This window comes from Taudactylus pleione, unplaced genomic scaffold, assembly GCF_031769625.1.
Source record: "Taudactylus pleione unplaced genomic scaffold, aTauple2 ptg001127l, whole genome shotgun sequence".
NCBI lineage: Eukaryota > Metazoa > Chordata > Amphibia > Anura > Myobatrachidae > Taudactylus > Taudactylus pleione.
Genome location: NW_028285528.1, coordinates 1,350,612 through 1,494,790, shown reverse-complemented (window position 1 = coordinate 1,494,790; position 144,179 = coordinate 1,350,612). Strand labels below are relative to the sequence as shown.

The following is a 144,179-nucleotide window of genomic DNA, read 5'->3' as shown; positions in this document are numbered from 1 at the left end:
AGCATGCCTATGTTCTATTAGCCAGTACCGGTGTATCTGCAAGAAAATCACTCAGTTAAAGTGTTATAGTCGCAATTAGTGTAAAGTCACTTTTCGCATGCAGATATACCCGAGCTGGCTCACAGATTATAGGCATGCTGCAAATCATTTCAATCAGCAAAAGCAGCTTGTTCTATCAATTTGATTCACTGTATGATTCAGATACATTTGAAGGTATAAATTTGCATAAAAGACGCTCGCTCTACCGAGTCACGCCATTCCATAAACGAATTCACACACACCACCAAGTGATTTATTTTTAATATATTAATGTAGATTCAAAAGAAGAAGAAAAAAAACCTCCCCTTCCTTGATTCGGACCACAGACCTCAAGGTGTAAGGTACAGACATTACCCACTAGCCTACACAATCTATCCATGTTGAGTGCTGCACCTGTTGTGTATGTGATGTGAAGTGTTCAAATTAAAGCTGGCAATGTGTACAATGTCAATAGCGGGCTCAGCATGCACCAGCATTGAATAGAAGCGAATGATGGTGGGCTAGTGGTGAGCCATACAATGAGTTCAATGGAAATGAATAGTAATTGTGTGATGGTGGGGGGAGGTTGTGAAAGAACTTGGGTGGCCATACACAGAGAGGAAGGGAAAAGGGAAGTGCAAAGTAGTGTATTTCAAAAGTATTGAACCTAAAATGATCTCAATCTATAAAAAACTTACCCCCTGTTATGTGTACAATACAATGTTTACTGTTTAGCAGAAATGCCAAGTGATGGGATGTCGAGAGAAATGTTTTGAGTCTAAGGTCACAGGAGTGCTTTGTTACTTGGTAGCGCCGAACGTTTTTAATGCATCATTTTACCCTGAAATGCATCTTATTAGCACAAGCAGCTTCTGCTGATTAAAAAAATATATGCAGCATGTCTATGTTCTATGAGCCAGTACCGGTGTATTTGCAAGAAAATCACTAAGTTAAAGTGTTATAGTCGCTATTAGTGTAAAGTAACTTTTCGTATGCAGATACACCCAAGCTGGCTCACAAATTATAGGCATACTGCAAATCATTTCAATCAGCAAAAGCTGCTTTTGCTATCAATTTGAATCACTGTATGATTCAGATGCATTTGAAGGTAAAAAGTTGTATAAAATACGCTCGCACTACCGAGTCACGCCATGCCATAAACGATTCAGACACACCACCAAGTGAATTATTTTTAATATATTAATGAAGATTCAAATGAAGAAGAAAATATGAAAAAGAAAAACTCCCCGTACTTGATTCGAACCACAGACCTCGAGGTGCAAGGTACAGACCTTACCCACTAGCCTACACAGTCTACCCATGTTGAGTACTGCACCTGTTGTATATGTGATGTGAAGTGTGCAAATTAAAGCAGGCAATGTGTTCAATGTTAATAGCGGGCTCAGCATGCGGCAGCATTGAATAGAAGCGAATGATGGTGGGCTGGTGGTGAGCCATACAATGAGCTCAATGGAAATGAATAGTAATTGTGTGAAGTGGGGGGAGGTGGTGAAAGAACATGGGTGGCCATACACAGAGAGGAAAGGAAAAGGGAAGTGCAAAGTAGTGTATTTTAAAAGTATTGAACCTAAAATGATCTCAATCTATAAAAAACTTGCCCCCTGTTATGTATACAATAATATGTTTACAGTATAGCAGAAATGCCAAGTGATGGGATGTCGAGAGAAATGTTTTGAGTCTAAGGTCACAGGAGTGCTTTGTTACTTGGTAGCACCAAACATTTTTAACGCATCATTTAACCCTAAAATGCATCTTATTAGCACAAGAAGCTTCTTATGATTAAAATGATATGCAGCATACCTATATTCTATGAGCCAGTACCGGTGTATCTGCAGAAAATCACTAAGTTAAAGTGTTATAGTCTCTATTAGTGTAAAGTAACGTTTCACATGCAGATACACCCGAGCTGGCTCACAGATTATAGGCATGCTGCAAATCACTTTAATTAGCAAAAGCTGCTTGTGCTATCAATTTGATTCACTGTATGATTCAGATGCATTTGAATGTAAAAAGTTGCATAAAAGATGCTCGCTCTACCGAGTCACGCCATGCCATAAACGAATTCACACACCACCAAGTGATTTATTTTTAATATATTAATGAAGATTCAAAAGAAGAAAAAAAAAAAACTCCCCTTCCTTGATTCGAACCACAGACCTCATGGTGCAAAGTACAGACCTTACCCACTAGCCTACACAGTCTATCCATGTTGGGTGCTGCACCTGTTGTGTTTGTGATGTGAAGTGTGCAATTTAAAGCAGGCAATGTGTTCAATGTCAATAGAGGGGCTCAGCATGCGGCAGCATTGAATAGAAGCGAATGATGGTGGACTAGTGGTGAGCCATACAATGAGCTCAATGGAAATTAATATTAATTGTGTGATGGTGTGGGGAGGTTGTGAAAGAACTTGGGTGGCCATACACAGAGAGGAAGGGAAAAGGGAAGTGCAAAGTAGTGTATTTTAAAAGTATTGAACCTAAAATGATCTCAATCTATAAAAAACTTGCCCCCTGTTAAATGTACAATACAATGTTTACTGTTTAGCAGAAATGCCAAGTGATGGGATGTCGAGAGAAATGTTTTGAGTCTAAGGTTACAGGAGTGCTTTGTTACTTGGTAGCGCCAAACGTCTTTAATGCATCTTTTTACCCTAAAATGCATCTTATTAGCACAAGCAGCTTTTGCTGATTAAAATGATATGCAGCATGCCTATGTTCTATGAGCCAGTACCGGTGTATTTGCAAGAAAATCACTCAGTTAAAGTGTTATAGTCGCTATTAGTGTAAAGTAACTTTTTGCATGCAGATATACCCGAGCTGGCTCACAGATTATAGGCATGCTGCAAATCACTTTAATTAGCAAAAGCTGCTTGTGCTATCAATTTGATTCACTGTATGATTCAGATGCATTTGAATGTAAAAAGTTGCATAAAAGATGCTCGCTCTACCGAGTCACGCCATGCCATAAACGAATTCACACACCACCAAGTGATTTATTTTTAATATATTAATGAAGATTCAAAAGAAGAAAAAAAAAACTCCCCTTCCTTGATTCGAACCACAGACCTCATGGTGCAAGGTACAGACCTTACCCACTAGCCTACACAGTCTATCCATGTTGGGTACTGCACCTGTTGTGTTTGTGATGTGAAGTGTGCAATTTAAAGCAGGCAATGTGTTCAATGTCAATAGCGGGCTCAGCATGCGGCAGCATTGAATAGAAGCGAATGATGGTGGACTAGTGGTGAGCCATACAATGAGCTCAATGGAAATTAATATTAATTGTGTGATGGTGTGGGGAGGTTGTGAAAGAACTTGGGTGGCCATACACAGAGAGGAAGGGAAAAGGGAAGTGCAAAGTAGTGTATTTTAAAAGTATTGAACCTAAAATGATCTCAATCTATAAAAAACTTGCCCCCTGTTATGTGTACAATACAATGTTTACTGTTTAGCAGAAATGCCAAGTGATGGGATGTCGAGAGAAATGTTTTGAGTCTAAGGTCACAGGAGTGCTTTGTTACTTGGTAGTGCCAAACGTCTTTAATGCATCTTTTTATCCTAAAATGCATCTTATTAGCACAATCAGCTTTTGCTGATTAAAATGATATGCAGCATGCCTATGTTCTATGAGCCAGTACCGGTGTATTTGCAAGAAAATCACTCAGTTAAAGTGTTATAGTCGCTATTAGTGTAAAGTAACTTTTTGCATGCAGATATACCCGAGCTGGCTCACAGATTATAGGCATGCTGCAAATCACTTTAATTAGCAAAAGCTGCTTGTGCTATCAATTTGATTCACTGTATGATTCAGATGCATTTGAATGTAAAAAGTTGCATAAAAGATGCTCGCTCTACCGAGTCACGCCATGCCATAAACGAATTCACACACCACCAAGTGATTTATTTTTAATATATTAATGAAGATTCAAAAGAAGAAAAAAAAAAAACTCCCCTTCCTTGATTCAAACCACAGACCTCATGGTGCAAGGTACAGACCTTACCCACTAGTCTACACAGTCTATCCATGTTGGGTGCTGCACCTGTTGTGTTTGTGATGTGAAGTGTGCAATTTAAAGCAGGCAATGTGTTCAATGTCAATAGCGGGCTCAGCATGCGGCAGCATTGAATAGAAGCGAATGATGGTGGACTAGTGGTGAGCCATACAATGAGCTCAATGGAAATTAATATTAATTGTGTGATGGTGTGGGGAGGTTGTGAAAGAACTTGGGTGGCCATACACAGAGAGGAAGGGAAAAGGGAAGTGCAAAGTAGTGTATTTTAAAGTATTGAACCTAAAATGATCTCAATCTATAAAAAACTTGCCCCCTGTTATGTGTACAATACAATGTTTACTGTTTAGCAGAAATGCCAAGTGATGGGATGTCGAGAGAAATGTTTTGAGTCTAAGGTTACAGGAGTGCTTTGTTACTTGGTAGCGCCAAACGTCTTTAATGCATCTTTTTACCCTAAAATGCATCTTATTAGCACAAGCAGCTTTTTCTGATTAAAATGATATGCAGCATGCCTATGTTCTATGAGCCAGTACCGGTGTATTTGCAAGAAAATCACTCAGTTAAAGTGTTATAGTCGCTATTAGTGTAAAGTAACTATTTGCATGCAGATATACCCGAGCTGGCTCACAGATTATAGGCATGCTGCAAATCACTTTAATTAGCAAAAGCTGCTTGTGCTATCAATTTGATTCACTGTATGATTCAGATGCATTTGAATGTAAAAAGTTGCATAAAAGATGCTCGCTCTACCGAGTCACGCCATGCCATAAACGAATTCACACACCACCAAGTGATTTATTTTTAATATATTAATGAAGATTCAAAAGAAGAAAAAAAAAAAAACTCCCCTTCCTTGATTCGAACCACAGACCTCATGGTGCAAGGTACAGACCTTACCCACTAGCCTACACAGTCTATCCATGTTGGGTGCTGCACCTGTTGTGTTTGTGATGTGAAGTGTGCAATTTAAAGCAGGCAATGTGTTCAATGTCAATAGAGGGGCTCAGCATGCGGCAGCATTGAATAGAAGCGAATGATGGTGGACTAGTGGTGAGCCATACAATGAGCTCAATGGAAATTAATATTAATTGTGTGATGGTGTGGGGAGGTTGTGAAAGAACTTGGGTGGCCATACACAGAGAGGAAGGGAAAAGGGAAGTGCAAAGTAGTGTATTTTAAAAGTATTGAACCTAAAATGATCTCAATCTATAAAAAACTTGCCCCCTGTTATGTGTACAATACAATGTTTACTGTTTAGCAGAAATGCCAAGTGATGGGATGTCGAGAGAAATGTTTTGAGTCTAAGGTTACAGGAGTGCTTTGTTACTTGGTAGCGCCAAACGTCTTTAATGCATCTTTTTACCCTAAAATGCATCTTATTAGCACAAGCAGCTTTTGCTGATTAAAATGATATGCAGCATGCCTATGTTCTATGAGCCAGTACCGGTGTATTTGCAAGAAAATCACTCAGTTAAAGTGTTATAGTCGCTATTAGTGTAAAGTAACTTTTCGCATGCAGATACACTCGAGCTGGCTCACAGATTATAGGCATGCTGCAAATCACTTTAATTAGCAAAAGCTGCTTGTGCTATCAATTTGATTCACTGTATGATTCAGATGCATTTGAATGTAAAAAGTTGCATAAAAGATGCTCGCTCTACCGAGTCACGCCATGCCATAAACGAATTCACACACCACCAAGTGATTTATTTTTAATATATTAATGAAGATTCAAAAGAAGAAGAAAAAAAAAAAATCCCCTTCCTTGATTTGAACCACAGACCTCATGGTGCAAGGTACAGACCTTACCCACTAGCCTACACAGTCTATCTACACTTACCCACTAGCCTACACAGTCTATCAGACCTTACCCACTAGCCTACACAGTCTATCAGACCTTACCCACTAGCCTACACAGTCTATCAGACCTTACCCACTAGCCTACACAGTCTATCAGACCTTACCCACTAGCCTACACAGTCTATCAGACCTTACCCACTAGCCTACACAGTCTATCAGACCTTACCCACTAGCCTACACAGTCTATCAGACCTTACCCACTAGCCTACACAGACGTTTGGCGCTACTTGGTAGTGCCAAACGTCTTTAATGCATCTTTTTACCCTAAAATGCATCTTATTAGCACAAACAGCTTCTGCTGATTAAAATGATATTTAGCATGCCTATGTTCTATTAGCCAGTACCGGTGTATCTGCAAGAAAATCACTCAGTTAAAGTGTTATAGTCGCAATTAGTGTAAAGTCACTTTTCGCATGCAGATATACCCGAGCTGGCTCACAGATTATAGGCATGCTGCAAATCATTTCAATCAGCAAAAGCAGCTTGTTCTATCAATTTGATTCACTGTATGATTCAGATACATTTGAAGGTATAAATTTGCATAAAAGACGCTCGCTCTACCGAGTCACGCCATTCCATAAACGAATTCACACACACCACCAAGTGATTTATTTTTAATATATTAATGTAGATTCAAAAGAAGAAGAAAAAAAACCTCCCCTTCCTTGATTCGGACCACAGACCTCAAGGTGTAAGGTACAGACATTACCCACTAGCCTACACAATCTATCCATGTTGAGTGCTGCACCTGTTGTGTATGTGATGTGAAGTGTTCAAATTAAAGCTGGCAATGTGTACAATGTCAATAGCGGGCTCAGCATGCACCAGCATTGAATAGAAGCGAATGATGGTGGGCTAGTGGTGAGCCATACAATGAGTTCAATGGAAATGAATAGTAATTGTGTGATGGTGGGGGGAGGTTGTGAAAGAACTTGGGTGGCCATACACAGAGAGGAAGGGAAAAGGGAAGTGCAAAGTAGTGTATTTCAAAAGTATTGAACCTAAAATGATCTCAATCTATAAAAAACTTACCCCCTGTTATGTGTACAATACAATGTTTACTGTTTAGCAGAAATGCCAAGTGATGGGATGTCGAGAGAAATGTTTTGAGTCTAAGGTCACAGGAGTGCTTTGTTACTTGGTAGCGCCGAACGTTTTTAATGCATCATTTTACCCTGAAATGCATCTTATTAGCACAAGCAGCTTCTGCTGATTAAAAAAATATATGCAGCATGTCTATGTTCTATGAGCCAGTACCGGTGTATTTGCAAGAAAATCACTAAGTTAAAGTGTTATAGTCGCTATTAGTGTAAAGTAACTTTTCGTATGCAGATACACCCAAGCTGGCTCACAAATTATAGGCATACTGCAAATCATTTCAATCAGCAAAAGCTGCTTTTGCTATCAATTTGAATCACTGTATGATTCAGATGCATTTGAAGGTAAAAAGTTGTATAAAATACGCTCGCACTACCGAGTCACGCCATGCCATAAACGATTCAGACACACCACCAAGTGAATTATTTTTAATATATTAATGAAGATTCAAATGAAGAAGAAAATATGAAAAAGAAAAACTCCCCGTACTTGATTCGAACCACAGACCTCGAGGTGCAAGGTACAGACCTTACCCACTAGCCTACACAGTCTACCCATGTTGAGTACTGCACCTGTTGTATATGTGATGTGAAGTGTGCAAATTAAAGCAGGCAATGTGTTCAATGTTAATAGCGGGCTCAGCATGCGGCAGCATTGAATAGAAGCGAATGATGGTGGGCTGGTGGTGAGCCATACAATGAGCTCAATGGAAATGAATAGTAATTGTGTGAAGTGGGGGGAGGTGGTGAAAGAACATGGGTGGCCATACACAGAGAGGAAAGGAAAAGGGAAGTGCAAAGTAGTGTATTTTAAAAGTATTGAACCTAAAATGATCTCAATCTATAAAAAACTTGCCCCCTGTTATGTATACAATAATATGTTTACAGTATAGCAGAAATGCCAAGTGATGGGATGTCGAGAGAAATGTTTTGAGTCTAAGGTCACAGGAGTGCTTTGTTACTTGGTAGCACCAAACATTTTTAACGCATCATTTAACCCTAAAATGCATCTTATTAGCACAAGAAGCTTCTTATGATTAAAATGATATGCAGCATACCTATATTCTATGAGCCAGTACCGGTGTATCTGCAGAAAATCACTAAGTTAAAGTGTTATAGTCTCTATTAGTGTAAAGTAACGTTTCACATGCAGATACACCCGAGCTGGCTCACAGATTATAGGCATGCTGCAAATCACTTTAATTAGCAAAAGCTGCTTGTGCTATCAATTTGATTCACTGTATGATTCAGATGCATTTGAATGTAAAAAGTTGCATAAAAGATGCTCGCTCTACCGAGTCACGCCATGCCATAAACGAATTCACACACCACCAAGTGATTTATTTTTAATATATTAATGAAGATTCAAAAGAAGAAAAAAAAAAAACTCCCCTTCCTTGATTCGAACCACAGACCTCATGGTGCAAAGTACAGACCTTACCCACTAGCCTACACAGTCTATCCATGTTGGGTGCTGCACCTGTTGTGTTTGTGATGTGAAGTGTGCAATTTAAAGCAGGCAATGTGTTCAATGTCAATAGAGGGGCTCAGCATGCGGCAGCATTGAATAGAAGCGAATGATGGTGGACTAGTGGTGAGCCATACAATGAGCTCAATGGAAATTAATATTAATTGTGTGATGGTGTGGGGAGGTTGTGAAAGAACTTGGGTGGCCATACACAGAGAGGAAGGGAAAAGGGAAGTGCAAAGTAGTGTATTTTAAAAGTATTGAACCTAAAATGATCTCAATCTATAAAAAACTTGCCCCCTGTTAAATGTACAATACAATGTTTACTGTTTAGCAGAAATGCCAAGTGATGGGATGTCGAGAGAAATGTTTTGAGTCTAAGGTTACAGGAGTGCTTTGTTACTTGGTAGCGCCAAACGTCTTTAATGCATCTTTTTACCCTAAAATGCATCTTATTAGCACAAGCAGCTTTTGCTGATTAAAATGATATGCAGCATGCCTATGTTCTATGAGCCAGTACCGGTGTATTTGCAAGAAAATCACTCAGTTAAAGTGTTATAGTCGCTATTAGTGTAAAGTAACTTTTTGCATGCAGATATACCCGAGCTGGCTCACAGATTATAGGCATGCTGCAAATCACTTTAATTAGCAAAAGCTGCTTGTGCTATCAATTTGATTCACTGTATGATTCAGATGCATTTGAATGTAAAAAGTTGCATAAAAGATGCTCGCTCTACCGAGTCACGCCATGCCATAAACGAATTCACACACCACCAAGTGATTTATTTTTAATATATTAATGAAGATTCAAAAGAAGAAAAAAAAAAACTCCCCTTCCTTGATTCGAACCACAGACCTCATGGTGCAAGGTACAGACCTTACCCACTAGCCTACACAGTCTATCCATGTTGGGTACTGCACCTGTTGTGTTTGTGATGTGAAGTGTGCAATTTAAAGCAGGCAATGTGTTCAATGTCAATAGCGGGCTCAGCATGCGGCAGCATTGAATAGAAGCGAATGATGGTGGACTAGTGGTGAGCCATACAATGAGCTCAATGGAAATTAATATTAATTGTGTGATGGTGTGGGGAGGTTGTGAAAGAACTTGGGTGGCCATACACAGAGAGGAAGGGAAAAGGGAAGTGCAAAGTAGTGTATTTTAAAAGTATTGAACCTAAAATGATCTCAATCTATAAAAAACTTGCCCCCTGTTATGTGTACAATACAATGTTTACTGTTTAGCAGAAATGCCAAGTGATGGGATGTCGAGAGAAATGTTTTGAGTCTAAGGTCACAGGAGTGCTTTGTTACTTGGTAGTGCCAAACGTCTTTAATGCATCTTTTTATCCTAAAATGCATCTTATTAGCACAATCAGCTTTTGCTGATTAAAATGATATGCAGCATGCCTATGTTCTATGAGCCAGTACCGGTGTATTTGCAAGAAAATCACTCAGTTAAAGTGTTATAGTCGCTATTAGTGTAAAGTAACTTTTTGCATGCAGATATACCCGAGCTGGCTCACAGATTATAGGCATGCTGCAAATCACTTTAATTAGCAAAAGCTGCTTGTGCTATCAATTTGATTCACTGAATGATTCAGATGCATTTGAATGTAAAAAGTTGCATAAAAGATGCTCGCTCTACCGAGTCACGCCATGCCATAAACGAATTCACACACCACCAAGTGATTTATTTTTAATATACTAATGAAGATTCAAAAGAAGAAAAAAAAAAAACTCCCCTTCCTTGATTCAAACCACAGACCTCATGGTGCAAGGTACAGACCTTACCCACTAGTCTACACAGTCTATCCATGTTGGGTGCTGCACCTGTTGTGTTTGTGATGTGAAGTGTGCAATTTAAAGCAGGCAATGTGTTCAATGTCAATAGCGGGCTCAGCATGCGGCAGCATTGAATAGAAGCGAATGATGGTGGACTAGTGGTGAGCCATACAATGAGCTCAATGGAAATTAATATTAATTGTGTGATGGTGTGGGGAGGTTGTGAAAGAACTTGGGTGGCCATACACAGAGAGGAAGGGAAAAGGGAAGTGCAAAGTAGTGTATTTTAAAAGAATTGAACCTAAAATGATCTCAATCTATAAAAAACTTGCCCCCTGTTATGTGTACAATACAATGTTTACTGTTTAGCAGAAATGCCAAGTGATGGGATGTCGAGAGAAATGTTTTGAGTCTAAGGTTACAGGAGTGCTTTGTTACTTGGTAGCGCCAAACGTCTTTAATGCATCTTTTTACCCTAAAATGCATCTTATTAGCACAAGCAGCTTTTGCTGATTAAAATGATATGCAGCATGCCTATGTTCTATGAGCCAGTACCGGTGTATTTGCAAGAAAATCACTCAGTTAAAGTGTTATAGTCGCTATTAGTGTAAAGTAACTATTTGCATGCAGATATACCCGAGCTGGCTCACAGATTATAGGCATGCTGCAAATCACTTTAATTAGCAAAAGCTGCTTGTGCTATCAATTTGATTCACTGTATGATTCAGATGCATTTGAATGTAAAAAGTTGCATAAAAGATGCTCGCTCTACCGAGTCACGCCATGCCATAAACGAATTCACACACCACCAAGTGATTTATTTTTAATATATTAATGAAGATTCAAAAGAAGAAAAAAAAAAACCTCCCCTTCCTTGATTCGAACCACAGACCTCATGGTGCAAGGTACAGACCTTACCCACTAGCCTACACAGTCTATCCATGTTGGGTGCTGCACCTGTTGTGTTTGTGATGTGAAGTGTGCAATTTAAAGCAGGCAATGTGTTCAATGTCAATAGAGGGGCTCAGCATGCGGCAGCATTGAATAGAAGCGAATGATGGTGGACTAGTGGTGAGCCATACAATGAGCTCAATGGAAATTAATATTAATTGTGTGATGGTGTGGGGAGGTTGTGAAAGAACTTGGGTGGCCATACACAGAGAGGAAGGGAAAAGGGAAGTGCAAAGTAGTGTATTTTAAAAGTATTGAACCTAAAATGATCTCAATCTATAAAAAACTTGCCCCCTGTTATGTGTACAATACAATGTTTACTGTTTAGCAGAAATGCCAAGTGATGGGATGTCGAGAGAAATGTTTTGAGTCTAAGGTTACAGGAGTGCTTTGTTACTTGGTAGCGCCAAACGTCTTTAATGCATCTTTTTACCCTAAAATGCATCTTATTAGCACAAGCAGCTTTTGCTGATTAAAATGATATGCAGCATGCCTATGTTCTATGAGACAGTACCGGTGTATTTGCAAGAAAATCACTCAGTTAAAGTGTTATAGTCGCTATTAGTGTAAAGTAACTTTTCGCATGCAGATATACTCGAGCTGGCTCACAGATTATAGGCATGCTGCAAATCACTTTAATTAGCAAAAGCTGCTTGTGCTATCAATTTGATTCACTGTATGATTCAGATGCATTTGAATGTAAAAAGTTGCATAAAAGATGCTCGCTCTACCGAGTCACGCCATGCCATAAACGAATTCACACACCACCAAGTGATTTATTTTTAATATATTAATGAAGATTCAAAAGAAGAAAAAAAAAAAAAAATCCACTTCCTTGATTTGAACCACAGACCTCATGGTGCAAGGTACAGACCTTACCCACTTGCCTACACAGTCTATCTACACTTACCCACTAGCCTACACAGTCTATCAGACCTTACCCACTAGCCTACACAGTCTATCAGACCTTACCCACTAGCCTACACAGTCTATCAGACCTTACCCACTAGCCTACACAGTCTATCAGACCTTACCCACTAGCCTACACAGTCTATCAGACCTTACCCACTAGCCTACACAGTCTATCAGACCTTACCCACTAGCCTACACAGACGTTTGGCGCTACTTGGTAGTGCCAAACGTCTTTAATGCATCTTTTTACCCTAAAATGCATCTTATTAGCACAAACAGCTTCTGCTGATTAAAATGATATTTAGCATGCCTATGTTCTATTAGCCAGTACCGGTGTATCTGCAAGAAAATCACTAAGTTAAAGTGTTATAGTCGCAATTAGTGTAAAGTCACTTTTCGCATGCAGATATACCCGAGCTGGCTCACAGATTATAGGCATGCTGCAAATCATTTCAATCAGCAAAAGCAGCTTGTGCTATCAATTTGATTCACTGTATGATTCAGATACATTTGAAGGTATAAATTTGCATAAAAGACGCTCGCTCTACCGAGTCACGCCATTCCATAAACGAATTCACACACACCACCAAGTGATTTATTTTTAATATATTAATGTAGATTCAAAAGAAGAAGAAAAAAAACCTCCCCTTCCTTGATTCGGACCACAGACCTCAAGGTGTAAGGTACAGACATTACCCACTAGCCTACACAATCTATCCATGTTGAGTGCTGCACCTGTTGTGTATGTGATGTGAAGTGTTCAAATTAAAGCTGGCAATGTGTACAATGTCAATAGCGGGCTCAGCATGCACCAGCATTGAATAGAAGCGAATGATGGTGGGCTAGTGGTGAGCCATACAATGAGTTCAATGGAAATGAATAGTAATTGTGTGATGGTGGGGGGAGGTTGTGAAAGAACTTGGGTGGCCATACACAGAGAGGAAGGGAAAAGGGAAGTGCAAAGTAGTGTATTTCAAAAGTATTGAACCTAAAATGATCTCAATCTATAAAAAACTTACCCCCTGTTATGTGTACAATACAATGTTTACTGTTTAGCAGAAATGCCAAGTGATGGGATGTCGAGAGAAATGTTTTGAGTCTAAGGTCACAGGAGTGCTTTGTTACTTGGTAGCGCCGAACGTTTTTAATGCATCATTTTACCCTGAAATGCATCTTATTAGCACAAGCAGCTTCTGCTGATTAAAAAAATATATGCAGCATGTCTATGTTCTATGAGCCAGTACCGGTGTATCTGCAAGAAAATCACTAAGTTAAAGTGTTATAGTCGCTATTAGTGTAAAGTAACTTTTCGTATGCAGATACACCCAAGCTGGCTCACAAATTATAGGCATACTGCAAATCATTTCAATCAGCAAAAGCTGCTTCTGCTATCAATTTGATTCACTGTATGATTCAGATGCATTTGAAGGTAAAAAGTTGTATAAAATACGCTCGCACTACCGAGTCACGCCATGCCATAAACGATTCAGACACACCACCAAGTGAATTATTTTTAATACATTAATGAAGATTCAAACGAAGAAGAAAATATGAAAAAGAAAAACTCCCCGTACTTGATTCGAACCACAGACCTCGAGGTGCAAGGTACAGACCTTACCCACTAGCCTACACAGTCTACCCATGTTGAGTACTGCACCTGTTGTATATGTGATGTGAAGTGTGCAAATTAAAGCAGGCAATGTGTTCAATGTTAATAGCGGGCTCAGCATGCGGCAGCATTGAATAGAAGCGAATGATGGTGGGCTGGTGGTGAGCCATACAATGAGCTCAATGGAAATGAATAGTAATTGTGTGAAGTGGGGGGAGGTGGTGAAAGAACATGGGTGGCCATACACAGAGAGGAAAGGAAAAGGGAAGTGCAAAGAAGTGTATTTTAAAAGTATTGAACCTAAAATGATCTCAATCTCTAAAAAACTTGCCCCCTGTTATGTATACAATAATATGTTTACAGTATAGCAGAAATGCCAAGTGATGGGATGTCGAGAGAAATGTTTTGAGTCTAAGGTCACAGGAGTGCTTTGTTACTTGGTAGCACCAAACATTTTTAACGCATCATTTAACCCTAAAATGCATCTTATTAGCACAAGAAGCTTCTTATGATTAAAATGATATGCAGCATACCTATATTCTATGAGCCAGTACCGGTGTATCTGCAGAAAATCACTAAGTTAAAGTGTTATAGTCTCTATTAGTGTAAAGTAACGTTTCACATGCAGATACACCCGAGCTGGCTCACAGATTATAGGCATGCTGCAAATCACTTTAATTAGCAAAAGCTGCTTGTGCTATCAATTTGATTCACTGTATGATTCAGATGCATTTGAATGTAAAAAGTTGCATAAAAGATGCTCGCTCTACCGAGTCACGCCATGCCATAAACGAATTCACACACCACCAAGTGATTTATTTTTAATATATTAATGAAGATTCAAAAGAAGAAAAAAAAAAAACTCCCCTTCCTTGATTCGAACCACAGACCTCATGGTGCAAGGTACAGACCTTACCCACTAGCCTACACAGTCTATCCATGTTGGGTGCTGCACCTGTTGTGTTTGTGATGTGAAGTGTGCAATTTAAAGCAGGCAATGTGTTCAATGTCAATAGAGGGGCTCAGCATGCGGCAGCATTGAATAGAAGCGAATGATGGTGGACTAGTGGTGAGCCATACAATGAGCTCAATGGAAATTAATATTAATTGTGTGATGGTGTGGGGAGGTTGTGAAAGAACTTGGGTGGCCATACACAGAGAGGAAGGGAAAAGGGAAGTGCAAAGTAGTGTATTTTAAAAGTATTGAACCTAAAATGATCTCAATCTATAAAAAACTTGCCCCCTGTTATGTGTACAATACAATGTTTACTGTTTAGCAGAAATGCCAAGTGATGGGATGTCGAGAGAAATGTTTTGAGTCTAAGGTCACAGGAGTGCTTTGTTACTTGGTAGTGCCAAACGTCTTTAATGCATCTTTTTATCCTAAAATGCATCTTATTAGCACAAACAGCTTCTGCTGATTAAAATGATATTTAGCATGCCTATGTTCTATTAGCCAGTACCGGTGTATCTGCAAGAAAATCACTAAGTTAAAGTGTTATAGTCGCAATTAGTGTAAAGTCACTTTTCGCATGCAGATATACCCGAGCTGGCTCACAGATTATAGGCATGCTGCAAATCATTTCAATCAGCAAAAGCAGCTTGTGCTATCAATTTGATTCACTGTATGATTCAGATACATTTGAAGGTATAAATTTGCATAAAAGACGCTCGCTCTACCGAGTCACGCCATTCCATAAACGAATTCACACACACCACCAAGTGATTTATTTTTAATATATTAATGTAGATTCAAAAGAAGAAGAAAAAAAACCTCCCCTTCCTTGATTCGGACCACAGACCTCAAGGTGTAAGGTACAGACATTACCCACTAGCCTACACAATCTATCCATGTTGAGTGCTGCACCTGTTGTGTATGTGATGTGAAGTGTTCAAATTAAAGCTGGCAATGTGTACAATGTCAATAGCGGGCTCAGCATGCACCAGCATTGAATAGAAGCGAATGATGGTGGGCTAGTGGTGAGCCATACAATGAGTTCAATGGAAATGAATAGTAATTGTGTGATGGTGGGGGGAGGTTGTGAAAGAACTTGGGTGGCCATACACAGAGAGGAAGGGAAAAGGGAAGTGCAAAGTAGTGTATTTCAAAAGTATTGAACCTAAAATGATCTCAATCTATAAAAAACTTACCCCCTGTTATGTGTACAATACAATGTTTACTGTTTAGCAGAAATGCCAAGTGATGGGATGTCGAGAGAAATGTTTTGAGTCTAAGGTCACAGGAGTGCTTTGTTACTTGGTAGCGCCGAACGTTTTTAATGCATCATTTTACCCTGAAATGCATCTTATTAGCACAAGCAGCTTCTGCTGATTAAAAAAATATATGCAGCATGTCTATGTTCTATGAGCCAGTACCGGTGTATCTGCAAGAAAATCACTAAGTTAAAGTGTTATAGTCGCTATTAGTGTAAAGTAACTTTTCGTATGCAGATACACCCAAGCTGGCTCACAAATTATAGGCATACTGCAAATCATTTCAATCAGCAAAAGCTGCTTCTGCTATCAATTTGATTCACTGTATGATTCAGATGCATTTGAAGGTAAAAAGTTGTATAAAATACGCTCGCACTACCGAGTCACGCCATGCCATAAACGATTCAGACACACCACCAAGTGAATTATTTTTAATATATTAATGAAGATTCAAACGAAGAAGAAAATATGAAAAAGAAAAACTCCCCGTACTTGATTCGAACCACAGACCTCGAGGTGCAAGGTACAGACCTTACCCACTAGCCTACCAGTCTACCCATGTTGAGTACTGCACCTGTTGTATATGTGATGTGAAGTGTGCAAATTAAAGCAGGCAATGTGTTCAATGTTAATAGCGGGCTCAGCATGCGGCAGCATTGAATAGAAGCGAATGATGGTGGGCTGGTGGTGAGCCATACAATGAGCTCAATGGAAATGAATAGTAATTGTGTGAAGTGGGGGGAGGTGGTGAAAGAACATGGGTGGCCATACACAGAGAGGAAAGGAAAAGGGAAGTGCAAAGAAGTGTATTTTAAAAGTATTGAACCTAAAATGATCTCAATCTCTAAAAAACTTGCCCCCTGTTATGTATACAATAATATGTTTACAGTATAGCAGAAATGCCAAGTGATGGGATGTCGAGAGAAATGTTTTGAGTCTAAGGTCACAGGAGTGCTTTGTTACTTGGTAGCACCAAACATTTTTAACGCATCATTTAACCCTAAAATGCATCTTATTAGCACAAGAAGCTTCTTATGATTAAAATGATATGCAGCATACCTATATTCTATGAGCCAGTACCGGTGTATCTGCAGAAAATCACTAAGTTAAAGTGTTATAGTCTCTATTAGTGTAAAGTAACGTTTCACATGCAGATACACCCGAGCTGGCTCACAGATTATAGGCATGCTGCAAATCACTTTAATTAGCAAAAGCTGCTTGTGCTATCAATTTGATTCACTGTATGATTCAGATGCATTTGAATGTAAAAAGTTGCATAAAAGATGCTCGCTCTACCGAGTCACGCCATGCCATAAACGAATTCACACACCACCAAGTGATTTATTTTTAATATATTAATGAAGATTCAAAAGAAGAAAAAAAAAAAACTCCCCTTCCTTGATTCGAACCACAGACCTCATGGTGCAAGGTACAGACCTTACCCACTAGCCTACACAGTCTATCCATGTTGGGTGCTGCACCTGTTGTGTTTGTGATGTGAAGTGTGCAATTTAAAGCAGGCAATGTGTTCAATGTCAATAGAGGGGCTCAGCATGCGGCAGCATTGAATAGAAGCGAATGATGGTGGACTAGTGGTGAGCCATACAATGAGCTCAATGGAAATTAATATTAATTGTGTGATGGTGTGGGGAGGTTGTGAAAGAACTTGGGTGGCCATACACAGAGAGGAAGGGAAAAGGGAAGTGCAAAGTAGTGTATTTTAAAAGTATTGAACCTAAAATGATCTCAATCTATAAAAAACTTGCCCCCTGTTAAATGTACAATACAATGTTTACTGTTTAGCAGAAATGCCAAGTGATGGGATGTCAAGAGAAATGTTTTGAGTCTAAGGTTACAGGAGTGCTTTGTTACTTGGTAGCGCCAAACGTCTTTAATGCATCTTTTTACCCTAAAATGCATCTTATTAGCACAAGCAGCTTTTGCTGATTAAAATGATATGCAGCATGCCTATGTTCTATGAGCCAGTACCGGTGTACTTGCAAGAAAATCACTCAGTTAAAGTGTTATAGTCGCTATTAGTGTAAAGTAACTTTTTGCATGCACATATACCCGAGCTGGCTCACAGATTATAGGCATGCTGCAAATCACTTTAATTAGCAAAAGCTGCTTGTGCTATCAATTTGATTCACTGTATGATTCAGATGCATTTGAATGTAAAAAGTTGCATAAAAGATGCTCGCTCTACCGAGTCACGCCATGCCATAAACGAATTCACACACCACCAAGTGATTTATTTTTAATATATTAATGAAGATTCAAAAGAAGAAAAAAAAAAACTCCCCTTCCTTGATTCGAACCACAGACCTCATGGTGCAAGGTACAGACCTTACCCACTAGCCTACACAGTCTATCCATGTTGGGTGCTGCACCTGTTGTGGTTGTGATGTGAAGTGTGCAATTTAAAGCAGGCAATGTGTTCAATGTCAATAGCGGGCTCAGCATGCGGCAGCATTGAATAGAAGCGAATGATGGTGGACTAGTGGTGAGCCATACAATGAGCTCAATGGAAATTAATATTAATTGTGTGATGGTGTGGGGAGGTTGTGAAAGAACTTGGGTGGCCATACACAGAGAGGAAGGGAAAAGGGAAGTGCAAAGTAGTGTATTTTAAAAGTATTGAACCTAAAATGATCTCAATCTATAAAAAACTTGCCCCCTGTTATGTGTACAATACAATGTTTACTGTTTAGCAGAAATGCCAAGTGATGGGATGTCGAGAGAAATGTTTTGAGTCTAAGGTCACAGGAGTGCTTTGTTACTTGGTAGCGCCGAACGTTTTTAATGCATCATTTTACCCTGAAATGCATCTTATTAGCACAAGCAGCTTCTGCTGATTAAAAAAATATATGCAGCATGTCTATGTTCTATGAGCCAGTACCGGTGTATCTGCAAGAAAATCACTAAGTTAAAGTGTTATAGTCGCTATTAGTGTAAAGTAACTTTTCGTATGCAGATACACCCAAGCTGGCTCACAAATTATAGGCATACTGCAAATCATTTCAATCAGCAAAAGCTGCTTCTGCTATCAATTTGATTCACTGTATGATTCAGATGCATTTGAAGGTAAAAAGTTGTATAAAATACGCTCGCACTACCGAGTCACGCCATGCCATAAACGATTCAGACACACCACCAAGTGAATTATTTTTAATATATTAATGAAGATTCAAACGAAGAAGAAAATATGAAAAAGAAAAACTCCCCGTACTTGATTCGAACCACAGACCTCGAGGTGCAAGGTACAGACCTTACCCACTAGCCTACACAGTCTACCCATGTTGAGTACTGCACCTGTTGTATATGTGATGTGAAGTGTGCAAATTAAAGCAGGCAATGTGTTCAATGTTAATAGCGGGCTCAGCATGCGGCAGCATTGAATAGAAGCGAATGATGGTGGGCTGGTGGTGAGCCATACAATGAGCTCAATGGAAATGAATAGTAATTGTGTGAAGTGGGGGGAGGTGGTGAAAGAACATGGGTGGCCATACACAGAGAGGAAAGGAAAAGGGAAGTGCAAAGAAGTGTATTTTAAAAGTATTGAACCTAAAATGATCTCAATCTCTAAAAAACTTGCCCCCTGTTATGTATACAATAATATGTTTACAGTATAGCAGAAATGCCAAGTGATGGGATGTCGAGAGAAATGTTTTGAGTCTAAGGTCACAGGAGTGCTTTGTTACTTGGTAGCACCAAACATTTTTAACGCATCATTTAACCCTAAAATGCATCTTATTAGCACAAGAAGCTTCTTATGATTAAAATGATATGCAGCATACCTATATTCTATGAGCCAGTACCGGTGTATCTGCAGAAAATCACTAAGTTAAAGTGTTATAGTCTCTATTAGTGTAAAGTAACGTTTCACATGCAGATACACCCGAGCTGGCTCACAGATTATAGGCATGCTGCAAATCACTTTAATTAGCAAAAGCTGCTTGTGCTATCAATTTGATTCACTGTATGATTCAGATGCATTTGAATGTAAAAAGTTGCATAAAAGATGCTCGCTCTACCGAGTCACGCCATGCCATAAACGAATTCACACACCACCAAGTGATTTATTTTTAATATATTAATGAAGATTCAAAAGAAGAAAAAAAAAAAACTCCCCTTCCTTGATTCGAACCACAGACCTCATGGTGCAAGGTACAGACCTTACCCACTAGCCTACACAGTCTATCCATGTTGGGTGCTGCACCTGTTGTGTTTGTGATGTGAAGTGTGCAATTTAAAGCAGGCAATGTGTTCAATGTCAATAGAGGGGCTCAGCATGCGGCAGCATTGAATAGAAGCGAATGATGGTGGACTAGTGGTGAGCCATACAATGAGCTCAATGGAAATTAATATTAATTGTGTGATGGTGTGGGGAGGTTGTGAAAGAACTTGGGTGGCCATACACAGAGAGGAAGGGAAAAGGGAAGTGCAAAGTAGTGTATTTTAAAAGTATTGAACCTAAAATGATCTCAATCTATAAAAAACTTGCCCCCTGTTAAATGTACAATACAATGTTTACTGTTTAGCAGAAATGCCAAGTGATGGGATGTCAAGAGAAATGTTTTGAGTCTAAGGTTACAGGAGTGCTTTGTTACTTGGTAGCGCCAAACGTCTTTAATGCATCTTTTTACCCTAAAATGCATCTTATTAGCACAAGCAGCTTTTGCTGATTAAAATGATATGCAGCATGCCTATGTTCTATGAGCCAGTACCGGTGTATTTGCAAGAAAATCACTCAGTTAAAGTGTTATAGTCGCTATTAGTGTAAAGTAACTTTTTGCATGCACATATACCTGAGCTGGCTCACAGATTATAGGCATGCTGCAAATCACTTTAATTAGCAAAAGCTGCTTGTGCTATCAATTTGATTCACTGTATGATTCAGATGCATTTGAATGTAAAAAGTTGCATAAAAGATGCTCGCTCTACCGAGTCACGCCATTCCATAAACGAATTCACACACCACCAAGTGATTTATTTTTAATATATTAATGAAGATTCAAAAGAAGAAAAAAAAAAACTCCCCTTCCTTGATTCGAACCACAGACCTCATGGTGCAAGGTACAGACCTTACCCACTAGCCTACACAGTCTATCCATGTTGGGTGCTGCACCTGTTGTGGTTGTGATGTGAAGTGTGCAATTTAAAGCAGGCAATGTGTTCAATGTCAATAGCGGGCTCAGCATGCGGCAGCATTGAATAGAAGCGAATGATGGTGGACTAGTGGTGAGCCATACAATGAGCTCAATGGAAATTAATATTAATTGTGTGATGGTGTGGGGAGGTTGTGAAAGAACTTGGGTGGCCATACACAGAGAGGAAGGGAAAAGGGAAGTGCAAAGTAGTGTATTTTAAAAGTATTGAACCTAAAATGATCTCAATCTATAAAAAACTTGCCCCCTGTTATGTGTACAATACAATGTTTACTGTTTAGCAGAAATGCCAAGTGATGGGATGTCGAGAGAAATGTTTTGAGTCTAAGGTCACAGGAGTGCTTTGTTACTTGGTAGCGCCAAACGTCTTTAATGCATCTTTTTATCCTAAAATGCATCTTATTAGCACAATCAGCTTTTGCTGATTAAAATGATATGCAGCATGCCTATGTTCTATGAGCCAGTACCGGTGTATTTGCAAGAAAATCACTCAGTTAAAGTGTTATAGTCGCTATTAGTGTAAAGTAACTTTTTGCATGCAGATATACCCGAGCTGGCTCACAGATTATAGGCATGCTGCAAATCACTTTAATTAGCAAAAGCTGCTTGTGCTATCAATTTGATTCACTGTATGATTCAGATGCATTTGAATGTAAAAAGTTGCATAAAAGATGCTCGCTCTACCGAGTCACGCCATGCCATAAACGAATTCACACACCACCAAGTGATTTATTTTTAATATATTAATGAAGATTCAAAAGAAGAAAAAAAAAAAACTCCCCTTCCTTGATTCGAACCACAGACCTCATGGTGCAAGGTACAGACTTTACCCACTAGCCTACACAGTCTATCCATGTTGGGTGCTGCACCTGTTGTGTTTGTGATGTGAAGTGTGCAATTTAAAGCAGGCAATGTGTTCAATGTCAATAGCGGGCTCAGCATGCGGCAGCATTGAATAGAAGCGAATGATGGTGGACTAGTGGTGAGCCATACAATGAGCTCAATGGAAATTAATATTAATTGTGTGATGGTGTGGGGAGGTTGTGAAAGAACTTGGGTGGCCATACACAGAGAGGAAGGGAAAAGGGAAGTGCAAAGTAGTGTATTTTAAAAGTATTGAACCTAAAATGATCTCAATCTATAAAAAACTTGCCCCCTGTTAAATGTACAATACAATGTTTACTGTTTAGCAGAAATGCCAAGTGATGGGATGTCGAGAGAAATGTTTTGAGTCTAAGGTTACAGGAGTGCTTTGTTACTTGGTAGCGCCAAACGTCTTTAATGCATCTTTTTACCCTAAAATGCATCTTATTAGCACAAGCAGCTTTTGCTGATTAAAATGATATGCAGCATGCCTATGTTCTATGAGCCAGTACCGGTGTATTTGCAAGAAAATCACTCAGTTAAAGTGTTATAGTCGCTATTAGTGTAAAGTAACTTTTTGCATGCAGATATACCCGAGCTGGCTCACAGATTATAGGCATGCTGCAAATCACTTTAATTAGCAAAAGCTGCTTGTGCTATCAATTTGATTCACTGTATGATTCAGATGCATTTGAATGTAAAAAGTTGCATAAAAGATGCTCGCTCTACCGAGTCACGCCATGCCATAAACGAATTCACACACCACCAAGTGATTTATTTTTAATATATTAATGAAGATTCAAAAGAAGAAAAAAAAAAAACTCCCCTTCCTTGATTCAAACCACAGACCTCATGGTGCAAGGTACAGACCTTACCCACTAGTCTACACAGTCTATCCATGTTGGGTGCTGCACCTGTTGTGTTTGTGATGTGAAGTGTGCAATTTAAAGCAGGCAATGTGTTCAATGTCAATAGCGGGCTCAGCATGCGGCAGCATTGAATAGAAGCGAATGATGGTGGACTAGTGGTGAGCCATACAATGAGCTCAATGGAAATTAATATTAATTGTGTGATGGTGTGGGGAGGTTGTGAAAGAACTTGGGTGGCCATACACAGAGAGGAAGGGAAAAGGGAAGTGCAAAGTAGTGTATTTTAAAAGTATTGAACCTAAAATGATCTCAATCTATAAAAAACTTGCCCCCTGTTATGTGTACAATACAATGTTTACTGTTTAGCAGAAATGCCAAGTGATGGGATGTCGAGAGAAATGTTTTGAGTCTAAGGTTACAGGAGTGCTTTGTTACTTGGTAGCGCCAAACGTCTTTAATGCATCTTTTTACCCTAAAATGCATCTTATTAGCACAAGCAGCTTTTGCTGATTAAAATGATATGCAGCATGCCTATGTTCTATGAGCCAGTACCGGTGTATTTGCAAGAAAATCACTCAGTTAAAGTGTTATAGTCGCTATTAGTGTAAAGTAACTATTTGCATGCAGATATACCCGAGCTGGCTCACAGATTATAGGCATGCTGCAAATCACTTTAATTAGCAAAAGCTGCTTGTGCTATCAATTTGATTCACTGTATGATTCAGATGCATTTGAATGTAAAAAGTTGCATAAAAGATGCTCGCTCTACCGAGTCACGCCATGCCATAAACGAATTCACACACCACCAAGTGATTTATTTTTAATATATTAATGAAGATTCAAAAGAAGAAAAAAAAAAAACTCCCCTTCCTTGATTCGAACCACAGACCTCATGGTGCAAGGTACAGACCTTACCCACTAGCCTACACAGTCTATCCATGTTGGGTGCTGCACCTGTTGTGTTTGTGATGTGAAGTGTGCAATTTAAAGCAGGCAATGTGTTCAATGTCAATAGAGGGGCTCAGCATGCGGCAGCATTGAATAGAAGCGAATGATGGTGGACTAGTGGTGAGCCATACAATGAGCTCAATGGAAATTAATATTAATTGTGTGATGGTGTGGGGAGGTTGTGAAAGAACTTGGGTGGCCATACACAGAGAGGAAGGGAAAAGGGAAGTGCAAAGTAGTGTATTTTAAAAGTATTGAACCTAAAATGATCTCAATCTATAAAAAACTTCCCCCCTGTTATGTGTACAATACAATGTTTACTGTTTAGCAGAAATGCCAAGTGATGGGATGTCGAGAGAAATGTTTTGAGTCTAAGGTTACAGGAGTGCTTTGTTACTTGGTAGCGCCAAACGTCTTTAATGCATCTTTTTACCCTAAAATGCATCTTATTAGCACAAGCAGCTTTTGCTGATTAAAATGATATGCAGCATGCCTATGTTCTATGAGCCAGTACCGGTGTATTTGCAAGAAAATCACTCAGTTAAAGTGTTATAGTCGCTATTAGTGTAAAGTAACTTTTCGCATGCAGATATACTCGAGCTGGCTCACAGATTATAGGCATGCTGCAAATCACTTTAATTAGCAAAAGCTGCTTGTGCTATCAATTTGATTCACTGTATGATTCAGATGCATTTGAATGTAAAAAGTTGCATAAAAGATGCTCGCTCTACCGAGTCACGCCATGCCATAAACGAATTCACACACCACCAAGTGATTTATTTTTAATATATTAATGAAGATTCAAAAGAAGAAGAAAAAAAAAAAACTCCCCTTCCTTGATTTGAACCACAGACCTCATGGTGCAAGGTACAGACCTTACCCACTAGCCTACACATTCTATCTACACTTACCCATTAGCCTACACAGTCTATCAGACCTTACCCACTAGCCTACACAGTCTATCAGACCTTACCCACTAGCCTACACAGTCTATCAGACCTTACCCACTAGCCTACACAGTCTATCAGACCTTACCCACTAGCCTACACAGTCTATCAGACCTTACCCACTAGCCTACACAGACGTTTGGCGCTACTTGGTAGTGCCAAACGTCTTTAATGCATCTTTTTACCCTAAAATGCATCTTATTAGCACAAACAGCTTCTGCTGATTAAAATGATATTTAGCATGCCTATGTTCTATTAGCCAGTACCGGTGTATCTGCAAGAAAATCACTAAGTTAAAGTGTTATAGTCGCAATTAGTGTAAAGTCACTTTTCGCATGCAGATATACCCGAGCTAGCTCACAGATTATAGGCATGCTGCAAATCATTTCAATCAGCAAAAGCAGCTTGTGCTATCAATTTGATTCACTGTATGATTCAGATACATTTGAAGGTATAAATTTGCATAAAAGACGCTCGCTCTACCGAGTCACGCCATTCCATAAACGAATTCACACACACCACCAAGTGATTTATTTTTAATATATTAATGTAGATTCAAAAGAAGAAGAAAAAAAACCTCCCCTTCCTTGATTCGGACCACAGACCTCAAGGTGTAAGGTACAGACATTACCCACTAGCCTACACAATCTATCCATGTTGAGTGCTGCACCTGTTGTGTATGTGATGTGAAGTGTTCAAATTAAAGCTGGCAATGTGTACAATGTCAATAGCGGGCTCAGCATGCACCAGCATTGAATAGAAGCGAATGATGGTGGGCTAGTGGTGAGCCATACAATGAGTTCAATGGAAATGAATAGTAATTGTGTGATGGTGGGGGGAGGTTGTGAAAGAACTTGGGTGGCCATACACAGAGAGGAAGGGAAAAGGGAAGTGCAAAGTAGTGTATTTCAAAAGTATTGAACCTAAAATGATCTCAATCTATAAAAAACTTACCCCCTGTTATGTGTACAATACAATGTTTACTGTTTAGCAGAAATGCCAAGTGATGGGATGTCGAGAGAAATGTTTTGAGTCTAAGGTCACAGGAGTGCTTTGTTACTTGGTAGCGCCGAACGTTTTTAATGCATCATTTTACCCTGAAATGCATCTTATTAGCACAAGCAGCTTCTGCTGATTAAAAAAATATATGCAGCATGTCTATGTTCTATGAGCCAGTACCGGTGTATCTGCAAGAAAATCACTAAGTTAAAGTGTTATAGTCGCTATTAGTGTAAAGTAACTTTTCGTATGCAGATACACCCAAGCTGGCTCACAAATTATAGGCATACTGCAAATCATTTCAATCAGCAAAAGCTGCTTCTGCTATCAATTTGATTCACTGTATGATTCAGATGCATTTGAAGGTAAAAAGTTGTATAAAATACGCTCGCACTACCGAGTCACGCCATGCCATAAACGATTCAGACACACCACCAAGTGAATTATTTTTAATATATTAATGAAGATTCAAACGAAGAAGAAAATATGAAAAATAAAAACTCCCCGTACTTGATTCGAACCACAGACCTCAAGGTGAAAGGTACAGACCTTACCCACTAGCCTACACAGTCTACCCATGTTGAGTACTGCACCTGTTGTAGATGTGATGTGAAGTGTGCAAATTAAAGCAGGCAATGTGTTCAATGTTAATAGCGGGCTCAGCATGCGGCAGCATTGAATAGAAGCGAATGATGGTGGGCTGGTGGTGAGCCATACAATGAGCTCAATGGAAATGAATAGTAATTGTGTGAAGTGGGGGGAGGTGGTGAAAGAACATGGGTGGCCATACACAGAGAGGAAAGGAAAAGGGAAGTGCAAAGTAGTGTATTTTAAAAGTATTGAACCTAAAATGATCTCAATCTATAAAAAACTTGCCCCCTGTTATGTATACAATAATATGTTTACAGTATAGCAGAAATGCCAAGTGATGGGATGTCGAGAGAAATGTTTTGAGTCTAAGGTCACAGGAGTGCTTTGTTACTTGGTAGCACCAAACATTTTTAACGCATCATTTAACCCTAAAATGCATCTTATTAGCACAAGAAGCTTCTTATGATTAAAATGATATGCAGCATACCTATATTCTATGAGCCAGTACCGGTGTATCTGCAGAAAATCACTAAGTTAAAGTGTTATAGTCTCTATTACTGTAAAGTAACGTTTCACATGCAGATACACCCGAGCTGGCTCACAGATTATAGGCATGCTGCAAATCATTTTAATCAGCAAAAGCTGCATGTGCTATCAATTTGATTCGCTGTATGATTCAGATGCATTTGAAGGTAAAAAGTTGCATAAAAGACGCTTGCTCTACCAAGTCACGCCATGCCATAAACAAATTCACACAAACCACCAAGTGAATTATTTTTAATATATTAATGAAGATTCAAAAGAAGAAAAAAAAAAACTCCCCATCCTTGATTCGAACCACAAACCTCAAGGTGCAAATTACAGACCTTACACACTAGCCTACACAGTCTATCTATGTTGAGTGCTGCACCTGTTGTGTATGTGATGTGAAGTGTGCAAATTAAAGCAGGCAATGTGTACAAAGTCAATAGCGGGCTCAGCATGCAGCAGCATTGAATAGAAGCGAATGATGGTGGGCTGGTGGTGAGCCATACAATGAGCTCAATGGAAATGAATAGTAATTGTGTGATGTGGGGGGAGGTGGTGAAAGAACATGGGTGGCCATACACAGAGAGGAAGGGAAAAGGGAAGTGCAAAGTAGTGTATTTTAAAAGTATTGAACCTAAAGTGATCTCAATCTATAAAAAACTTGCCCCTTGTTATGTGTACAATACAATGTTTACTGTTTAGCAGAAATGCCAAGTGATGGGATGTCGAGAGAAATGTTTTGAGTCTAAGGTCAGAGGAGTGCTTTGTTACTTGGAAGGGCCGAAAGTTTTTAATGCATCATTTTAGCCTGAAATGCATCTTCTTAGCACAAGCAGCTTCTGCTGATTAAAAAGATATGCAGCATGTCTATGTTCTATGAGACAGTACCGGTGTATCTGCAAGAAAATCACTAAGTTAAAGTGTGATAGTCGCTATTAGTGTAAAGTAACATTTCGCATTCAGATACACCCAAGCTGGCTCACAGATTATAGGCATTCTGCATATCATTTTAATCAGCAAAAGATGCTTGTGCTATCAATTTGATTCGCTATATGATACAGATGCATTTGAAGGTAAAAAGTTGCATAAAATACGTTCGCTTTACCGTGTCACGCCATGCCATAAACAAATTCACACACACCATCAATTGATTTATTTATTAATATATTAATGAAGATTCAAACGAAGAAGAAAATAAGAAAAAAAATAACACCCCATCCTTGACTCAAACCACAGACCTCAAGGTGCAAGGTACAGACCTTACCCACTAGCCTACACAGTCTATCAATGATGAGTGCTGCACCTGTTGTGTATGTGATGTGAAGTGTGCTAATTAAAGCAGGCAATGTGTACAATGTCAATAGCGGGCTCAGCATGTGGCAGCATTGAATAGAAGCCAATGATGGTGGGCTAGTGGTGAGCCATACAATGAGCTCAATGGAAATGAATAGTAATTGTGTGATGGTGGGGGGAGGTTGTGAAAGAACTTGGGTGGCCATACACAGAGAGGAAGGGAAAAGGGAAGTGCAAAGTAGTGTATTTCAAAAGTATTGAACCTAAAATTATCTCAATCTATAAAAAACTTGCCCCCTGTTATGTGTACAATACAATGTTTACTGTTTAGCAGAAATGCCAAGTGATGGGATGTTGAGAGATATGTTTTGAGTCTAAGGTCACAGGAGTGCTTTGTTACTTGGTAGCGCCGAGCGTTTTTAATGCATCATTTTACCCTGAAATGCATCTTATTAGCACAAGCAGCTTCTGCTGATTAAAAAGATATGCAGCATGTCTATGTTCTATGAGCCAGTACCGGTGTATCTGCAAGAAAATCACTAAGTTAAAGTGTTATAGTCGCTATTAGTGTAAAGTAACTTTTCGCATGCAGATACACCCAAGCTGGCTCACAAATTATAGGCATATTGCATATCATTTTAATCAGCAAAAGCTACTTCTGCTATCAATTTGATTCACTGTATGATTCAGATGCATTTGAAGGTAAAAAGTTGTATAAAAGACACTCGCTCTACCGAGTCACGCCATGCCATTAACGAATTCACACACACCACCAAGTGATTTATTTTTAATATATTAATGAAGATTCAAACAAAGAAGAAAATAAGAAAAAAAAACTCCCCGTCCTTGATTCGAACCACAGACCTCAAGGTGCAAGGTACAGACCTTACCCACTAGCCTACACAGTCTACCCATGTTGAATGTTGCACCTGTTGTGTATGTGATGTGAAGTGTGCAAATTAAAGCAGGCAATGTGTTCAATGTCAATAGCGGGCTCAGCATGCGGCAGCATTGAATAGAAGCGAATGATGGTGGGCTGGTGGTGAGCCATACAATGAGCTCAATGAAAATGAATAGTAATTGTGTGATGGTGGGGGGAGTTTGTGAAAGAACTTGGGTGGCCATACACAGAGAGGAAGGGAAAAGGGAAGTGCAAAGTAGTGTATTTTAAAAGTATTGAACCTAAAATGATCTCAATCTATAAAAAACTTGCCCCCTGTTATGTGTACAATACAATGTTTACTGTTTAGCAGAAATGCCAAGTGATGGGATGTCGAGAGAAATGTTTTGAGTCTAAGGTCAGAGGAGTGCTTTGTTACTTGGTAGCGCCGAACGTTTTTAATGCATCATTTTACCCTGAAATGCATCTTATTAGCACAAGCAGCTTCTGCTGATTAAAAAGATATGTAGCATGTCTATGTTCTATGAGCCAGTACCGGTTTAACTGCAATAAAATCACTAATCATTTTTACTACTTACTATTGTGACTTGTATTTGCGAACTAATTAGCGCATTTTTACTACTGACTATTGTGACTTGTATTTGCAAACTAATTAGCGCATTTTTACTACTTACTATTGTGACTTGTATTTGCGAACTAACTAGTGCATTTTTACTACTTACTATTGTGACTTGTATTTGCGAACTAATTAGCGCATTTTTACTACTTACTATTGTGACTTGTATTTGCAAACTAATTAGCGCTTTGTGAAATGTTTATTCATCCCTTAAAATTGTTTGTGTTTTCTCGGTAGCATTTGTTGCTTACATTTGGCCTCAATTTGACGTAAATTTTTGAAAACGACATGGCCAGCATAAAATGATTATTGTGATTATTTCCAGTTTCAACATATCATGACAATACCCCGGCATGTAAGCATCAATGGATGGTATCTTCAAGCTAAGTAAAAATGTTTATTTTTGGGTGGGGTAAAAAGCCTGACATTCCAATCTTGCCATTTCAGGTTGATATGGGTCCGATTGTTCCGGCCCTGCTCCCGGAAGCCGACCAACCTCAATCTAGTCCCAGGCGTAGGCATCGTAGGCGTGCAAGGCCCCAGATATTTCGAACACGTGTCACCCTTTTTGGAATGCCCCATGATGAGGTTTTAAGATGCTACCGTCTTCCTCCCAAAATCATCATAGACACTCTCTCATTAATAGAGAGTGATCTTGAGCGGCAAATTGACAGTCCTACAGCAATACCACCACTTACACAATTTATGGCGGTGTTACATTTCTGTGCCTCAGGATTGTTCCAAACAACGGTGGGAATAGTGGCGGGCATCTCACAATCCTCCTTTTCCCGGATCCTGAGGGCAGTGATGGAGTCACTTTTCAAGCACCTCCATCATTTTATTCAAATGCCTTTGGATATGGGTGCCCTTAGTGTGGCCAAGGCCAATTTTTACCAAATAGCTGGCTTCCCACACATCATAGGGGTTGTGGATGGTACTCACATACCACTTCAGCCTCCAGCACGGCTGGAGGCAATATTTAGAAACCGGAAACACTATCACTCCCTCAATGTAATGATGGTATGTGATGCCTCCCTCCAGATCCTGTCCCTGATTGCAAAATTACAAGGAAGTGCACATGACTCCTTCGTCATCCGGCAATCAGGGATATGGCACAAATTAACCAACCTACAAGCTGGTGATGCGTTGCTTCTGGGTAAGTGGAGACCTTTAGTACATAACAATGTTAAGCTTCATACAGAGTGAGCCTGATGTTGACTATTCTTTTTCACAGGAGACAGTGGCTACCCTTGCACGCCCTGGCTGCTCACTCCTTATTTGGCTCCCACACCAGGGCCACAAAGTGAGTATAATTCCGCACTTAGAACCACCAGGCAAGTGGTGGAGCACTGTATCGGCCTTTTAAAAGGCCGATTCAGATGCCTCCACCGCTCTGGTGGCGAGCTCATGTATTTGCCGGATATGGTTTCAAAAATTGTGGTCCTGTGTGGGATATTTCACAACATCACCATAAGGAGTGGTGTCCCAATGCAGCCAGAGGATGCCTTACCTGAGGATGGCCCCCCCGAGGTTGGTCGGAAGTCAGTATGTGGGGGGGCCATACGCGATGATGTGGTGGCCAGATTTTTTAGGTAATTATTGACAAAACAACAGTGTTTATACCTAATGTGGTCGGGTTTGTTTGAGAACATCTAATTATTTTTTTTTATTTTCTCCATCTTCTGTTTTTTCACATAATCTTTGGCACTCCAACGATGACTACTTCCTGCAACCTGTATGTGGACATTTTGGGGATATATTCTGGAACCCATATTGCAACGCCATATTTGTGGAATCATGTTGGCATGGTCCTTCGTCAACCAGTTCTTGATTTGTTGTTTTTTTATTTGGTTTTGTTGGTATGTGTTGTATTTGTGATTATCACTGTGTGTTTTGTTTGTGAGTGACCACTTTGATTTTTCAGTTATGTTGTGAATAAATGTTTTGAGAGTGAAATGTTGTACATTTTTTGGAACGTTACAAGCAAGTGTAACCAGGTTCACACACGTTACATTTGACTAAGGGGTAATCCAGTACTGACGCCAGTTGAGCTAAAATGTAATCTGTTTTCAGGGTCCAAACCAACACCCAAAGGAAGCCTGTACAATCATTTGGCTTCGTAAGATTGGCCTAAGCAGCTTGCACACCAACTAGGAACCTGTAAAATGTAGAAATATCTAATTGTGACTACACCAAAAAAGGGAAATGAGATTGTTACTGTTAGGTGTTTCTTGTGGCTGTTTTACATAAAAATACAACACACAATCTTAGTGTCCAAAAAATCCTTGCAGGAACAGTCTACTTATGTCAGGGTAAACAATCTGTAATTTTGAAAAAACAAATGAGCCAGAACGTTACTTCGAAAATAACACTTTAATTTGATAATGGGCCAAAAAAAAAAAAACTAATCCCTAAGGAGGACCGACATACGGTCAAGGACCACCAGCACCCCGATTATATTGTGGCGCATCCGGGCCACACAGGCGGATAATTCTGCCCGACGCCTCTGTTCCTCTGTGGGTGAGAAAAGTGTGGGGATTAATACAACAATAGTGAAACTACATTAAAAAACAAGCCAAAACCAAACCCCCAAAAAAAAAAAAAAACCATAAATACAGCATTAAAACACATCAAACTAAAATGGTGTAGGCCAAAAATACAAGGCCAATGTACAAATTCCGACAGGTGTGATATGTGTATGTTGAAATCAGCAGTAACAGGTAAAGGCAATCGCCCAAATCCCCAAAAGTGTAGCCAAAATCCCCCAAAAAAGGAACCACACATGATTACATACAAACAGTTTGTGTCGATAAAAACCGCAAAGAAAAACATACCAGAAGATCCAACGCCAGCTCCGGAAGGCCCTCCATCGCCCTCCTCGGAGGTGCCTCCATTCCCCAAAGATCGGGGCGGGGTAATGACCGACTCCGGGGAGGGGGTAATTCTAAGAGGTGTGGTTGGAGGAGAGGGGGAATTGGGACGGAGGGGAAGGAGGCCCGAAATTTCAGTCTGAGGGCCTAGGAAGGCTGGGGAGGAGAGGGGAATAGGGGAATTACTGGTGTTGGAGTGTTGGCTGGCGGTTGGGGAGAGTGGCCGTGAGCGCCGTCTGGCCGGACGATGACGGCGTAGTCTTCGCTGGGCCCCTAAAAGATGTGAAACAAATTGTGGTTAGTTTCAACACAAATCCGCGCAAAAAACCATTTTCGAATCCCCCCAAAAAAAACGAAACATGCAGATATGAGGACAATGAATAAATATGAAATACATGGAAAACATGGCCATGCAGATATGAGGATAATGAATAAATATGAAATACATGGAAAACATGGCCATGCAGATATGAGGATAATGAATAAATATGAAATACAGGGAAAACATGGCCATGCAGATATGAGGATAATGAATAAATATGAAATACAGGGAAAACATGGCCATGCAGATATGAGGATAATGAATTAATATGAAATATAGGGAAAACATGGCCATGCAGATATGAGGATAATGAATAAATATGAAATACAGGGAAAACATGCACACGCAGTTAGGGCCACAAAGACAAACATGAAAACCACAATCCATAAAACTAACTTTCTGCAATCTGCATGCGAAAGCATGCCAGAAAGCGGGGCGTCCGCCGTTGCAGGTCCGACCACCTGCGCTCCAGCTGCCCGATCTGGCGGCGTGAGCCGAAGGAGCGCAGGCGGGCCCGTACCTCCGCATATGCGGAACGCTTCTCGCGGTTGGTGATGGGAGGAGGCTGGCTGGTGATCCGCCTATCCATCTCCTCCGTAAGCACCAGCAGCTCGCGCCTGGTGAATGCGGAGGCTCTCATGATGGCAATGGTGTTTTTCTTAAAAATAATTTTTTATAAAGTGCACCAAAATTTTATGATTGGCTAATGTATTTGGGTAATTAACAGGACCAATTCTATTGGTTAGTGTATGAGTCATGTGTTCGACAGGGCCAGAAATCTCTTGAGACTTATGATAGGCTTGATGCAGTGACATGCGTAAGCAAATTTAAATAAAGAAATGAACTCCGGGAAATATGCGGGCTGAAAAACAAATAGAACAATTATTTAATTGAGGCTAACATGTATTTTGACAATTAAAAGCGAATGTTTAAGCCGTACGTATTCTGCGGGTAAACACAAACACAGACATGAATAAAGTTTATTGCATTGTGTTAAAAAAAGAAAAAAAACCAATTTAGCGAATTGATATATTGATTGGCATGATACGATTGAGGGAGGTAGGCAGAATAAACGAGCAGTTAATCGAAATCTGACAGTCCAACTTCCGGGTAGTACTAGTGCGTGCGTTTCCTTCAAGCCACTTCGGGGATGTACGCTCGCTATTTGGCACGCTCGTTAGTTAGAGGAGGGGTCGCTTGAGTTTGGGGAGGATGTTTGTCTGCGTGCGAAAATACGAGCGTGTGCTTGAATTTAAATATTTTTTTACGTACGCCGAACGTACGAATGGTCACTTGCGTCCGGGTCTGAATGAGGGCCTTAATTTGGTATTGGCTTTTCTCCAGTCTGAAACCTTCGAGCTGCTACAGAGGGTGGAGATAAAGTGCTTAACTTGGAAGGTGGTTCTCCTTTTGGCACTCGCCTCAGCGAGGCGTGTGTCTGAACTGGGTGCTTTATCATGCCGCCCTCCTTATCTCATTTTCCACAAAGATAGGGCTGAATTACGTACACAAAAATTTTTCCTTCCAAAGGTAGTATCTGCCTTTCATATAAATCAACCAATTGTGGTCCCTGTGTTTAAGGAGGACTCTCCAGCTGCTAAATCCTTAGATGTAGTCAGAGCCCTCTGGATTTGTCGACAGGATTGCTTCGCTACGTAAATCGGATGTTTTGTTTGTTCGTTTTGATGTGGCCCGTCCAGGTTGGCCGGCTTCCAAACAAACTATTTCCAGATGGATACGCCTATCAGACAGGCTTATGTGGTGGCTTCCAGACAACCACCGGCTTCCATTACAGCGCATTCTACGCGCTTGGTAGGATCTTCATGGGCGGCTGCTCGTGGGGTTTCTTTAAACCAGCTTTGTCGATCAGCCACTTGGTCCGGCAAGCACACGTTTCTAAGATTCTACCGTTGCGGCCCCTGCTTCAGTTTGGCCGTGCAGTTTTGCAGGGTTCTCAGCACTCTCCCACCCGGGATGTGAGCTCTGGGATGTCCCCATTGTACTGAGGCTCCAGTGTCCCCTAGTGGATGAAGGAGAAATTAGGATTTTGGTACTTACCGATAAATCCCTTTCTCAAAATTCCACAGGGGACACTGGACACCCACCCTGCACTGCTCTACCTGCATGTTATGATTTCCAAATGCAGACTGTTGTTTATGTTCCTGTTGTCTGATTGGAATGTTGGTATGTTTTGATTAACCTTTCTTTATATATGAAGGCTGTGGCTTCTGTCTCCTTCTCCTTACTTTCCAGCTCCCCTCGGGCACAGTTCTTTAGACTGACCTGGGGGGGTGTATAGAGGGGGAGGAGCTAGCCACCATTCAAGTTTTTTTATTAAAGGTGCCAGCTTCCGGTTAACCCACTTCTATACCCCATTGTACTGAGGCTCCAGTGTCCCCTGTGGAATCGGAGAAAGGGTTTTATCGGTAAGTACCAAAATCCTAATATTTATTATATAAAAGAATAACTGTTTCAATAATTTAGGACTGTGTGCTATTGTTTTAAATAACATAGTGGAGTATAGTTAGATTTTAATCATTTTTTTTCACAGCTAACAAAAGAATTTTAACTAGTGATAATGGTTTTAAAAAATACAAGTCAATAAATAAAAAACATTTATACAAATACAATAACAAAATTATACAAAGAAAAACATGTAATGTATTGTTTAATTTGTCTTAAGAAAAGTATTTCTTTTTTATGTGCATCAATAAGAAATAATGTATATTTCATATTTTTTAGCTTGTAAATGTTAAAATGTTATAGTCTATGATGATTTGCTTTGTGAATAAAATATGACTTGCATTATTTTTTTTACTTTAATTAAAAAATAATAAACATAAGTCTTTATTGTATTTTTATCAAGATATGTAATATCGACTTGCCATTTAAAATTAAACATGCGTCTGTTTGTGTATACACAAATGCAAGTCCGTTTATAGGGGCAGGCAACACGTGCAATTACACAGGGTGCTCCACCCCTACCCCTGCAGACAGGAACACTGGCCTCTGAAGCCACTGGAGGCTAAAGAAGCATCCACTTCAGAGAACAGCGGTGTTCCCAGTAGTGCACTGTGAGGGTGAAATCATTACGTTGTGCACCTACTGGATCAAGTTACATCAAGTCAGAGGTACAAGGCAGCAGCAGTAGCGGCACTCAGATGCTGGGGAAGACAAAGTGGTCAGGTAAGTAATACTAAGTAGGCTGGGGGCGCAGCATATGGTGCACTACTATATGTGAAAAAGCCAACAGGGGACGCATTGTGGCACTGCAAAAGGGTCAAGTCTACAGGAAGCACCGCATAAGGGCCACAAATACAGGAGGCACTGCATAAGGGCCACAAATACAGGAGGTACTGCATAAGGGCCACAAATATAGGAGGCACTGCATAAGGGACACAAATATAGGAGGCACTGCATAAGGGCCACAAATACAGGAGGCACTGCATAAGGGGCATAAATACAGTAGGCACTGCATAAGGGGCATAAATACAGGAGGCACTGCATAAGGGCCACAAATACAGGGGGCACTATTGCCTGAGAGCCAGTGGGGGGGCAGCCTGTGAGCTGAAGGGCTGGAATGGCAAGGGAGGGGACTGGAGTGACACATGTAGGAGCTGAAGTGTGTAGTAAGTGAACCTTGCTCTTTCAATGTATTTTATGTGGTTCTGGATTTCAAAATGTTTAATTTACCTGCTGTTACATTTTGTTTGGCTGAGTGACGGCTTCCACAATTGCTATATTGGACTCCACCAGAGATATTTAAGGGAGGCACTGGGACTTGCTATCGATGGTTAATGGATAACTGTGTATATATATATATATATATATGTATTAAAAATGCCCACAGCAGAAAAGCAGGCCTACTACATATTTGCTTCTAAAGCTAGAGGCAGGACTAAAGACAGACGTCTATATTCAAAGGCCCATCTAGATCTAGATGCCAGAACCCCGACGGATGGCTTCCAGAATGAAGGTAAGCAAAACCATAGTAGCTGTTAGCTATGGGGGGAGGGTTAGTTTTAGGCCCCCCATGAGGTTTAAGATTAGGCTAGGGGAAGGGGGGGATTTGGTTTAGACATCCCTCTTGAAGGGTTAGGATGCATATCCCGTATATACAGTATGTGATTACAGAAAGCATGTTTAAAAACTTTGATTAAAAAAACAAACAAAAAATGGTATAGTTAGGTATGAAAACGGGATTTTGTTAATATACTGAGAAACCAAATAGAGAATGCTATCCATCTAACTTGCCCTCTAATAAGGGACAGGTATGGCCATTGTAGACGGGATGGCCGCTAGGCGTTGACGGCAGGACATTATCATACGTTTGGGCATCTAACTTGCCATCTAATAAGGGACAGCTATTTTAATTTTTAGACGGTGTATGAAGGCAGAACTCGCGCATTAGCCTGGGGTTAGCCGTCTACATTACCATCTGTTACATGGTGGATCTGGACAATTCTGGGACCTAGCGACTCCTCTGATGTGACTTCTTGGTTAGCTTTTGTCGGTATTGTGACAGTGAAGGGAGGTTGTTTACTTGTCAGTATTGTGATGATCGGTATTGTCATAGTTATGGATGTGTCAAGATTATGTTTGTCGGTGTTTTAGTAAACGTTATTGTCACAGTTATGGGTGTGTTGGGATGTTTGTCGGTATTTTAGTAAACGGTATTGTAAAAGTTATGGGTGTGTTGGGATGTTTGTCGGTATTTTAGTAAACGGCATTGTCACAGTTATGGGTGTGTTGGGATGTTTGTTGGTGTTTTAACAAATGGTATTGTCACAGTTATGGATGTGTTGGGATGTTTGTCAGTGTTTTAGTAAACGGTTTTGTCACAGTTATGGATGTGTTGGGATGTTTGTCGGTGTTTTAGTAAACAGTATTGTCACAGTTATGGGTGTGTTGGGATGTTTGTCGGTGTTTTAGCAAACAGTATTGTCACAGTGATGGGTGTGTTGGGATGTTTGTCGGTGTTTTAGTAAACAGTATTGTCACAGTTATGGGTGTGTTGGGATGTTTGTCGGTGTTTTAGCAAACAGTATTGTCACAGTGATGGGTGTGTTGGGATGTTTGTAGGTATTTTAGTAAACGGTATTGTCACAGTTATGGGTGTGTTGGGATGTTTGTCGGTATTTTAGTAAACGGTATTGTCACAGTTATGGGTGTGTTGGGATGTTTGTCGGTATTTTAGTAAACGGTATTGTCACAGTGATGGGTGTGTTGGGATGTTTGTAGGTATTTTAGTAAACGGTATTGTCACAGTTATGGGTGTGTTGGGATGTTTGTCGGTATTTTAGTAAACAGTATTATCACAGTTATGGATCTGTCGTGATTATGTTTGTCGATATTTTGGTTTGTGAAATAATGTCGGATTAGTATGTTGGTATTGTGTTCATCTGGGAATTTATTTGTCGGCAAATATCTTGTCAGTTTTCTGTCATGGAATGTTATTGTCTATATTATATATGTAGGTATTTTAACATAATTGCATTGTAGTTTTCGGTCTTTTGGGCTGTCAGGTTTATTGTAATTTTGGTATTTAAACTTTGTGAGCATAATGAATTGTCGTTATTTCATTCATTTTGAGTTTATAACCGATCTCAATCTCGACATTCGGGATAATATATTGGTATAATGATAGTCTGGATTTTACATTTCGGTATAATGATTGTAGGTCTATGTTGAGTGTCTTGGTTACAGTGTTTGGTATATTAACACAATCGGTATTCCGCTGTCAGCTGGTTTAATGATAGTATTATCGTTGTCAGCAAATAGTATCACACCCGTGCTGTGTCCTAGTCCTGTATGTCACCCAGCAGTGGTAGAATGAGCTGTAACACTATAAACACACACTAGTGCTGCAACTACTGAGACCTAGGTCTGTATGTCACCCAGCAGTGGTAGAATGATGAGCAGTAACACTATAACCACACACTAGTGCTGAGACCTAGGTCTGTATGTCACCCAGCAGTGGTAGAATCAGCAGTAACACTATAACCACACACTAGTGCTGAGACCGATATCTGTATGTCACCCAGTAGTGGTAGCATGATGAGCTGTAACACTATAACCACACTAGTGCTGTGTCCTAGGTCTGTATGTCACCCAGCAGTGAAAGAATGATGCGCAGTAACACTATAACCACACACTAGTGCAGAGACCTAGGTCTGTATGTCACCCAGCAGTGGTAGAATCAGCAGTAACACTATAACCACACACTAGTGCAGAGACCTAGGTCTGTATGTTGCCCAGTAGTGGTAGAATGAGCTGTAACACTATAACCACACACTAGTGCAGAGACCTAGGTCTGTATGTTGCCCAGTAGTGGTAGAATGATGAGCTGTAACACACTATGAGCCTGATTCAGCATAGGACACAGATGCGAATTTGCACGCACCCAGTTGTTTTGCAATGCACATGTGTATGAGTGGCAGTGCACCCACACAAACCGGCCAATACAATTGGATACCAATCACAGTGAGCATGCAGTATCATTGCACATTGATTGACAGAAAGTGACCGTTCGGCCATTACAGGCACATTAATAATTAAGCCCCTGAGATGGAAGATGCAGCCTGAGCTCTTACTGCATGCAGAAAGTTTAGCAATTCTGCGGGAGGGTCAGGTCAACCACTATTGTGTGCATGGGTCCGATGTAGAGACAAACTTCTAAACGGAAATCTCAGTTATAAAATTGAGAATATAAAAATCATGATACAAAAATCAGTAAATGATGAGATAATAAGTGAAGAGATAAGGAAAATGTCCGCACAGACCACTCTATAGAAGATTATCCTTCCCTATTCCATATTAATATTCATATAGATATCATAAATTCAATACGTAACTATTTTTGGATGGAGGTGCTCCCAGGAATATAATATAACCATGAAATGAACAAAAGAAGCAAAGTATTCCTATGTCGGGGCACTCACGGATTAATCATGATGAACTCAAGTGACCATACAATTAATAAAACATAACTTTTATTACGTCCTTAAATTAAAAAAACAATGGCGAAATATAATACTAAATATATAAAATAAGTGTTCTCTAGTAATAAGTATTGTGTGGTAATCTTATAAATATACTATGTAACCACTATGGGCATATTCATTCCACACAATATAGTTCAATGCTGAATGTCTCACCAGTAAACGTCTCGTATCATGATTAAACCCTATATGAGATAGATATTGGTGGTTTATTGAAGAGACTGGTGCCAGACAGCACTCAATCAATTCACTAAAATCCAAATACCTCAATATAATCTATTGGACTATAGTACAAATGGGTGGACACTGACACCTACAATATTACAGTTCGATTGGGGGTGATTCAAAACCACCCAACTGGTAAATGGGTAAATGCTCTCAAGATCTAATGTTGGTCTTAATAAAACATGATAACCTAATGTTGGATATTCACACTAAAGAGATTGAACAATTAACTCACAATTTAAAGGCTATTGAACAAGATGTTACATTTCAGAAGACTTTTGAGAAATACAAAAAAGAACTAGCAGATTATGAGTCCATAATTACTGATATGAAGAGACATAAATTTGTCCGAGATAAAAGGGACTATGCTCTTAACCAAGTCTTTAGGTGGAGGTACAATAAGAGAAATAAAGAAACTAATGATTTGGTAAGAAAACCATCACAGGGTTACATTTCCACAGATCAAGAATCGTCAGGGACGGAGGAATCGGATCATTCATTCCGATTAAGAGAGAACTTACTTTCCCATTTAACTAAGGATTTTTTAGATCTACCTCAAAATTCCCCTCTGGATCAGAGGCCCCCAAGAGGAAGATCAGGAGGGGGAAGAAACATCAGAAACCGAGATCGATGGGAAGCAGTGGAAACTCCCAGGTATCAGAGGCATACACAAAGGAGGAAATAAAATCTTTGATGAACATGGATGATGATAAATTACGAATTTTCAAATTGACGGACAGGAATCTAAGTGATACACACATTAATGTACTGAGTAGGGGAATTACCTTTTCCCCGGAAGTACATTTTGACAGGTGTAAATGGGAGAGAGATCTCCAACTGTTTGGAAGGAACTTCTACTTACTAAATTTTATTCCTCCACCTCAGTGAGTAATGACAATCAATCTCAATGTAACACTAAGAATATAACATTGACCAATGATGATATGGAAGCATTATCTATTTTACAGAATCTTGATGAGGATTCAGTGAGTTCTGAGCCTACATCAAGACCAATATGTAGAAAGAAAGGATCCTTTTTCCCACAGACAAATATATGCCCTGTTGTTGGTACATTTATAGATTTGGTATCCAGACATCTCGATGAGATGTGGAAAAATAAGAATCGATACCATAAACAAATCACTAACCTCAATACAGAAGAACAAAGAGCTCTCAGAGAAATTCAGAAATGGGAAGATGTGGTGGTTAAGCCCCCTGACAAGGGGGGTAACGTAGTGTTGTGGAGTAAAGAACAATACATATCAGAAGCAATGAGACAATTAAATGACAGCAATTGCTATAAACATCTGATATTTAACCCATTAGAGAATTTCAAAAAACAATATGATAACATGATTGAGGAAGCCTATCAACAAGGTATATTAACTAAAACAGAATTCTCATTTTTGAAAGTTGAAGAACCAGTCATTGCAACGTTTTATATGTTGCCCAAAATTCACAAAAATGATATTCTACCACTGGGTCGCCCGATAGTGTCTGGCATTAAAAATCTGACTGAACAAGCCAGTAAATTTCTGGATACACATTTAAGGAAATATGTGACATCCCTCCCTTCGTATACACAAGATACGATGGACGTATTACGTAAGTTGGATGAAGTCCATATAGATGAAGGTGTACTTCTGGCAATATGTGACGTTGAGTCACTGTATACCAGTATTTTACATGAAAGAGGTATTCAGTCAGTAAGATACTATTTGGAGCAAGAAAGAACTACGGATTTTGGGGACTTCCTCATTCAATTGTTAACTTTTGTATTAACAAAAAAAATTTTTGTATTCAATGATCGGTTTTATATACAGGTTAGGGGCACAGCCATGGGAGCCGCCTGTGCCCCCACCTACGCCAATATTTACTTAGGATGGTGGGAAGAAATGGCTGTTTTCAATGACACACATGAGGAATACACCCGCCATATATTGATCTGGATGAGATATATTGACGATCTATTAATAGTGTGGGATGGACCTCAAGAAAAGTTTGTTACATTCATCAATCTTCTTAATGATAATGATTTGAATCTTAAACTTACATATGAAGTAAATAATGAAGAGGTCACCTTCTTTAGATTTAAAAATACGTAGAATGGAAGATGGGAAATTATCAACTGATCGGTACAGAAAACATACCGCAACAAATAGTGTACTTCATAGGTCTAGTGCACACTTTCCACCAGTACTGAAAGGGATACCTAAGGGGGAATTCCTACGTCTCAGGAGAAACTGCTCCAATCCCCATACTTTTTCCATTAGATCTGAAGAGCTACAAAATCGATTATTGAAGAGAGGCTACAGTAAAAGGGCTATTAAAAAAGCACGGTATGAGGCCAACCAGAAAAATAGAAATTCCCTTTTATATCCTAATCAAATTAAGAACAAGGAACCAGAAGTGATTAGGTTCGTGGGGGACCTCTGTATGGAATGGCAGCAGATACAACAAGTGATACAGAAACACTGGCCTGTGCTGACTTTAGATGAAGATCTATCCAAAGCCTTGGGATCAAGGGCTAATATTAGTTGGCGTCGGTCTGCCAACTTAAGAGATAAATTGGTTTGTAGTCACTTCAGGAATAAGAGAGAAAGAAAGGTTGTAGTAAAAGGCTCATATAAATGCGGTAGCTGTAAAGCATGCAATTATATGATCAAGACAACAGAATTTAAAGATAAGTATAAGACCAAACGAGTTATCCAAGATTATATTAATTGCAATACCGCTGGAGTTATATACTGTATTATGTGTCCAGGTGATAAACGCTATATTGGTATGACATCCAGACCCCTTAAGCAAAGGATACTCGTACATGCAGGGAATATCAGGAACTCCGGGTCAGACTTGATGAAGTTTAAACAATTAACCTCAGTCTCGAGACACTTTTATGATCACCATCAGAGTGAGCCAAAAAATATGAGGGTTTTTGGAGTGGATAGAATACATTTGGGAATTAGGGGTGGTAGTATCACCCAGAAACTTTTGGAAAGAGAGAGTCATTGGATATTCCTATTGGGTGGATTACAACCATTAGGGCTGAATGATAACATCAATTACGGAGTATTTTTGAAATAGATGGTTCTCATAATATTACATCAATATATTTAACCTTGATGGATGTATATATATGTGTATATATATATATTTTTTATAAGTGATTATTGATATAAAATAAATCAAATCAAAAAATGTAATATAACTACTTTATACTTATTATATATTACCTAACACATCATATTTTTTATGATTATTTTTCACTTTGTAGTGGTATCACATCACCAGTTTTTATATATTTGTTTATAATATAATATTATTAAGTAGGATATATGTTATTAGAACATTACATCACATTAGTATATTTTATATACAAGGTATAGCATCACTTAATTTTCCACACTATTATAATGATTTAACATATTTAATAATTCACTAGTTATATGTATAGTGGTTATTAGTGAATATTCCACAATGTATAACAATTTGTTATATTGAGGTTAGATTTAGTTTAATATAACTTTATCCGAATACACCACACCAATTAAGGCTAATATTTATTAAAACATAATATTTGTATATTGTTTATTGAAGAACACTCTATAATATAATATATAATAATTTATCATATTTTTATTATATCAAGGTTGGATTTAGTTCAATACATATATGTATTTAGATACATTCTGATATACCACACTAATTAGGATTTATGTTTATCAGAATATAATACCCCTTAATTTAATTCTCATTTGATATGGTTTCCCCATGTAATTTTGCCATATTGTTATAATGGACTTGGCAATAGTGAATGAATACAATGACAGGCACATTCTATTGGCTCATAACAGTGTCAATCATAAGTTTGAATGGATTATTTGAGAACAGCGTTCTATTGGTCTAAATGCATGTCAATCATGGACTCCCATAATGATTGGAGGAAGTGCAGGATATAGTGAGCAGTAACCGAGTGGTCGGGTTGCTCCTTTGAAAAAGCAGATCATGCGAAACGCGCGTCAGATCACACGGGCACGCGATGCATAGCGTGACCTGGGTTTTTTAATTATGTGTTTCTTACTGTAATATGTTGTTTATGTTGAATACCGAGTAACATGATCTAATTAAAGAGTTATCACAAGCCGCCAGACAGAGCGGTGGGTTAGGAGACGGCTCGTGTACAAACAAATCACGGAAGTGTAAAGCTCCCTAATGAGAGCAGTAAATATTCATATAATAGCCAGAACGTAATATGTTACTATGTTGCCAGTAAAGAACTGCTAGATTAAGCAGCAGATCAGGACACTGTTCATGTTCTAATAGACTACGGAGGTGCAGAGCTCAGTAATGAGAGCAGTGAATATTCATGAGATAATCATAAGCCGCTAGACAGAGCGGCGGGTTAGGAGACTGCTCGAGTACAAACAGATCACAGAAGTTTAAAAGCTCCCTAATGAGAGCAGTGAATATTCATAAAGTAGCCAGAACGTAATATGCTACTATGTTGCCAGTAAAGAACTGCTAGATAGAGCAGCAGATCAGGACACTGTTCATGTTCTAATAGACTACGGAGGTGCAGAGCTCAGTAATGAGAGCAGTGAATAATCATGAGAGAATCTAAATGGACAATATTACTGTGTTGTGAGTTGAGCTATAAAATCAAATAATAAAAACTCTTGTGTATCACAGCTGAAATTATTCTAACACCCTTTAGGTGCCATAATACAGCACTGTGGTGTATCAGGAGACTGTGGGTATACCAGAAGACTGTGAGAGTGTAGAGCTCTAAAAATAGAACATTAAATATCCAATGATGCAGTTGGAAGAAACCATGTTACATTGTTACTAACTGGGCCAACATACTTTGCTGGATCACTTATATATAAATCAGCAGTTAGACATCATCATACATTAGGAGACAACTCTGCAAGAACAGACTCTCAGCTCAGTAAATAGAGAGCAGTGATTATTTAATGTCATAGTCGGCAGGATAGTGACATACTGTCATCAGCTTAGCTACCACACATGGTCTGAATACCCATTTACCAGTTGGGTGGTTTTGAATCACCCCCAATCGAACTGTAATATTGTAGGTGTCAGTGTCCACCCATTTGTACTATAGTCCAATAGATTATATTGAGGTATTTGGATTTTAGTGAATTGATTGAGTGCTGTCTGGCACCAGTCTCTTCAATAAACCACCAATATCTATCTCATATAGGGTTTAATCATGATACAAGACGTTTACTGGTGAGACATTCAGCATTGAACTATATTGTGTGGAATGAATATGCCCATATTGGTTACATAGTATATTTATAAGATTACCACACAATACTTATTACTAGAGAACACTGATTTTATATATTTAGTATTATATTTCGCCATTGTTTTTTTAATTTAAGGACGTAATAAAAGTTATGTTTTATTAATTGTATGGTCACTTGAGTTCATCATGATTAATCCGTGAGTGCCCCGACATAGGAATACTTTGCTTCTTTTGTTCATTTCAGAGATAATAAGTGAACAAGAATCCAAATATATAATTAAGGAAAATCCAGTTCTCCCAGTAATTTATATCTTACCAAAGATACATAAAGATCAACAAAATCCACCGGGACGCCCCATTATTGCGGGGACTGACTCGGTTTCATCTAACCTATCACACTTCGTCGATTCATTTTTACAACCAGAAGTCATAAAAATGAAATCCTATGTAAAGGATATAATGGATGTAATTAGAAAATACAGGGAATTAACCTTAGGGAAGAATTTTTGGTTACAGCAGATGTAAGTGCATTGTACACCATTATTGACCATGAGGCAGGAGTTAAGGGTGTAGAATATGCATTGAGAAAGAATACTCTTTTTAATGATAAAAAGATACATTTTATTAAAGAAGCCATTTTATTAATTTTACAAAACTTCTATTACTGGTTTGATGCACAGTTCTATTTACAACTTAGGGGGACTGCTATGGGCACCCATTTTGCACCATATTATGCCAATTTATTTATGGGATTGTGGAAGGAGTCAACAATATGAGAAAATAATGATTTTATTCACAATATAGTTTTATGGGTTAGATATATCGATATATTTTTTTATCTGGAACAGGACAGAGGACAACCTTTTATTTTGTGACATTTTAAACAAAAACTCTCTTAATATTAATTTAGTTTTTAACAAGAATAAATATGAGATGAATTTTTTAGACTTAATAATTTATAAAGGAGATAAATTAAACACCAAAAATTACAGTTAACAAACTGACAGTAATGCCTACATATACACCACCAGTAATCATCACCCGTGGCGGCTAAAAAATGTTACAAAGGGCTAGATTCAGAGAATTAGAAGAGATTGTACCAGCAAAAATGTATTCCAACAACAAGCAGAAGAACTCAAAAAGAAGTTAATTGTGAAAGGATATGATACAAAATCAATTGAAGAAAATATTGAAGAGAGGAAGAAAATTCCCCAGAGAAATTTGCTGGAATACAGAAAACCACAGTCGCAGAATAATAATCCAAGACTCCCTTTCGTGTCCACTTTCAACAACCAGTATCGTTCACTAGAACAGATTTTTAAAAGACATTGGCATATTTTAACTAGTGACCCCTTTTAAAAAATGTTCGTCCCGTACCTGCTTTCACATATAGAAAAGCGCAAAATATAAAAAATAAAATTGTGAAAAGCGCAATCCCTGAAAAAAGGAGCAATAGAATAAAAAACACTGGATTCCATCTATGTGGAATATGCAACCCATGTAGGACCCATCAACATCAAAAAAGTAAGATAGAGACCTATTCATCAAAAACCACAGGACAGGTTTTTAAAATATGGGATTTCATTACCTGTGAAAGCACTAATTGTATATACATTATAGAATGCACTTGTAATCGCCAATATATTGGAAAAACAAAAAGGAAATGAAAAGATGCATGGGGGAACATCTGAGGAATATTAAAAGGTACAAAAATCACACACTATCTAAACATTTTGAATTAAAACATGCATGTTCTATGTCAGGCATCAAACATATTATAGGTATTAAAAAAGTTGAGGGAAACTGGAGAATAAAAAAAAACAGATATCTGTTTAGCCAAAATGGAAATAAAACCATATAAGAGCTGAGGACCCTGGAACCTTTAGGGTTAAACAGCGATTTTGAGCTGAAATTATTTTTATAAATTCATGAATTGTTTATCTTATCGGCTTCTTCATTTTTTACTCATATTTATAAGTATTTATGTAATCTTATGTAATTCTAGATGATTCTCTATAGTAGATATGGAATTCACTATACAAACTTTCTTCTCCTTTTATATATCGTTTAAATGTTTATTTTTAAATTGGTGGTTATTTAGTGTTTTTAAACTGTTAAACCGTGGTGATATGTCATTTTAACTTGGGAGGTTTTTATTATCCCACTTCTTATAGAAAAGTGTAGTCTCCTAAGTACATTACACATCCTGTCTAAATAGATGGAAGGTCTTCCGCCCATACTGCCCAAGTGACTTGATGGCCATGAAGCCACACACATGCATGATACATTCCAGGCGTGTGGACATCACGAGCAGAATGGTCCACATGATCACAACGCGCTCAATGCCAATGACGCACTTCAGATTATGTATTTCCAGTGCGCCACCTTGTGGTGGATGTGTTCCAAGTGTTGGAATGCACTCGGCGGTAAGGATTTGATTGAGAATCACAGCCACTATTAGTCTCTCCACCATTTGTAGGAATGGAGAACGGGAGCTTTAGCAATTATCCCTTTCATACCAAATTGGTTAATACTTGATTAGAATAAGGAGTTAGCTCCTCAATTCAAGAAATTTGGAGACCCGCACATGGGAGTACCCATTAGGGGAGGGTTAATATACCTGTTCTATATAAAGGTTTGATGGGGAACCACCCCCTCACATCTTGATAAAGACCATACCAGTCAAAACACATTGGTAGAGGGGATTCACTCACTTACCCATTGGACCACTTGGAGAAAACCACTATAGGGAGGAGAGGAGAGTACCCGGGCTCACCATCTTTTATCTCAAAGTGTGCCTTTCCCAAAAGGCCCAATCTGGTATGGGGGAACCGCATTTGGTTTCTTTTCATTTTATTTGTATTGTACCATTGTTTCACTTTTATTAAAAATCATTGGATTTTACACTATGTGGAGCTCTTTCCCATTTTTTTGAGGTACCACAATGTTGAAGGAGGTATCCAATTGAAGTGATATATGAACAGGATAATAATCCAGATCGCTACATCTCACACATACGGACGATGAACAATCACTTGCTCTATTTCTGATGTCGGACTGACACAAATATTTTCTCTATTTTGATTGTTGGACTAACATTGTTATTAATATTGTATTTGCTATCCTAACAAGTGGGAGCGCAGATCACTCACTGTTGTATTGTTGCCTAGCTATTTAAGCCAGGGGTTGGGAAACTTTTTTCTGCCGAGGACCATTTTGATATATATCATTATTTGCGAGCCTGTTGCAGGCCACACCCTATTTGTGTGATGTCACACTGGGACGGGGTTGCAATTGCTGGTGATTACAGCAATGCCCGGAGCATCCTGAGGATGCTATGGCGAGCTGTAAGGGCAGCAGTGTGACCATCTGAAGCATCCTAAGGATGCTCCAGGTGGCACTGCTGCATAGATTCTGGCTGCAGGGTGCCATTCTAGGCACCCTGCTAGCCAGATTAGGCTAGCAGTAAAAAGCTGAGGGCCAGACCAAATGACTCCGAGGGCCTTATACAGCTCCTGGGCCTGAGGTTCCCCATCCCTGATTTAAGTGGTCAATGTTTCTCCACTCAGTTATCTGCTGCACCCCATTGTTAAGAGCACAACCTTTACACACATACCACTTTTGAGGTATTACGGATGTTAGTAAAGTGAAGTGGGCAGCTATATGTAGTTATAGGCGTCTGGTTATTGTACTGCGGTTACATTGCGTATGGGTTCATATTTCTGCAGTGGCTGGGTGCATGCGTGAGCAAGCTTGCGTTGCTTGCTGAACCTGGCCCTATAATCACACTAATTACTAGGTTAACAATTCCCACACTCAAGAGCATGTAACTGGTTTATCACCACTATAAGTCCTCCGATGTGTAACAAGTGGTGGTTTCTGTATAAAAAATACTTCCTAAACTAGGGATGATATCAGAAACCAATTGTTACCAACCATCAATGTTCCTGATCCGACTGAAGTACTCTTTCTATCGAAGAGAGGGGTTTGCGGTGGTTGCCAGCTATCTGTTACTGCCTCTGATGCACATTTGATGGGTGTATGAATTAAGCGGTGGAGTCTGCAGCTCAGCATCGGAGCCAATTGCAGTGCTGTTTTTTTTCTACGCACCGTTTAACCACCAATGGTTATACCATTGCATGGTAATGATGTTATAACTAGTAGCTATCATATCACATGATTTGATGTCAGAACCATGGAAATCATTCGACAGCAAGCTCCTGATGTGCATCCCTATTCAGAACATGGAAATGGTTTCTCACCTCTGTGACTTCTCACATGTGTGACAAGAGCTGGTTTCTCTGTAAAACATTTGCCACACTCAGCACATGGGAATGGTTTCTCACATGTGTGACTTCTCTGATGTGTAACAAGACTTGATTTCCGTGTAAACCATTTCCCACACTCAGAGCATGAAAATGGTTTCTCACCTGTGTGACTTCTCTCATGTGAAATAAGATTTGATTTCTGTGTAAAACATTTGCCACACTCAGAACATGGAAATGGTTTCTCATCTGTGTGACTTCTCTGATGTGAAATAAGCTCTGATTTGCTTTTAAAACATTTCCCACACTCAGAACATGGGAATGGTTCCTCATCTGTGTGACTTCTCTGATGTGTAACAAGATTTGATTTCTGTGTAAAACATTTGCCACACTCAGAACATGGAAATTGTTTTTCACCTGTGTGACTTCTCACATGTGTGACAAGAGCCGATTTGTCTGTAAAACATTTCCCACATTCAGAACATGAAAATGGTTTCTCACCTGTGTGACTTCTCTGATGTGTAACCAGCTTTGATTTCTGTGTAAAACATTTCCCACACTCAGAGCATGAAAATGGCTTCTCACCTGTGTGACTTCTCTCATGTCTAACAAGATGTGATTTCCGTGTAAAACATTTCCCACACTCAGAACATGGAAATAGTTTCTCACCTGTGTGACTTATGTGATGTCTAACAAGAGCGGATTTGGGCATAAAACATTTTCCACAATCAGAAGTGACTGTATCACTGCTATGATCTGTACTATGTGCAACAATATGTGAGTAACCAAAAGTACATTCCTCAAGACTAGAGGGATCAGATAGTGCAGATATACTAAGAAGTGGTGGATGTAAATTTAGGGTTATGTCATTTTCTTCCGGAGATCCGTGTGTGGGGTTATCTTCTAATTTAAGATCTGGAGACAAAACAAGATGTCCCTCCGAGGTCTTCCTTGTATTCTCTCCACCTGGTAGAAATAAAATAGTTATCCAAGTATCCCACAGCAAAGGCATCATTAATTTTGGCCTCACCCCTATTCCCATAGGTTTGTGCTTAGTACATCATACGGAACACTTTGGGCATTTACCATTCACACTCATACACATAATATAGGAGAAGAGAAGAAACAAACCTTACTAAATGGAGCAGACCCCTAGGACTCTAGGCTCTTTTTACTATCGAAGGAGCCGGCCAGCCCTAGATAATGTCCAAAGGGGAACTTTCACCTGGTTCCCAAGTTCTAGGCAATGGGTGTTAGGTCTATCCCCCACTGAGGCTGTCATTTCTTTTGATACAAAAGAAAAGGCAGAAAAATTCCTTAGTGCTAATAAAAAACATGTACAAAATACTAATAGATTAAGGATGTAATATATCCTATATTTAAATGTAATAGAAAATTGTATATTAGTGTATGGGGAAAAAATAACGGCTAGTTCCAATGAGTAGTGCTAGTCCTAAAAAAAAGTGAAAACAAAAGAAGAAAATTGTGCTAATAAAGATAAAAATACGAACCCTGCGAGGCCGGCACTCTGTGTGGTTTCAATCATATATCTTGCTCTGGTGCCCTCCTAGAGTGTCTGCCCACTCAATATACAGATTTGGAGGTATAGGCGGCACTCATCCAGACTTGTAATAAGTGTAAAATACGTCCTTTATTTCCAACGTTTCAGAGGAAGTACCTCCATCTTCAAGACGGAGATACTCCTTCCGAAACGTTGGAAATAAAGGACGTATTCTATACTTATTACAAGTCTGGATGAGTGCCGCCTATACCTCTGAATCTGTGTATATATATATTATACACATTTATCTAACTTTATCTGTCTAGCTATATATAGCTACCTATTGCAATAAGATTGGGGTAGGAGGTCCCACTCCTGTGGTAGATGCAACCTCCAAACACACAGCAGTTAGGAAACAGCACACAAGTCCAGGGTTTTCCTGCAAGCTAAACACAGCTAGTTTTTATTGTGCAGTATAAAATGGAAAATATAAAAATAAATCCTAGAACTAAACAGATTTCCTCTCTCAAAGTGGTAGGGCCTACTTCCCTCACCACAAGCATAGGCACAGTATTTAAAAGTAGTACAAGAGCCAAACCCTGTGACAGCTTATATGAGCCTTTCACAGCTGCAAGCACTAATTAGCCTGTAATTAGCCAGAAAAGCCCAAAACTCTCATCAAGTATAAACAGACATTTCCTGAGGGTTTAAAATACATAGGTCAGAAACCATGGAGAAATATATTTGCCATTTAGCACTTTACTAGTGCTTCTGTCACACTATATATACACAGTATATCTATTTTACAAGTCATCCTGAGTGCTGCCATAGATACTATATATTTAGTCCTTTCCTGACTGGGAAAGGTAATTGGAGGGCACCGGGCACAGTACCGGAGGCAAGCGTGGGTGTGCTGGCATAACCGAGTATTATACATATGGTAGGGCAGTGAGAAATCAGGACGCACCCATGTTGTTTGCAAATGAATAATATCAATTTAATAAGAATATACAAAGACAGAACATACAGTGCCTTACAAAAGTATTCACCCCCTTGGCTTTTTTACTTTTTTGTTACATTACAACCTGCACTTCATTTATTTTTTTAATCTGAATTTTACGTGATGGATCTGCACAAAACAATTTAATTTGGTGACGTGAAATGAGAAAAATATATATAAAAAAGAATCTGTATAAATAAAATTCTGAAAATTGGCATGTGCATATGTAATCATCCCCTTTTGCTATGAAGCCACTCAAAAGTTCTGGTGCAACCAATTACCTTCAGAAGTCACATAATTAGTGAAATGAAGTCCACCTGTGTGAAATCTAAGTGTCACATGATCTGTCAGTATAAACACACCTTTTCTGAAAGGCACCAGAAGCTGCAACACCATTAAGCAAGAGGCATCAAACCATGAAGACCAAGGAGCTCTTCAAACAAGTCAGGGACAAAGTTGTTGAGAAGTACAATTCTGGGTTGGGTTATAAAAAAATATCCAAATCTTTAATGATCCCCGGAGCACCATCAAATCCATCATCATCAAATGGAAAGAACATGGTACAACAAACCTTCCAAGAGAAGGCCATCCACCAAAACTCATAGACAGGGCAAGGAGGGCATTAATCAGAGAGGCAGCAGAGACCAACAGTATCCCTGAAGGAGCTGCAGAGTTTCACAGCAGAGACTCTGCTTATCTGTGCATGTGACCACAATAAGCCGTACACTCCATAGAGCTGGGCTTTATGGAAGAGTGGCCAGAAAAAAGCCATTACTTAGTGATAAAAATAAGAAGACATGATTTGAGTTTGCCAAAAGGCAGTGGGCGACTCCCCAAATGTATGGAAGAAGGTGCTCTGGTCAGATGAGACTAAAATTTAACTTTTCGGCTACCAACGCTATGTCTGGCGTAAACCCAACACATCCCATCACCCCAAAAACACCAACCCCACAGTGAAACATGGTGGTGGCAGCATCATGCTGTGGGGATGTTTTTCAGCAGCAGGGACTGGGAAACTGATTGAAGTCAAAGGAAAGATGGATGGTGCTAAATACAGTGATATTCCTCAGCAAAACCTGTTTCAGTCTGCCTGTGATTTGAGACTGGGATGGGGGTTCACCTTCCAAAAGGACAAAGAACCGAAGCATACTGCTAAAGCAACACTCGAGTGATTTAAGGGGAAACATTTAAATGCGTTGGACTGGCCTGGTCAAAGCCCAGATCTCAATCCAATTAAGAATCTGTGGTCAGACTTGAATACTGCTCATGAGCGGAAACCATCCAACATGAAGCAGCTGGAGCAGTTTTACCTTGAGGAATGGGCAAAAATCCCATGGGCAAGATGTGACAAGCTCATCGATACTTATCCAAAGCGACTTGCAGCTGTAATTGCCGCTAAATGTGGCTCGACAAACTACTGACTTTAGGGGGGTGAATAGTTTTCTGTTATCCTAAATGTTGTTTGATTCACAATATAAAAAAAAAACTTAACAGTTTAGGCATGTTCTGTGAATGAAATGATGCACACCTTCAAACAATCCATTTTTATTCCAGGTTGTGAGGCAACAAAACATGAAAAATCCAAAGGGGGTGAGTACTTTTGCAAGGCACTATATAAAAAAAATTATTCAAGACTATAAGAACTTCTAGCTTATATAAGCCCCATGAAATACAATGAAAAGCATAGATGCTGGTATCATTGCATCATCTACATAGATAAAATTGTGAATAGGTACAGTATATAGACAATCTGTTTTTCGTCTGGAAATAGTCCTGTGACCGGATGGCCGCAGCCTCCACTCCCGATCACAGATTACTGGACCTTGGGGTATCAGGGATCCTGCTTACCATTAGTGACCGCTTGTCACTGACTCCAACCACTGCGCAGTTGGTGGGTATATAGCTGCCACCACCGAACTCCCACCATTGTCATTTGGAACCGCTTTTCATTATGTACACTCAGGCACCTACCTCCAGCACCTGGAACCGATTCTGCTGCGTATGCGTTGGCAAGCTGCGGCCACACCCCCTGATTGGTGTCAGCTGATCCTCCTGATCTCTCGCAAAGGACCAGGCTCTGCACGGTAGCTGGCAAAGGGCTTGAGCTTTTGGAGACGCTTGGCTCAATCCAGAACAGCTGAAGAATAGCGCTTTTTGCAATTCTGTTGGTCGCAAGATTCAGATGCAGTTGTACGGCAAAGATGTTTATTGCTCACAGACTTGAAAAAGATCTTCCCTTTAGCTTTAGGGGGGTATAGTATACATAGATGATACAGAAGTCTTGATATTACAAAGATATACAAGGTTTCACATTTTTATCAGGTATGCAGCCTTCTTTTATGCCACTCCAATACACATTACCACAGGGGTTAAGTCCGCCCTGTGGTTTCTAACCAATCACCATAAGTACATGTCCTGTGCATGTGCTGGCCGCATGCATGTTTAACATTGTCCCTATGGACAAGGGGGAGTGACCACTCACCTGTGCCCGAGCCTATCTGGTGTTTTAGTCGCCACCCAGGAGTTGGCTCGTCTAGGGGCGGGGGAGGTTTCCCCCCAAAACCGACTTCCAGGAATCTGCTAAGGGACCAAGCCTGCCACCCCTGCCTGAATCTGAGCTCCAGGGGTGGGGAAGCAGGGTCCCCAGGCATGGTTTCCTGGCCACGGAGGGGAAGCTCTTTTGGAGCTCGCTGAGAACAATTATCTGGCTGCATTAGCCAGCTTCCTATGCACATCCTCATACCACTTCCAGGCCTTAGGCTGCATAGGTGGCACATTTATTGCTCTGGAAGGGGCTGGAGGATCCAGCAGCCCACTGAGAACTCTGGAATCCCTGGCCAACCAGGGAAATCAAAGGTAAGTGCAATTTTCCTTAAATAATACATTTAAAATCATACATTAAGTATATACAGTTAAAATAAATGTTTATATTGTACACATATGCACTCTGTGCCTGTGCCCCCCATCAGGCTCTAATCACTGCAGCCCTGCAGCTTGGGTTCTGTGAGCTCGGCTCAGTGCTGCACATACACTTTAAAGACATTTTTATTTAAACCCATTTGTTTTTGTATACTCTGGGCTAAGCGCTGGGCTTTCCTAGCCCGGCACTCTTGCAGACTGAGCTCAGGGCTGGGGCTCTCTCAGCACCGGGGGTTACCAGAAGCTTGCTTGCCTGGTCCCGCAGAGCTTCCACGCCCAAGACAAAACTGTACAGGTGACCACATCTTCATTGAACATTGCAGAGAATGAAGAAAAACAATTATCCAAAAGGGCTACAAAGAAACAGAATTACAAGAACAAATAGACAATATCTCAAAAATAGAAGAAAATAACTAAATAATTACAACTCAAAAAACCAACAACAAACAGAAACACAATCCATTTTTATCACACAATACAACGGGAACCATAAAGAAATTGACAAAATCCTGAATAACCATTGGATGTCTTATTATTGGATAAAGAACTGAAAAAAAGTTCACCAACACAACCAAAAATCGTGTACAGAAAGCAAGGAATTCAAAACAATGTCTAACACAAAGCTTCCTGTTATGATCCTGGAAGGAATCGACGGTATAGTCATGGCCAAGGGTTAAGGATTTGATTGCAGCCATTGGGCTGTCGAGGCTGCCTTGGGGCTGGTTTGTTTTGACTAGTTGTGCTGAGGGCAAGAGGTGTGATGCAGCCTGTGGGAGCAGACTTGAGAGCTGGTTGTGGCCTTTATAGTCATGGCCAAGGGACTGGTGATGTGAAGCAGCCTTTGGGCTGTTGGAGCAGCCTTGAGGGCTGGTTGTGGCCTTTATAGTCGTGGCCAAGGGACTGGTGATGTGAAGCAGCCTTTGGGTTGTTGGAGCAGCCTTGAGGGCTGATAGTGACCTGGGGCTCCAGGACCGTTGCAGCTTTTGGGCTGATGAGACTCAGGTTTGGTATGCAACAAGAACGTGGGGCTGCTACCAGTGTCGCCGGGATGACAGTGGCGACGGTGTGCTAAGTTGCGCACCTGGAAAGCAGAGCTGCTACCAGTGCCGCCGGGATGACACTGGCGACGGTGTGCTAGATTGTGCACCTGGAACGCTAAACTGCGACTGGTGTCGTGTGGACGAGATGCAGGTGGAGCCGCCTGGATGGAATAAATGGCACACACGAAACACAGCTAGACTGAATCAGGAACTCGACTGACATGCAGGAGACAGGAACCGGAAGTATGAAAAAACTTCTATCACCGGCATGGAATGCAGGGCTGGCTGGGTTTTAACAGGAACAGGCCTCAAGCAGCAAGCCTCCCTTAATGATGCAGCTGTGCTGAGCACAAACAGGATAATTAATTAGCATGCACCTGACATTGCAGACAGACAGGCAGTAATTAATGCAATGCCTCAGACAGGAGCTGCAAACACTAAGATCTTCTTAACCGCACACCATGACACTTCCTCCCCATATTAGGGCAAAAAACCTCCATAAACAACAAAGGAGTCTACTTCTGCCAGGCTGTAAAAATGAAACATCTACCACGAAACCAGCTTAAATTTTCCAATCAAGTATCACAAAAAAAAAATGTTAAATCAAGAACTGTATGTCTTGTGACACTGAGGGAGAAATACACTTATTGGAATGCCCACGTGGCACCCAATATGTTGGCTAGACAAAAATAAAAACAAGAATATCCGAACATCTGTATAATATACAAAGAGGACTGAAAACCCACAGCACCATAACAGAGCCCTAAAAGGGCAAACATTTGTTGGTATACAGAAAATACAACCCCACTGGAGAGAAGAAGATCTGGTTAACACTCTCAAGAAGAATGAAACGAAATGGATATATCAGTTACTAACGTCGGAGCCTAATGGTCTCAATATAGACATTGAACTCAAAGGGGTAAATTTATGAAAGGTCGACTTGAGGAATGATTTAGCTCTTCTCAAATCGAATTCAGTGAAAAGCTTTACTATTATTCGATTTGTTTTGCGATTTGCAAAACAAATTCGATTTGAGTCAGTTTTGATAGTGATTTGCTGTTCGATTTGGCATGTTCATGTATAAATCGAACAGCAAATCACACTTCAAAACGCACTGCATATCCCTGACACCATAGAACTGCTTCATGCTTTCACTTTCAGTACGAGCAGTTCGTTCTCACAGATACATGCAGACACCAGTGAGATGCCTGTATGTATCTAACTGGAAAAAGTGACTAAAGAAATAAAAAAAATAAAAAAACGTGATGTCCCCCCCCCCCCCAAATCAGAACCAGCCTCGGATTGTTCAAACCCAGGTTTGGTTGACTAAGTATAGGGAAAAAATTACATAGGGTCTCCCTGTACTCAGTACAACCAGCACTGGGCTATGGGCACCAGGGCTGGTTCTGGATTTACAGGGAAAAATTTGCGTAGGGTCACTCTGTAAAACACAGAACCAGCCCTAGACCCTTTTTAACGGGGGACTGATGCCACAGCCAGGGGAGCCTTATCAGTGGGCCCCCCAGCCGCAGCATCAGCCCTGACCGCTAGTCAGCCCAGGCCAGGGATCCCTGAGGAGTTGGAGACCCCTGCAAAAAAAAAGGGGTCTCCCTCTCCAGGCCACCCCTAGCCTAGGTGGATAGCCCGGGGCTATCCCCGCCACCCCTGGGCGGTGGGTGGCGGGTTGATTGCGAGTGTTGTGTAAAAATAGAAGTATAAAAACATTATATTTCCAGTAGTACTGCAGGTCCCAGCAACCCTTCCCCACATGCTGGTACTTGGAGAACCACAAGTACCAGCATGCAGGGCATTAAGGGCCCACTGGGACCTGTAGTTCACCTGTAAAGAAATGTTTAAAGAAACACACACACCTTACACAGTATAAAAGTTTACTACATACATACACACTCACCTATATTACCTTGAGTGGTCCCCTTGTCCAGTAGGCATCCATGGGTTAAAATAATAAAATGATAAACCCGACCATCGCACTAAGCAATAATCATTCTAACCAGAATTGTTATTCCTTCCCAAATGAAGCGCACAGACGCGGCTTCCTCTTTTGAAGCTCCGTGTCTGTGCGTTCATTGGCTGAGAGAGGTCAGGCCCCGCCTCTCAGCCAATGAACGGCTCCTCCATTGAAGTCAAAGGTGGGAGCCGCAGGGTTACTTAAGTTTATCCTGCGACTCCCACCATTGGCGGGGATAGCCCAGGGCTTTCAGCCTAGGGGTGCCCTGCAGAGGGAGACCCCTTTATTGGAGGGGTCTCCAACTCCCCAGGGATCCCTCGTCTGGACTAGCAGTCAGGGCTGATGCGGCGGCTGGGGGGCCCCGTGATAGGGCTTCCCTGGCTGTGGCATCAGTCCCACTGTACTCAGTCAACCAGACCTGGATTTGAACAGTCCGGGATTGGTTCTGTTTTGGGGGGGACATCATGTCAATTTTTTTTTAACTTTTAACTGTTTAATTACTTTTTACAGTCAGATACATGCAGGCATCTCACTGATGTCTGCATGTATCTGTGTCAATCCGAACTGCTCATGCTCAAATCGAAAGGTCTATTCATTTGGTGATTTGAAGTTCGATTTGAAGACCGATTTTGAGGTCGATTTCAAATCGAATGATAGTAAATAAGGGTTTTGTGTGTTGGACTATGTAAAAGTACCAATGTTTTTCTGATGGTCGATTTGACTAAAAATTCGATTTTACATACGATTTGGCCTTTAGTAAATACTGAAAAGCAAAATCGAATACAAATCGAATGAAAATCGCACCTCAAATCACTCAAAATGCCAAATCAACCTTTAGTAAATTTACCCCAAAGCCTTTTTAACATAATTTTGACACAATTGCAAACACATTCACAACAACTATTTTTTAGTTTCATTTTTATTTTTTTTATTATTTTCTTATTATTCTATCTTATTCCAAATTTTGGTTTTTATTTACTTTTATTTATTTTACTGTAATTTTTATTTTTATATTTTTAGTTTTATCTTGTCAAAATAAAGCACAGCAGTATATAGTTTTTAAACATGGCTTATAGGAACATGAGGTTGCCGCTATAACAGGACACTTCCGGTTCTGAACATTCCTAATTCTAAATAAAGTTTTCCTATTTAAAGACCTAAAAAATTACAGCAAATATACTTGAAAAAGCATCCCAACGGATGCAAAATGCGTTGGTTAAGCGTGGACAGTGCAAGTGAATAATAGCTGGAGGAGGCTAGACCCTCATGAATAACACGGTATCTGACATCATCACAAAGTGCCGCGGCTATCCGACCGGGTCCCAGCCACATATTGGTGACTGCAGAGAGAAGAGGAATGCCGACCTCAGGTAGGGGGAGGTAGTTACAGAGATAACCTCAACAGGGTGAAGAACCCTCTGAAAGGTGGATACAGGACCTCCCATCACCACACCCATAATGTCCTAAAAGGCTATTAACATTAACAAATATAAGCAGCGGCTATAATACCCACTTTTTAACCATATACACTATTGATGCTGAATTTTGTGCTTATGTTTACCTAATTATTTTATTTAAATATATCTGGTTCATTTTTATAATTCTATATTTTATTATTCATATTTTATTTTTATATTTTTTATCGACTTATTATTTTTATTTACTTATTTTATTTGTTTTCATCTCTTTTATATATTTATGCATTTCCTTAACATACATCGACACTAGCGCTCAGTCCAGCCTTTGACGCTGTACACATAATCTAATCTATTTCCCTAACTGAGCTGCTCATCTCCAGCACAGCACGCTAATCCTTTTTTGTGCAAAAGAATGTTGCAGGTCAGTTTCACTAAACATCTCATCAAGGCAGAACAAGCCAGGTCCAGGCAAGAAGAAAAGGAGAAAAAAAGGGGAACAATAAAACAGCGGATCCTATCTGAAAGAGAGGTGAAGGCACAAATATACCCATCAGCAAAACTGAACTGCAAATAAAGATATACATGATGTTAATTTACAAAAATAATAACAAAAAACAGTAAAGCTAGAGAAATGAGAAATATATAGAAATCTAAAATGTGGAGCAATTAAATGTATAGATACTTAAGAGTCATCAATCTGCAAGGAGGGGCGGTCTGGAGCACATGGTCAGACTAAGTTTCTCTACCTTCTCTTGGATAATGGACTGTAAACTAGTGGCCACCGACATCCACAAGCAAACAAAAAGGATAGCTTCAGTTATAATGGTAGCCATGTTCTCTGTGGATCCTAATAACATCCCAAAGATCATGACGTATAGCAATAGTTTAAAGGGCCAAATCTTGGAAAACTGCAGGTTTAGGGTGTATAGCTTGGCAAGCTTATTCAATATGGATGGAGTAATCAGATAAAGATGGAAACAGAAAACAAAAAACAGAAGCTTTCCATACCTTAAGCGTCAACCGACTAAGGGATGCCAAGAAATCTGAGGCTTAGCATTCCCACTAGGCTGTTTTAGTGGGGCGCTGTACCCTGTTCTATTTCTAAAGGGCAAAAAGAACCTTGTCCTCCTTAGTGGCGCCCCGCTGAAACAGCCAAATATAGTCTCTACTGGGGGACCTTTTAGTCCAATTGAATAGACACTAGTTATAGGACAATTGTTGATTCCGTGTAGATGCTACAGCAAATATTTACCAAGTGGAGTGTCCTTAATTCTCAGTCCAGATGAATTATCATGTGTCCAAATCCTGTTGGTATTATCAGAGCATAGACTGGATAGGATCCACTTGTAGCTGTTATCCTGAGGAATTGATGCGGATGTCCCAATAACAAACAATGTGTCAAGGTGTCCAAAATTAATAAATAAGTTGTCCCCAAAAAATTTAGAAATGGTGGAGAAGCTTAACGCGTTTCGCTGGCAAATCGATATCCAGCTTCTTCAGAAGCATATCTCCAATGAGCTACTCAGGCTCCTTAAATACCCCTTTCATTATAGGCTCAAGAGAACAGCTGAGTATCAATTAGGCAATCAATTTGTACACACATCCATTTTTAAAAAAACGTAATCAGAATTAGTACTTACACTAATGAAGGCAATCCTACACAAATTAAAAATCAAAAATTAATCCAAGCATTTAAACTAAACAATATACAACATAATATAAAACGAGCATACCTCTTTCCCATATATTTCCTGGTTTCGCCCGATCATGTGACTATCACGTGATCCGGAAGTTGATCAGATGATATATTCTGACCAATCCACAGTTTGTATCGGACACTAACAGCAAAGCTTTTTCTCTCCCAGGATGCTCTGGTCCTTCCCCTAATATCCCACCCACAGCCTGAAGGCAACTCAGTTTGGTCAACAAGCCCAAGGCAGGAGCAGGATAGATAGAAGACTGGTCCACTGAAGAATCACACTCTCACACAGAGAAGAAAACCAGTGAGCAAGAGAAGAAACCCATAGAAGCCAGGAGCGTCAGGGCGGGTGCCCTGTGGAACCTATGAACTTTAAAGAGTTAACAAGGGTAAGTTTTATCACAACTCTCCATTTCTTCTTCAGGGTCCAATGGGGCTCCACAGGGCGACATTGTGGATGTCCCAAAGCAGTTGTTCAAGGGACACTCCCGAGCTGATGAGAATCCGGCATCCGAAGAAAGCATCCTGAGAGGCACATGTATCAAAGGCATAGAACCTAAGAACGGTGTAGATGGTAGACCACGTGGCCGCCTTGCATAGTTGTTCATCAGACGTGCCATGGCGGGCAGCCCACGAGAGACCCACAGAGCGAGTAGAATGAGCAGACAAGGTATCCAGCACAGGAAGGCCAGCCTGCGTGTAAACCTGTGAGATAGTCATACGAAGCAATCTGGCCAGAGTCTGTTTGTTAGCTGGCCATCGCTTCTTATGGAATCCATATAGGACAAAGAAGGGAATCTGCTTTCCTGATGGAACTGGTATGGTACATCTGTTTTCCTGATGGAACTAGTACGGTACCCGTAGATCCTCAGAGCATGGACCACATCCAAGGAGGCCTCACTTGCCGAGAGGTCTGGTGATTGGAAGGCCCGGAGCTACAATTTCTTCATTAAAGTGGAAACGACAGACCACCTTGAGAAGAAAACCAGGATCAGTTCAAAGGATGGCCCTGTCCTGATAAAAGATCAGAAATGGGGAACGACAGGCAAGTGCCCCCAAATCTGATACCTAAGTGATCCCAGATCCAATAGCCAAAAGAGTATTCGCAGTGAGCCATTTGATGTCTACTGATTCCAGGGATACAAACGGAGACCCTTGAGGCAGCCCATTCCACCTGAATAGGATCAGGTGTTGTAGGTGCCTGGAATGGAACTGCGCAAACTCCACCATGTCGAAGGTGGATACCATGGATCCCAAGGTCTGCATTGTTGAGTAAATTGACACTCAGCGACTGTGGAGTAACCTGTGCACTCGGCGCTGCAGTCCGGAGATTTTGTCTGCTGTCAGGAAGATTCTTTGAGCCTGAGAATCCAAGAAGGCTACCAGATGTACCATGCTCTGAGAAGGGTCAAGGAAGACTTTTTCCAGTTGATCAGCCAGCCGTGCATTTGTGGAAAGGCAATAGTTACCTGAAGATGGCGGTGAAGGACCTCTAGAGAGCTTGCTAATAGCAACAGATCGACCAAGTATGGGAGCAGCCTTGGTAGTCACAATCTTGTCCAATTCTGGGCCAAAAAGCATCTCCCTAGAGTAGGGCAGAGACTCCAAAGCATTTTCAGAGTCCGAGTCTGTCTTCCATGACCAAGCCGAATGATACGGCGGGCTACCACCGAAGTGGCAGATGCCTTGGAAGCTAAGAGACCAGTATTCAAAGCCACTTCTTCTAAATAGGAGGCTGCATCCCTACTGTGCGAGATGTAGTACAGCTGTTACCGAGAAGCATTAGAGGAAAATGTGTCTTCTAGGGCCTCAGCCCAGCTCTCAATGGCTTTTGCCACCCAGGCCGTAGATATGGCAGAACGAGTAATAGCTCCTGTAAGAGAGTATACAGACGTCAGGCAAGCTTCAATCCTTCTATCTGTCATCTACTTCAAGGAGGTTGCTGTATGGATAGGTAAGGTAGAGTTCTTAACCAAGCGTGTCACTTGGGAACTACAACTGGGGGAACTTGCCATTTAGCGCAATCAGAAGCTGGAATAGGGTAAAAGCAAATCAAGCATTTAGGCAGCTGAAACTTTTTATTCCATGCTTCACTCATTAGATCAGAAAGCTGATCAGAGTGAGGAAACTCCAGCAAAACCACCTTCTGTTATTTAAATAGTGGCTTTTTTGCCTTAGGAGTGGGCTCTGTATCTTCTATTTAAATAATTGATTTTACAGCTCTCACTAATGCAGGTATATTCAATTTATACGTAGGCCCCTCCTCCCCGAGGGGGGAGTCAGAGTGAGAGTTTTTCTGCATCTTCTGCCTACCCAGACAATAACTCAGAATCTGATAGCTGGGTGGACTGGGAAGATAGCACAGCACGCTTAATAGCTTTACTGGCTAAGGGCCTCTCCTTTTGCAACATGTGTTGAAAAGCCGCCAAACTCTGCACTGAGGTAGAAAGTCTACCCAGGGAGATGGCAAAGAAGGTACATGCATTGCGAGGAGTATCTGATGAGGCAATCCCATAGGGGGAGCAACCACAGGGACCGCTAGGCGATCCACAATCTTTGCCAACACCTGTGAAAAGGAAGCCCAGGGGGGGTTCCGTAGAACAAGATGCATATAGACCATCTTCAAGTGAATCCTCTGGGGATAAACCTACCAAACAGGACTTACAGGAAACCAGGCTAGGAGGAGTAGCCTGCTTGTTACTCTTGCCTTTGCTAGACATAGCTGCAAGATTAGTATAGTACATCAATATGGCACAGTGCAGTGAGCAACACAGATATATGCACGATATGGCACAGTGCAGTATGCAACAAAGGTATACAGTATGTGACAGCCTTCACAAATACAAGTAGATGTGAAGCACAGCGAACCCCCTATACACCAGTATTCTAGGGTTGTTGTAAAAGAAAAAGGGAAAGGTAATGATGACAGTAGAAAGCCAGACAACAGAGCTAGCATAGGTCACATACAATGCAGAAAATACATCTCACTGCTATGAGAATAAATGTAACTGCAGAGGGCACTAAAATCAACTACGCAGACCACAGTGGCTGGCAGAGACTGGATCCAGCGTTCCCAGAGACCTGTGGTTGTCCTTCAGTAGAAAATGGATGCTGGAGGTCTATTGGAGTCCCGGACGGACCTGTGTCTGTATCGGTGCCTCCGGTCTGTCTCCAGAGACCGGAGGTGAGACTGTCAGCCTTTACTTTCCCCTTGCATCCCAGCTGCAGTCTGGGGACTAAGAGGCCACACTAGCCAGATCCCCCCTGGTGCCCCACTGAGTTGCGGTGCCACAGAGGGGTGATGGAGCAGCAGCACAGATGTCCAGGAGACTTTCTAACGCTGCTTGCTCTGTTACAGTAAAGTAAAATCATAGAAATAAAGCTTGGGCTGCTTATAGCAGCCCCACTGTATAATGGTGATCCAGCTTCTGCCGGACACCAACGAAATTGAGTTGCCTTCAGGCTTTGGGAGGAGCATAGGGTGAAGAACCGAAGCATCCTGTTATAGAAAAAAACTTTGCTGTTGGTGTCCGGTCCTCCAAGTACCACCTACACCCCATTGTCTCCCTGTGGAGCTGTATGGAAGAAATAACTTTTAATGATTGTAAATTTAAAAAAATGTTTTAAGCGAAACGCATGTCGCTATAAATGGGGTGATCCCAGCAGTGAGCGGTGGGACCTCCAAACGGCCCTTACACATGGGGTAATCCCGGCAGTGAGTGGTGGGACCTCCGACTGGCCCCATGGGTTGCAGCATATATAGCACAGCCTGATCGGGAACTTTGAGCCTGATCGCAGATTCCCAAGGGTCGGGAATATGCGCATACGCCAGACCCGTACTGCAAATGTGCAGTACATGTCTGTTGGACAGAGTTTGGCAGCAGACTGTCAATGATTAACAGTTTGCTGGCATTTATGGGGCAACGTCGGTCTCTGTTTTCCCAATACTAAGGAGTGTCACCAAGGTTTGGGGAGGATTGGAGAGGCCAGGTCTCTTTTGTGCATCTGTGCTGAGTGGTTTGCCTGACCCCATGGTCAGCAAGGCCAGCCAATGTGATCGCAGATGATCCGATGCTGTGTACTTGGACGCAGCTTGGATCAGTAATGCATGCAGGAGAAATGGACGCCTACTACTGCATTAACATAATAATACTATCGCAGCTGCTACCATGTTAGAAGCTGCAATAGCAACTACTTCCGCCGCTGAATCAGGCCCATTGTCTTTCCCTCCATGCTCCTGGATATCGGTGATCACAGCTAGACTCGCCCTGCAGCAGAAGTGACTTCTTTCCTCCTCCTGTGATTTCAATCCTATGACCCGCTCTCTCCTCCTCCCGTTCACTGCTTGTACATGGTAGGACAGCAGAAGCAGGACAATAATAATAATAAAGAACAAAATAGCAGAAAAAGATCTTTCTGGATTCAGGAAACCCATGTCCTCATCCAGAATAAGAGGACCCTCCAGCATGTGCACTATTCCTTACGTGTTTCATTGTATAATACAACATCCTCAGGGCTATAGAGAATCAAGCTTTACTCTTCCAAGATAATTAATAAGCGCCTTCTTACTCCATCTGCAGTTGTCTTGCGATGTTCCAAATAGACAAACCCTCACATACATTACTAAATGTGTGTGTCTCTATATATTTGTGCAATATTGTCCAGATAAAATCACCAATACATCCAAAGGGGAATGTGTAATAACCACGTGGTCCCGTCTCAAAAATAAACAGGTCACATGATCATCTCACAAAAATGGTGAAAATAACCACTCTAGTGCACCCAATATAACTGGAAAAACAAGATAAATCCAGACGTACTATGATTAAAATATATGAGCTTGATTCAATTCAACGTGAATTGAATAGCGCCGGAAATTAGCTCCCGAAGCTATTCAATTAAGCACGCTGCAAAGCCCGGATAAGGATTTCTTCTCTCATCCCTCCCGGGATGCGAGCAGAAATCCGACAAAAGTCTAGGTGCGTTGCTGTTTTCTGCCTTTAGTGCCGGGAAAACTGCATCGTGCTGGGAAGTTTAGTCGGAGAATGGCCGTTATCGCGACTAAACACCCTGTTTAAGGCACAAGGGGCGGGAGAACGGGCATTCCCCAACCTAACCGCGCAGAATTGAATAGCGCCGGGAGCTCCCTCCAGGCACTATTTACTTTGCGATCAATTGAATCGAGTCCTATGAATCACTTCTCTGAAAAATCTTTCTAAAAAGATTGAAGATAATAGACACTGACAAAAGCCTCCATCAGTCTTCACAACGCGTTTAGTCCTGACCACCAGTGTGGTCTGTATGACTTCCTCAGGGTTATATACAATAATAACAAGCCTAAGTTCTTCTACACTGTGACTATCATCTAAAATTAGATACCAGTGTAAATACTTTGTAATAAAACGTATATCTGGAGTCCAAAGACCTCCATCTCTAGAAGATGGCACCTCTATTAAGGTGGAGTCATAGGATATCCGCTTGCGGCCTTATTGCTGATTTTTACACTAGTCTCTAATAGTAGATGATGGTCATTATATATAAGCGGGGGGCACAATTCTGGCGGCCCTCTAATACAGTGGAGGGTTGGTGCACAGTTTGTAAAAGCATCACAAAATGTGCACTAACTCTGCTACACAAGAATGCAATATAAAGTCACGCCTCTTAAACTGGCCACACATCTAAAGATTATCTGTCCAACCAGCCAACTAGTTGATTGGTCGGAATGAAAATCTGGTAAGGTATGAAAGTAAATGACAATCAGCAATTTGCTCACAAATGCCGGAAAATGGACAAAAACGGTTGTTTGAACTAATTGTTTAGATCAAACATTTAACAAACTTGTCTGACCGACCATTTTCATTTTTTTTCTGGCATTTAGGAGCAAATTGCTGATCAACAGTTACTCCCATACGTTACCAGATTTTCATTCCAACCAATCAACTAGTTGGCTGGTTGGACAGATAATCTGGATATTGATTATCTAGTCGCACCAGATCAACATTGTACTCCTCAATAAGGGACAATGGTAACCCCCGATATTAATTGTAATCTATTGGGGGGTGCTACCACAGGCAATGAGCATTATACCACAAAATTAGAGAAGAAAAAATGAAATGCCTAAGGTGGTGCACAATGAATCTTAAAATATAAGTTTTATTAATTTAATTTTAATACTGTCTCATAGGACAGAAAAAACAGCAAAAGATTAAAACCATTGAAGAGTGAAAAAAGTGATGAATCCAGTGAGTTAAAATGTATATGCAACGATCCTGCATTTCCACATATTCTTATATTAAATCCACTTTATCAAGTGTGTTATACATAACACTTATCCTGTGTTAAGTATATCAGATATGTAGTATCTATTGATTGCTGTTTATCAGCATATAATCTTATATCTTTATTCCGTTATAATAAATAACAGTAGATACTAGTCATAAATGATTACTGTAGTTATTATTCAACCATCTAAGTCTGTTTTTGACAGATGGGTATATCAGAAATTTGGGAAGTAGTGTTTTATGATTGCTTGTATAGTTATAGCTACCAAGATCACTTATATTGAATAAACAAATATATGCTTCAACTGTGTTGTGTTTTATTCCAGGTTAATAAAATACATAGATCTCCAACCTGTCACTGTCAGTACAGTGTTGATTTTATTATATGTTCTTAATTTCAACCTTCCAGAGAGTACTTATGGGAAACATATATGTAAATGTTTATAGCATAATATCTGGTCTGCCTGCTTCTCATGCATTCATAAATCAGCCCTCCATGATATTATAATAGGAGGCAGCAGATTGATTGCTCCCAAAATATAACTACAGATCCGTTATATAACACACATTGTAATCTCCGTTTCAACTCATATAGTCATTGACAAACCCTCCCGAGTTTTACATATAGAGCATATATAAAAAAAACTTCTACTAATAGCATTTTGCATAGTAAAAGCTCACATTTTCCACCAGTATTGAAAGGACTACCAAAAGGAGAATTCCTCCGTATGAAACGTAATTGTTCAGAGGAACATGTATTCCAATTACGGTCGAAACAACTTAGTACAAGATTAAAATCCCGAGGATATAGCAGTAGAGCTATTAAGAAAGCCTATAAAGATACTAGGGCATATACTAGAGATCAGCTCCTATTACTTAAGAAGAGAGAAGAAGAAAAAGAACAAGATTGTGTCAGGTTCGTGGGAACATTCTGTCATGAATGGCAGAATATTCAGGAAATTTTGCATAAACACCTGGATATTTTACGCACGGATCAGGATTTAGCCAAGATTGTTGGAGACAAAATCCAAATGAGCTGGAGAAGATCAAAGAATTTGAGGGATATTCTGGTAAAAAGCCACTTGGAATCCCCGAAAAAACAATTATACTTCAAATATGGATCTAGAAAAAGTGGAACATGTAAGGCATGTCCAACTATGATTACAACTAATACTTTTAAGGACAGATACAATAAGATCTGGCATATCAAGGAGCACATTAATTGTGATACGGCAGGGGTCATTTACAATCTTCAGTGCCCTTGCAAGAAAATGTATAATGGAAAAACCAAAAAACCCTTAAAATAAGAGTTTTAGAACATTAAGGGAGCATAAGAAATACAGAGCAAGATAAACAGAAATTTAGACCCCTGACTCCTATAGCCAGACATTTTTTGAAGTAACATGATGGAAATTCTAAAGGGTTAAAAGCCTTTGGATTAAAAAGAATTAATATGAACATCAGAGGGGGAGCCGTGGATGTGGAACTTTTAAAACAGGAATCGAAATTTATTTTCTTCCTAGACACCCTGACACCCAAAGGTCTCAATGAGGAAAACAGCTTTTCAGCCTTTCTAAAATAAATCTCATTATATAAGTATACTGATGGACTATAATTATATTACATTGTATATACTGACAAATGACTACCTTTATATGAAGAAAATCTTTTTAGATTTATCATAGTATCATGTGGGTTGAACAACATTTATTTAAATTAATTTAATTTATTCTAACTAAGTAAATTATTCTGAAACTATTAGATTTGAAAAAGTCATTATCAAAATTGATTGATCCCTTTATTTATTTAATTTATTTCATTCTGTTTTGTCTTAAGCATTCATTTTTGGAATATTAATGTATTCACTAATATAAATAAGGTATATATGTATATATTAGGGGTGTGCACCGGCCACTTTTCGTGTTTTGTGTTTTGGTTTTGGATCTGGATCTTTCTTCGTGTTTTGGATCTGGATTGGTTTTGCCAAAACCACCCTTCCGTGTTTTGGGTTCTGGGTTTTGTGTTTTGGATCTGTATTTTTTTGAAAAAAAGCATAAAAACAGCTAAAATCACAGAATTTGTAGGTTTTTCTGCTCCTATGCTATTATTAACCTCAATAACCTTAATTTCCACTCATTTCCAGTCTATTCTGAACACCTCACACCTCACAATAGTGTTTTTATGTCCAAAAGGTTGCACCGAGGTAGCTGGATGACTATGCTAAGCGACACGAGTGGGCGGCACAAACACGTGACCCATCTAGGAGTGACACTGCAGTGGCAGGCAGGATGGCAGTTAGAAAAACTAGGCCCCAAACTGTACATAATGCAAAGAAAAAAAGAGGTGCAAGATGGAATTGTCCTTGGGCCCTCCCACCCACCCTTATGTTGTATAAACAGGACATGCACACTTTAACAAATCAATCATTTCAGCGCCAGGGTCTGCCACACAACTGTGGCTGAAATGATTGGTTCGTTTGGGCCCCCACAAAACAAGCTGGCAATTAATGTGTCCCTGCACAAACTGGCTCTACGGAGGCAAGATGTCATCCTCATCCTCCTCATCCACCGATTCCTCACCCTCTTCAGTGTGTACATCCTCATCCTCACAAAGTATTAACTCGTCCCCACTTGAATCCACCACCACAGGTCCCTCTGTACCTTCTGGAGGCTGGTCTCCCTGGAAGAGCTGATAATTCATTTTGATGAACATCATCTTCTCCACATTCTGTGGAAGCAACCTCCTACGCCTTTCGCTGACAAGGTTCCCGGCTGCACTAAACACTCTTTCGGAGTACACACTGGAGGGGGGGCAACTCAGGTAAAATAGAGCCAGTTTGTACAGGGGCCTCCAAATTGCCTCTTTTTCCTGCCAGTACAGGTATGGACTGTCTGACATGCCTACTTGGATGCTGTCACCGATGTAATCCTCCACCATTCTGTCAATGGTGACAGTATCATATGCAGTGACAGTAGACATGTCAGAAATTGTTGCCAGGTCCTTCAGTCCGGACCAGATGTCCAAACTTGGTCCTGCCTGCCCTGCATCACCGCCAGCGGGTTGCTTAGGATACCTAAGTTTTTTCCTGGCAGCCCCAGTTGCGGGAGAAAATGAAGAAGGAGCCGTTGACGTGTCACGTTCCGCTTCAGCTGACAGTGTGTTCACCAGCAGGTCTTTGCACCTCTGCAGGCTTGTGTCGGCCGGAAAGAGAGACACCACATAGGCTTTAAACCTAGGATCGAGCACGGTGGCCAAAATGTAGTGGTCTGATTTCAACAGATTGACCACCCTGGAATCCTGGCAAAGCGAATGAAGGGCTTCATCCACAAGTCCCACATGCCGAGCGGAATCGCTCCGTCTTAGCTCCTCCTTCACTTTCTCCAGCTGCTTCTGCAAAAGCCTGATGAGGGGAATGACCTGACTCAAGCTGGCAGTGTCTGAACTGACTTCACGTGTGGCAAGTTCGAAGGGCTGAAGAACCTTGCACAACACGGAAATCATTCTCCACTGCGCTTGAGTCAGGTGCATACCCCCTCCTTTGCCTATGTCATAGGTGGATGTATAGGCTTGTATGGCCTTTTGCTGCTCCTCCATCCTCTGAAGCATATAGAGGGTTGAGTTCCACCGCGTCACAACCTCTTGCTTCAGGTGATGGCGGGGCAGGTTCAAGAGTGTTTGCTGGCGCTCCAGTCTTCGGCACGCAGTCGCTGAATGGCGAAAGTGGCCAGAAATTTTTCGGGCCACCCAAAGCGTCTCCTGCACGCCCCTGTCGCTTTTCAGAAAATTCTGCACCACCAAGTTTATTGTGTGAGCAAAACATGGGACGTGCTGGAATTTGCCCAGATGTAATGCCCGCACAATATTGGTGGCGTTGTCAGATATCACAAATCCCCAGGAGAGTCTAAGTGGGGTAAGCCACTGGGCGATGATTTCCCTCAGTTTCTCTAAGAGGTTGTCGGCGGTGTGCCTCTTACTGAAACCGGTGATACACAGCGTAGCCTGCCTTGTAACGAGCTGGCGTTTCTGAGATGCTGCTACTGGTGACGCTGCTGCTGTTGCTGCGTAAGGTGATACATCTACCCAGTGGGCTGTCACAGTCATATAGTCCTTAGTCTGCCCTGTTCCACTTGTCCACATGTCCGTGGTTAAGTGGACATTGTGTACAACGGCATTTTTCAGGACACTGAGGACACTTTTTCTGACGTTTCTGTACAGTCTCGGTATCGCCTGCCTAGTGAAGTGGAATCTAGACGGGATTTGGAACCGGGGACACACTACCTCCATCAATTGTCTAAATCCCACTGCACTAATGGCGGATACCGGACGCACGTCTAACACCAACATAGCAGTCAAGGCCTCAGTTATACGTTTTGCTTCAGGATGACTGCTGTCGTACTTCATCCTCCTCGCTAAGGACTGTTGGAGGGTCAATTGTTTAGTAAAAGTAGTGGTGTTCCTACTTCCTCTCTGGGATGATGAACGACTCCCAGCAGCAGCAGCAACAGCAGCAGCGGCAGCAGTAGGCGTAGCAATGCAGGATCCTCCGGAGGAATCCCGGATAGGAGAGTCAGTCATGCCAGTGATATGGCCTGCAGGACTACTTCCGATCCTGACTAAGGAGGAAATTGACGAGGAGGGAGTTGACGGTGTGGTTTGCAGGCGCTTGGATACAACAGGACAACGGGATTTAGGTGTCCCTGGACTGCTTACGGTCTGAGCCAAAGTTTCTGAACTTGACAGTAACTTTTTATGAACGCGCTGCAGGTGCCGTATAAGGGAGGATGTTCCTAGGTGGTTGACGTCCCTACCCCTACTTATTTCACCTTTACATATGGTACATATGGCAAGACAGTTGTTGTCCGGATTTGGATAGAAATATTGCCAGACCAAAGAGGTGGAATGTTTGGTCTTCTGCCCAGGCATGACCGTGATGGGCTTTTTCATCCCACGGACAACAACTGTCTCCCCCGGAGCCTGATTTAAACAAACCACATCACCATCAGAATCCTCCTCGCCAACTTCCTCCTCAGCGCCAGCTACACCAGTATCCTCATCCTGTTGTACTTCAACAGTGACATCTTCAATTTGCATATCAGCAAGTGGACTGTGGGTGCTCCTTTCAGCACTTGCAGGGGGCGTGCAAATGGTGGAAAGAGCCACCTCTTCCCGTCCAGTGCTGGGAAGGTCAGGCATCGCAACCACCACCACACTTGGACTCTCTTTGGGGATTTGTGATATCTTCTTAGAAAGCACAGTTCTTCGCTGTGCTTTTGCCAGCTTAACTCTTTTGATTTTTTTAGTGGGAGGAGGGCTTCCATCGTCATGTGAAGCTGAACCACTAGTCATGAACATACTAGGGATCGACCTTAGCCGTTCCTTGCCACTCCGTGTCGTAAATGGCATATTGGCAAGTTTACGTTTCTCTTCAGCTGATTTAAATGTCTTTTTCAAGGTCATTTTCCTGAACTTTGCCATTTGGGATTGTATGTGCCCTCTACTATGACATTGGGCATCGGCCTTGGCAGACGACGTTGATGGCATGTTATCGTCTATGTCATGACTAGTGGCAGCAGCTTCAGCACTAGGAGGAAGTGGTTCTTGATCTTTCTCTATTTTATTTTTATCGGAGAAAGTTTGGTCCTCCATTTATGTTATATCGATTTGATATATACGTGCGGCTAAACACAGAAAATAAATTTTTTTTTGGTTCGGACTGGAGTGTACTTTGTGGGTTACAGCACCCTTTAACGGTCAAGCCAGCCGGCCCTTTACTTATGACACAGGCGCACTCTTGGCACTACTTTGTTGATGCACGTGCGGCTACTGCGCACACAATTCACAAACACAGAAAATAATTTTTTTTTGGTTTGGCTTTGGACTGGAGTGTACTTTCGGGGGTTACAGCACCCTTTAACGGTCAAGCCAGCCGGCCCTTTACTTATGACACAGGCGCACGCTTGGCACTACTTTGTTGATGCACGTGCGGCTACTGCGCACACAATTCACAAACACAGAAAATAATTTTTTTTTTGGTTTGGACTGGAGTGTACTTTCGGGGGTTACAGCACCCTTAACGGTCAAGCCAGCCGGCCCTTTACTTATGACACAGGCGAACGCTTGGCACTACTTTGTTGATGCACGTGCGGCTACCGCGCACACAATTCACAAACACAGAAAATAATTTTTTTTTTGGTTTGGACTGGAGTGTACTTTCGGGGGTTACAGCACCCTTAACGGTCAAGCCAGCCGGCCCTTTACTTATGACACAGGCGAACGCTTGACACTACTTTGTTGATGCACGTGCGGCTACTGCGCACACAATTCACAAACACAGAAAATAATTTTTTTTTTGGTTTGGACTGGAGTGTACTTTCGGGGGTTACAGCACCCTTAACGGTCAAGCCAGCCGGCCCTTTACTTATGACACAGGCGCACGCTTGGCACTACTTTGTTGATGCACGTGCGGCTACTGCGCACACAATTCACAAACACAGAAAATAATTTTTTTTTTGGTTTGGACTGGAGTGTACTTTCGGGGGTTACAGCACCCTTAACGGTCAAGCCAGCCGGCCCTTTACTTATGACACAGGCGCACGCTTGGCACTACTTTGTTGATGCACGTGCGGCTACTGCGCACACAATTCACAAACACAGAAAATAATTTTTTTTTTGGTTTGGACTGGAGTGTACTTTGGGGGTTACAGCACCCTTTAACGGTCAAGCCAGCCGGCCCTTTACTTATGACACAGGCGCACGCTTGGCACTACTTTGTTGATGCACGTGCGACTACTGCGCACACAATTCACAAACACAGAAAATAATATTTTTTTTGGTTTGGACTGGAGTGTACTTTCGGGGGTTACAGCACCCTTAACGGTCAAGCCAGCCGGCCCTTTACTTATGACACAGGCGCACGCTTGGCACTACTTTGTTGATGCACGTGCGGCTACTGCGCACACAATTCACAAACACAGAAAATAATTTTTTTTTTGGTTTGGACTGGAGTGTACTTTCGGGGGTTACAGCACCCTTAACGGTCAAGCCAGCCGGCCCTTTACTTATGACACAGGCGCACGCTTGGCACTACTTTGTTGATGCACGTGCGGCTACTGCGCACACAATTCACAAACACAGAAAATAATTTTTTTTTTGGTTTGGACTGGAGTGTACTTTGGGGGTTACAGCACCCTTTAACGGTCAAGCCAGCCGGCCCTTTACTTATGACACAGGCGCACGCTTGGCACTACTTTGTTGATGCACGTGCGACTACTGCGCACACAATTCACAAACACAGAAAATAATATTTTTTTTGGTTTGGACTGGAGTGTACTTTCGGGGGTTACAGCACCCTTAACGGTCAAGCCAGCCGGCCCTTTACTTATGACACAGGCGCACGCTTGGCACTACTTTGTTGATGCACGTGCGGCTACTGCGCACACAATTCACAAACACAGAAAATAATTTTTTTTTTGGTTTGGACTGGAGTGTACTTTCGGGGGTTACAGCACCCTTAACGGTCAAGCCAGCCGGCCCTTTACTTATGACACAGGCGCACGCTTGGCACTACTTTGTTGATGCACGTGCGGCTACTGCGCACACAATTCACAAACACAGAAAATAATTTTTTTTTGGTTTGGACTGGAGTGTACTTTCGGGGGTTACAGCACCCTTAACGGTCAAGCCAGCCGGCCCTTTACTTATGACACAGGCGCACGCTTGGCACTACTTTGTTGATGCACGTGCGGCTACTGCGCACACAATTCACAAACACAGAAAATATATTATTTTTTTAGCACTTGGGGGGAGCACCCCTGATGGACAGAGCACCCCCTGGACAACACTACAGCACTCCTTTAGGACTGGGACACTGCACAGGACTTTGGAGTGGACACAGCCCCTATGGAGAACTGACTGCACAACACAGTCCAGCCAGCCCCTATGGACTTTGAAGTAGTGGACACAGCCCCTATTAACAACAGCAGCACAGCACAACACAGCCAGCCCCTATGGACTTTGAAGTAGTGGACAACAGCAGCACTACACTACACTACACTACACAGCCCTAACTCCCACCCTCCCTCTTCACTGTCCACAGCCGAGTGAGAAAATGGCGCCGACGTGTGTACCTTATATAGGATCCAAAACCCGCGAGACTCGGAAGGCGGGAAGATGACGTTTTGCCTCGATTTCAGATCCGAGTCAGGCGGGAAAAGTCGAGCCTGACTCGGATCGGACTCGGATCGGGGGGGCTCGGGGGGGTTCGGATTTCAGAAATCCGAACCCGCTCACCCCTAGTATATATGTGTGTATGTATATTCATACATATGTATATATATATATATATATATATATATATATATATATATGGATATAGGATTATAAAGATTTTTACACACATTTGATTATAGTCTACACTATTAAATTTCACAAAATTTATTTTTGAATTTATTGTTTTTTGTTTTTGTTTATCACCGAATTTGATTGGGTGTATAGATTTTGAAAGGATATATGTGTGTGTGTGTGTGTGTGTGTGTGTGTATGAGTATATATGTAAAGACATAGGCCCTGATTCAGAGCCGGACGCTCTGACCAGAGCGCTCGCTCTGAATCAGGGCCCACCTCCATTAATATGGAGCGTCCTCCTGGACGCTCGTATAGCTGTGGGTCACCACCCACAGCATATACGAGCGTGCAGGATGGTCGCGATGGTCTTGACCATCGCGACCATCGAAACTGCGAGCAGAAGCCTGCGGTTGAGTTTTTCAACCGCAAGGCCAAGAGTGATTTTGGCTCTATCAGAGCCAAAATCACTCCCACTGACATCACTAGTGATGTCAGTGGGGCCGGCCGCAGACGGTAGGCGTTCCCTTGGGAACGCCTCCGTCTGGCAGGCATGCCCCCGGCACGCCCACCAAAGGGGGCGTGCTGTCAGTCACCATCGACAGCACGCCCCCTTTGATGAGACACTCCGAGCGAAGGAAAGTCCTTCGCTCGTCGGGTCTCGCGCATGCGCACGACGGAGCTCCCTCCGTCATGCGCATGCGCAGTGGGGAACATCGACCCACTTGTGAGCGGACAGCCGCTCGCAAGTGGGTCTAAGTGAGGGCCATAGACATGTATTTTGAAATATTATATTATTGTTTATAATCATAATTTTAAGATGGGTTTTTTTTGGAGATAATTTATGCACAAATTGATATATTTAGTTATTTTAATATTTTTTATATGATATTAATTTTTAACACATTAATTATTTGTATTCATTGTTTGCACTTTATTATCACAATGATTTTTTTACACATGTTCACAGTAGATATTATAATTAATCTTGCACATTTTATGATAGTTTATTCAAAATTGGGATAGTAATTTATTGTGGGGATCATATCTACAAATATTGTATAAAGGTTTCTATACAATAATAATGCAATCAATTGATAAATTAATTTAATAATAAGGTATCAACTAAGTTATGTGAAAGATCATCTAAATCTATTCTATAGATGATGGATTGAGGACATCTTATTAGAAGCCAATCTGTGATTGTCTATCGATTAGATAGACCTGAATAGATCCTATTAGTTAATATTATGGGATAGTCACATGACCGGTCCCGAATACTATTAATTCTCATGGATAGGTATATATCCAACGGATGATCACATTGTTAATATTAATATCGGAACCCAATAGAGACTATGATCAATAGTAGTGTTTCTTAACTTACACGGTTTTTATATTAAGGTGTATAGGAGCATTGATCTCCGAGATCGATTGTTTTGGTCTGATAGCTATAAGACAGATCAGGGATCGATTGAGAATCCTTGGAACATTACGTTACTGGTCCTGACGTTGTTCTAACTTAGAGAGGGCGGTGCACTATGACGCAGCCAGAAAGGATAGGCAGCATGGGATTGATTGACATCCCGCACCTCAAATTACATGGTCGCGGGTATTTAAGGCAGTTCCAGTAAGCGGCTCGGCTTACCTTGACAAAGCTTTTAAGCGAAACGCCGCGTCGGTCCGCGATGTATCCTGATACCACTAGCTATGATTTAAAAACTAATTTCTCTGATGCTCTATATGTAAAACCCGGGAGGGTTTGTCAATGACTATATGAGCTGAAACGGAGATTACAATGTGTGTTATATAACGGATCTGTAGTTATATTTTGGGAGCAATCAATCTGCTGCCTCCTATTATAATATCATGGAGGGCTGATTTATGAATGCATGAGAAGCAGGCAGACCAGATATTATGCTATAAAAATTTACATATATGTTTCCCATAAGCACTCTCTGGAAGGTTGAAATTAAGAACATATAATAAAATCAACACTGTACTGACAGTGACAGGTTGGAGATCTATGTATTTTATTAACCTGGAATAAAACACAACACAGTTGAAGCATATATTTGTTTATTCAATATAAGTGATCTTGGTAGCTATAACTATACAAGCAATCATAAAACACTACTTCCCAAATTTCTGATATACCCATCTGTCAAAAACAGACTTAGATGGTTGAATAATAACTACAGTAATCATTTATGACTAGTATCTACTGTTATTTATTATAACGGAATAAAGATATAAGATTATATGCTGATAAACAGCAATCAATAGATACTACATATCTGATATACTTAACACAGGATAAGTGTTATGTATGACACACTTGATAAAGTGGATTTAATATAAGAATATGTGGAAATGCAGGATCGTTGCATATACATTTTAACTCACTGGATTCATCACTTTTTTTGACTCTTCAATGGTTTTAATCTTTCGCTGTTTTTTCTGTCCTATGAGACAGTATTAAAATTAAATTAATAAAACTTATATTTTAAGATTCATTGTGCACCACCTTAGGCATTTCATTTTTTCTTCTCTAATTTTGTGGACAGATAATCTTTAGATGTGTGGTAAACTTCATTCTGCTTTAGTATTGCAGTATTGTTTCGTATACACGTTTAAAGAATGAACTAGTTAGGTGCTATTATTCAAGAGGATAATTTCACATGTGGTAGAGCACAGGTACGGGCGCAGAGGGGTGGGACCGGGTACTAATTACCCAGACTCGGGCTTGCTGGAGGGGCCTGGCTTGGGGTCGCACCCTCCCTCTTACATCACACCAGCCCAGCACACGCTGAGCAGCAGTAGTCTCTTGCCTGTGGGGGGGGGGGGGGGAGGCGATCACACTGATCGCGCCTCCACCAGGCTTTTTGGAGAGCTGAGGGGCTCACAGTGCACCACTACGCGGCATTGCAAAAATAATTTTTTTCCTTTTTAAATCCTAAAGGGTCATGGCCACACCTAGAGTGATTACCCAATGCCCCCCACTGGGATTCAGCGCAGCCCTTTACGGCCTTGAACACAGTTAGGATCATGCTGACATCCCACCTACTGATGTATGAGATACACTAGAGAGTGTGGGGAGGAGACTGGTTAGATCTCTGTGCTGGTAATACACAGTGACATGATGTGAGGAGGAGAGCAGGAGTATAATAGAGACTGATGGCTCCTGATGTATGAGATATACCAGAGAGTGTGGGGAGGAGACTGGTCAGATCTCTGGGCTGGTAACACACAGTGACATGATGTGAGGGGGAGAGCAGGAGTATAATAGGGGCTGATGGCTCCTGACTCCTCACTGTTCAGATACTTTTCCCTCTTTAGTTGGTACTGGAAGAGGAAGGTGTAGAAGAGATTGCTGTAGTGACTGAGCAAAGCGAATATGTGACGTTTTTCTGCAAAAAAATAAGTGCCTGTGTTGAGATCTGTAGGGATTTCTTCCTCCTTGCACTGCTGATCACCTCTTGCATACATCTCTCCTCCCTCTGTATGTTCTGCTTTATTATCACCAGACACATTTATCTCTTCTTCTCCCTCTTTAGCTTCTGTCTTAAAATCAGTCACATACATCTCTTCTTCTCCATTTATATCATTCACATACGTCTCTTCTTCTCCATTTATATCTTCTACCTTCATATCATTCACATACTGTTCTTCTCCCTCCATATTTTCTGCCTTAATATCAGTCACATATGTCTCTTCTCCCTCTATATATTCTGTCTTCATATCAGTCACATACGTCTCTTCTGCTCTCTCTGTATCTTCTGTCTTCATATCAGTCACATACATCTCTTCTTCTCCCTCTATATCTTCTGCCTTCATATAAGTCACATACATCTCTTCTTCTCCCTCTATATCTTCTGCCTTCATAACAGTCTCATGCGTCTCTTCTTCTCCCTCTATATCTTCTGCCTTTAAATCAGTCACATACGTCTCTTCTTCTCCCTCTATATCTTCAGCCTTCATATAAGTCACATACATCTTTTCTTCTTCCTCTATAGCTTTAATATAAGTCACATGCGTTTCTTCTTCTCCGTCTATATCTTCTACCTTCATTTCTGTCATATACGTCTTTTCTTCTCTCTCTATATCTTCTGTCTCTGTTAGTTCTTCATTCTTAATTTCACAGAAAACAATAAAATAATACCTTGGTAATGTCGGAGTCCATTATTTAAGCATATATAGTATAATATCAGCATGTTAAAAAAATCGATTAGATGCAGAATAATTAATAAATACAGGTCAATTAATGAAAAGTCACTTTGGTTTTTGTGGTCATTGGGAAGAGCCTATATTACCCGATGCTCCTTTGGGGTCCTGTGATTCTCCTCTGCACAATCCTGTGAATAAAGAGGACGGGGACATCTCTCTGGGGTATTTCTGTTACTGGGTTCATCTGTAGGAAACACAAAGGTGACTGAGTACATTGTATATATGTGATTATCACATGATGTGTGTGTATTGGGGCCTCCACACCTGCTCTCCCCTGTACAATAAATCACATTCTCCTCTTACCCAGTGATGTGAGGGGCCAGTGATTCTCCATCATCACGTCCTTGTACAGACCCCTGTGTTCCTCTATATAATCCCCTCCTGCATGGAGACATAGACAGTGACATCCTGACACCTTATAGGAACCTGACACACACAATGATACAGTCATCACCCAGACACATCCCCTGGTGTTACTGTATGTCGTCCCATTCCCAGTAGTCACCTCTCCAGTCATCACCCAGACACATCCCCTGGTGTTACTGTATAATGTCTCATTAAGGTTGTATATCCCCGGCCTCCCCTCACTGGTATATACTATAGGTACAGAGACCCCCAGTGCTGCTGTATGAGGAGACCGTATGACAGTACAGGGTATATAGCCCTGGCCTCCCATCACTGGTATATACTATAGGTACAGAGACCCCCAGTAATGCTGTATGAGAGAACGGAACGCTTGCCGTTTGGGGCCGGTACCACTGACATCAGCAATGATGTCAGTGGGGAGCTTCCTGCTTCCTGCTCGACTCTGAATGAGGGCCAGTATCTATTTCCTAACAGAACGTTGGAAAGGCTCCCCCTGTAACACCTCCGTTTTGCACCGTACTGGAGAGTGTATTAACCCACACAGGCTCCGACTGTGTTTGGTAGGGAGTAGGTTGTAAAGGCATACTATGAGCCACAGACAATTGTCTGGGGGTCCTCTGTGACGCAAATGGCATAGCAAGCTGTGGTGCGTACCCCAATGGTGGGGTCACTGGTGCAGCAAGCCGACCCATCAGGGTAATTAGTGCTTGTGCAAAGCAAGCCCATGGAGGCTCTTGAGAAGAGCTGGGCACAGGGTACACAATCCTCCCACAATAATCTCTCCCTCTCTTATTCCAGCCAAACACCGGTTGCAGGACTGTGTGAGGAGTAGATCAGCCTGACCAGAATCACTGGCAGACATTATAAATGTATGTGTCACACTCCTCAGTACAATAATCGTTTGAACTGTGAAGCGAATTAACCCCTGAGCAGCAGTGTCACCGCAAGGGCTAGTGAAAGCACAAGGAGAGATAAAATGGGTGACAGAGAAATACAGGGATAGCTAAAATGGCTGACAGAGAAATACAGGCAGACAGCGCTAGCAGACACATACAATGCCAGGAAATTCCTGCACTATATTGCACTATCATCAACTAGCTAGACCTTGTGTCTAGTAGGAATAGCGCTACATACACTGACCTGCTAAGAGGAGAGGTATGTAGGGGGACCCAGGCACCGCAACTCCAGGTGAGACCAGCGCTTCAGCACATATAAAATGGCTGCCGGACTCATAGGGGGCGTGTCTGAGGGAGGAGAGCTGCCTGCAATCGCCAGACCGCAGTGGAAAGGCGTGCAGTGCAGCGGGGGAGAGGCCGGCTGTACAGTACAGGGAAGACCCGCTCCCCTGGCATGCTATTAACCCCCGGGATGCCGACAATGTCTGCACACTGTGGCCCGTTATCCCTGATGGTATAGTGTCTGAGCAGGCACAATGCCTGTTAACACGCGCAGCTGCTTCCACAGGACCCCCACCTGGGAAGCCTACAGGACTGTGATGTCAGCGGACGCCCGTTGCTTACCTTAACGTCCCCCGTGCCACAGTCCTGGGCGTCTGGGGGTTTTTGCTAGCCAAAACCCCCAGACAGCCGCAGCGATCCCTGGTGCCATGCCAGCGTCTCAACGCTGGCGGGGTGTCAGAGTGGCAGCATGGGCGTCCACTGGACTGCCCCTGCTGACCACTCTTTTAGTTTTAAAAGATTTCTGGGGCTGTCAACGCAGCCCCTCTTGAAGTGACCCGACTCCATGCCGAGCACCTACGAAACTGAGGTGCCTTGGCTTGGGGGCGGGGTATAGGAGAGGGGCCCGATGCATCCTGGGAGCACAAGTTTAACTATTGAGGTGCCCGAGACTGACGTCATTGCCTATACCCCAAGGTCTCCTGTGGAGCCCCATGGACCCTGCTGTAGAAAACTAGATGCTATACTGTATGTCACCGTGGTAACCGACAATGCTGTATAACTAGATGCTACATGTCACCGTGGTAACCTGCAATGCTGTATAACTAGATGCTATGTGTCACCGAGGTAACCTGCAATGCTGTATAACTAGATACTATATGTCACCGTGGTAACCTGCAATGCTGTATAACTAGATGCTATATGTCATCGTGGTAACCTGCAATGCTATATAACTAGCTGCTATATGTCACCGTGGTAACCTGCAATGCTGTATAACTAGATGCTATATGTCACCGTGGTAACTTGCAATGCTGTATAACTAGATGCTATATGTCACCGTGGTAACCTGCAATGCTGTATAACTAGATGCTATATGTCACCGAGGTAACCTGCAATGCTGTATAACTAGATGCTATATGTCACCGTGATAACCTGCAATGCTGTATAACTAGATGCTATATGTCACCATGGTAACCTGCAATGCTGTATAACTAGATGCTATATGTCACCGTGGTAACCTGCAATGCTGTATAACTAGATGCTCTATGTCACATGGGTAACCTGCAATGCCGTATAACTAGATGCTATATGTCACCGTGGTAACCTGCAATGCTGTATAACTAGATGCTATATGTCACTGTGGTAACCTGCAATGCTCTATAACTAGATGCTATATGTCACCGTGGTAACCTGCAATGTTGTATAACTAGATGCTATATGTCACCGTGGTAACCTACAATGCTGTATAACTAGATGCTATGTGTCACCATGGTAACCGGCAATGCTGTATAACTAGATGCTATGTGTCACCGTGGTAACCTGCAATGCTGTATAACTAGATGTTATGTGTCACCGTGGTAACCTGCAATGCTGTATAACTAGATGCTATGTGTCACCGTGGTAACCTGCAATGCTGTATAACTAGATGCTATGTGTCACCGTGGTAACCTGCAATGCTGTATAACTAGATGCTATATGTCACAGTGGTAACCTGCAATGCTGTATAACTAGATGCTATATGTCACCCTGGTAACCTGCAATGCTGTATAACTAGATGCTATGTGTCACTGTGGTAACCTTCAATGCTGTATAACTAGATGCTATATGTCACCGTGGTAACCTGCAATGCTGTATAACTAGATGCTATGTGTCACCGTGGTAACCTGCAATGCTGCATAACTAGATGCTATGTGTCACCGTGGTAACCTGCAATGCTGTATAACTAGATGCTATATGTCACCGTGGTAACCTGCAATGCTGTATAACTAGATGCTATATGTCACCGTGGTAACCTGCAATGCTGTATAACTAGATGCTATATGTCACAGTGGTAATCTGCAATGCTGTATAACTAGATGCTATATGTCACCGTGGTAACCTGCAATGCTGTATAACTAGACGCTATATGTCACCGTGGTAACCTGCAATGCTGTATAACTAGATGCTATATGTCACAGTGGTAACCTGCAATGCTGTATAACTAGATGCTATATGTCACAGTGGTAACCTGCAATGCTGTATAACTAGATGCTATATGTCACCATGGTAACCTGCAATGCTGTATAACTAGATGCTATATGTCACCGTGGTAACCTGCAATGCTGTATAACTAGATGTTATATGTCACCGTGGTAACCTGCAATGCTGTATAACTAGATGCAATATGTCACCATGGTAACCTGCAATGCTCTATAACTAGATGCTATATGTCACTGTGGTAACCTGCAATGCTGTATAACTAGATGTTATGTGTCACCGTGGTAACCTGCAATGCTGTATAACTAGATACTATGTGTCACTGTGGTAACCTGCAATGCTGTATAACTAGATGTTATATGTCACCGTGGTAACCTGCAATGCTGTATAACTAGATGCTATATGTCACCGTGGTAACCTGCAATGCTGTATAACTAGATGCTATGTGTCACCGTGGTAACCTGCAATGCTGCATAACTAGATGCTATGTGTCACCGTGGTAACCTACAATGCTGTATAACTAGATGCTATGTGTCACCGTGGTAACCGGCAATGCTGTATAACTAGATGCTATGTGTCACCGTGGTAACCTGCAATGCTGTATAACTAGATGTTATGTGTCACCGTGGTAACCTGCAATGCTGTATAACTAGATGCTATGTGTCACCGTGGTAACCTGCAATGCTGTATAACTAGATGCTATGTGTCACCGTGGTAACCTGCAATGCTGTATAACTAGATGCTATATGTCACAGTGGTAACCTGCAATGCTGTATAACTAGATGCTATATGTCACCCTGGTAACCTGCAATGCTGTATAACTAGATGCTATGTGTCACTGTGGTAACCTTCAATGCTGTATAACTAGATGCTATATGTCACCGTGGTAACCTGCAATGCTGTATAACTAGATGCTATGTGTCACCGTGGTAACCTGCAATGCTGCATAACTAGATGCTATGTGTCACCGTGGTAACCTGCAATGCTGTATAACTAGATGCTATATGTCACCGTGGTAACCTGCAATGCTGTATAACTAGATGCTATATGTCACCGTGGTAACCTGCAATGCTGTATAACTAGATGCTATATGTCACAGTGGTAACCTGCAATGCTGTATAACTAGATGCTATATGTCACCGTGGTAACCTGCAATGCTGTATAACTAGACGCTATATGTCACCGTGGTAACCTGCAATGCTGTATAACTAGATGCTATATGTCACAGTGGTAACCTGCAATGCTGTATAACTAGATGCTATATGTCACCATGGTAACCTGCAATGCTGTATAACTAGATGCTATATGTCACCGTGGTAACCTGCAATGCTGTATAACTAGATGTTATATGTCACCGTGGTAACCTGCAATGCTGTATAACTAGATGCAATATGTCACCATGGTAACCTGCAATGCTCTATAACTAGATGCTATATGTCACTGTGGTAACCTGCAATGCTGTATAACTAGATGTTATGTGTCACCGTGGTAACCTGCAATGCTGTATAACTAGATACTATGTGTCACTGTGGTAACCTGCAATGCTGTATAACTAGATGTTATATGTCACCGTGGTAACCTGCAATGCTGTATAACTAGATGCTATATGTCACCGTGGTAACCTGCAATGCTGTATAACTAGATGCTATGTGTCACCGTGGTAACCTGCAATGCTGCATAACTAGATGCTATGTGTCACCGTGGTAACCTGCAATGCTGTATAACTAGACGCTATATGTCACCGTGGTAACCTGCAATGCTGTATAACTAGATGCTATATGTCACAGTGGTAACCTGCAATGCTGTATAACTAGATGCTATATGTCACAGTGGTAACCTGCAATGCTGTATAACTAGATGCTATATGTCACCATGGTAACCTGCAATGCTGTATAACTAGATGCTATATGTCACCGTGGTAACCTGCAATGCTGTATAACTAGATGTTATATGTCACCGTGGTAACCTGCAATGCTGTATAACTAGATGCAATATGTCACCATGGTAACCTGCAATGCTCTATAACTAGATGCTATATGTCACTGTGGTAACCTGCAATGCTGTATAACTAGATGTTATGTGTCACCGTGGTAACCTGCAATGCTGTATAACTAGATACTATGTGTCACTGTGGTAACCTGCAATGCTGTATAACTAGATGTTATGTGTCACCGTGGTAACCTGCAATGCTGTATAACTAGATACTATGTGTCACTGTGGTAACCTGCAATGCTGTATAACTAGATGTTATATGTCACCGTGGTAACCTGCAATGCTGTATAACTAGATGCTATATGTCACCGTGGTAACCTGCAATGCTGTATAACTAGATGCTATATGTCACCGTGGTAACCTGCAATGCTGTATAACTAGATGCTATGTGTCACTGTGGTAACCTGTAATGCTGTATAACTAGACGTTATGCTGTAGTAATATCTGGGTTACGTTGCAGATTGCTTATACTTACATTTGGGATCTAACCCATGTGTCCAATACTATATGCAGCTATATGTACATTGTCCCAAAAGGATTTCATGGGAAAGTTTATATACATTGTATTGGATCGATAACTGATGTATTATATTGCTGCCTACTCAGATATATGGGATTATTTATGTATGTTACATGTGATTATTCTATGTATGTTACATGTGAATGCACCATGTCAGCTATATGTGATTATTCTATGTATGTTACATGTGAATGCACCATGTCAGATAGATGGGATTATTTATGTATGTTACATGTGAATGCACCATGTCAGATAGATGGGATTATTCTATGTATATTACATGTGAATGCACCATGTCAGATATATGGGATTATTTATGTATGTTACATGTGAATGCACCATGTCAGATATATGGGATTATTTATCTATGTTACATGTGAATGCACCATGTCAGATATATGGGTTTATTCTATCACCGTGTCACATATGAGCACTTAGATATGTCAGACAATAGCATATTAATCAGGTGGTGGCCGAAGCTTTATTATATAGAGGGAATCTTCCTCCTTACACTTAGGCCCGTATTCAATTAGTGGCTATAATTTCGCTGGCGATAAGATTGGCCGATTATCGGCCTGATTTTTATCACACTTTTACAGTGAAAAACAAGAGAAATTTATCTCTATCTCAAACCTGGAGAAAAAAAAAAAAATTCCCTATTTTTGCCTCAAAATGTGGGTATTTCTTTCAGAACCCTTTCGAAACCCCCCATAATGATAACGTACTTTGATGAAAAACAACCACACAAATTTTTTCCAAAAAAAGCAAAACTTTGAAAAGTAGAGATATGGTAAAAACTTACCTTTGTTATCTGTCTTTCTACGAAGTCCATAGGGTTCCACAGGATACCTTGGGGGTATAGGCGATGGACGGTGTTCATCAGGCACTACATAGTTAAAAATTTCTCCCATGATGCACTGGGGGCCCCTCATCTATACCCCGCCCCCAGGCCAAGGTACCTTCAGTAACGTAACAAGCCATAGGCTGGAGGAAAAAAAAAAAGAGAGAGAGAAGAAACTCTGGAACACTCAAGAATCACATTCTCACACAGAAGGAGACGGAAAACCGGTGACCAGAAAAAAACCCATCTGAAGCACAGGTGCGACAGGGTGGGAGTCCTGTGGAACCCTATGGACTTCGTAGAAAGAGAGATAACAAAGGTAAGTTTTTACCATCTCTCTACTTTTCTACCTCAGCGTCCATAGGGTATCCACAGAATACCTTGAGGATGTCCCACAGCAGTCCCTTGAAGGGTGGGGATGATCCTGTGCAGAAAGGAGAATCCACTGCCCGAAGGAAGCATCCTGAGAGGCAAAGGTATCAAAAGGCATATACCTCACAAAAGGTATGGACAGAAAACCATGTGGCCACCTTACAAAGCTGAACAGTCGAGGTGCCACGGCGAGCTGCCCACGAAGGACCCACAGAACGAGAAGAATGTGCAGTAACAGAGGGCGGTACTGGAAGGCCCTCATGAGCGCAAGCCTCAGAAATCATCATACGAATCCACCTAGCCAAAGATTGTTCAATGGCTGGCCATCCCTTCTAGTGGAAACCATAGAGTAAAGACAAGGGCCCTCATTCAGAGCCGTACGCTCTGAGCAGAGCGCACGCTCTGAATGAGGGCCGTCCTCCATAACTATGGAGCGTCCTCCTGGACGCTCGTATAGCTGTGGGTAACCACCCACAGCCTATACGAGCGTGCAGTTTGATGGCCGCGATGGTCGTGACCATCGCGACCATCGAAACTGCGAGCCGGAGCCTGCGGTTGAGGTTTTCAACCGCAAGGCCCGGAGTGATTTTGGCTCTATCAGAGCCAAAATCACTCCCACTGACATCACTAGTGATGTCAGTGGGCCGGCTTCTGACGGTAGGCGTTCCCTTAGGAACGCCCCCGTCAGGGAGGCACGCCCCCGGCACGCCCACCAAAGGGGGCATGCTGTCAATCAACATCGACAGCACGCCCCCTTTGATCAGACACAACGAGCGAAGGAAAGTCCTTCGCTCGACGCGTCTGGCGCATGCGCACGACGGAGCTCCCTCCGTCGTGCGCATGCTCAGTGCAGAACATCTACCCACTTGCGAGCGGACAGCCGCTCGCGAGTGGGTCTGAATCAGGCCCAAGGAGTCTGACTTCTGAAGGGAACTGGTATGGTCCACATAAATCCTGAGAGCACGTACCACATCCAATGAGGCCTCACCTGTTGAAAGGACAGGAGAGTTAAAGGCCAGCACTATAATTTCCACATTAATGTGAAAACTAGCCACCACCTTATGAAGGAACCAGGGAGAGTCCGAAGCACTGCACTCTCCTAGTGAAAAATCAGAAACAGAGGGTGACAGGAGAGAGCCCCCAAATCTGACACCCTTCTGGCTGAAGTAAGAGCCAGAAGAAACACAGACTTTGCTGTAAGTTATTTGAAATCCACTGAGCCCAGGGGTTCAAATAGAGGTCCCTGGAGATCCCGCAGGTCCACAGCACATCCCAAGGAGCCACTAGAGGGACAAGAGGAGGCTGAATGCGATGGACACCTTGCATAAAGGTGCGGATATCAGTAAGAGGAGCAATCCTACACTGGAACCACACCGATAGGACAGAGACATGCACCTTCAATGAGGCAAGGCGGAGACCTTGATCTAAGCCCGCCTGCAGGAAAGCCAGAACTCTGGATATCTGAAACACCTAGGGAACGTACCCCTTAGGGCGAGGCCATTCAAAGTAGGTATGCCACACCCTGTGGTAAACCCTGGCAAAGGGCAGGTTACCGAGCTCTGAGTATGGTATTAACCAAAGCGCTGGAAAAACCTTTGGACCTCAGGAGGGATGTCTCAAGAGCCACGCAGTCAAAGACAGCCGACCCAAATCCGGGAAAAAGCAAGGACCTTGAGACAACAGGTCGACAGAGAGACTCTAAAGATCTGTGTACCAGTGACGTCTGGGCCACGCTGGTGCTACCAGCAGGATCTTGCCTCCATCTTCCTTTAACTTTTGAAGTACTCGAGGAAGAAGGGAGAATGGAGGAAACAGGTATGCAAACTGGAAGGTCCACCTACTGACAGAGCGTCTACCAAGAGAGCCTCTGCGCCTCTAGTTCTGGACCTGAACACAGGCAGCTCGTGAATGTGTTGGGAGGCCATAAGGTCTACCACTGGAAGGCCCCACTTGTCCACTAGGAGCTGAAACACTTCTTGGCGAAGAGACAATTTCCCAAGGATGCATGTCTTGACGGCTGAGGAAGTCTGCTTCCCAGCTGAGTACTCCTGGTATGAACACTGCCAACATGGCTGGGAGATTGTCTTCCGCCCATGTCAGAATGCATGACACCTCTGTCACTGCTGCCTGACTTCGAGTTCCTCCTTGACGGTTGATGTAAGCCACAGTCGTAGCATAGTCTGACCGAACCTGCACAAGCTTTCCGTGAAGTGTGAGTGCTAGAGTGACCTGAAGACCGCCCAAAGTTCCAATATGTTAATTGGTAGGCAGACTCCACTGCTGTCCACCGACCCTGAAAGAGTGTGGACCTGTCACTGCGCCCGGAGAGTGGCGTCCGTCGTCAGGAGGACCCAGTCCGGAATCCAAAAGGGGGGTCTTTTAGTGAGGTGACATGTCTGTAGCCACCAGGCAAGAGACAGATGCACCTCCGGAGAGAGCACCCTCGTATGTGCTGTTATCCGATGGGGTAATCTGTTCCACCTGGAAAGGATCAATTTCTGCAGAGGCCTGGAATAAAACTCTGCAAATTCCACCATGTGGAATGTCCATACCATGGATCCCAGCATCTGCAGATCTGAGTGGATTAACACTCGGCGACTGCATAGGCATCTACGTACTTGCATCTGCAAAGTAGAGATCTTTACTGCGGTCAGAGAGATCCTCTGCTGTTGTGAATCCAACAGAGCTCCCAGATGGAGAATGTCTGAAGCACAGACATAGGTGCTGCAGGCGGCAGTGAAGTACATCCGGAGACCCTGCCAACAGCAAGAGGTCATCCGCAGATGGGCACCAGGACAGCCATAATTTTGGGAATGCAGTAGAGAGGCCAAATGGCAGAGGCCAAAACTGGAAATGTGGCTGCTGTATAGGAAACCTGAGAAAAAGCTGGTTAGAGGAGGCAAATGGAATATGCAGGTATGCATCCTGAATATCCAGTGACACCATAAAATCCCCAAATTTCATAGACAGTATAATGGAGCATAGGGATCCCATCCAGAACCAAGGTACCCTGAGAAATTTGTTCAGGGACTTAAGATTGATGATAGGTCGATAAGCTCCATTCGGTATACGAACCAGAAATAGATTGGAGTAATAACCCATTCCTCCCTAAGGGAACTAAACAAGTTCCACGACTCCTGCTATAAGCAAGGACTGTATTGCTTTCTGGAGTTGTAGGGCCTTGTCATAGTCTGGCAGAGGGCCTGTGCAGAAAAAAGCGATAGGGAGGCCTTCCACGTAAGAAGAGTCCCATCAGGCTGAGGACTTATGCTTGGACTTGGCAGTCTTCTTGAGGCCTGTCTGTCTAGGGAAGGGCTGACCTGTAGGCTCACCTTGGGGCTGAAAGGACGAGGTCCAGGACCCCGAAGTAGTATAAGCCGAAAGCAGACACGCATACTTAGCCACTGCCAACGTATCCACAATCTTGTCCCAGTCTGGACCAAACAAGATTTCACCATTATAAGGCAACCACTTCAATCCTTTCTTAGAGTCCACGTACGCTCTCCAAGAGCACAGCCCAAAGGAACTGCGAGCTGACACAGCAGCAGCAGCCGAAATCCAGGAAGCTAAGAGACTGACATCCAAAGCAGACTCATTAATATGTATATGTGGCTGAATCACAGAGCTTACACCCCAGAGTTGATCTCTGGTGGCATCCGAAGGAAAGATTCCACTAGGGAGTCCGTCCCAGAACTCTCCTCGGCCATGGCCAGCCTGGGGGCAGCCCTGATGCAGAGAATACATCAACCCTTTTATCCGTAGTATCTTCTAGGGAAGATATGGACTGTATAGGTAAAGCAGCACTTTTAAGTAAGCGCAGCACATGAGAATCCACCGCATTTGGAGGTGATTCCCAGTTGATACAATGTTCCTCAGAAAAGTGATAGGCATAAGCCAGGCGCCTTTGAGGCTGGAATTGCTAGGCGATATCCAAGCCACTTTCAAGTGCTCTACTAGCTGATCAGATAAAGGATATTCCGCAGAAGTAACCTTTATTTCCCAGAACAGAGCATGTTTGGGCTGAGTAGCTGGCGTTCGGCCTCCCCAAACAACAAGGCAGAACGGTAACTTAAACCGAGTCTCCGCCTGTCCTGGAGAGGACTCGAGTCAGAGACATCTAGAATCTCCCAGACGTCATGTCATCGTCATCAGATTAGACCGAGATGACAGCATAAATCACAAGGCCGGTCCAAGGGGTTTATCCCCCTGCATCAGAACCTGGAGGACAATCTGCCAGGGTGTGCCCTGTAGTAGAGAGAGTATTTACCCATGTAGGAGGAGGGAACCTGCATGGGTGTAACTTGTTGAGGCAGGCCCTGTGAGGGCAAAACAGACCACTGTGGGAACCCCATCGGGGAAAAACACAGGTGGTACAGCCAAACGTCTTACCAGGAACGCCAATGCCGGAGCAAAGGACGTCCAAGGAGGCCTCTGCGAGGTGACTGAGACAATAGAGGGGCCTGGAGGATAATAACACCTCTTGGACCATGTCTCCCACACTTATCCTTGCAGCGAGACTGCAGGGCGGGAAAGGAGTAGCACACACTATATATGATAAACCACACATACGGGAGGTATAAAACACACCCCGACACCACCTGTACTGACTGATATTACAGGACAGCAGGACTGGGGAGGAACCATGCACATCCTCCTCACTTACATAGCAATGAAGGAAGTGGGCACCGTTTGTGACAAACCACACAATAAGTAAATATATACAAATGTGAGGTATATTAAGCACCCTGACAACACTTGTTGTGAAGGCTACAGAAAAAAAGGTATAGTTATATAGTCTGACAGAATAGAAATACAGACAGCGCTAGCATTTTAAAGTCACATATAATGCAGCAAACACATCTGCATAATGGCTCTATAATCAACTACACAGACACAGAGTCTGGTAGGAATAGTGCTGCACACACCGACCTTATCATTGAGGAGAGGTATGCAGGGGGACCCGGGCCGCATATACCAAGGAAACCATTCTGCCTAATAAAAAAATGTCCGCCGTCCAGGGGAGGAACGCTGTCACAGCCCGCCAGACCGCTGCGGAAAGGTGCTGTGAGCAGCGGGGGAGGCTCCGGCTGTGTGACAGGGAAGGCGCTCTCCCCTGGCATGCTATAACCCCCGGGACGCTGGAGCGTATCCTCACCGCTGCAGCCAGACGTCCCTAGTAGCCTCGTGGTAGTGCAGGCTCAGTGCCCAGCTCCACGCACAGCCGTCCCCAGGGAGCCCACTACCCTGGGGACAATGAAGGATCGTGAACCAGCGGGCGCCTACCACAGACGCCCGCTGCTTACCTGCAGTACCCCCCGTGCAGCCCAGCCATAGTCCCAGGCTTCCTGCTAGCGGAAACCCCAGAAGCTTGCCGAGATCACCGGATCAGTAGCGGCGTCTCGGCGCCAGCGGGGTGTCGGAGGGGCAGCACGGACATCCATTGGACTGTTAGTGTTGAAGACTTTCTGGGGCTGGTAACAGCCCCTCCATGCAGTGCCCCGATTCTGGCCGGGCACCTACAAAACTGACGGTGCCTTGGCCTGGGGGCGGGGTATAGGAGAGGGGGAGCCCCCAGGCCAAGGGAGAAAATTTTAACTGTAGTGTCCGATGATCACCGTCCATCACCTATAACCCCAAGGTATCCTGTGGAACCCTATGGACCCTGAGGTAGAAAATGGGTTTAAAGAATTGGGTCTGGTTCTTCAGGGGGCCATATGGATGCGACAAGTGTTTTAAACTTCGCACGTGACCGCAGCAGGCGTTTTTTTTATGATTTTTAAAAAACACATGCTGCTGTCACGTGTAATGTTTAAAATACATCTATACGGCTCCCCGAAAAACCAGACCCAATACTTTAAACCCATTTTCAATGTTTTTTATTTTCTCCGCAAAATATTTGCACGGTCGTTTTTCGGTAAAGTACGCAACTTATGAAACAAATTTGTGGTAATTTTATCATTAGGGAAGTGTCCAAAGGCTTCTGAAAGAAATCCCCACACTATAGGCAAAAATAGACCTGGAGAAAAGAATAACAAAATCCCTGAGATGGAGAAAACGTTTCTCCTGTTTTTCACTATAAAAGTGCAATAAATTATCGCGGGGTGATAAAAATCGGCTGATCGTCGGGCGATTTATAACGCCGGCGAAATTATCGCTGTTAATTGAATACGGCCCTTAGTGTGATATATATCTCTATTCCCCATACCTCTGAGCACTGGGCCATGATGTATATGTCTGACCATAAATGATACAGATAATAACTATATACGTCTCCCATCACACAGCTGGTCAGTGCTGAGGGGTTATTGGCCCTGGTTAGACCAGGCTTTATATCCTCTTTCTGTTACGTTCTGTGTATTTCCTGACTTATTGCGCTATACGGATAACACCTCGGTCATTTCTTACTGACACTATTACAGGTTACGTTATATTATTAGTAGGGAGAGTGCCCCAAAATATAGAGAGAACTTCCTGCTTCTGTTGTTACTACCCGTATAATGGTAATGCAGCACCAGAGTCTGCTACAGCTGTATATTAGTAACAAAAGGTTCTGCTGCACCTGTATTACACCAACACTGGTGACTGCTCCACCTGTATAAAAATAATGCAGCACCAAAGTCTGCTCCAGCTGTATTATAGTAACACCAGGGTCTATTACTTCTGTATTATAAAGAACACTAGTGTCTGCTCTACCCGTATAATGATAATGCAGCACCACAGTCTGCTCCCCCTGTATAACAATAATAAATCCCATCACCTGCTGCCTCTTCCTCATGCTGGAACCGTCACCCGGAAGTTGAAGTAAATAGAAGAAACGCCCCTCTACATAGCCCCACCCTCTCTTCTGGATGTTACTATAACTTATGTCTACCCCGACCCCAGTATCACAGTGACCGCCCTCCTCTGATCTCCCTCCGTGCGGTGATTGGCAGCAACGAGTAGTCAATCAGGCGGCACAAAGTAGGAAGGACGTCCTGTAACTAGAAGCCACCTGCACCTGCCGCTCACAGCTTCATCACTAGAGTAACAGCAGTTTAGTCTAATAGTGTCCTCATGTACGGTGACTGGCGGCCATGTTCTTATAGTCACCCATTCACAGAGCAGAGGGGGCGGGGCCACAGGGGCTTTAACTGCCATTTTGTTACAGACATTCCTGACAGCCGGAGCCAGGTAACCTGTCCTGTATATATTATATTATTATTATATAGGGGGGAGGGGACTGTACAGTGATATATGAGGGGGAATAACACAGCTCCCAGCACACACTGATATGTGGTATTATTATATAGGGGAGAGGGGATCGTACAGTGATATATGAGGGGGAATAACACAGCGCCCAGCACACACTGATATGTGGTATTATTATATAGGGGAGAGGGGACCGTATAGTGATATATGAGGGGGAATAATACAGCTCCCAGCACACACTGATATGTGGTATTATTATATAGGGGGAGGGGACTGTACAGTGATATATGAGTTGGAATAACACAGCTCCCAGCACACACTGATATGTGGTATTATTATTATTTAGGGGGGAGAGGGGACTGTACAGTGATATATGAGGGGGAATAACAGAGCTCCCAGCACACACTGATATGTGGTATTATTATATAGGGGGGAGAGGGGACTGTACAGTGATATATGAGGAGGAATAACACAGCTCCCAGCACGCACTGATATGTGGTATTATTATTATATGGGGGGAGGGGACCGTACAGTGATATATGAGTTGGAATAACACAGCTCCCAGCACACACTGATATGTGGTATTATTATTATATAGGGGAGAGGGGACCGTACAGTGATATATGAGGGGGAATAACACAGCTCCCAGCACACACTGATATGTGGTATTATTATTATTATATAGGGAGAGGGGACTGTACAGTGATATATGAGGGGGAATAACACAACTCACAGCACACACTGATATGTGGTATTATTATTATATAGGGGGAGAGGGGACCATACAGTGATATATGAGGAGGAATAACACAGCTCCCAGCACACACTGATATGTGGTATTATTATTATATAGGGGAGAGGGGACCGTACAGTGATATATGAGGGGGAATAACACAGCTCCCAGCACACATTGATATGTGGTATTATTATTATATAGGGAGAGGGGACCGTACAGTGATATATGAGGGGGAATAACACAGCTCCCCGCACACATTGATATGTGGTATTATTATTATATAGGGGAGAGGGGACCGTACAGTGATATATGAGGGGGAATAACACAGCTCCCAGCACACACTGACATGTGGTATTATTATATAGGGTTGAGAGGGGACCGTACAGTGATATATGAGGGGGAATAACACAGCTTCCAGCACACACTGATATGTGGTGGTATTATTATGTAGGTGGGAGGGGACTGTACAGTGATATATGATGGAGAATAACACAGCTCCCAGAACTCACTGATATGTGGTATTATTATATAGGGGGAGAGGGTACTGTACAATTATATATGAGGGGGAATAACACAGCTTCCAGCACACACTAATATGTGGTATTATTATTATATAGGGGGAGGGGACTGTACAGTGATATATGAGGGGGAATAACACAGCTCCCAGCACACACTGATATGTGGTATTATTATAGGGATGTAGTCTGGAACCCGACGGTCTAAATGCCGACCGCTGGCTACCAGACTGCTTTATCCCGACTAGGGCCGAATGACAGGTGTCTAAATGTAGATGCCTGTAATTTGCCCGACGTCAGGAGACCGGCGCCCGGCATCCCGATCGAGCGGATGCCGGGCGCCGCAGCAGACAGCCGCTGGGGGGGGGGTGGAAGGGGGAAGGGTTAGGTTTAGGGCTCCCGGGGTGGACATAGGGGTAGGCCCCCCCTGGGAAGTTAGGGTTAGACTAGGGGAAGGGATGGTTAGGATTAGGCACCCCCCTGGGGGACAGGTTTAGGCAGCGGGGAAGGGGGGGGTTAGGTTTAGGCACTTAAAGGGGGGGTTAGGGTTAGGCACAGGGGGGAGGTTACGGTTAGGCACCCCTAAGGAGGGTTAGGGGGGTTAGGTTAGTAAATACTTACCTTTAGGACGATCGGGATTTCCTCCTTTCTCGGGCAGCCGCTGTCGGGAATTGAACCGCCGGCCATGCGGCCTGCGTTAATACATATCACACCCTTATTATATAGGTGGGAGGGTACTGTTCAGTGATATATGAGGGGAAATAACATAGCTCCCACCACACACTGATATGTGGTATTATTATTATATAGGGGGGAGAGAACAATACAGTGATATATGAGGGGGAGTAACACAGCTCCCAGCACACACTGATATGTGGTATTATTAATAATCGATGATAAGCCGACAGAGCAAGGAATCACGGCTCAGGTGCATGGCCACATTAGTTTGTAGTTTTATGATATAAGTGATGAGCTGCACAGTTGGATTATTATAACTTTGAAACACTCAAACAGAATGTAAAAGCATTGAGCAGCAGTTTATAGGAAACAAGTGAAGTGTTATAAGAGAAAACAGCATAGGTGCACACTTACAGCAATGACGCTCTGTATAATTCTCATCATAAATGATTTTACAATTTAGGTGGTGTCTGCCTAGACAATGAAATTACAGTGCTGTAAGATAGCCAGTTCCAATCAATATAATGTGTAGTCAATGGAATATATACACTACACAGGTTTTAGAGGATACAGTAAAATACAAAATATCTCTACTTTTAATCTGTCCGCACTATGGGCCTTATTCAGCAGTGCACTGCTGAACGCAGATTCCTGGTGATCGGGAATCTGCGCAGGTGCTTCAACCGTTCTGCGCATATGTGCAGGACGGGTCTGCCATCCCGTACGCAGACTGTCATTGATTGACAGTCTGCTGCCGTTTATGGGCGGGGAGGGGGCGGCGAGAGCCTCCGTTAATAGAAACGGCATGTCGCTGCCATTGGGAGGGGGAGGGAAAAGACCAGGATTTACTTCAGCTGACTTAGATTTCCTGGCCTCTTCCTCTGATTTGCGGCAGCCAGCTTGCGTGACCCCATGGGTCACCTTAGCCCGTCGATGTTCCCGCAGAGTATCCGATGGTGCATTGGACAATGCAGCTCGGGTAAGTAATGCAGTGGGATCCGTGATGCCTCATGTTCATTACCATATCTGTAAGGATCGCAATTGCAATGCTGCCTGCGTTACCTACAGCCAATGCTTTTATCAACAACTTGGCCAGAATCAACATTACTTACTATATCTGGAGCTCAGGAAGTGTGAGCCGAACGGAGTCCACTGCAGGGAGGGCGCAGATGGTCCCAGTTCATTGTAATGCTGATGCGGAGCTGCACTTAAAATGGCCGACAAGAAGGGTCCTCACTGGCATCTCCTTTTATATTTGGAGACAGACGGGAATGGATTTACCTCAGCGGGAAGAAGCAAATCCAGCCCTTCTGTTTCTCACCAGAGACGCTGCGTCCACTCGCTGATATCTGTAAAGGTAGAGGAGGGGCACTGCGGCCAGAAAGTGCTGACAGCAGGAGGGAACATAGAAAGTTCACCAGCAGGTCAGGGTGGTGCCGACGTCATGCTGATGGTCATTGGGAGGCTATCAGGGCGCATGCAAAAAGGGCAGGGTACATGTCAGTTTAAATATGGGCAGGGCATGGTGTCCCGTAAAACAGCAAATCGGGATATCTATATATAGTCTACCATTATTATGTAACACCAGGAAATGTGTCTGGGTGATGATTGTATCACTTTTTGTCAGATTCCTATAAGGTGTCAGGATGTCACTGTCTATGTTTCCATGCAGGAGGGGGAGTATATAGAGGAACACAGGGGTCTGTACAAGGACGCGATTATGGAAAATCACCGGCTCCTCGCATCACTGGGTAAGAGGAGACCATCATTTATTGTACAGGGGAGAACCGGTATGGGGGCCCCCTATATACACATCACCTAATAATCACATATATACAATGTACTCAGTCACTGTGTGTCTCCTACAGATGGACCCAGTAAAAGAAATACCCCAGAGAGATGTCCCCGTTCTCTTTATTCCAAGGATTGTACAGAGGAGAATCACAGGATCTCACAGGAGCATCAGGTAGATGGGATTTAGGATCTCACCAATATACTATAGTGACTGTCACTTTATGATATGTACAGAAGCTGTGTGTGTCTTATTTAATGGGATTCTTCTACTTTATGTGAATTAATGAAATCAGACATTTTTAAACTTATTTACTTTTATTTTCTTTGGGTTTCTTAGGGTGATGGTCTGACAGATAATAAGGTAGAAGATATAGAGGGAGGAAAAGAGACGTATGTGACTGATATAAAGGTAGAAGATACAGATGGAGAAGAAGAGACGTATGTGACTGATATGAAGGCAGAAGATATAGAGGGAGAAGAAGAGACGTATGTGACTGATATAAAGGTAGAAGATACAGATGGAGAAGAAGAGACGTATGTGACTGATATAAAGGTAGAAGATACAGATGGAGAAGAAGAGACGTATGTGATTGATATGAAGGCAGAAGATATAGAGGGAGAAGAAGAGACGTATGTGAAGGGTGCTCAGCAGTGTAAGGAGGAGGAAATCCCTACAGGTTTAAGCACAGGTGAGTAATAAACACTTATTACAGAGTTACATATTCTTCTTGCTCAGTCACTGCTACATTCTCTTATCTTACCCCCCCTCTGTTAGTACAAACTAATGAGAGATATGTATCTTCCCAGTGGGGGAGTCAGGAGCCATCAGTCCCTATTATACTCCTGCTCTCCTCCTCCCATCATCTCACTGTGTGTTACCAGCCCAGAGATCTGACCAGTCTCCTCCCCACATTCTCTAGTGTATCTCATACATCAGGAGCCATCAGCCCCTATTATACTCCTGCTCTCCCCCTCACATCATGTCATTGTGTGTTACCAGCCCAGAGATCTGACCAGTTTCCTCCTCACACTCTCTGGTGTATGTCATACATCAGGAGCCATCAGCCCCTATTATACTCCTGCTCTCCTCCTCCCATCATGTCACTGTGTGTTACCAGCCCAGAGATCTGACCAGTCTCCTCCCCACATTCTCTAGTGTATCTCATACATCAGGAGCCATCAGCCCCTATTATACTCCTGCTCTCCTCCTCACATCATATCACTGTGTGTTACCAGCCTACAGATCTGACCAGTCTCCTCCCCACACTCTCTGGTATATCTCATACATCAGGAGCCATCAGCCCTAGACTCCTGCTCTCCCCCTCACATCATGTCACTGTGTGTTACCAGCCCAGATATCTGACCAGTCTCCTCCCCACACACTTTGGACACAGCTAGTAATGGCAAACTACATCTTAAGCTGGGTACACATTATACAATATATTGGCTATAGAAGACACCTGGTGGGTGACCACAATCTTTTAGCTGTGTAAGAGTCACATGTCTCCCTTATATGTACGGTGTGACCTGTATTACCGGCTCTGTAAGAGTCACATGTCTCCCTTATATCTACGGTGTGCTCTGTATTACTGGCTGTGTAAGAGTCACACGTCTCCCTTATATGTACGGTGTGACCTGTATTACTGGCTGTGTAAGAGTCACACGTCTCCCTTATATGTACGGTGTGCTCTGTATTACTGGCTGTGTAAGAGTCACACGTCTCCCTTATATGTACGGTGTGCTCTGTATTACTGGCTGTGTAAGAGTCACACGTCTCCCTTATATGTACGGTGTGCTTTGTATTACTGGCTGTGTAAGAGTCACACGTCTCCCTTATATGTACGGTGTGATCTGTATTACTGGCTGTGTAAGAGACATTGTGTAGCTCAGAGAGCCTTGTGAGGAAATAATGGACCTGCCGGGGGCTGGGTCAGGGCTTTGTGTAGTATCAGCAGTATATATAGCAATGGATATATTGTAAAATCTTGGTTTAGGCACTTAATGCTCATTGATCCATCTATTGGACAAACCCATGTGAATGATAGAATCAGACCATCTCTTATATAAACCAGTGGGGTCATACATTGTTGTGTAACAAGTAGTGTCAGTCACTTGTCTCCTGACGTCATTGTCATAGTCAGAGGTACAGAGATCACAATTCCTCTGCCTGTATCGGTGTGTGAATTATGACATCAGTGTTATTGTGCAATGTCTGGATGGCCCAATCTCTTCTTTACTGAGATTATGATGAAATCGTTCTTGTATTAATCTTGGTAAAGTATCTAATTGTACAAGTTGTATAAACATTTCAATCGATGTGATTGTCGATGGCGGGTCAGATGAACTCTTGGTTTTGAAAGGTGAGTGACTTCACTCACCTTCCCTTGCTATACACATGTACACACATATACACATATTATACATATAATACAAACATAGACATATATATTATATATAACACACAGACATATACAGTATGTTCAGGGCCAGTGCAAGGTTTCCTGGCACCCTAGGCATTTCTTCAGCCTTGCGCCGAGACCCCCCCCCATTTCGGATAGCTACACAAGCCCTTACACAGTGCCCCCAGTAGTGGTCCCCCTATGCAGTACCCCTTATACAATGTCCCCAGTAGTAGTCCCACCTACACAGTGCCCCAGATAGTGGTCTCCCTATGCAGTGCCCCTTATACAATGTCCCCAGTAGTAGTCCCACCTACACAGTGCCCCAGATAGTGGTCTCCCTATGCAGTGCCCCTTATATAATACCCCCAGTACTAGTCCCCCCCTGTGCAGTGACCCTTATATAGTGCCCCCAGTACTAGTCCCCCCCTGTGCAGTGCCCCTTATTTAGTGTCCCCAGTACTAGTCCCCCCCTGTGCAGTGCCTCTTATATAGTGCCCCCAGTACTAACCCCCCCAGTGCAATGCCCCCAGTAGTAACCTCCCCCCAGCAGTGGCCCCAGTAGTAGTTGTGCCCCCAGTAGTAGCCTCCCCACAGAAATGCCCCCATAGTAATCATGACCCCAGTAGTAGTCTCCCCCCAGCAGTGGCCCCAGTACTAGCCTCCCCCCAGCAGTGCCCCCAGTAGTAGTTGTGCCCCCAGTACTAGCCTCCTCCCAGCAATGCCCCCATGGTATTCATGCCCCCAGTACTAGCCTCCCCCCCAGCAGTGTCCCCAGTAGTGATCTCCCCCCCCCAGCAGTGCCCCCAGTAGTAGTGCGGTACCCCCAGTAGTAACCTCCCCCCAGCAGTGCCCCCAATAATAGTGCAGTGCCCCCAGTAGTAACCTCCCCCCAGCAGTGCCCCCAGTAGTAGTGCGGTGCCCCCAGTAGTAACTTCCCCCCAGCAGTGCCCCCCAGTAGTAGTGCGGTGCCCTCAGTAGTAACCTCCCCCCAGCAGTGCCCCCCAGTAGTAGTGCGGTGCCCCCAGTAGTAACCTCCCCCCAGCAGTGCCCCCAGTAGTAGTGCAGTGCCCCCAGTAGTAACCTCCCCCCAACAGTGCCCCCCAGTAGTAGTGCGGTGCCCCCAGTAGTAACCTCCCCCCAGCAGTAAACCCAGACAGAAACACACGTTAAAAAGACAACAAAAAAAACTGCACTTACCTTAATCCCCGCTCCGGCGTCCGCTCCTCTGTCCCCCGGGCGGGGGCTCTGCAAGATGGGAGAAACGTCATAACGTCTCTCCCATCACCAACTGCAGGAGCCGGACGATGGAGCTCATGAGTGAGCTCCAGCCCGGCTCCAGCAGTGGGCGCAGCAGCCGATGAGAGTCTGACTGACTCTCATCGGCTGTTAAAACAAACACACAGCTTCCGGCGCTGGCGGCTGTGTGTTTGTTCCTAGTGTAGTGCGGACGGCACTTATGTACCGTCCGCACTACCGCCCTGCAGGTCCAGCGCTCTTAGGCATCTACCTAAGTATGCCTAGTGGTAGCGCCGGCCCTGAGTATGTTATATCTCTCACCTTCCCTTGTTATACACATACACATATTATACCTATAACACACATATACAGTATGTTATATCACTCACCTTCCCTTGTTATACACATACACATATTATACCTATAACACACATATACAGTATGTTATATCACTCACCTTCCCTTGTTATACACATACACATATTATACCTATAACACACATATACAGTATGTTATATCACTCACCTTCCCTTGTTATACACATACACATATTATACCTATAACACACATATACAGTATGTTATATCACTCACCTTCCCTTGTTATACACATACACATATTATACCTATAACACACATATACAGTATGTTATATCACTCACCTTCCCTTGTTATACACATACACATATTATACCTATAACACACATATACAGTATGTCATAGGTTCTCAAACTCGGTCCTCGGGACCCAAAACGTTGCATGTTTTGCAGGTCTCCTGAAAGAATCACAAGTGAAATTAGCTCCACCTGTGGATCTTTTAAAATGTGTCAGTGAGTAATGTATACCCCTGTGCACCTGCTGGGTGACCTGGAAAACGTGACCTGTGTGGGGTCCTGAGGATCGAGTTTGAGAACCACTGCAGTATGTTATATCACTCACCTTCCCTTGTTTTACACACGTACACACATATACACATATACATATAACACAAACATAGACATATATATTATATATAACACACAGACATATACAGTATGTTATATCACTCACCTTCCCTTGTTAGACACATACTATACCTATAACACACATACACATAATGTTATATCACTCATCTTCCCTTGTTTTACACACGTACACACATATACACATATATATATAACACAAACATAGACATATATATTATATATAACACAGACATATACAGTATGTTATATCACTCACCTTCCCTTGTTTTACACACGTACACACATATACACATATACATATAACACAAACATAGACATATATATTATATATAACACAGACACATACAGTATGTTATATCACTCACCTTCCCTTGTTATACACATATTATACCTATAACACACACACAAACAGTATGTTATATCACTCACCTTCCCTTGTTATACACATATACACACACATACAGATATTATACATACAACACAAACATAGACATATATATTATATATAACAGACATATATACAGTATGTTATATCACTCACCTTCCCTTGTTATACACACACATACAGATATTATACATACAACACAAACATAGACATATATATTATATATAACACAGACATATATACAGTATGTTATATCACTCACCTTCCCTTGTCATACACAGATATTATACATACAACACAAACATAGACATATATATTATATATAACACAGACATATATACAGTATGTTCTATCACTCACCTTCCCTTGTTATACACACACATACAGATATTATACATACAACACAAACATAGACATATATATTATATATAACACAGACATATATACAGTATGTTCTATCACTCACCTTCCCTTGTTATACACACACACACATATTATACATACAACACAAACATATATATTGCTAGAGTTAGAATTCATAGACTGTCCGATTGTGATAAAACAGATATAGGTTTTATTAAAGCAATACCTCCGCTTTTCTGCGCATAGTAACGTGGAGCATAGCACATGGAGTATCAGTCAGATCTCTCTGGCAATGTACCAGAGGAAAGGGATTTTATACACAATAGTTACATACAAAATCATTAACAAGAGGGTGTTTACATGTATATTACAATTGAGATATTTGATTGGTTGATGCATAGGAAAGGGTTGTGACAATATACAATAATGCATGTAATGGTGTTTGAGGTTCTTAGTAAATAAGTAATCAATATCAGATGATGCGTCTGTGATCTTTGACATCGTATGCCCTTTGACATCGTATGAGGTTGGGGTTATCTCTTCAAGCAAACATGAAAATAGGCTCAAATCTGTCATGCCACAGTCTGACAGGCTTCCAACTTCACATATCACGTAGTCCAGAAAAAAGTCAGTTCTATGACTTGTTTTTCAATTATAAAATACTTTTTTTTAACCCATATAAATCTGAATCTGTAAAAGCTACAAACACGTATTAGCATAAATCCTTAATAATTCCAAGTGCAGAAACGTATATATCAGAGTCCACTCCTACACTCAGGTCTCCGTATCTGCAGTAGTACAAGCCGCCCTGGGCTGCAGTAACTGTGTGTAGGGAGACAGCTTGGGGTCCTATGATATGAGCGGCTCTGTGGGCAGAAGTAAAGTCAGCTTGTGACGGCCCCCGTGATGGTGTGTAGGTGAGTAGCCCCGGTTACAGCAGTCCTCCGGTTTTATCTGTAGATGGATATCAGAGAGCGGGATAGTAGCAACTTAGCGGTCACTCTTCCAATAGCAAATCTAAAAGCGATAGGTGTTCACTGACGCGTTTCACTTCCCATTTGGAGGCTTTATCAAAGAGGAGTGGATTCTGATATTTGTTTCTGCACTTGTATGTGGTGAGATCCCTATTAGGACAGACATATGTTTACTAATTTACTAATCTACCATCGATGGTTCAGATGTGGACTTTCTAGGTCACTCGCTATAGCCCATTAGATTTCCATTTATGTTGATTGCTGCTATTTTTATGATACAATTGTGTTATATTAAGTGCTGTTTTATTGGTATTAAGGTACTGTTATTTTTATTCAATATATAAAATTATATGTTAATTCAATTGGCGTTATGATCTTATTTGTTTTTCTACCATATTCAATAAAATTATATATGGTAATTTTCCATTAACTAATTAGTGCAAAACTAATAAATTTTTGTGATAGAACATACGGTATATGTGTCTGTGTGTTATATATAATATATATGTCTGATTGTGTTGTATGTATAATTTGTGTGTGTATGTATGTATGTATATATATATATATATATATATATATATATATATATATATATATATATATATATAAAACAAGGGAAGGTGAGTGATATAACATACTGTATATGTGTCACTCTCTGCTCTGGTGCTTCTAGCACATGAACTGCTTAATATCAGCAGGTAATACTCACAGCACACTGGGGCAATAACTATAGTCATCTAAATGATTCAACTGCCCATTGTGGTAAATTGTCTATTTAGGTGGGTTTGGTATAAAAGATCTACAAGAAAAATATAGACAATGTCTACATAGACAACAGATGTTAGACAGGCAATAGGTCGACAGGGACAAAAGGTTGACACAGACAAGATCGACATGGACGAAGGTCAACCGGTACAAATGGTCGACACAAAAATAGTATTTTTCTTTTAAAAAGTGTCATACTCTGTCTTGTTTGAACTTTGCAAAAAAACACTTGGAAGATGCTAATCAATGTGGTAGGAGGTTGTGTGGTGGTGTTCATTCTAACACCCTGCACCTGATACACCCAGTGCAGTTCCTCTGTCCTGCCTAGGGTGTCGCTCTCTGCTCTGGTGCTTCTAGCACATTCTGGTCTGTATCTAAGCAGTTTGTCGCATCAGCTGAGTGTGCTAGAAGCACCAGAGCACAGCGAGACACCCCAGGCAGGAAAGAGGAACTACACGGGCTGTGACACATGCAGGTGCTAGAATGAAGAATAGGTTTTATCCAATCAGCAAGCAAGTCATATTGGCTATATATACATTATAGTGGTAATGAAGTGTACTTAGGTTGTAAATTAAAATTAACGTATGAACCTTTGGGGCATTATAATCTGCTACTCAATGTAAAGTAAAATGTTTCCATTTATTTCCAGCAGATGGAGAAAACAGCAGAAATACCTGGGAGGGACATCTCATTGTGTTTCCAGATTGTGACATTAAAGATAACACCATCACACAAGGTTCTCCAGGAGAAAGCACTCTTCCCCAATATACACATCCAGTACTTCACAGTTCAATGTTATCATCTGAAACCTCTAACAATAATAATGTCATTTATCCTGATAACTCAGATATTGCTACACATAGTGCAGCTCATACAGGTACAAAAATATATCCATGTGCTTTGTGTGGTCAATGTTTTTTAAAGAAATCATCTCTTATTATACATCAGAGAAGTCACACAGGTGAGAAACCATTTCCATGTTCTCAGTGTGGGAAAGGTTTTACAGATAAATCAAATCTTGTTACACATCAGAGACTTCACACAGGTGATAAACCATTTCCATGCTCTGAGTGTGGGAAATGTTTTACACAGAAAGCAAATCTGGTTACACATCAGAGACGTCACACAGGTGAGAAGCCATTTCCATGCTCTGAGTGTGGGAAATGTTTTACACAGAAATCACAACTTGTTTCACATCAGAGAATTCACACAATTGAGAAGCCATTTCCATGTTCAGAGTGTGGGGAATTTTTGACATGGAAATCACAACTTGTTACACATCAGAGAAGTCACACAGGTGCAAAAAAAACATTTGCATGTCCTAAGTGTAGGAAATGGTTTTTACAGGAAGTACACCTTATTTGCCACCAGAGAACTCATACAAGTGGAAAACATTTTTCATGTTCTGAGTGTGGGAAATGTTTTACACACAAACCAAATCTTGTTACACATCAGAGAAGTCACACAGGTGAGAAACCATTTCCATGTTCTGAGTGTGGGAAATGTTTCAGAGATAAATCAAATCTTGTTAAACATCAGAGACATCACACAGGTGTGAAACCATTTCCCTGCCCTGAGTGTGGGAAATGTTTTACACGCCATTCACATCTTGTTACACATCAGAGAACTCACACAGGTGAGAAGCCATTTCCATGTTCTGAGTGTGGGAAATGTTTTACATACAAATCACATCTTGTTACACACCAAAGAATTCACACAGGAGAGAAACCATTTCCATGTTCTGAGTGTGGGAAATGTTTTACAAATAAATCAGATTTTGTTAAACATCAGAGACGTCACACAGGAGAGAAACCATTTCCATGTTCTATGTGTGGGAAATGTTTTACAGATAAATCAAATCTTGCTACACATCAGAAACATCACACAGGTGAAAAACCATTTCCATGTTCTGAGTGTGGGAAATGTTTTACACATAAATCAGATCTTGTTAGACATGAGAGAAGTCACACAGGTGAGAAACCATTTCCATGTTCTAAGTGTGGGAAATATTTTACACGGAAATCAGTTCTTGTTAGACATGAGAGAATTCACACAGGTGATAAACCATTTCCATGTTCTGAGTGTGGGAAATGTTTTAAACAAAAGTCACACCTTGTTGACCATCAGAAAGTTCACACAGATATAAGCAATTCTCCTGAGCTGATAGACATGACACAGATACAGCAATAACTCCTTATAGAGAGTATTTAAAATATTTAATCATACAGTATATTAACATACTGACTTCAGTAAACACATAGAGCCCTCATTTCATGTTACTTTGCTTTAAAAATGGTGTGTCTTGTAGGGCTACATATTGTTTATATTTTATGCACTTCAATCAAACTAATAAAAAAATGCATTATTAGAATTTTTTCCTGTTCTGGAAAAGTGGATTAACCACTAGGCTTGCGCAGTTGCAGAGATGTGACCACAGGTATTCCCATCTCATGTGACCTGAGAGGAACACATGTGGCTTGTTATCAAGAAGAAGAAGAGTGAGGAGCAGAGAAAGAAGGGCAAAGGTCTGGTGAGTAGAGAGGAAGGGTGAGGATCGGGTGAGCAGGGGAGGAAGGGTGAACGGGAGGAAGGGTGAGGGTCTGGTGAGCAGTTAAGAGAAGGGTAAGGATCTGGTAAACAGATTTGGAAGTTTGAGAGTCTGGTGAACAGACAAGAGGAAGGGTAAGGGTCTCAGTAGAGTAGAGGAAGTGTGAGCATCTGATTGGTGGAAAGAAGGGTCTAGTGAGCAGACAGTAGGAAGGGTGAGGGTCCTATGACCAGAGAGGAGGAAGGGACGAGGATCTGGTGAGCAGACAGGAGAAAGGGGCAAAGGGTCTGATGAGTAGAGAAGGGTCTGGGGAGTAGAGAAGAGGAAGGGGTGAGTGTCTGGTGAGCAGTTAGGAGAATGAGTAAGGGTCTGGTGAGTAGAGAGTCAGAAGCTTTAGAGTTTAGTGAGAAGAAGGGTGAGGGTATGGTGGAGAGAATGAGTAAGTTTATGGTGAGCAGACAGGATGAAGGAAGGGTCTGGTGAACAGACAGGTGGAAGCTTGGTCTGGTGAACAAAAAGGAAGAAGCTTAAGAGTAATATTGGAGGAAGGGTGAGGGTTTGGTCAGAAGAAAGAAGGAAGGGTTAAGGTCTGAGCAGAAAAGAGCAGGGTGAGGAACTTATTGGTGAAGGGTCTTGTGAAAAAAAAGGTAGCATGAGGGTCTCTGAGCAAAGAAGATGAAGTGTGAGAGTCTGATTGGTGGGGAAAAGTAAATGTTTGGTGAGCAGACAGGAGGAAGGGTGAGGGTGGGGTGAAAAAAATAAATAAAATATATATAATCTCAGGCACTAGGAGACAAAAGCAATATTGATAATAATAATGGTAACCCAATAGTTTATCAATTCTCTGTATACAAAAAATAATCAGTCTATGCTATTACAGCTCTCTATATGTACTAGATACTTTTTAGCTGCAGTTAATATGGTTGCTATCATATGTACATCCAGAGAACAAGAAAAAAAATAACCACGCTTATAACTGTACCCAATATACAAATAATGAACAATCTGTGCCATATAAAGAAGAGAAAAAATAGAAACCGAAATATAATAAAACAAGATATTTCATATTAAATTACTATTCATAAAAACTGAAAGCACAGAGCACTGGAAATAAGTAACAATGAATAGACACATACTGTATATAGGAAATAAGGAACAATGAATAGACACATATATATATATAGGAAATAAGTAACAATGAATAGACCTATATATAGGAAATAAGTAACAATGAATAGACACAAATATATAGGAAATAAGTAACAATGAATAGTCACATTTATATATCCTGAAGAAGTCTGGCCATTTGGCGTCTTGACGAAACGCGTTGAGGTATCTGTGGTGTTGGTGGTCCATATCCTCTTGCTGTTGGTCCAAACCAGATAAGCAGATTATCCTGTTCTTAGATGTGTTACTATTTTTTTTTTTAATTCAATGTCTTAAATTTACTACTCATTGGTACCGTCTCTATTTTTACCTGCAAATCCATATGAGTGACATGGTGATTAACAGGACAAAATCGTGAAAGTCCTCTTGTATGCGTATATGCACTTTATCTTTCAATTTATGGCTGTTACATTGGTACCTACTGTAAAAAATTTTTGCACTGTGCACTTTATATTTGTGGTGAAGTACTTTTTTACAGTTTTGCACATTTTCTGGATGCTGCTTGCTTATTTTGCAAATGTTGGATTTAAGGTGCAATCGATTACCAAGTGGTCATGCATTTTTTGTTTGAACACATCTATACATGTATAAACTATAAACACATTAATTCATATGTTTTTTTCTTTTTGCATTTTTTAATTATCACGTTACTCTGTTTTGAGAGCTGAAGAAAGCTCGTTTTGACTGACAATATTTAAAGTCACCAATTGAAGAAATCACACTAGATGGCACTGACATCTCACTATTATTGAATATTGTTTAATTAGACATTCTTGAGCCACGGTCCTACTCTGGAGACTATTCTAGCAGCCACTTTGAGAGAAGAGGAGTGTAACCTTATTTCTCATTTGATTGATTGGGTTTTAAGGAAAGAACAATATATCCGTCTCTATTTACAATTATAGCGCCGATCATCACTATTTGTATATATATATATATGTATATATATATATATATATACAGTCAGGTGCATAAATATTGGGACATTGACAGAATTTTCATATTTTGGCCTCTATTCACCACCACAATGACTTTGAATTGAAACAAATAAGATGTGCTTTAACTGCAGACTTTCAGATTTAATTTGAGGGTAATTACATCCAAATCAGGTGAACGGTGTAGGAATTACAACGGCTTCTATATGTGCCTCCCACTTTTTAAGGGGCCAAAAGTAATGGGACTATCAACTCAAAAGCTATTTAATGGACAGGTGTGGGCTATTCCCTCATTATTTCATTATCAATTAAGCAGGTAAAAGGTCTGGAGTTGATTCTAGGTGTGACATTTGCATTTGGATCAGTTGCTGTCGACTCTCAATATGAGATCCAAAGAGCTGTCACTATCAGTGAAGCAAGCCATCATTAGGCTGAAAAATTAAAAAAAAACATCAGAGAGATAGCAAAAACATTAGGTGTGGCCAAATCAACTGTTTGGAACATTCTTAAAAAGAAAGAATGCATCGGAGAGCTCAGCAACACCAAAAGACTCGGAAGACCATGGAAAACAACTGTGGTGGATGACAGAAGAATTATTTCCCTGGTGAAGAAAAACCCCTTCACAACAGTTGGCCAAATCAAGAACACTCTCCAGGAGGTAGGTGTATATGTGTCAAAGTCAACAATCAAGAGAAGACTTCACAAGAGTGGATATAGTGGGTTCACCACAAGATGTAAACCATTGGTGAGCCACAAAAACAGGAAGACCAGATTAGAGTTTGCCAAGCAACATCTAAAAAAGACATTACAGTTCTGGAACAACATTCTATGGACAGATGAGACAGATCAACTTGTACCAGAGTGATGGGAAGAGAAGAGTATGGAGAAGGAAAGGAACTGCTCATGATCCAAAACATACCACCTCATCAGTGAAGCATGGTGGTGGTAGTGTCATGGCGTGGGCATGTATGGCTGCCAATGGAACTGATTCCCTTGTATTTATTGATGATGTGACTGCTGACAAAAGCAGCAGAGTGAATTCTGAAGTGTTTCGGGCAATATATGCTCATATTCAGTCAAATGCTTCAGAACTCATTGGACGGCGCTTCACAGTGCAGATGGACAATGACCCGAAGCATACTGCAAAAGCAACCAAAGAGTTTTTTAAGGCTAAAAAGTGGAATGTTATGCAATGGCCAAGTCAATCCCCTGACCTGAATCCGATTGAGCATGCATTTCACTTGATGAAGACAAAACTGAAGGGAAAATGCCCGAAGAACAAGCAGGAACTGAAGACATTTGCAGTAGAGGCCTGGCAGAGCATCACCAGGGATGAAACCCAGCGTCTGGTGATGTTTATGCGTTCCAGACTTCAGGCTGTAATTGCCTGCAAAGGATTTGCAAGTTAGATTTAGGATTGTTTAGTTTGTCCCATTACTTTTGGCCCCTTAAAAAGTGGGAGGCACATATAGAAACCGTTGTAATTCCTACACCGTTCACCTGATTTGGATGTAATTACCCTCAAATTAAATCTGGAAGTCTGCAGTTAAAGCACATCTTGTTTGTTTCATTTTAAAGCCATTGTGGTGGTGAATAGAGGCCAAAATATGAAAATTCTGTCAATGTCCCAATATTTATGCACCTGACTATATAAAATAAGTAACAATGAATAGACACATATATATAGGAAGTAAGTAACAATGAATAGACACATATATATAGGAAGTAAGTAACAATGAATAGACACATATATATAGGAAGTAAGTAACAATGAATAGACACATACAGTCAGGTGCATAAATATTGGGACATTGACAGAATTTTCATATTTTGGCCTCTATTCACCACCACAATGGCTTTGAAATGAAACAAACAAGATGTGCTTTAACTGCAGACTTTCAGATTTAATTTGAGGGTAATTACATCCAAATCAGGTGAACGGTGTAGGAATTACAACGGTTTCTATATTTGCCTCCCACTTTTTAAGGGGCCAAAAGTAATGGGACAAACTAAATAATCCTAAATCTAACTTTCACTTTTTAAAACTTTGTTGCAAATCCTTTGCAGGCAATTACAGCCTGAAGTCTGGAACGCATAGACATCACCAGACACTGGGTTTCATCCCTGGTGATGCTCTGCCAGGCCTCTACTGCAAATGTCTTCAGTTCCTACTTGTTCTTGGGGCATTTTCCCTTCAGTTTTGTCTTCATCAAGTGAAATGCATGCTCAATCGGATTCAGGTCAGGGGATTGAGTTGGCCATTGCATAACATTCCGCTTTTTAGCCTTAAAAAACTCTTTGGTTGCTTTTGCAGTATGCTACGGGTCATTGTCCATCTGCACTGTGAAGCGCCGTCCAATGAGTTCTGAAGCATTTGACTGAATATGAGCCTATAATATTGCCCGAAACACTTCAGAATTCATTCTGCTGCTTTTGTCAGCAGTCGCATCATCAATAAATACAAGGGAACCAGTTCCATTGGCAGCCATACATGCCCACGCCATGACACTACCACCACCATGCTTCACTGATGAGGTGGTATGTTTTGGATCATGAGCTTTTCCTTTCCTTCTCCATACTCTTCTCTTCCCATGACTCTGGTACAAGTTGATCTTTGTCTCATCTGTCCATAGGATGTTGTTCCAGAACTGTAATGGCTTTTTTAGATGTTGTTTGGCAAACTCTAATCTGGTCTTCCTGTTTTTGAGGCTCATCAATGGTTTACATCTTGTGGTGAACCCTCTATATTCACTCGTGTGAAGTCTTCTCTTGATTGTTGACTTTGACACATATACACCTACCTCCTGGAGAGTGTTCTTGATTTGGCCAACTGTTGTGAAAGGGTTTTTCTTCACCAGGGAAATAATTCTGTCATCCACCACAGTTGTTTTCTGTGGTCTTCCGAGTCTTTTGGTGTTGCTGAGCTCTCCGGTGTGTTCTTTCTTTTTAAGAGTGTTCCAAACAGTTGATTTGGCCACACCTAATGTTTTTGCTATCTCTCTGATGGGTTTGTTTTGATTTTTCAGCCTAATGATGGCTTGCTTCACTGATCGTGACAGCTCTTTGGATCTCATATTGAGAGTCGACAGCAACTGAATCCAAATGCAAATGTCACACCTAGAATCAACTCCAGACCTTTTACCTGCTTAATTGATAATGAAATAACAAGGGAATAGCCCACACCTGTCCAAGAAATAGCTTTTGAGTTGATAGTCCCATTACTTTTGGCCCCTTAAATAGTGGGAGGCACATATAGAAACCGTTGTAATTCCTACACCGTTCACCTGATTTGGATGTAATTACCCTCAAATTAAATCTGAAAGTCTGCAGGTAAAGCACATCTTGTTTGTTTCTTTTCAAAGCCATTGTGGTGGTGAATAGTGGCCAAAATATGAAAATTCTGTCAATGTCCCAATATTTATGCACCTGACTGTATATAGGAAATAAGTAACAATGAATAGACACATATATATATATAGGAAATAAGTAACAATGAATAGACATATATAAAATAAAACAGTGTCTCCCTTATTGTGTTACAATGCTACAAATAGTCATAGTATGAAATGAGATGTTGGAGCTCCCATGGCTGCGGCTGTAATAATACCAGACTCTTCTTGCTAGAAAAGCAGCTGCGTCTGGCTGTTATAAGAGCATATTTAGGTCAAAGAACCTTTTCAATATGGTCACTACAATGAACGGTCCCAGATACATGACAATCAGACCAATAATCCTTTTACAAGCATCCGTCAGAAGAAGTTCCCAGTGCCCCCTCTTTTCCTACAATCACTGCAGTGACACTGACCCCATGTAACGTTTATGTCCTTGCACCCCTTAAAAATGTAGTTTGAAAAAATTGTCATTTGATATCAGGTGCTTTTATACACATATAGTGCAATTATCACCTTCAGCTTATTATTCCGTCCATACTTAGAATGATAAGGAGGTGTAAGGTGTAATGTTGTACCTTGAGTCCGTGTGTATGGCTACACTTACTAGACAGCCGGTGGGAAAGGAAAGTTGTACCGCTATCAAAAATCTGTGCAGTCACAGAAGTCGTGCCAGGGATCCGTGCACATGCGGTAAGCCGGGAGCTGGCAATAGAACAAACTGTGCCTCCCACCTGGCAGTCGATGTGTGTGGCAGCTCCAGGAGGGCCCTTTTTCCGGGCTGGGGATCCATGCACATGCGGTAAGCCGGGAGCCGGCAATAGAACAAGCTGTGCCTCCACCTGGCAGTCGATGTGTGTGGCGGCTCCAGAAGGGTCCTTGTTCTGGGTTGGGGATCCATGCTTATGCGGTAAATCTGGAGCCAGCAATAGAACAAGCTGTGCCTCCACCTGGCAGTCGATGTGTGTGGCGGCTCACACCATCTTAAGGGTCCTTGTTCCGGGCTGGGGATTCGTGCTTATGCGGTAAATCGGGAGCCGGCAATAGAACAAGCTGTGCCTCCACCTGGCAGTCGATGTGTGTGGCGGCTCACACCATCTTAAGGGTCCTTGTTCCGGGCTGGGGATCCATGCACATGCGGTAAGCCGGGAGCCGGCAATAGAACAAGCTGTGCCTCCACCTGGCAGTCGATGTGTGTGGCGGCTCCAGAAGGGTCCTTGTTCTGGGTTGGGGATCCATGCTTATGCGGTAAATCTGGAGCCAGCAATAGAACAAGCTGTGCCTCCACCTGGCAGTCGATGTGTGTGGCGGCTCACACCATCTTAAGGGTCCTTGTTCCGGGCTGGGGATTCGTGCTTATGCGGTAAATCGGGAGCCGGCAATAGAACAAGCTGTGCCTCCACCTGGCAGTCGATGTGTGTGGCGGCTCACACCATCTTAAGGGTCCTTGTTCCGGGCTGGGGATCCATGCTTATGCAGTAAATCGGGAGCTGGCAATAGAACAAGCTGTGCCACCCACCTGGAAGTCGATGTGTGTGGCGGCTCACACCATCTTAAGGGTCCTTGTGCCTGGGACCAGTAAAGGGTTATGTCATAGCAACCAGACCTCTTCCTCCCCTCCCCCATTACTCAGGATAAGAGACCAGTACAAAGGACAGTTGCTATGCAGCAGCAGCAGCACTGGAGGCAGCTTCCCACCTATTTATCTGCCTTTGGTTTAGGCGTCTGTAGGGCTGACGGCAGGAAGAGGGATATTTAGGGTCTTGTGTTACTGACACTTCTGTAACATACAATGGTAAATTCTCACTGATTGCATTTCTGGGCTGTGGAGTAGCAGAAATATACACTAATGTGTGATATAACACATGCACGCTGTGTGTTATAGTACAGTCACAAAAAAACAGACAAATCACAGGTGCACAACTCCAAATTACTGTTTATATATCAATGCAATAACATTTTGCAATCAATAGAGGTTTTTAGCATAATCTTGGCCAAGGTTATGGGCCTACCCACCATGTCCAGGTAACCTCTTTAGGGTAGGTCCTAGCATACTAGGGGTCAAATCCAGAGCGCAGGACACCCCTAAATCAGCGCAGCCGAGCCACCCCAGGGCATTGCTATAGTGAGAAAAGTGAAGTAAAAAAAGTAAGAGCTCCTATGGCTGCATAGAAGGGTGAGAATACAAATATAATGAAAACAGTGAAGTGTTAAAATTGTGCAGAAAAGAAAGAATGTGTTATATTTAGGGATGTGCAGGCTCGGATAGGTTTGAGTTTGCACGTGGAGTTCGGATTTTTCCCTCCAAAAAAACGGAACTCAGAACGAGGCAAAACGTCATCTTACATGGACGAACATCATTATTCCTGGTCTTTTGTCCAGGAATGATGATGTTCGTCCATGTAAGATGACGTTTTGCCTCGTTCTGAGTTCCGTTTTTTTGGAGGGAAAAATCCGAACTCCACGTGCAAACTCGAACCTATCCGAGCCTGCACATCCCTAGTTATAATGCGATGCCCTGGAGCAGACCAGCCAAAGTAATCCAGGGGACCCACGCCCCAAAAACCAACCCAAAGTTGCACTACAGTATATAACTTGTAAGACTTACCTAGAATTGTGCCTAATACTAGTGTGCATATACATTACCAGACTCCATGCTTTTACACCAATAAAGGAATCTTTCCTATATACTGTTATAGTACAGTGTAAGAAAGCTATAGGACATATTACTGCAAATCCCAGAATGTGAGGCAGACCCTTAGATTGCCAATACCCTTCCCCTTTTCCCAACAACCCCCCTTTCTTTCCCGCCTGCCCATCCTCCACCCTACCTCATTGCACCCCCCCAGCATGCCAGCCCATATCACTGCCTTACCCCATTGATGGAGCCATGGCCTGTCTGCTGGGTATAAGCGCAGGACAAGGCATCATTTATTACGCGTTCTATAACTAATAGAGAATAAAGGACAGTAACACATGACACCAAAGTCTGATAGGAATATTTACTGAGTTAGGGCTCAAAGAGCTGTAAATAGTTACAATTATTCTCCTAATGATAGTTATCTCCCATGGATATGTGTATATAGGCACCTGTAGTTTTTTTAAGATCTGTTTATTTTGGATTTTCATAAATCATGTGACAAAAATAAAATAAAAGGTTACAGGCAGATACCAATAACAGTAAATCACAGTGTTCAATGGTTATACAGAGGTAACACGGAAATAGCAAACTGGTGTGTATACTCAGCAGCTAATCGGTCATCAGGGAGGTAGGTCCATAGTCCCATGTTGACAATGGCTGTATGACACTGCAAAAATAACCAATAAACAACATCATAATAGTCAAAGCAATGTAATACCGTACATATAGTTATCAGGACCCAAGCACAAAGGAGTGAGAACAAAAATACAAATATTTGAACAATGATAAATACAGCTGCCTGTGATCTGCGAGTTTGGCAGAAACATACACAGATCACTGTGATCCGTGTATGTTTCTGCCTGTAAATAGAAAATAAAAGTTTAAAAGCAATGTCTCAATACAAAATTACTGTAAGAAAAAAAAATTTAAATGACATAGCCCCCCCCCCCCCCAAAAGACTAACCAGCCCCAGACTTGCCAGCCAGTCCTGGTTCAGGAAAATTAGAGGGAACAAAATGTGTAGTGTTCCACAGTAATTTAAGAACCAGCACCAGGCAGCAGAGCCAGACCTGGTTTTAAATATAGGGAGAAAAAATTTGCGTAAGGTTCCCCTTATAATTAAAACCAGCTCTGGACTCTTTCTAGCGGGGGACTGATGCCACAGCCAGGCCAGGGATCCCTGGGGAGTTAGGCACCCCCCCAATAAAGGGGTCCCCCTCTAAAGGGCACCCCTGTCCTAGGCTGATAGCCAGGGCTATCCCCGCCACCCTTGGGCAGTGGGTGGTGGGTTGATAGTGTAGGTGTACTGTAAATAATAGAATAATTCACATTGTCTTTACAGTGGAACTACAGGTCCCAGCAAGCCTCCCCCGCATGCTACCACAAGTACCAGCAGGCAGGGCATTATGGGCACACTGGTAAGTGTAGTTCACCTGTAAAGAAATGTGTAAAAAAACAACACACACCATGAAAATAAAGATTTATTACATCCATAGATACACACATACTTACCTGCTCCCAGATGTTGACGTCCCCTTCTCAACGTAAAGTATCCAATGGAGGTACCTGTAAAAAAAGATCCAATACTCACATTTTGACCCACGATGTTCTCCGCAGTAATCCAAATAGGGCCCCAGACACAATGTAACTACACGCTACAGTGTGTAGTTACAGTACGCTAATGACAGCTCACGGAGAATGAGGTATCATTAGTGTCGGGTGCGCGCCAATCAGCAGTGGCTTCCATTAGCGGCCGCTCATTGGGTGGGTCCCAGCCAATGAGCGGCCACCATTAACCTACTGCCTTTGGCGCTTCCCTTCCATGGGGGCTGGGGCTCCCCGAAATTCTCACATTTACCAGGGCGGTGCATTTTAGGTATATTGGTGATAGGTTGTTGAACAGGCAAACTTATACCCATGCACCTACTGAGATAGCTATGTTTTCACCTTACTCAGCTGCTGCTTTGTTACATACTCCTAGAAAATCTATCCCAACTCACATATTGCATAATATCTTATTTCATGATACCTATTTGGCCTGGAGAGCTATTTGCACCAAACTATCTAGACCCTATACCGCCTCAAACTCTGGTAATCTTTGACTGGAAACGACAAAATCCACCATTAATAGGCTGCATGTGTGTATTCCAATGAGCACACAATTCTGTGAATTAGCAGCTCCACCATTTTGTGAGTGACAGCAATCTCACTCTGTGAGAGTGCTGAATCTGCAGTTAACCAAATGGTGCCATGGCATACCATATCTGTATTACGCAAGGAACACATCCATTAAGGCGTGTTCCTTGCATAATAATGATCATAATTTCATTGCTTTTTGGAGTGTGGCAGAAATTCAATAGGTTTTGTGAATTTTCAGATCATGTCTAAGCAGCCTTAATGGGACATATGAAACCGTAAGGTTTTTTGTCTATGGAATTTCATAGCTTTTTTAAAATGTATTAACTATCAGTTTGGATGAGCAAACCGGGCCACCTGCAGGGGAGAAGGGCAACAAAATAGTACTCTAACGCAGGTGGAAGAGGGGACAGCACACAGGAGGTTGGTTTGGGAGGTGCAGAGTGCGAGATGGCTGAAGGCGTGTGGGGTAGCGGCAGAAGCGGTGGTGCAGAGCAGTGGCAGCAGCGCAGTGTAAAGGGGGCATCAGTGGGCGACAGGGCTCACTGGTAGTGCGCATGCACCTCAGATAATGAAATCAATAAGTCACAGATGCACAAACACAGCAGTGAGATCCATCTACACATCTATGTTAAAAATGTAATGTTTAGAAAAAAAAAAAACGTCGTGGCCCGCCCCCCAGAAAACAACCAGCACCGGGCTTTGGAGCCCCAGTACTGGTTGTGCGAAATACAGGGGACAAATTATGTAGGGGTCCTCGTACTAAGCACAACTAGCACCAGGCTTTTCAGAACCAGTCCTGGTTGCCAAAATATGGGGAACGCCATTTTTTTTTAGCACAGAAGCAGGTATCAAGGATCTGCCAGATCCGAGCCTGCATTCTGTGTGCTGCTACCTCCCCCGGGTCCTAATGCCTGCCGCACTGCCGCCCACACCACCGTTGCTATAGCCCGCTACTGACCCCGGGTTCTGGCCGCAGCTAATGCTCGCTACCCCCCCACGCCTTTCCCCCGAGTCCCGCTGCAGCTAACGCCAGCTTCATTCCCCTGAGCCCACCACCGCTAAAGCCCACAAACGACGGCCATTTTGCTGCACCCAAGTGAAGCCAAAGTGATTACACCTGCTGGAGGCTCATACTGAGGCTGCGCAACAAGTTGAAATTTCCTATCTATTTGCTCAGTAGCACTGTTCTCCCTTCTTTGTGTATATCTCTGTATAAGGAGGCTGATCCCCTCCATGTGTACCAGCTGCTTAGTCACAGCGTATTATTTATGGTCATTAGCTCAGTAGCGCTGTTCTCCCTTCTTTGTGTATATCTCTGTATCAGGAGGCTGATCCCCTCCATGTGTACCAGCTGCTTAGTGACAGTGTATTATTTATGGTCATTAGTCAGTAGCGCTGTTCTCCCTTCTTTGTGTATATCTCTGTATCAGGAGGCAGATCCCCTCCATGTGTACCAGCTGCTTAGTGACAGTGTATTATTTATGGTCATTAGCTCAGTAGCGCTGTTCTCCCCTCTTTGTGTATATCTCTGTATCAGGAGCCTGATCCCCTCCATGTGTACCAGCTGCTTAGTGACAGTGTATTATTTATGGTCATTAGCTCAGTAGCGCTGTTCTCCCTTCTTTGTGTATATCTCTGTATCAGGAGGCTGATCCCCTCCATGTGTACCAGCTGCTTAGTGACAGTGTATTATTTATGGTCATTAGCTCAGTAGCGCTGTTCTCCCTCTTTGTGTATATCTCTGTATCAGGAGGCTGATCCCCTCCATGTGTACCAGCTGCTTAGTGACAGTGTATTATTTATGGTCATTAGCTCAGTAGCGCTGTTCTCCCTTCTTTGTGTATATCTCTGTATCAGGAGGCTGATCCCCTCCATGTGTACCAGCTGCTTAGTGACAGTGTATTATTTATGGTCATTAGTACAGTAGCGCTGTTCTCCCTTCTTTGTGTATATCTCTGTATCAGGAGGTTGATCCCCTCCATGTGTACCAGCTGCTTAGTGACAGTGTATTATTTATGGTCATTAGCTCAGTAGTGCTGTTCTCCCTTCTTTGTGTATATCTCTGTATCAGGAGGCTGATCCCCTCCATGTGTACCAGCTGCTTAGTGACAGTGTATTATTTATGGTCATTAGTACAGTAGCGCTGTTCTCCCTTCTTTGTGTATATCTCTGTATCAGGAGGCTGATCCCCTCCATGTGTACCAGCTGCTTAGTGACAGTGTATTATTTATGGTCATTAGCTCAGTAGCGCTGTTCTCCCTTCTTTGTGTATATATCTGTATCAGGAGGCTGATCCCCTCCATGTGTACCAGCTGCTTAGTGACAGCGTATTATTTATGGTCATTAGCTCAGTAGCGCTGTTCTCCCTCTTTGTGTATATCTCTGTATCAGGAGGCTGATCCCCTCCATGTGTACCAGCTGCTTAGTGACAGCGTATTATTTATGGTCATTAGTACAATAGCGCTGTTCTCCCTTCTTTGTGTATATCTCTGTATCAGGAGCCTGATCCCCTCCATGTGTACCAGCTGCTTAGTGACAGCGTATTATTTATGGTCATTAGCTCAGTAGCGCTGTTCTCCCTTCTTTGTGTATATCTCTGTATCAGGAGGCTGATCCCCTCCATGTGTACCAGCTGCTTAGTGACAGCGTATTATTTATGGTCATTAGCTCAGTAACGCTGTTCTCCCTCTTTGTGTATATCTCTGAATCAGGAGGCTGATCCCCTCCATGTGTACCAGCTGCTTAGTGACAGTGTATTATTTATGGTCATTAGCTCAGTAGCGCTTGTTCTCCCTCTTTGTGTATATCTCTGAATCAGGAGGCTGATCCCCTCCATGTGTACCAGCTGCTTAGTGACAGTGTATTATTTATGGTCATTAGCTCAGTAGCGCTGTTCTCCCTCTTTGTGTATATCTCTGTATCAGGAGGTTGATCCCCTCCATGTGTACCAGCTGCTTAGTGACAGTGTATTATTTATGGTCATTAGTACAGTAGCGCTGTTCTCCCTTCTTTGTGTATATCTCTGAATCAGGAGGCTGATCCCCTCCATGTGTACCAGCTGCTTAGTGACAGTGTATTATTTATGGTCATTAGTACAGTAGCGCTGTTCTCCCTTCTTTGTGTATATCTCTGTATCAGGAGGCTGATCCCCTCCATGTGTACCAGCTGCTTAGTGACAGTGTATTATTTATGGTCATTAGCTCAGTAGTGCTGTTCTCCCCTCTTTGTGTATATCTCTGTATCAGGAGGCTGATCCCCTCCATGTGTACCAGCTGCTTAGTGACAGTGTATTATTTATGGTCATTAGTACAGTAGCGCTGTTCTCCCTTCTTTGTGTATATCTCTGTATCAGGAGGCTGATCCCCTCCATGTGTACCAGCTGCTTAGTGACAGTGTATTATTTATGGTCATTAGCTCAGTAGCGCTGTTCTCCCTTCTTTGTGTATATCTCTGTATCAGGAGGCTGATCCCCTCCATGTGTACCAGCTGCTTAGTGACAGCGTATTATTTATGGTCATTAGTACAATAGCGCTGTTCTCCCTTCTTTGTGTATATCTCTGTATCAGGAGCCTGATCCCCTCCATGTGTACCAGCTGCTTAGTGACAGCGTATTATTTATGGTCATTAGCTCAGTAGCGCTGTTCTCCCTTCTTTGTGTATATCTCTGTATCAGGAGGCTGATCCCCTCCATGTGTACCAGCTGCTTAGTGACAGTGTATTATTTATGGTCATTAGTACAGTAGCGCTGTTCTCCCTTCTTTGTGTATATCTCTGTATCAGGAGGCTGATCCCCTCCATGTGTACCAGCTGCTTAGTGACAGTGTATTATTTATGGTCATTAGTACAGTAACGCTGTTCTCCCTCTTTGTGTATATCTCTGAATCAGGAGGCTGATCCCCTCCATGTGTACCAGCTGCTTAGTGACAGTGTATTATTTATGGTCATTAGTACAGTAGCGCTGTTCTCCCTTCTTTGTGTATATCTCTGTATCAGGAGGCTGATCCCCTCCATGTGTACCAGCTGCTTAGTGACAGTGTATTATTTATGGTCATTAGTACAGTAACGCTGTTCTCCCTCTTTGTGTATATCTCTGTATCAGGAGGCTGATCCCCTCCATGTGTACCAGCTGCTTAGTGACAGCGTATTATTTATGGTCATTAGCTCAGTAGCGCTGTTCTCCCTTCTTTGTGTATATCTCTGTATCAGGAGGCTGATCCCCTCCATGTGTACCAGCTGCTTAGTGACAGCGTATTATTTATGGTCATTAGCTCAGTAGTGCTGTTCTCCCTTCTTTGTGTATATCTCTGTATCAGGAGGCTGATCCCCTCCATGTGTACCAGCTGCTTAGTGACAGCGTATTATTTATGGTCATTAGCTCAGTAGCGCTGTTCTCCCTCTTTGTGTATATCTCTGTATCAGGAGGCTGATCCCCTCCATGTGTACCAGCTGCTTAGTGACAGCGTATTATTTATGGTCATTAGCTCAGTAGCGCTGTTCTCCCTTCTTTGTGTATATCTCTGTATCAGGAGGCTGATCCACTCCATGTGTACCAGCTGCTTAGTGACAGCGTATTATTTATGGTCATTAGCTCAGTAGCGCTGTTCTCCCTTCTTTGTGTATATCTCTGTATCAGGAGGCTGATCCCCTCCATGTGTACCAGCTGCTTAGTGACAGCGTATTATTTATGGTCATTAGCTCAGTAGCGCTGTTCTCCCTTCTTTGTGTATATCTCTGTATCAGGAGGCTGATCCCCTCCATGTGTACCAGCTGCTTAGTGACAGCGTATTATTTATGGTCATTAGTACAATAGCGCTGTTCTCCCTCTTTGTGTATATCTCTGTATCAGGAGGCTGATCCCCTCCATGTGTACCAGCTGCTTAGTGACAGCGTATTATTTATGGTCATTAGCTCAGTAGCGCTGTTCTCCCTTCTTTGTGTATATCTCTGTATCAGGAGGCTGATCCCCTCCATGTGTACCAGCTGCTTAGTGACAGCGTATTATTTATGGTCATTAGTACAGTAGCGCTGTTCTCCCTTCTTTGTGTATATCTCTATCAGGAGGCTGATCCCCTCCATGTGTACCAGCTGCTTAGTGACAGTGTATTATTTATGGTCATTAGTACAGTAGCGCTGTTCTCCCCTCTTTGTGTATATCTCTGTATCAGGAGGCTGATCCCCTCCATGTGTACCAGCTGCTTAGTGACAGTGTATTATTTATGGTCATTAGCTCAGTAGCGCTGTTCTCCCCTCTTTGTGTATATCTCTGTAACAGGAGGCTGATCCCCTCCATGTGTACCAGCTGCTTAGTGACAGCGTATTATTTATGGTCATTAGCTCAGTAGCGCTGTTCTCCCTCTTTGTGTATATCTCTGTATCAGGAGGCTGATCCCCTCCATGTGTACCAGCTGCTTAGTGACAGCGTATTATTTATGGTCATTAGCTCAGTAGCGCTGTTCTCCCTCTTTGTGTATATCTCTGTATCAGGAGGCTGATCCCCTCCATGTGTACCAGCTGCTTAGTGACAGCGTATTATTTATGGTCATTAGCTCAGTAGCGCTGTTCTCCCTTCTTTGTGTATATCTCTGTATCAGGAGCCTGATCCCCTCCATGTGTACCAGCTGCTTAGTGACAGCGTATTATTTATGGTCATTAGCTCAGTAGCGCTGTTCTCCCTTCTTTGTGTATATCTCTCTATCAGGAGGCTGATCCCCTCCATGTGTACCAGCTGCTTAGTGACAGCGTATTATTTATGGTCATTAGCTCAGTAGCGCTGTTCTCCCTTCTTTGTGTATATCTCTGTATCAGGAGGCTGATCCCCTCCATGTGTACCAGCTGCTTAGTGACAGCGTATTATTTATGGTCATTAGTACAGTAGCGTTGTTCTCCCTCTTTGTGTATATCTCTGTATCAGGAGGCTGATCCCCTACATGTGTACCAGCTGCTTAGTGACAGCGTATTATTTATGGTCATTAGCTCAGTAGCGCTGTTCTCCCTTCTTTGTGTATATCTCTGTATCAGGAGGCTGATCCCCTCCATGTGTACCAGCTGCTTAGTGACAGCGTATTATTTATGGTCATTAGCTCAGTAGCGCTGTTCTCCCTTCTTTGTGTATATCTCTGTATCAGGAGGCTGATCCCTTCCATGTGTACCAGCTGCTTAGTGACAGCGTGTTATTTATGGTCATTAGCTCAGTAGCGCTGTTCTCCCTTCTTTGTGTATATCTCTGTATCAGGAGGCTGATCCCCTCCATGTGTACCAGCTGCTTAGTGACAGTGTATTATTTATGGTCATTAGCTCAGTAGCGCTGTTCTCCCCTCTTTGTGTATATCTCTGTATCAGGAGGCTGATCCCCTCCATGTGTACCAGCTGCTTAGTGACAGTGTATTATTTATGGTCATTAGCTCAGTAGCGCTGTTCTCCCTCTTTGTGTATATCTCTGTATCAGGAGGCTGATCCCCTCCATGTGTACCAGCTGCTTAGTGACAGTGTATTATTTATGGTCATTAGCTCAGTAGCGCTGTTCTCCCTTCTTTGTGTATATCTCTGTATCAGGAGGCTGATCCACTCCACGTGTACCAGCTGCTTAGTGACAGCGTATTATTTATGGTCATTAGCTCAGTAGTGCTGTTCTCCCCTCTTTGTGTATATCTCTGTATCAGGAGGCTGATCCACTCCATGTGTACCAGCTGCTTAGTGACAGTGTATTATTTATGGTCATTAGCTCAGTAGCGCTGTTCTCCCTCTTTGTGTATATCTCTGTATCAGGAGGCTGATCCCCTCCATGTGTACCAGCTGCTTAGTGACAGCGTATTATTTATAGTCATTAGCTCAGTAGTGCTGTTCTCCCCTCTTTGTGTATATCTCTGTATCAGGAGGCTGATCCACTCCATGTGTACCAGCTGCTTAGTGACAGCGTATTATTTATGGTCATTAGCTCAGTAGCGCTGTTCTCCCTCTTTGTGTATATCTCTGTATCAGGAGGCTGATCCCCTCCATGTGTACCAGCTGCTTAGTGACAGCGTATTATTTATGGTCATTAGCTCAGTAGTGCTGTTCTCCCCTCTTTATGTATATCTCTGTATCAGGAGGCTGATCCCCTCCATGTGTACCAGCTGCTTAGTGACAGCGTATTATTTATGGTCATTAGTACAGTAGCGCTGTTCTCCTTCTTTGTGTATATCTCTGTATCAGGAGGCTGATCCCCTCCATGTGTACCAGCTGCTTAGTGACAGCGTATTATTTATGGTCATTAGCTCAGTAGCGCTGTTCTCCCTTCTTTGTGTATATCTCTGTATCAGGAGCCTGATCCCCTCCATGTGTACCAGCTGCTTAGTGACAGCGTATTATTTATGGTCATTAGCTCAGTAGCGCTGTTCTCCCTTCTTTGTGTATATCTCTGTATCAGGAGGCTGATCCCCTCCATGTGTACCAGCTTCTTAGTGACAGTGTATTATTTATGGTCATTAGCTCAGTAGCGCTGTTCTCCCTTCTTTGTGTATATCTCTGTATCAGGAGGCTGATCCACTCCATGTGTACCAGCTGCTTAGTGACAGTGTATTATTTATGGTCATTAGCTCAGTAGCACTGTTCTCCCTTCTTTGTGTATATCTCTGTATCAGGAGGCTGATCCCCTCCATGTGTACCAGCTGCTTAGTGACAGCGTATTATTTATGGTCATTAGCTCAGTAGCGCTGTTCTCCCTTCTTTGTGTATATCTCTGTATCAGGAGCCTGATCCCCTCCATGTGTACCAGCTGCTTAGTGACAGTGTATTATTTATGGTCATTAGCTCAGTAGCGCTGTTCTCCCTTCTTTGTGTATATCTCTGTTTCAGGAGGCTGATCCACTCCATGTGCACCAGCTGCTTAGTGACAGTGTATTATTTATGGTCATTAGCTCAGTAGCGCTGTTCTCCCTTCTTTGTGTATATTTCTGTATCAGGAGGCTGATCCACTCCATGTGTACCAGCTGCTTAGTGACAGCGTATTATTTATGGTCATTAGCTCAGTAGCGCTGTTCTCCCCTCTTTGTGTATATCTCTGTATCAGGAGCCTGATCCCCTCCATGTGTACCAGCTGCTTAGTGACAGTGTATTATTTATGGTCATTAGCTCAGTAGCGCTGTTCTCCCTTCTTTGTGTATATCTCTGTATCAGGAGGCTGATCCCCTCCATGTGTACCAGCTGCTTAGTGACAGTGTATTATTTATGGTCATTAGCTCAGTAGCGCTGTTCTCCCTCTTTGTGTATATCTCTGTATCAGGAGGCTGATCCCCTCCATGTGTACCAGCTGCTTAGTGACAGTGTATTATTTATGGTCATTAGCTCAGTAGCGCTGTTCTCCCTCTTTGTGTATATCTCTGTATCAGGAGGCTGATCCCCTCCATGTGTACCAGCTGCTTAGTGACAGTGTATTATTTATGGTCATTAGCTCAGTAGCGCTGTTCTCCCTTCTTTGTGTATATCTCTGTATCAGGAGGCTGATCCCCTCCATGTGTACCAGCTGCTTAGTGACAGTGTATTATTTATGGTCATTAGTACAGTAGCGCTGTTCTCCCTTCTTTGTGTATATCTCTGTATCAGGAGGTTGATCCCCTCCATGTGTACCAGCTGCTTAGTGACAGTGTATTATTTATGGTCATTAGCTCAGTAGCGCTGTTCTCCCTTCTTTGTGTATATCTCTGTATCAGGAGGCTGATCCCCTCCATGTGTACCAGTTGCTTAGTGACAGTGTATTATTTATGGTCATTAGTACAGTAGCGCTGTTCTCCCTTCTTTGTGTATATCTCTGTATCAGGAGGCTGATCCCCTCCATGTGTACCAGCTGCTTAGTGACAGTGTATTATTTATGGTCATTAGCTCAGTAGCGCTGTTCTCCCTTCTTTGTGTATATCTCTGTATCAGGAGGCTGATCCCCTCCATGTGTACCAGCTGCTTAGTGACAGCGTATTATTTATGGTCATTAGCTCAGTAGCGCTGTTCTCCCTCTTTGTGTATATCTCTGTATCAGGAGGCTGATCCCCTCCATGTGTACCAGCTGCTTAGTGACAGCGTATTATTTATGGTCATTAGTACAATAGCGCTGTTCTCCCTTCTTTGTGTATATCTCTGTATCAGGAGCCTGATCCCCTCCATGTGTACCAGCTGCTTAGTGACAGCGTATTATTTATGGTCATTAGCTCAGTAGCGCTGTCCTCCCTTCTTTGTGTATATCTCTGTATCAGGAGGCTGATCCCCTCCATGTGTACCAGCTGCTTAGTGACAGTGTATTATTTATGGTCATTAGTACAGTAGCGCTGTTCTCCCTTCTTTGTGTATATCTCTGTATCAGGAGGCTGATCCCCTCCATGTGTACCAGCTGCTTAGTGACAGTGTATTATTTATGGTCATTAGTACAGTAACGCTGTTCTCCCTCTTTGTGTATATCTCTGAATCAGGAGGCTGATCCCCTCCATGTGTACCAGCTGCTTAGTGACAGTGTATTATTTATGGTCATTAGCTCAGTAGCGCTGTTCTCCCTCTTTGTGTATATCTCTGTATCAGGAGGTTGATCCCCTCCATGTGTACCAGCTGCTTAGTGACAGTGTATTATTTATGGTCATTAGTACAGTAGCGCTGTTCTCCCTTCTTTGTGTATATCTCTGTATCAGGAGGCTGATCCCCTCCATGTGTACCAGCTGCTTAGTGACAGTGTATTATTTATGGTCATTAGTACAGTAGCGCTGTTCTCCCTTCTTTGTGTATATCTCTGTATCAGGAGGCTGATCCCCTCCATGTGTACCAGCTGCTTAGTGACAGTGTATTATTTATGGTCATTAGCTCAGTAGCGCTGTTCTCCCTTCTTTGTGTATATCTCTGTATCAGGAGGCTGATCCCCTCCATGTGTACCAGCTGCTTAGTGACAGTGTATTATTTATGGTCATTAGCTCAGTAGTGCTGTTCTCCCCTCTTTGTGTATATCTCTGTATCAGGAGGCTGATCCCCTCCATGTGTACCAGCTGCTTAGTGACAGTGTATTATTTATGGTCATTAGTACAGTAGCGCTGTTCTCCCTTCTTTGTGTATATCTCTGTATCAAGAGGCTGATCCCCTCCATGTGTACCAGCTGCTTAGTGACAGTGTATTATTTATGGTCATTAGCTCAGTAGCGCTGTTCTCCCTTCTTTGTGTATATCTCTGTATCAGGAGGCTGATCCCCTCCATGTGTACCAGCTGCTTAGTGTAGCGTATTATTTATGGTCATTAGCTCAGTAGCGCTGTTCTCCCTCTTTGTGTATATCTCTGTATCAGGAGGCTGATCCCCTCCATGTGTACCAGCTGCTTAGTGACAGCGTATTATTTATGGTCATTAGTACAATAGCGCTGTTCTCCCTTCTTTGTGTATATCTCTGTATCAGGAGCCTGATCCCCTCCATGTGTACCAGCTGCTTAGTGACAGCGTATTATTTATGGTCATTAGCTCAGTAGCGCTGTTCTCCCTTCTTTGTGTATATCTCTGTATCAGGAGGCTGATCCCCTCCATGTGTACCAGCTGCTTAGTGACAGTGTATTATTTATGGTCATTAGTACAGTAGCGCTGTTCTCCCTTCTTTGTGTATATCTCTGTATCAGGAGGCTGATCCCCTCCATGTGTACCAGCTGCTTAGTGACAGTGTATTATTTATGGTCATTAGTACAGTAACGCTGTTCTCCCTCTTTGTGTATATCTCTGAATCAGGAGGCTGATCCCCTCCATGTGTACCAGCTGCTTAGTGACAGTGTATTATTTATGGTCATTAGTACAGTAGCGCTGTTCTCCCTTCTTTGTGTATATCTCTGTATCAGGAGGCTGATCCCCTCCATGTGTACCAGCTGCTTAGTGACAGTGTATTATTTATGGTCATTAGTACAGTAACGCTGTTCTCCCTCTTTGTGTATATCTCTGTATCAGGAGGCTGATCCCCTCCATGTGTACCAGCTGCTTAGTGACAGCGTATTATTTATGGTCATTAGCTCAGTAGCGCTGTTCTCCCTTCTTTGTGTATATCTCTGTATCAGGAGGCTGATCCCCTCCATGTGTACCAGCTGCTTAGTGACAGCGTATTATTTATGGTCATTAGCTCAGTAGTGCTGTTCTCCCTTCTTTGTGTATATCTCTGTATCAGGAGGCTGATCCCCTCCATGTGTACCAGCTGCTTAGTGACAGCGTATTATTTATGGTCATTAGCTCAGTAGCGCTGTTCTCCCTCTTTGTGTATATCTCTGTATCAGGAGGCTGATCCCCTCCATGTGTACCAGCTGCTTAGTGACAGCGTATTATTTATGGTCATTAGCTCAGTAGCGCTGTTCTCCCTTCTTTGTGTATATCTCTGTATCAGGAGGCTGTTCCACTCCATGTGTACCAGCTGCTTAGTGACAGCGTATTATTTATGGTCATTAGCTCAGTAGCGCTGTTCTCCCTTCTTTGTGTATATCTCTGTATCAGGAGGCTGATCCCCTCCATGTGTACCAGCTGCTTAGTGACAGCGTATTATTTATGGTCATTAGCTCAGTAGCGCTGTTCTCCCTTCTTTGTGTATATCTCTGTATCAGGAGGCTGATCCCCTCCATGTGTACCAGCTGCTTAGTGACAGCGTAATTATTTATGGTCATTAGTACAATAGCGCTGTTCTCCCTCTTTGTGTATATCTCTGTATCAGGAGGCTGATCCCCTCCATGTGTACCAGCTGCTTAGTGACAGCGTATTATTTATGGTCATTAGCTCAGTAGCGCTGTTCTCCCTTCTTTGTGTATATCTCTGTATCAGGAGGCTGATCCCCTCCATGTGTACCAGCTGCTTAGTGACAGCGTATTATTTATGGTCATTAGTACAGTAGCGCTGTTCTCCCTTCTTTGTGTATATCTCTATCAGGAGGCTGATCCCCTCCATGTGTACCAGCTGCTTAGTGACAGTGTATTATTTATGGTTGGTCATTAGCTCAGTAGCGCTGTTCTCCCTCTTTGTGTATATCTCTGTATCAGGAGGCTGATCCCCTCCATGTGTACCAGCTGCTTAGTGACAGTGTATTATTTATGGTCATTAGCTCAGTAGCGCTGTTCTCCCTTCTTTGTGTATATCTCTGTATCAGGAGGCTGATCCACTCCATGTGTACCAGCTGCTTAGTGACAGCGTATTATTTATGGTCATTAGTACAGTAGCGCTGTTCTCCCTTCTTTGTGTATATCTCTGTATCAGGAGGCTGATCCCCTCCATGTGTACCAGCTGCTTAGTGACAGCGTATTATTTATGGTCATTAGCTCAGTAGCGCTGTTCTCCCCTCTTTGTGTATATCTCTGTATCAGGAGGCTGATCCCCTCCATGTGTACCAGCTGCTTAGTGACAGCGTATTATTTATGGTCATTAGTACAATAGCGCTGTTCTCCCTCTTTGTGTATATCTCTGTATCAGGAGGCTGATCCACTCCATGTGTACCAGCTGCTTAGTGACAGCGTATTATTTATGGTCATTAGCTCAGTAGCGCTGTTCTCCCTTCTTTGTGTATATCTCTGTATCAGGAGGCTGATCCCCTCCATGTGTACCAGCTGCTTAGTGACAGCGTATTATTTATGGTCATTAGCTCAGTAGTGCTGTTCTCCCCTCTTTGTGTATATCTCTGTATCAGGAGGCTGATCCCCTCCATGTGTACCAGCTGCTTAGTGACAGCGTATTATTTATGGTCATTAGTACAGTAGCGCTGTTCTCCCTTCTTTGTGTATATCTCTGTATCAGGAGGCTGATCCCCTCCATGTGTACCAGCTGCTTAGTGACAGCGTATTATTTATGGTCATTAGCTCAGTAGCGCTGTTCTCCCTCTTTGTGTATATCTCTGTATCAGGAGGCTGATCCCCTCCATGTGTACCAGCTGCTTAGTGACAGCGTATTATTTATGGTCATTAGCTCAGTAGCGCTGTTCTCCCTTCTTTGTGTATATCTCTGTATCAGGAGCCTGATCCCCTCCATGTGTACCAGCTGCTTAGTGACAGCGTATTATTTATGGTCATTAGCTCAGTAGCGCTGTTCTCCCTTCTTTGTGTATATCTCTGTATCAGGAGGCTGATCCCCTCCATGTGTACCAGCTGCTTAGTGACAGTGTATTATTTATGGTCATTAGTACAGTAGCGCTGTTCTCCCCTCTTTGTGTATATCTCTGTATCAGGAGGCTGATCCCCTCCATGTGTACCAGCTGCTTAGTGACAGTGTATTATTTATGGTCATTAGTACAATAGCGCTGTTCTCCCTTCTTTGTGTATATCTCTGTATCAGGAGGCTGATCCCCTCCATGTGTACCAGCTGCTTAGTGACAGCGTATTATTTATGGTCATTAGCTCAGTAGTGCTGTTCTCCCCTCTTTGTGTATATCTCTGTATCAGGAGGCTGATCCCCTCCATGTGTACCAGCTGCTTAGTGACAGTGTATTATTTATGGTCATTAGCTCAGTAGCGCTGTTCTCCCTTCTTTGTGTATATCTCTGTATCAGGAGGCTGATCCACTCCATGTGTACCAGCTGCTTAGTGACAGTGTATTATTTATGGTCATTAGCTCAGTAGCGCTGTTCTCCCTTCTTTGTGTATATCTCTGTATCAGGAGGCTGATCCACTCCATGTGTACCAGCTGCTTAGTGACAGCGTATTATTTATGGTCATTAGCTCAGTAGTGCTGTTCTCCCCTCTTTGTGTATATCTCTGTATCAGGAGGCTGATCCCCTCCATGTGTACCAGCTGCTTAGTGACAGTGTATTATTTATGGTCATTAGCTCAGTAGCGCTGTTCTCCCTTCTTTGTGTATATCTCTGTATCAGGAGGCTGATCCCCTCCATGTGTACCAGCTGCTTAGTGACAGTGTATTATTTATGGTCATTAGCTCAGTAGCGCTGTTCTCCCTTCTTTGTGTATATCTCTGTATCAGGAGGCTGATCCCCTCCATGTGTACCAGCTGCTTAGTGACAGCGTATTATTTATGGTCATTAGTACAGTAGCGCTGTTCTCCCCTCTTTGTGTATATCTCTGTATCAGGAGGCTGATCCCCTCCATGTGTACCAGCTGCTTAGTGACAGCGTATTATTTATGGTCATTAGTACAATAGCGCTGTTCTCCCTTCTTTGTGTATATCTCTGTATCAGGAGGCTGATCCCCTCCATGTGTACCAGCTGCTTAGTGACAGCGTATTATTTATGGTCATTAGCTCAGTAGCGCTGTTCTCCCTTCTTTGTGTATATCTCTGTATCAGGAGGCTGATCCCCTCCATGTGTACCAGCTGCTTAGTGACAGCGTATTATTTATGGTCATTAGCTCAGTAGCGCTGTTCTCCCTTCTTTGTGTATATCTCTGTATCAGGAGGCTGATCCCCTCCATGTGTACCAGCTGCTTAGTGACAGCGTATTATTTATGGTCATTAGTACAGTAGCGCTGTTCTCCCTCTTTGTGTGTATCTCTGTATCAGGAGGCTGATCCCCTCCATGTGTACCAGCTGCTTAGTGACAGTGTATTATTTATGGTCATTAGCTCAGTAGCGCTGTTCTCCCTTCTTTGTGTATATCTCTGTATCAGGAGGCTGATCCCCTCCATGAGTACCAGCTGCTTAGTGACAGCGTATTATTTATGGTCATTAGCTCAGTAGCGCTGTTCTCCCTTCTTTGTGTATATCTCTGTATCAGGAGGCTGATCCCCTCCATGTGTACCAGCTGCTTAGTGACAGCGTATTATTTATGGTCATTAGTACAGTAGCGCTGTTCTCCCTCTTTGTGTATATCTCTGTATCAGGAGGCTGATCCCCTCCATGTGTACCAGCTGCTTAGTGACAGCGTATTATTTATGGTCATTAGTACAGTAGCGCTGTTCTCCCTTCTTTGTGTATATCTCTGTATCAGGAGGCTGATCCCCTCCATGTGTACCAGCTGCTTAGTGACAGTGTATTATTTATGGTCATTAGCTCAGTAGCGCTGTTCTCCCTTCTTTGTGTATATCTCTGTATCAGGAGGCTGATCCCCTCCATGTGTACCAGCTGCTTAGTGACAGCGTATTATTTATGGTCATTAGTACAGTAGCGCTGTTCTCCCTTCTTTGTGTACATCTCTATCAGGAGGCTGATCCCCTACATGTGTACCAGCTGCTTAGTGACAGCGTATTATTTATGGTCATTAGTACAGTAGCGCTGTTCTCCCTTCTTTGTGTATATCTCTGTATCAGGAGGCTGATCCCCTCCATGTGTACCAGCTGCTTAGTGACAGCGTATTATTTATGGTCATTAGCTCAGTAGCGCTGTTCTCCCTCTTTGTGTATATCTCTGTATCAGGAGGCTGATCCCCTCCATGTGTACCAGCTGCTTAGTGACAGCGTATTATTTATGGTCATTAGCTCAGTAGCGCTGTTCTCCCTCTTTGTGTATATCTCTGTATCAGGAGGCTGATCCACTCCATGTGTACCAGCTGCTTAGTGACAGCGTATTATTTATGGTCATTAGCTCAGTAGCGCTGTTCTCCCTTCTTTGTGTATATCTCTGTATCAGGAGGCTGATCCCCTCCATGTGTACCAGCTGCTTAGTGACAGCGTATTATTTATGGTCATTAGTACAGTAGCGCTGTTCTCCCCTCTTTGTGTATATCTCTGTATCAGGAGCCTGATCCCCTCCATGTGTACCAGCTGCTTAGTGACAGTGTATTATTTATGGTCATTAGCTCAGTAGTGCTGTTCTCCCCTCTTTGTGTATATCTCTGTATCAGGAGGCTGATCCCCTCCATGTGTACCAGCTGCTTAGTGACAGCGTATTATTTATGGTCATTAGCTCAGTAGCGCTGTTCTCCCTTCTTTGTGTATATCTCTGTATCAGGAGGCTGATCCCCTCCATGTGTACCAGCTGCTTAGTGACAGCGTATTATTTATGGTCATTAGTACAGTAGCGCTGTTCTCCCTTCTTTGTGTATATCTCTGTATCAGGAGGCTGATCCCCTCCATGTGTACCAGCTGCTTAGTGACAGTGTATTATTTATGGTCATTTGCTCAGTAGCGCTGTTCTCCCTTCTTTGTGTATATCTCTGTATCAGGAGGCTGATCCACTCCATGTGTACCAGCTGCTTAGTGACAGCGTATTATTTATGGTCATTAGCTCAGTAGCGCTGTTCTCCCCTCTTTGTGTATATCTCTGTATCAGGAGCCTGATCCCCTCCATGTGTACCAGCTGCTTAGTGACAGCGTATTATTTATGGTCATTAGCTCAGTAGCGCTGTTCTCCCCTCTTTGTGTATATCTCTGTATCAGGAGCCTGATCCCCTCCATGTGTACCAGCTGCTTAGTGACAGTGTATTATTTATGGTCATTAGCTCAGTAGCGCTGTTCTCCCCTCTTTGTGTATATCTCTGTATCAGGAGGCTGATTCCCTCCATGTGTACCAGCTGCTTAGTGACAGCGTATTATTTATGGTCATTAGCTCAGTAGCCCTGTTCTCCCCTCTTTGTGTATATCTCTGTATCAGGAGGCTGATCCCCTCCATGTGTACCAGCTGCTTAGTGACAGTGTATTATTTATGGTCATTAGCTCAGTAGCGCTGTTCTCCCTTCTTTGTGTATATCTCTGTATCAGGAGCCTGATCCCCTCCATGTGTACCAGCTGCTTAGTGACAGTGTATTATATATGGTCATTAGCTCAGTAGCGCTGTTCTCCCTTCTTTGTGTATATCTCTGTATCAGGAGGCTGATCCCCTCCATGTGTACCAGCTGCTTAGTGACAGTGTATTATTTATGGTCATTAGTACAATAGCGCTGTTCTCCCTTCTTTGTGTATATCTCTGTATCAGGAGGCTGATCCCCTCCATGTGTACCAGCTGCTTAGTGACAGCGTATTATTTATGGTCATTAGTACAGTAGCGCTGTTCTCCCTTCTTTGTGTATATCTCTGTATCAGGAGGCTGATCCCCTCCATGTGTACCAGCTGCTTAGTGACAGCGTATTATTTATGGTCATTAGTACAGTAGCGCTGTTCTCCCTTCTTTGTGTATATCTCTGTATCAGGAGGCTGATCCCCTCCATGTGTACCAGCTGCTTAGTGACAGTGTATTATTTATGGTCATTAGCTCAGTAGCGCTGTTCTCCCCTCTTTGTGTATATCTCTGTATCAGGAGGCTGATCCCCTCCATGTGTACCAGCTGCTTAGTGACAGTGTATTATTTATGGTCATTAGCTCAGTAGCGCTGTTCTCCCCTCTTTGTGTATATCTCTGTATCAGGAGGCTGATCCCCTCCATGTGTACCAGCTGCTTAGTGACAGCGTATTATTTATGGTCATTAGTACAGTAGCGCTGTTCTCCCTTCTTTGTGTATATCTCTGTATCAGGAGGCTGATCCCCTCCATGTGTACCAGCTGCTTAGTGACAGTGTATTATTTATGGTCATTAGCTCAGTAGCGCTGTTCTCCCTTCTTTGTGTATATCTCTGTATCAGGAGGCTGATCCCCTCCATGTGTACCAGCTGCTTAGTGACAGTGTATTATTTATGGTCATTAGCTCAGTAGCGCTGTTCTCCCTTCTTTGTGTATATCTCTGTATCAAGAGGCTGATCCCCTCCATGTGTACCAGCTGCTTAGTGACAGCGTATTATTTATGGTCATTAGCTCAGTAGCGCTGTTCTCCCTTCTTTGTGTATATCTCTGTATCAGGAGCCTGATCCCCTCCATGTGTACCAGCTGCTTAGTGACAGCGTATTATTTATGGTCATTAGTACAGTAGCGCTGTTCTCCCTTCTTTGTGTATATCTCTGTATCAGGAGGCTGATCCCCTCCATGTGTACCAGCTGCTTAGTGACAGCGTATTATTTATGGTCATTAGCTCAGTAGCGCTGTTCTCCCTTCTTTGTGTATATCTCTGTATCAGGAGGCTGATCCCCTCCATGTGTACCAGCTGCTTAGTGACAGCGTATTATTTATGGTCATTAGCTCAGTAGCGCTGTTCTCCCTTCTTTGTGTATATCTCTGTATCAGGAGGCTGATCCCCTCCATGTGTACCAGCTACTTAGTGACAGCGTATTATTTATGGTCATTAGTACAGTAGCGCTGTTCTCCCTCTTTGTGTGTATCTCTGTATCAGGAGGCTGATCCCCTCCATGTGTACCAGCTGCTTAGTGACAGTGTATTATTTATGGTCATTAGCTCAGTAGCGCTGTTCTCCCTTCTTTGTGTATATCTCTGTATCAGGAGGCTGATCCCCTCCATGTGTACCAGCTGCTTAGTGACAGCGTATTATTTATGGTCATTAGCTCAGTAGCGCTGTTCTCCCTTCTTTGTGTATATCTCTGTATCAGGAGGCTGATCCCCTCCATGTGTACCAGCTGCTTAGTGACAGCGTATTATTTATGGTCATTAGTACAGTAGCGCTGTTCTCCCTCTTTGTGTATATCTCTGTATCAGGAGGCTGATCCCCTCCATGTGTACCAGCTGCTTAGTGACAGCGTATTATTTATGATCATTAGTACAGTAGCGCTGTTCTCCCTTCTTTGTGTATATCTCTGTATCAGGAGGCTGATCCCCTCCATGTGTACCAGCTGCTTAGTGACAGTGTATTATTTATGGTCATTAGCTCAGTAGCGCTGTTCTCCCTTCTTTGTGTATATCTCTGTATCAGGAGGCTGATCCCCTCCATGTGTACCAGCTGCTTAGTGACAGCGTATTATTTATGGTCATTAGTACAGTAGCGCTGTTCTCCCTTCTTTGTGTATATCTCTATCAGGAGGCTGATCCCCTACATGTGTACCAGCTGCTTAGTGACAGCGTATTATTTATGGTCATTAGTACAGTAGCGCTGTTCTCCCTTCTTTGTGTATATCTCTGTATCAGGAGGCTGATCCCCTCCATGTGTACCAGCTGCTTAGTGACAGCGTATTATTTATGGTCATTAGCTCAGTAGCGCTGTTCTCCCTCTTTGTGTATATCTCTGTATCAGGAGGCTGATCCCCTCCATGTGTACCAGCTGCTTAGTGACAGCGTATTATTTATGGTCATTAGCTCAGTAGCGCTGTTCTCCCTCTTTGTGTATATCTCTGTATCAGGAGGCTGATCCACTCCATGTGTACCAGCTGCTTAGTGACAGCGTATTATTTATGGTCATTAGCTCAGTAGCGCTGTTTTCCTTTCTTTGTGTATATCTCTGTATCAGGAGGCTGATCCCCTCCATGTGTACCAGCTGCTTAGTGACATCGTATTATTTATGGTCATTAGTACAGTAGCGCTGTTCTCCCCTCTTTGTGTATATCTCTGTATCAGGAGCCTGATCCCCTCCATGTGTACCAGCTGCTTAGTGACAGTGTATTATTTATGGTCATTAGCTCAGTAGTGCTGTTCTCCCCTCTTTGTGTATATCTCTGTATCAGGAGGCTGATCCCCTCCATGTGTACCAGCTGCTTAGTGACAGCGTATTATTTATGGTCATTAGCTCAGTAGCGCTGTTTTCCTTTCTTTGTGTATATCTCTGTATCAGGAGGCTGATCCCCTCCATGTGTACCAGCTGCTTAGTGACATCGTATTATTTATGGTCATTAGTACAGTAGCGCTGTTCTCCCCTCTTTGTGTATATCTCTGTATCAGGAGCCTGATCCCCTCCATGTGTACCAGCTGCTTAGTGACAGCGTATTATTTATGGTCATTAGCTCAGTAGCGCTGTTCTCCCCTCTTTGTGTATATCTCTGTATCAGGAGGCTGATCCCCTCCATGTGTACCAGCTGCTTAGTGACAGCGTATTATTTATGGTCATTAGCTCAGTAGCGCTGTTCTCCCCTCTTTGTGTATATCTCTGTATCAGGAGGCTGATCCCCTCCATGTGTACCAGCTGCTTAGTGACAGTGTATTATTTATGGTCATTAGCTCAGTAGCGCTGTTCTCCCTTCTTTGTGTATATCTCTGTATCAGGAGCCTGATCCCCTCCATGTGTACCAGCTGCTTAGTGACAGTGTATTATTTATGGTCATTAGCTCAGTAGCGCTGTTCTCCCTTCTTTGTGTATATCTCTGTATCAGGAGGCTGATCCCCTCCATGTGTACCAGCTGCTTAGTGACAGTGTATTATTTATGGTCATTAGTACAATAGCGCTGTTCTCCCTTCTTTGTGTATATCTCTGTATCAGGAGGCTGATCCCCTCCATGTGTACCAGCTGCTTAGTGACAGCGTATTATTTATGGTCATTAGTACAGTAGCGCTGTTCTCCCTTCTTTGTGTATATCTCTGTATCAGGAGGCTGATCCCCTCCATGTGTACCAGCTGCTTAGTGACAGCGTATTATTTATGGTCATTAGTACAGTAGCGCTGTTCTCCCTTCTTTGTGTATATCTCTGTATCAGGAGGCTGATCCCCTCCATGTGTACCAGCTGCTTAGTGACAGTGTATTATTTATGGTCATTAGCTCAGTAGCGCTGTTCTCCCCTCTTTGTGTATATCTCTGTATCAGGAGGCTGATCCCCTCCATGTGTACCAGCTGCTTAGTGACAGTGTATTATTTATGGTCATTAGCTCAGTAGCGCTGTTCTCCCCTCTTTGTGTATATCTCTGTATCAGGAGGCTGATCCCCTCCATGTGTACCAGCTGCTTAGTGACAGCGTATTATTTATGGTCATTAGTACAGTAGCGCTGTTCTCCCTTCTTTGTGTATATCTCTGTATCAGGAGGCTGATCCCCTCCATGTGTACCAGCTGCTTAGTGACAGTGTATTATTTATGGTCATTAGCTCAGTAGCGCTGTTCTCCCTTCTTTGTGTATATCTCTGTATCAGGAGGCTGATCCCCTCCATGTGTACCAGCTGCTTAGTGACAGTGTATTATTTATGGTCATTAGCTCAGTAGCGCTGTTCTCCCTTCTTTGTGTATATCTCTGTATCAAGAGGCTGATCCCCTCCATGTGTACCAGCTGCTTAGTGACAGCGTATTATTTATGGTCATTAGCTCAGTTGCGCTGATCTCCCTTCTTTGTGTATATCTCTGTATCAGGAGCCTGATCCCCTCCATGTGTACCAGCTGCTTAGTGACAGTGTATTATTTATGGTCATTAGCTCAGTAGCGCTGTTCTCCCTTCTTTGTGTATATCTCTGTATTAGGAGCCTGATCCCCTCCATGTGTACCAGCTGCTTAGTGACAGTGTATTATTTATGGTCATTAGCTCAGTAGCGCTGTTCTCCCTTCTTTGTGTATATCTCTGTATCAGGAGCCTGATCCCCTCCATGTGTACCAGCTGCTTAGTGACAGTGTATTATTTATGGTCATTAGCTCAGTAGCGCTGTTCTCCCTCTTTGTGTATATCTCTGAATCAGGAGCCTGATCCCCTCCATGTGTACCAGCTGCTTAGTGACAGTGTATTATTTATGGTCATTAGTACAATAGCGCTGTTCTCCCTCTTTGTGTATATCTCTGTATCAGGAGGCTGATCCCCTCCATGTGTACCAGCTGCTTAGTGACAGTGTATTATTTATGGTCATTAGCTCAGTAGCGCTGTTCTCCCTTCTTTGTGTATATCTCTGTATCAGGAGGCTGATCCCCTCCATGTGTACCAGCTGCTTAGTGACAGCGTATTATTTATGGTCATTAGCTCAGTAGCGCTGTTCTCCCTTCTTTGTGTATATCTCTGTATCAGGAGGCTGATCCCCTCCATGTGTACCAGCTGCTTAGTGACAGTGTATTATTTATGGTCATTAGCTCAGTAGCGCTGTTCTCCCTTCTTTGTGTATATCTCTGTATCAGGAGCCTGATCCCCTCCATGTGTACCAGCTGCTTAGTGACAGTGTATTATTTATGGTCAATAGTACAATAGCGCTGTTCTCCCTCTTTGTGTATATCTCTGTATCAGGAGGCTGATCCCCTCCATGTGTACCAGCTGCTTAGTGACAGCGTATTATTTATGGTCATTAGTACAGTAGCGCTGTTCTCCCCTCTTTGTGTATATCTCTGTATCAGGAGGCTGATCCCCTCCATGTGTACCAGCTGCTTAGTGACAGCGTATTATTTATGGTCATTAGCTCAGTAGCGCTGTTCTCCCTTCTTTGTGTATATCTCTGTATCAGGAGGCTGATCCCCTCCATGTGTACCAGCTGCTTAGTGACAGTGTATTATTTATGGTCATTAGCTCAGTAGCGCTGTTCTCCCTTCTTTGTGTATATCTCTGTATCAGGAGGCTGATCCCCTCCATGTGTACCAGCTGCTTAGTGACAGTGTATTATTTAAGGTCATTAGTACAATAGCGCTGTTCTCCCTCTTTGTGTATATCTCTGTATCAGGAGGCTGATCCCCTCCATGTGTACCAGCTGCTTAGTGACAGCGTATTATTTATGGTCATTAGTACAGTAGCGCTGTTCTCCCCTCTTTGTGTATATCTCTGTATCAGGAGGCTGATCCCCTCCATGTGTACCAGCTGCTTAGTGACAGTGTATTATTTATGGTCATTAGCTCAGTAGCGCTGTTCTCCCTTCTTTGTGTATATCTCTGTATCAGGAGGCTGATCCCCTCCATGTGTACCAGCTGCTTAGTGACAGTGTATTATTTATTGTCATTAGCTCAGTAGCGCTGTTCTCCCTTCTTTGTGTATATCTCTGTATCAGGAGGCTGATCCCCTCCATGTGTACCAGCTGCTTAGTGACAGTGTATTATTTATGGTCATTAGTACAGTAGCGCTGTTCTCCCTTCTTTGTGTATATCTCTGTATTAGGAGGCTGATCCCCTCCATGTGTACCAGCTGCTTAGTGACAGCGTATTATTTATGGTCATTAGCTCAGTAGCGCTGTTCTCCCTTCTTTGTGTATATCTCTGTATCAGGAGGCTGATCCCCTCCATGTGTACCAGCTGCTTAGTGACAGCGTATTATTTATGGTCATTAGCTCAGTAGCGCTGTTCTCCCTTCTTTGTGTATATCTCTGTATCAGGAGGCTGATCCCCTCCATGTGTACCAGCTGCTTAGTGACAGCGTATTATTTATGGTCATTAGCTCAGTAGTGCTGTTTTCCCTTCTTTGTGTATATCTCTGTATCAGGAGGCTGATCCCCTCCATGTGTACCAGCTGCTTAGTGACAGTGTATTATTTATGGTCATTAGCTCAGTAGTGCTGTTCTCCCCTCTTTGTGTATATCTCTGTATCAGGAGGCTGATCCCCTCCATGTGTACCAGCTGCTTAGTGACAGCGTATTATTTATGGTCATTAGTACAGTAGCGCTGTTCTCCCCTCTTTGTGTATATCTCTGTATCAGGAGGCTGATCCCCTCCATGTGTACCAGCTGCTTAGTGACAGCGTATTATTTATGGTCATTAGTACAGTAGCGCTGTTCTCCCCTCTTTGTGTATATCTCTGTATCAGGAGGCTGATCCCCTCCATGTGTACCAGCTGCTTAGTGACAGTGTATTATTTATGGTCATTAGCTCAGTAGCGCTGTTCTCCCTTCTTTGTGTATATCTCTGTATCAGGAGGCTGATCCCCTCCATGTGTACCAGCTGCTTAGTGACAGTGTATTATTTATGGTCATTAGTACAGTAGCGCTGTTCTCCCTTCTTTGTGTATATCTCTGTATCAGGAGCCTGATCCCCTCCATGTGTACCAGCTGCTTAGTGACAGTGTATTATTTATGGTCATTAGTACAGTAGCGCTGTTCTCCCCTCTTTGTGTATATCTCTGTATCAGGAGGCTGATCCCCTCCATGTGTACCAGCTGCTTAGTGACAGCGTATTATTTATGGTCATTAGCTCAGTAGCGCTGTTCTCCCTTCTTTGTGTATATCTCTGTATCAGGAGGCTGATCCCCTCCATGTGTACCAGCTGCTTAGTGACAGTGTATTATTTATGGTCATTAGCTCAGTAGCGCTGTTCTCCCTTCTTTGTGTATATCTCTGTATCAGGAGGCTGATCCCCTCCATGTGTACCAGCTGCTTAGTGACAGTGTATTATTTATGGTCATTAGCTCAGTAGTGCTGTTCTCCCCTCTTTGTGTATATCTCTGTATCAGGAGGCTGATCCCCTCCATGTGTACCAGCTGCTTAGTGACAGCGTATTATTTATGGTCATTAGTACAGTAGCGCTGTTCTCCCCTCTTTGTGTATATCTCTGTATCAGGAGGCTGATCCCCTCCATGTGTACCAGCTGCTTAGTGACAGCGTATTATTTATGGTCATTAGTACAATAGCGCTGTTCTCCCTCTTTGTGTATATCTCTGTATCAGGAGGCTGATCCCCTCCATGTGTACCAGCTGCTTAGTGACAGCGTATTATTTATGGTCATTAGTACAGTAGCGCTGTTCTCCCTCTTTGTGTATATCTCTGTATCAGGAGGCTGATCCCCTCCATGTGTACCAGCTGCTTAGGGACAGCGTATTATTTATGGTCATTAGCTCAGTAGTGCTGTTCTCCCCTCTTTGTGTATATCTCTGTATCAGGAGGCTGATCCCCTCCATGTGTACCAGCTGCTTAGTGACAGTGTATTATTTATGGTCATTAGTACAGTAGCGCTGTTCTCCCCTCTTTGTGTATATCTCTGTATCAGGAGGCTGATCCCCTCCATGTGTACCAGCTGCTTAGTGACAGCGTATTATTTATGGTCATTAGTACAGTAGTGCTGTTCTCCCCTCTTTGTGTATATCTCTGTATCAGGAGGCTGATCCCCTCCATGTGTACCAGCTGCTTAGTGACAGCGTATTATTTATGGTCATTAGTACAATAGCGCTGTTCTCCCTCTTTGTGTATATCTCTGTATCAGGAGGCTGATCCCCTCCATGTGTACCAGCTGCTTAGTGACAGCGTATTATTTATGGTCATTAGTACAGTAGCGCTGTTCTCCCCTCTTTGTGTATATCTCTGTATCAGGAGGCTGATCCCCTCCATGTGTACCAGCTGCTTAGTGACAGCGCCGTATTGATCTCTCTTTCTATTATAACCTTATTTTACCTTTCCGCCTGGTTTTAATCTCATATTCTGGAAACAAATATTCTAATTTTATCATTTAATAAGTTATCATAATTAATAACTTCTATACATCATTAATATCTTACTCGCAAAGGTTTTACCCAGGAAATATTCCTTTAAAGTATTAGGATAAGTTCATTTAAGAAAACATTGCACACCAGATGTACTAAGGTAAGAGGGTATTTGTTATAGACAATTGATTATTCAGTCATTATGCATATTGTGTATATATGTATATAAATATATAGTTCAGGATGGCTGCTAGAAAGCCGTGTGTGTGTGTGTGTGTGTGTGTGTGTGTGTGTGTGTGTGTGTGTGTGTGTGTGTGTGTGTGTGTGTGTGTGTGTGTGTGTGTGTGTGTGTGTGTGTGTGTGTGTGTAGATATACAGTGAAATGTAATAAACCCATTTGATCTATTCAATCACATCTATCCCTATTACACTGATTAAAGCCTGGGATTATAGCTATTATAGCATCACAGGTGAGACTAAGGGGTGGTCCGGGTGTGCACTGAGCCACCCATTAGCCAGATAACCCAATTCCCTGTAAATAAATGTAATTACCATCCCCCCGGTCAGGAAAGTATTTGCATACACATCCTGGCCCGGGAGGAAAGAGTCTGCCTAGTAGCTCCCAAGCTCCACCTCAATCACTGGGCATTCAGTTGCTAACTCACATGATGATGTCACTGCACACGAGCTCTCTGTGTGTGCTCAGTCACATTGTGCTGCTGGAGAAGAGCGATGAGGAGCCTCACAGTCACAGCAAGACGCGGAGGCCACTGTGCCTGCCCCTGATGAAGAGGAGAGGGGGTCAGTCAGCTTTAGCGCTGCTTAAAGCTTTCAGATAAATCAGTTTTTGCAGCTGCAGAGAAGGGTGGGGGAGGGGAGGCTGTCTGCATTGTATATAATCTGCAATAAAGTGTGGGGGAGGGGAGGCTGTCTGCATTGTATATAATCTGCAATA

General features: G+C 42.4%; 2 protein-coding genes across 2 annotated transcripts; one reads left to right on the top strand and one right to left on the bottom strand.

The window, feature by feature from the left end:
* Window positions 1-49,588: 49,588 nt before the first annotated feature.
* LOC148453586 (uncharacterized) lies at window positions 49,589-94,313 on the bottom strand. Its single transcript, XM_088461964.1, has 5 exons — window positions 94,237-94,313; window positions 80,318-80,395; window positions 80,101-80,198; window positions 79,192-79,918; window positions 49,589-50,580 (listed from the first exon to the last, which is right to left on the bottom strand). Exons 2-5 carry the CDS (start codon window positions 80,349-80,351, stop codon window positions 49,589-49,591), a joined length of 1,851 nt encoding a protein of 616 aa, XP_088318090.1. The 5' UTR covers window positions 80,352-80,395; window positions 94,237-94,313.
* Window positions 94,314-94,624: 311 nt separating this feature from the next.
* On the top strand, window positions 94,625-108,324 carry LOC148453585 (uncharacterized). The gene is made up of 5 exons (XM_088461963.1): window positions 94,625-94,649; window positions 98,269-98,347; window positions 98,465-98,562; window positions 98,728-99,079; window positions 106,129-108,324. The coding sequence occupies exons 2-5, from the start codon at window positions 98,317-98,319 to the stop codon at window positions 107,667-107,669; spliced, it is 2,022 nt and encodes a 673-aa protein (XP_088318089.1). The 5' UTR covers window positions 94,625-94,649; window positions 98,269-98,316; the 3' UTR covers window positions 107,670-108,324.
* Window positions 108,325-144,179: the final 35,855 nt, after the last annotated feature.

Bases quoted from the DNA above. Each gene is read 5' to 3' on its own strand.
- LOC148453586 (XM_088461964.1), bottom strand. From the start codon at position 80,351: ATGATGGAGAATCACTGGCCCCTCACATCACTGG. The intron at 80,199-80,317 runs GTAAGAGGAGAA...TGTTTCCTACAG, and splicing joins CTGGCCCCTCACATCACTGG to ATGAACCCAGTAACAGAAAT. The intron at 50,581-79,191 runs GTCACATATTCG...TACCAGGTGGAG, and splicing joins TTATTTTTTTGCAGAAAAAC to AGAATACAAGGAAGACCTCG.
- LOC148453585 (XM_088461963.1), top strand. From the start codon at position 98,317: ATGGAAAATCACCGGCTCCTCGCATCACTGG. The intron at 98,348-98,464 runs GTAAGAGGAGAC...TGTCTCCTACAG, and splicing joins CCGGCTCCTCGCATCACTGG to ATGGACCCAGTAAAAGAAAT. The intron at 98,563-98,727 runs GTAGATGGGATT...TGGGTTTCTTAG, and splicing joins GGATCTCACAGGAGCATCAG to GGTGATGGTCTGACAGATAA.